The sequence below is a fragment of the Equus asinus genome, chromosome 5, assembly GCF_041296235.1.
Source record: "Equus asinus isolate D_3611 breed Donkey chromosome 5, EquAss-T2T_v2, whole genome shotgun sequence".
Taxonomy (NCBI): domain Eukaryota; kingdom Metazoa; phylum Chordata; class Mammalia; order Perissodactyla; family Equidae; genus Equus; species Equus asinus.
Genome location: NC_091794.1, coordinates 64,422,788 through 64,557,775, shown reverse-complemented (window position 1 = coordinate 64,557,775; position 134,988 = coordinate 64,422,788). Strand labels below are relative to the sequence as shown.

Here is a 134,988-nt window from a genome sequence, read left to right as displayed (position 1 = left end):
ATCGCTTTTAAGCAACTGCTGATTATATAAATAAGTGATTTAGGAAATCAATCATGTTTTCTCACATTCTGGATGGATTCTTACCATCTTACCATATCCAGGACCATTATTTCCCTACTCATGAGAGGTCAATGAAAATAAACTGGTTTGAAATGTTTTAGTCGTGAATTTCTTTGATAACTGAGAACCAGGAGCAAAGACCTGGTTAGTACCAGAGAACCTGGCCGCCCCGGGTGGGTTTCGTCACGATATGCACGTGTGTAGCGGCCTTGCAAAAAATATCAGTCACAGAATGTGAATATTTATATGTAAACACACACACACATATATACACACACATAAATCTGTGTCCTATAACTATATATAGAAGACTATTAAAAATAAGTAAAATCAGCATCTCATTATGAATTATTTTCAGGTGAGAGAATAACTATTTTTCTATATTAAAAACTATTTTCTACATTTCTATTTTCTCCTAGTTCTATCTAGGTAATAACTAACTTCCAGATGAAATCTGTAAAACTAAACACCAGACAGCGCCCTTAGTGCTTTCTGCATGTTTTTACCCAGGTATCCTAGCACTACGAACACTTAGGTTCTCTGTGTATTAACACGGTATGTTCCACATGCGTGTGCACTATGAGGCATGTTCATTTATCACTAATAAAAATAGTTTCTAAGGATTTTTTCCCCACATAATTATGACTGGGCAAAATTGTGCTTGGTAAATCAATGAACTGCAAGAAAAAATCAAAATAGAGTAAAATTCATTTTTATTGGACTGGGGGATGTGAATAAAAGCTTGTGTGATGTGTAGGAAAAAAACAAGGGTGAAACTTGTAATTTTAAAATTCAGCAGAACCTCATTGCATGATTGGTGTCATATCATGGACATTCTAAATTTTAGGGAGAGAAATATTCCATAGTCGATACAAAGGAAACATATTCGATCTATAAATGTATTTTTAAAAGATTTGGCTGTAAAGTTCAAGTTGTTAGTAGTAATAACATGTAGGATATACTTCATGTACTGGTATTTGGATATTTATACTAATGTTTCAGCTATAAGTCAATTTTAAGAAGTGTCTACAAAAGCGTATTCTCAAAGTATCAATCATTTAAAAGAACATGGCAATTTTCCAGTTTGTTTGAATGGTGGGTGGTTTTGATAGCCACGTGTAACAAAAATTTACAGTGTTTGAGTAACATTAATATATGTGATTATTCAATATAATGTGATTTCATTAAATCTTGTACCATTCTCAAAAGATATGGTTTCAACTCCTGATGCTTTTGCCAATTTACAGCTTAAAATTGCTTTTAAACGACAGATACACATTTCACATTTTAATACAATACCATATAGTGACACATCTCATAGAATTTGCACAGAGAAAGCTTTTAATGTTTTTCTATGTTTTAATACACTTCAAATGATTTTTCATTAATGACGGTCATTCGCTTTTAGAAGTTTAAAGTAAACCATTCTTTTCTATTACAATTCAGACATTTTAAGATTTCTCAAGATTGTCAGATTTTTTCAATCATAAGAACAATGTTTCTAGATACATGTGTGAGGTCCATGTGTGTAATCTTTCTTAATACCCATCCTTCCCAAAGCAGAGAAACTTTTTTTGTTTTCCTTCTTTTCCCTTCATGACGATCATAAACTGTAACAATTATATGGTATACAATGTGTATATTGTACATAGACAATATGCATATGTACATTATACCTAATGCACTTTAATATATTATTTTATATTACCATTTGCTTAAAGGCCATTTCATAGAATGGGAGAACTGACACAATGACATTTTTTTCTTAAGCTAGGTTGACCGAATTCTGTAGTACATTACTGCACAAGTATGGCTTTAAACAAAAGTTACAAGTCACAGGTTCTTAGATTCTGCATCATGTTGTGGGACATATTCCAAATGAAAAATGGAGGGGAAGGTGCGTGACATCATGCTTCATGGTATGGCATATATGCATCAATCATTCTTACATATAACTATGTGGTGAATGGTACATTTAAGACCTGGATTACGTAATGTACAGTAATTATAAAAAGTTATATATTATGCCACAGTACTAAAAATAAAATGTATTCTTCTCAAATAGTGAAAATAAGATATCCTTCAGGTTTTTTTTAATGTCACATTACGTTTTCCCGTTTGACCATGCCTTTTTTTCCATTGTAAATGAAATAATGTCCAATAATTTATTAAAGAATAATGACAGAGCATGGGCAATTTCCTGGCCATTAAGGCCCAAAAGAGGTGATAAGACGATTGTTTTGTCATTAATTGCAGAAATATACTTTTGATGCGTTCAATACATGGTCAAAATATAAAAATAAAAGACAAATAAATATAAATATCTTCTCAGTTATTGAAAAATCAAAAGCCCAACTGTATCTTATTACGAATACGGCCTTGGATATCCGGAACTGCTGCATCTTGAAAACGCACAGCAATTAACCGGGTATCACGGGCGGCCCCACCAAGCTGGGAGGCGGCAGCTGTGACTACCCGGGGCCAGGAAGACACAGAGGGTTTGGGGGGGTCTCCGCTACGGAGGGCTTCCATCACCCCTAGCCGCTGCTCTCCCAGACCCGCGCGCAGTCTCCCGTCGCGGCTCGCCCCCTCCGGCTCCTCGCCCTCCGCGCATCCTGGGAGACCGTGACCTGTCCAGGCGAGAAGGAAAGAAATGGAACTGCGTCCCTTTTCCCTCATCGCTAAAGGATGCCGCCCTTCTCCCGACACACTGATGGGCTCACGTGTTCTCTGATGGGCGAAGCAGGCACTTACGAGCGAACCGAATCTGAGGCGAGGCGGCGGGCGGGACTTCTTTCGAAATTGCGCTCTGGGCGCATCCGCAGCAGTCGCCCCGCCGCGCTCCTAATGTCTCCTTGAACCGAACGACACGCAGGGAAACTTAAGATTCCGGGGGAGAACGGGGGTGGGGATGACCCCAACCCAGTCACCGGGCGACGGGCGATTGGGCTGGGGTGCCAAGAGGGGTCTGGGGCAGCTGGTGGCAGTCCCGGCCACGCCGGCCGCTGCGTCCCACCCGCAGCCCCAGCCCGTTCTGTCCGCGTGTCCTCGAGGGTCCCCGGGGCTCAGATGAGCGGGAAGTGGCCGTCGCCGTTGTCGGACTCCTCGGCGGCACCGCCGCCTCGCGGGTGGCCGAGCACCGACACGGGCAGCACGATGTCCCCGGGGCGTGGCTGCTGCAGCCGCATGGACTCCTCGTAGGTCGGCAGGGTCTTGACCTCCTCGTAGCTGGGCAGCTGCAGGAAGGCCGGCGGGACTACGCGCAGCTCGTGCTCCGAGGCGCAGGAGGGGGCTGCGCGCCCGCCACCGCCCCGGTCCCGGCCCCCGCCGCCACTGTCCAGCAGCGAGTCCTGGGAGCCGGCGGCCGCCTCGTCGCGCAGGAGCGCGGGCGAGTCGTCGTCGTCGTCGGGCGGCCCCGCGGCCCCCGGCGGCCCCGGCCGCGCCTGCCCGGACCGCGCCTGCCCACGCGGGTACCGGCGTGGGCTGGGGCAGATGATGCGCTGCAGGAAGTAGCCGATGGCGAAGAGCACCAGAAGGATGAGCAGCCCGGAGAGCTTGCGAACGAACCAGCCCACGCTGTCGAGGAAGGCGTGCAGCGGCGGCTTGCAGCAGCGCACGGCCGTGGCGTTGGCCGCGTCGCAGCAGCGCTCCCGCTCCCCGCACCCCAGCTCCGCGCAGCCCCCGCCGCCCCGCGAGGGCGCCACCAGCGCCAGCAGCAGCAGCGGCAGCATGGGCGGCGGCGCCGGCGCCCCCGACAGGCCCTCGGCTGTGACCCCGGGTGCCCACATGGCCCGCGCAGACCGTCGCTGATGGCCGGGCTGGGGCTTGGGCTCCGTCCGTCCGCGCGCTCCGCTCGGGTCCCGCCGCCGCCGCCGCCCGCGCCGCCTCCGCCTGCGGCCGGCGCAGTCCCCGCTCGGCCACGCTCCGGCGGAAGGAGGAGCCCGAGGCGGGCGAGGCCGCGGGAGGCGGCCGCCCGAGCCTCTGACCTTGACCCCGCGCGCCCGGCCGCCCGGGTCAGGCGCGGGGCGTCCAGAGCCGCCCGAGAGGGCGGAGGCAGCCTGCGCAAGCATCTTGGTCCCGGCCGGCCGCGCCCTTCCAAGCTCCCTGTCACCCCTCGGGGCTGGAAGGGTTAACGCTCCGCGCGGGCTCGGGAGCCCCCATCCTGATTAATTCAGCCGTCGCGCTCTGCCCGCCACACGGGCGGGGGCTCTAGCTAGCGTAGGTGTCTCCGTTTTAAGTGATTGGATTTCCCCAGGAATGTTATTTAAATTGTCTTGCGACTGGGATTCGCTTACCATCCTTCTTGTGATCTTTCTGATTAAAAATAGATGATGGCCGTTAATGGCGGGCGCAGCCAAAGCTTGGCGGGTGGGGACGGCCGGATGGTTCGCAGATGCAGGGGGCTGGGAAGCCGACACCCCCAGGAGATCTCCAGAACAGAGAATTCCCCGGAGAAGCCGAGGTCACGGCACCACGGAAGCAGCCCCAGAGGGGCAGGGGATCCCTGTGCCAAAGTGACTTGAATTGGCCAAAGAGAGGAGAGGAGGCGCATATTTCCCCAGCAGCTTACCTGACGAGTCCCCGCTGCACCCGAGGCCCAGAGCGGGAATTCGGGTTTCGGGATACACAGAGGCCTCTGTGAAGCGGCAAAGGGGAGTCATAAGTGGTGAGCAACGTTCCTGAGCATCGATCTGCGACTAAAGGGTCTTTTTCGAGGTCATTCTTGTTTGCAAAGTTTACCTTTAAAAGGAGTCTGTGCTTCCACTTAGCACATGGGGCAGAGTCTGTTTCCTTGAAATCAGCACTCCCTGGGGAAGCCCCTCAGCGCGTCCCGGAGGAGGACAGAGGGCGGCCGCTCCCGCGGTGGCTGACCCGGCACACCTGCTGGGCGGTAGCCTTAGGCGACCCCTTGGAGGCAGCACCTCGGAGGAGCCAGGACCCTCGCTTTTATCGAGGCAGACTGAGACAGACAATCGTCTTTTTAGGATTGGGATTCATTCATCCCTCACCCCTTAAACATTAGGGCCCCTGTAGAGAAACCCAATGGGAAATTTCATAGTCATTGAGGGGAAAAGTAAAAGCAAAGGAAAAACAGAGTCAGGCAAGAGTCAACTGTGGGTCAGATAAAAGCAAAGATGAGTCATACTGTATCTCCTCCCAAATAGCCTTATGGACCAAGGTGAGGGCTGGTGACTTGATTAGACAGGTCTTTGCTCTGCCTAACTGAAGAGATTTTAAATAGTTCTGCTGCTGGGAACATCTTAGTTTGCCTCACTCTCCAGAACAATCCCTGCTCCTCCTGGAGAAGCTCCTGAGAGTCACTCACCCAAGATGCTTCGCGGGAAGCTTGGCTGAGGACTGTGGGGGCTCGCCCAGAGCCGCCGGCCCCCTGCGGGCTGTGCTCTGCGGGAGGCGTTGACCCCACTAAACTGTGTGACGCCTGCTTAACGAGGGCTTTCAAACTGCGGTAACGTGACGGCGTGGAAATGATTCGTTTTAAAACAATGAAAATTGTATGATTCTTTTATTCACTCCTTCTTTTGCCAAATTTACATTGAACATTTACTATATTCAAGGAACTCTGCTAGATGCTCACCATTATAGAGGAAAAAATGACTCCCTCCCAGCGTGGAGTCAGCCCAGGTCTGCACTGCGGCTGCCAGTGAACGGAGTACAGGAGCAGTTCCGCAGAAGGGGACACATGGCAGCTTCTTCTCTGATCATGATGTGTTCCTCCTTTCCCAAAGGAAGGATAAAGTTAATGAGTTTCAAACGATCTCTAGGATGAAGGCTCTTCATAACTTGAGATGGACTTTGAGTTTGAAGTTGAACAAAAACCCTCTTTGGGTTTTTCTGATCTGATCTTTTGGGATTTCTTCTAGCAGTAGCAGGAGCAGTGGCCAAAGTTACCCGGAGTTGTGCGGGTGCTGATCCACAGGCGAAAGGGTCCTGCTCACTGTTGTTCTGAAATTACTAAACAAACGGCATTTAAATTGTTTAATTTCTGTCTGCCTTTAAGGAGTTAGAATTTGTTTGCAGAATATTAGGCTACGGTAGAAGAACAAGATAGATGTTACATAAAAAAAACCATTGGCAGAGTTTTTTTATATAAAAACAAAAGGATGAGGTCTGCAAAATGAGTATGGAATGGATTTTTATTTGATTTGTTTTCTTTCCAAATTGCTGGCCCCAAAGCGTCATGCATTGAAGACCCCGTGCAGAAGCTGGGGCCTCTTTGTGTCTTCTCGGGTCTCCCAGCCTCACTCAGTTCACTTGTGTTTGCAATGTGATTTATTCTGTGCAACCTTTTCAAGGAAAGAAAAGAAACCCTGTCGCTTTAAAAGCCCCAGAAAAGATGTGCTCTTCATTGCTCAGCACCCTTATTCTTTATATTTAACACACAAATGAGTGGGATAAACTTAGCTCCCAGAAAGTCATAAATTCAGCCACTTAGTGAGGAAGATGGAATTTAATTATATGTCCCATAGAATAATTGAAAGATAAGGGAAGATGACAATGTAAAAATTTTTTTTAAACCTTATTTTGTTGAAAATTGGCACCAAAATTGTGTGTAAATCAGTGTGTGCAAGAGGAAAAAAAAAAAAAAACAGATGAAAGGGGATTGGGACCAACTTTTACCCAGAAAGTGTGGTCTCTTGGAGTACAGCTTGATAAATATTAAGAACATTAACTGCTTTATGTTGCTGTAGTGCTTGGATAATATTTTTTGAAAATTTGTCTTCCTCATTTATTTACATTCATAATGACTGCCAAATTAGCCACACTTTAACTTTTCAGAAGAAAAGGAAGTAAACTGATTGCAACCCCTCGGGCTGCCGAGTTACCTGTGCTTCGGGAGCGTCCGATGACCTGAGGAACCCTGGGTGCGCCCCTCATGCAGCTTTCTGTTCTAGCACAGAAACGGTTTACCTGGTCCAGGGGGATCTTCCCCCGATGTCTGCCCACTGTGAGCCTTCAAGTTTGGGGAGCAAGACGTGGCCCTTTTCATGTCCCGTCTTCAAAGTGCCTAAACCTGGAACCTTGTAAACCATCCAGTCCATAAAACCCCTCATTTGGGGGTGCAGCATATTTCCTAACTACTAACTTGTTATTAAAATTGATTTATTAACATCCTCACCTTTTGGTTTCCCTTCATTTGCAGGATGTCCTCCCTGAGCGACAGTAAATTAAGGATTTTACTGTAAATAGCATATATTTGCATGAATGTGCCTACCTAGAAATGATTTGTGATCTGAAATAATCTGCTTTGAAGTTCTTTTCAGATCATATTTCTTTCATCACTCATTTGATAAATATTTAATGAGGGCCCACTCTGAGCTAGGCATTCTGCTCTGTTGTGGGGGTTACTGTGAAATTTAATTGTTCCCTGTTCTCAAGGAGCTTGTTGCGAGAGGGGAGAGGGAACAACAGAGACTAATCAGTCAAATTAATAAGTCACTAACCGCAAACAGTGAGCAGTGCCTGTGAAGGAGAAGCACCTGGCGCGCTGCGTCTTTACGGTGGATGTGATCTAGACTGGGGCGGGCTGGGGGTCAGCTGGAAAGACCTCCCGAAGAAAGAGCTCCTTAACAAAGGACAAAGCAAAGAGGACCCGTGCGTTCCCAGCAGAGGAAAGGTCACAGGGCCAAGTTCCTGAGGTGGGAAGACCCTTCACATGTCACCTCTTATGCTTGGGGCAGAAGTGGTGAATTTCTTCCTCAGCCGTCGAGCCTCTCTCCTGGGTTAGTTTAGCTGCGTAGACCAAAGCTACCTGCCCCCCCACCCCCACCCCCGGTTCTCTGCCGGCGTCTGTAACAGGTTGTAGAATGATAGTTACCTCTGCAGTCCTGCTCAGTGTCCTCTTGGACACCAGGAAACTTCCAGAAATGTCTCCTGTTCTGTCTACCTCCACACCCCCGACCTGGAGGAGAGTTTGGATTTCCTGTCAAGTCTTAGGAGCTGGCAGCTTGCCAACAAAAGGCTTCTTCAAGCCAAATGCTTGAAGGAGAAAAGTCAAAGTGAAATGGTTTGTATCTTTTATTCAAATTAGATGCACAAGGAAATAGAATCTTTCTCCCGTGCTTGAAGTTGGAAACAGAAGGTTGAGGATTTTCAGGCTCTTATGAAAATAAGAACCTCTGCATTTGCACTTGACCTTTCAGCTTTTAAATCACTGCCACACACACTGCTTTGATTTCTTCTCACCCTGCTCCTGTGAGAGGGGCTGAAGTTATAATTATCCTTGTTTCCGGGTGAAGAGAGGTTAGGACATCCGAGTCACGGAGTAAATTAGTGGCAGTGCTGAAACTGAGACCCAAGGCTCGTGAATCCAAGTCTAGAGGAGAGGCCGGCAGGCGTCTCCCGAGCTCACCCGGGCGGCCAGCGGGCCCGTGGGAGGCTTTGGGCTTCCCTCCGCCAGCTTCCGACGTGGTAAGAGGCCAGCTGTCAGAAAAGGACTGAGAGCTGAGCTGGACACTATTCTAGACCAGCAATCCGAGATCCTTCTGAGAAAATAAAGCTTTTCTTTCTGTCACTTTTGTGGCCACTTTTGGTAACCCATTAATAATAGTTTACATAATTTTTGTATGCAGTTCTGCAAACAAAAAAATTAATTCCCCTCCCTCATTACAGTACATTCTTTATACAAGAACTAAGCCATCGAATGCTCATCAATACCTAAGGGAATATGCTTGAGAAAATAAGGATATCTTGGGTTCTGAAACACGAAATTAATGTACAATATTAACTATCAATGACTTCACCTTCTATATTTAAATTTTGCTTTATAACAATTTATCAGTTAATTTCACATGGCCAATTTTCTCTTTATTGCTGGGGATGTAAAAGTCACACCATAAATATTGTGAGACAGGCTTAGTGCAGCCTGGATGACCTGAAGTTAAGATTCCGGCTGTATCAGCTGAGTGAGTTCCTTTCTCACGCACGCCTTTTTAAATGGTCAGATTGTTGAAGTTAAAATATATTTGTCACTAGGCCGATGTACCAACCAAACGCTCACATTGGCAGAAAAATCAGAGTAGCATGAATTTATTTCATCTTATTTCATAAGTGAAACATTTTTAGTCTCCATTATTTTAACTTGAAACTCGTCATGGACTCTTGTCTTCCTTTCGTTACAGGGAACAATTGGTTGTGAACATCTCCTTCTGAATGTTCTCTGTGAACCGGGACGGGGTGTGAGGTGTCTGTTCTTGCTCAGCATCCTGCCCATGACTTTCTAGTTACTGGGCCACAGGACTATGGCACTGACTCTGAGCTGACCCTTGGGCCCTAGGCAGGGCTGTGGTCTGTCTACCCAGCATCCTGCTTCCAATGTTTTATGGCATGGAATAACTGCCTTAAAAGATTGTGACTATAGCCCAAATGTCCAAAATTTCCCTTAACAATTTTTGTTGTAGGTTTATCCAACTATTAATTCTCAAAGGACCTTTGGGGCATAGTCTCATCTTCCTTTTCATCTTTATTTCCCACCCCTTTCCTTCCTTCAGCCTTTGTTTCCATAAAGGACCGCCTGAGGCAGCTGCCAAGCCCCTGCCTTAGAGACGTGGTCCGTTCGCCTTGCCTATGCCCTCTATCAGGAGTTCTCCCTTCCCATCTCTGTGGGTCAAAAACATATAAGATGCAGCTCCAATGTCGCCTCCTCCTCCAAATCTTATACTAGTTTGTCCCCAGATTCACCTTCCCCAGCTAGAGGTCATCTCCTTCTCTCTTCTTGGAGTCCCCTTAACACTGTCTCCCATTTGTGGCAAGTCTCGTTTTCTACCTCATATTTCGGGTGGTTATGTATATATCGTAATCTTAGGGTTTCTAGACATCAGCTCACGGTGGTAGTTTGTGTCTGTGCCTCTGCAGGTTTTCCATCTTTCTGTACTGGCACTCTTTTAACTGCTTTTTGGGAAGCCCGCCTGCAGCCTCACCAACTGCAGTTTTGTAGTCTCGATGTGACTCCCCACTGCCTGTCTGTGCTCTGTTAGAAATTCACGAGGCAAGACAGAATTGTCATACTCATACCGTTAGTACCTGGGCCAGTCTTGGGCATTGTTGCGTTTAGATCCATTTCTCAACCTTTTCTGCTCTGCTCTGTGTCCTAGGAGGGGCTGACCCTGGAGGCTGCATTTTCCTCTTGCCAGGATGCTGGCCACATTTATGCAGTGGGAGATTGGCGGCGGATGAAGGGTGAGGGGTTCAGCAGCTCTTCTGTGGCTCCTGCAGACAGGTCTGCTGTGGGAACCCCAGCCCTCAGGCTCCCAGAAAACGCCTTCCTCCTTCCCACGCCTGCTGATCCCAGGGCCGCTTCACCATCTCTTGGGGATTTCTTAGCACTTCCTGCATAACCAATTTTTTTGTATTGAATTCTCTGTTTTAAATAAATACTCAGAAGGGTTTGTTTCTCCGGTTGGACCTTGACCGGTGCTGTGCCCCTGAACCAGCACAGACGACAAACGACATGAGTCCTCTGATTCCACAGCTTGGAGGGAGTCGTATTCCCCTCTCTGTTGCCCAAAATTGGTCCCATTTGTCCCACCCATCTAACCGGAAAAGTTGGCCTCAATCGCTGGTGACAGTAGAGTGTTAGTACTGTTATGTGACCTCAGGCACTCAATCTCTGCATTTCCTCATCTGCAAAATAAAGGGGATTATAATCCCAGCCTCAGGGAGCTGTCGTGAGGGTCACGTGAATGAACACACATGAAGTACTTAGAACGCTGCTTGGTGCACAGTGAACTCTCTGTAAGTGTTAGCTATTATTCTTTAACCAAAAAGAGTGCATCCTCTTTTCCTGCCTGTTAGTTTGATTCTGAAAATGGGGAGTACAAAGCTAATTTGTTTTAGGGTTATCGTGACTTTATTAGATTTGTAATTTATCTTCCTGAAGCTGGCAAAGACAAATGGAACCCATTAACTTTGTAGAATTTAACATTTAGCCTGAGCTCTATCATTGGCAATGCTACCAGATTTAGCCACATAAGTTTGTTACTGCATTTGGAAAATGGTTGGAGGCATTAGATGTCCTATGAAATTCTCCCTTTTGAATAATTTCTTTTAGAATTCAGCCCAAAAAAGCCTTGTTTTCCTTATGGACTTGTTAAAGCTTTCTTCTTTTTCATCATGGTAATTATGTAAATGGCCGTGAATCCCCTTTTGCTTTGGTGGCTGGGAAGCTCAGAACTAAATTTAAAGTTTAGTTATAACATTTGTGCTGGTCCCTGCTTTTCACTCCATATTTATGTTTTTACTTTAGCATGGCCTTGCTTTAGTCTATTTTTTGATTCCCTATTCATATTTTGCCATTTATCTTCATGTTATAAGTTATAGCAAATTCTTTTATTCATTTGTGACATAAATAAATAATACTAAATTTGCAGAGTTTTTAGAGTATGTTATCAATTTTCCATCAATGTTATTCTTCATCATCAAATTCCTTTTAGAAATTAATCTCAAGGTAGCTATATGCTCAGCATGGCCTGTCTTGGGAAGTTCATGTGGGTTGTCACATGCCTGTCACTTTAATTTCAGAATCAACTATAATAACCTTTACCACAGTCCCACAGAGCAGGAATTCTATGGGTTGTTATTGTTATTTGGAAAAATGGTTTTGTGGTCAAGTAAGTTTGGGAAATGCCCAGTTACAGAAAATTATGTGAGCCTCACTGCTTCAGGAATTTTCAGAGCCTTTTCTAAAATTTAGTTTAATTTAATTTAATTTTTTTGTGAGGAAGATTTGCTCTGAGCTAACATCGGTGCCCATCTTCTATTTTGTCTGTGGGATGCCACCACAGCATGGCTGACAAGTGGTGCTAGGTCCGTGCCCGGGATCCTGGCCCGTGAACCCCAGTCCCCTGAAGCAGAGCGTGGGAACTTAACCACTCTGCCGCTGAGCCAGCCCCCCTTTTCAGAGCCTTTAATTTGTTAAGCTACATTGTGATTTTCTAAGAGGGAACAGTATAAGGCAGTATTTTCCCAACTTATGTGACCGAAGAACTCCTCACACACCTCCTCTGCCATTTTGTTCTCTCTTAACTGCAACTCCAGCTGACATTTTGAGGAGCTGGGGTCTCCGATATAGGTTAATTTCCCGTAGACGGGGTGTTGCCGACATGATGTAGGCAAGTGCCGCGTTTTCATAAGTGCACAGGAAAATCTAAAAGGGCTGCTCACTATCAATTAAAAGCATTCCTAAGAATTGGGAATCATGAAGATTGCTTAATTTTAAAAAATTCAACTTATATAGTAATAAAAGCAGATTATTTGGAAGTAAGTACACATTTTTGGTGCCAGGACTTCACTGCTTTTGCTTAAAATCTTCTAGTCTGGACAGAAATATAAAATCAATGGCCATGTCACTAATGTGACATTTGAGCTGTTCGATATCATGGAGCCACGATTTTGTTTTAGAGAGAGTCAGAATAAAAATGAGTCTAAGAATAGAATTAAAGGGATCAAGCTGTGAATATAAGAATTTTTTAAATGACATGCTTGGGAAATAAAAGTGATTACTTTTGAGTGCTTTTCCATATAGAAACCTCAAACACGAGGCATAATTTTATTAAGATTGACAAGACTAATCTATAATTAAAGCAGTTCGGAAAGACATTTAACAGTGATTTACTTTTTCTTAAAGCTGAACTAACTGGAACCACCTGCTAACACGGCATGCTGGCCACCGGTCTGTGTGGGTTCCGAGAGGGCAGTGCTGCTGGCCCCAGAATCCTAGATTCCCTGTCCCCGTGGACATTCGCTCCGGGAGCCAAAGGTTCTCTTCCAGCACGGTTTTCCTATCATAACCAGAATCATAACAGCTGACACTTGTTTCATGCTTGACATTTACAAAATGTTTGCACATATGTCCTCTTGTTTGTTATAACCAGATGGGTCAGAGAGGTATTGGTAGGGACGCATGCTGGGTGGTTAGGCGTTCGAGCCGTTGAGCCAGACAAGCCTGGGTTTCAATCTGGCTCTAACACCAGTTCTGTAAGCTCGGGCAGGTCCCCTCACTGCTCCAAGACTATAAAATGGGAGTGACAATGGAATCTAACGTATAAGGTTATGTGAGGATTAAATGAGATAATCCAAAGTGCTTGGTGTATAGTAAATGCTCAGTAAACACAATATTTTAGAGAATATTGAAAAAATGAGATTCAAGAAGACTGAGTGTTCAAGGTTGCAGAAAAGGATGAGCCACGATGGGAACTGTGAGCTTTGATGCCCAGTGGGAAGCCACAAGAGCCCAGCAGGCCCACAGGGACAGCCGCCGCCTGGCCAGCACTCTGCTGGCCCTCTAACACAGCTCTGCGTGTGAGCTGTCACAGCATCCGCAGAGACGGGGTGTGAGGGGCTCAAAAGTGCAGATGAAAGTTCAAGTTTAAGTGTCGCCACTTCTTAGCTCCGCGAAATTGGGGTACTGACGCCTCTCTTTGGGATCATTGAGAGTCCAGTGAAACTCGGTGCGTACACAGGCCGCACGCGGTGGACATAGATGTCGGTCGTTGTGGAGAAGCCACACGTGGTCAGGAGGCCTCTGCGTCAGTCCAGCGAGGACGCGGCACAGAGCAGACTCACTGTGTTTCATACTCTCTATCCAGATATAAAGAAGGAGAGAGAGGCTTTCTCATCCCCATCATTTTTTAACTACCTTGTTTATAAAGTTTATCTGCATAATCCACAATAAAATATTAAAGCTGCTTAATAGGCTCTTAGAAGTAACATTTTGGCAAGCTCTCTATGCCTGTTTGCTGCATCTTAGATCTGTAGTTACATTAAGTCAATACATACTTCTGACATAGTTTGAAGTTTACACTTAAATATTAGATGCTTAAAAGAACAGCAGAGAATGAACTATTCAAATAATGCCCCCCCGACATTTGATATTAACTGCTGCAGACTGGGAGCCACGCAAGCACTTCCGTGTTACGGCAATGACATCTTGAATTCTGAGAGCCTGGCAAGGACAGCCAGGAGCAGAAGCAGGAGGTTCTCCCTGGGGAGGAGGGAACAGCTCTGCCCAGGAGGGAGGATGTGAGCTGAAGCTTGCAGGAGGAGCTGGGACAGGAAGAGACACCGAGCACTGTGGGTCATTACAACGTAAAGTGTGTGCAACAGATCTCACAGCCTAAAGCGTAGAATGAACGAGTGTGATGGACCGAATGTTGGTGTCGTCCCAAAATTCCTATGTTGAAATTCTAACCCCAATGTGAAGATATCGGGAGATGAGGCCTTTGGGAGGTAATTAGGTCATGAGAGTGGAGCCCTCGTGGTGGGATTAGTGGCCTTATGCAAGGCACTGCAGAGAGCTCTCTTGCCCTCTTTCTGCCGCGTGAGGCTAAAATGAGAAGAGGGCAGTCTCCAACCGCGCAGAGGACCTCCACCTGACCGTGCTGGCCGGGACGTCCCTTGAACTGTGAGAAATAAATAAATGTCTGTTGTTTATAAGCCACAGTTCCATGGGACTTTGTACAGCAGCCAGGACTGACTACGACAGCAAGGGCCTGACGGTGCTTATAACCATGAAATGGAACAGGAACTGCACTTTCCCGCGGTGCGGCAGCGGCCGTGTCTCCTTGCCTCTTGCCTCTCCTCCCCGCCGCCACCTTCTAGTATAAAGGGAGGGCATCGTGGCAGATTCTATTTTCCGAAGATGAGTGTAGCATATGTATATTCCATCTCACGTGCTCTTACATTGTGACTTCAGCATGCCACCATCAAGAGCTTGAACCACAGAACGCAGCAGTGGTGACTCAGGCTGGCTTCCAAGGCTAGGCCATAAAAGGTAATGTGGCTTCCACCTGGCACTCTCTCGGGACACTTGCCCTTGGAACCATGCTGTAAGGAAACTCAGGCCACATGGAGGGCCTCGCGTGGACGCCCCAGTTCCAGTCCCGGCTAGGCCCCCGCCTCCCAGCAAGCATCAACCATCATCATGTGAGTGCATGAGCTCCAGAGGCTTCTGGCTCCCCGCCTTTGAGCCTTCCAGCCGAGGCCCTGGACAGCCAGGGGCAGAGGGAAGCCAGGCTTGAGGTGCCCCATTTCAATTCCTGCCCGCAGGAACTGTGGCAGATAATAAACGCTCATCGTTACTCTAAGCCTCTAAGTTGTGTGGTGATTTACTACACAGCGTGGTAACCAGAGCCAATGTCTCTCCCTGGCTGTTTCTGTGAATCCCTGGGGCGTCTCGAATGGGCCTCACCTTCAGTCTTCTCACACCGTGCGCTTCGTTTCCTGGGCAAAGGTTGCTGCTCAGGAAGCCACGCTAAGCACAAGGCGTGACTGTTATCACCAGCTCCAGGGCGCCGGTGGATGAGGGCCAGCTTAGGCTCACTTGGGACACTGCATATGTAGCTGGAAACTCTTGATTATGGTTTGAAGCAAACTGGAGGGAAGCTGAAAAACCGCTCCTGAGAGGGGAGTAACATGCATGCGATCGGGCAGTTCAGGCCTGTGTCTGCAGCGCTGTCCTGTGTCCTTTCGTGTCCATAACTGGTTGCAGGCTGGAGGTGGGGCAGGGGCATTCCACTGCAGTGGGAGGGTGCTGAGTCCCACTTAGGGGCACAGACCACAGGCCGCGTCGCCCTTTGGCTGCTGCCTGCTCAGTCACGGGCCTCGGCCGGCACGTTCCACGGTCACCACAGTTAGGGACGCTCCAGGGAAGCTGTGGGGATGTGGCTCGGGATGCAAGAGGAGCCCAGAGACCCACCACTGCTTCTGCAGTTCAGAGGGGAAGCATTTAGAATCCTGTTTGACCGCAGGTAGCAGGAAACCTGAAGGAACGGTGGCTGAAACAAATAAGTGTTTTAATTTTTTTGCTCATGTAAAAGAAATCCAGAAGGAGGCAGCAGGCAGCTGATAGGCGGTTCTCTGATGTCATCTTGTTGCCTTACGGTTACAAACAATATGTCGACTCCACCTCCAGACACCACATCTGAGTTCCAGGCAGGAGGAAGAAAGAGGGCAGAATATAAAAAGGATATGCAAGTAAAGAAAGAAGAAGTGTATTCTAGCTGTGTGGGCCGTTGTTGCCTTCAGGAGCTTTCCTAGGTGCTCCGCCTAAATGGTTCTCTCTGTGTGGACCACACGGGTGGGACGAGCGGTGTTCCCGCCCCTGGTTGCACAGGATCTGGGTTATATAGCTTAGTAGTTGGGCACATTCTGCCAAAACCAAAATTGGGGGTCTGCTAGTAAAAAAGTGGTGTCTATCACATGGTGTTTGGAGTCCCCTGAGTGTGGCATGGTCCTGGGGCAGACTTTAGAGGGGCTACCTGGTACACTAGGAAAAACATTGGCTCTTCAGTCTCAAGGACCGAGGCCAGGCACTACCATGTGATATTGGGGAAAAGACTCACTTTCCCTGAGCCTCATTGTCCCCAACTATGAGTTACATTCCATTAATTTAAAAAACATGTAAAATGTCCAGCACAGCCTTTGGACGTAAGGTGCTGCAAAAACATTAGCTCCTCTTCCTGAAAAAGGTCTCTAGAGGATCTTAGCCAAGACCTCTGAAGTCCAGACCAATTAGACTCTCTCAAGTCCTCCGGACCCTTTTGCACAAGCAGGGAGTAAAGCTCCTGACCCTGGCCTCAGCCAGAACGAGGGCCCCAGGGAGTGTGAGCCCATCACTGCCAGGAGAGACAGACAGAACTCATGCATCAGGACTGCAGACATCTGGCACTGACGCCCCTTGACCCCTCTCCTGAAGAAGCCCGGCCTGTGTAGGTGGATTAGGGTGCCTAATGAGCAGGTCTGTGTACAGAGAGGTGCTCAACTCAGAAGGTCAGCATCTCTCCTCAGTCACTGGATGTGCGCTATGTGGAATACAGGGTAAGAGCTGTCTACTGGCGGCAGGCTTAAAGGCCTTGATGAGTTTCTTATTATGACAATGGAAGCCCCTTGCATTATGACATGATTAGATGGGTGCTCAAGGATGAGGAGGGAGAGAGAGACAGTCAGAAACAAGGAGGCCCCACAGATGCCATTTCCACAGTCCAGGCTGTAAGCTAAGAGCTGTGGCTGTCGGATTATTTAGTTAAAGCTAAAGAATAGATGGACTATCCAAGATCTCAGTGGATTTGTACAACAGAAGTTTACTCGAGCCCTTAGAAAGTTCAGAACAGGTCCTGATTGGAGCAGTTCTCCTCCAAGAAGTGATTTGGGCACCCAGCCTCCCTGCCCTTGAGGGTCCTTCATCACTACTTTATCGGCTGATCTGCCTAAAGCCAGTGGAGGTGAAAGAGCATGAAGCGACATGGGGGGTGGTTCTCGCGGCCAGTGCTGGCAGTGATGTACATTCTGCCGACTAGGAAGAAGCCACATGGCTACGTCTCACTGCAAGAGAGGGTGGGAAATGCAACCTAGCTGTGCACGCTGGGTTGATAGAGGGAAACAGGCTTAGTGCAGAGCTGGCCGGTGGTGGCCACCGTGGAGAAGAGAACAAAGGCCAGACTGAAGAGTATCAAGCTTATTTGGGAACTTGCTGGAATTGCAAATTCTCAGCCTCCATCCCACATCTGTTGAGTGAGGACCTCCAGGGCAGGGCTTCCTGACAGCATTTTACCCAACCCTCCAGGTGATTCTAGGACACAAAGTCCCGAGAGCTGCTGGGTTAGAGTCTATCAGCTCTGCAGACTTTTCCAGATGCTCAGATCTGTGAGACATCCTAGACTGCGAAGGCTTCACCTGTTCTTCCCATGTTTATGCTGATGTTGTAACATTATTTCATAATCAAATGTCAATAACATTTGAAACCTGAAGAAACGGCATAAAATTATATGGATTGTATTGTCAACAGTTTCCCAAACTATTTGTTATTAGAACAATATTCTTTGGGATCGCGAAAATATTTAAACCCAAAGACCAGTGCTCAACTGCATGGTCGATCCTTGATGGCCTTGTATGCATCCTATTTCATTTTGGAACTGGAGCTTTTATAAGCTGTGGCTCACAGACTCCCCACTGTCCTCACCATCAGTGGCACCAGGGAAAGAAGCAACCATCCGTTGCCTCTCAGTCACTGTGTGAGGTCAGAAGGACCCATTTCTCCAGTGGGTTTCACCGCACATCACACCCTCTTCTACACTCATGGTCAGAGCAGAGGCCAGAGGGCAGTGCGCGAGGGGAGCTGAGCCTCCGGAGGGCATGCTAACAGCGATGCCAGGTGAGGGGAAGCGGCAGCTTTTCTGAGAGGCAAGGAGGTACTGGGAAGTCTGAGAGCCTTGCCTCTCAACCCCACCTCTGCCCCCACTGACTCTGAGAGCCTCTCGGTTTCCCTTTCTGTAGAATGAGAGAGCTGGGTTTGGCCTGTGGTTCTTCACTTTTTTGGAGACATGGTCCCCCTGGGAATCTCTGGAAGCTAAGGCTTGTCTCCCCAGAAGTGTGCACATGTGTGCACCCCCAGGTCTATAGACAAGCCCTGGGGCAGGCAGGCCCTGAGCTATTCCAGCCCTGGTCTCTTTGAAAGTTCTGATGCTTCTCCGAAATACGTGGAAAGGAAAAGTCCACTACTTAAATTTATGGAGAGGGAATTAAGAAATGTTGCCATCCTGGGGCTGGCCCCGTGGCCGAGTGGTTAAGTTCGCACGCTCCGCTGCAGGCGGCTCAGTGTTTCGTTGGTTCGAGTCCTGGGTGCGGACATGGCACTGCTCATCAAGCCACAGTGAGGCAGCATCCCACATGCCACAACTAGAAGGACCCACAACGAAGAATATACAACTACGTACCGGGGGGCTTTGGGGAGAAAAAGGAAAAAAATAAAATCTTTAAAAAAAAAAAAAAAGAAATGTTGCCATCCTTCAAGACTTAGGGGCTGCTTAAGTAGCATGCTGTAAAGAGCACCTTTAATCTAGTTTCATCAATCTAGTTAATTAAGTAACTGATTTCATAAATGGTTGGTCTCAGGGTGGAAAAATGAGCAACCTGTTCTCAGTCTCTAGGTGGGAAGAAAGGCTGAGAGTTCATACTTCATTGATGAAGTAAAAATAGAAGTTTTACATTTTCTTTAAGTTTTCACTTTCAACAATGTTAGGCAGGAAGCAGCCAATCAGAACTCTGGAGCTGTTTGGTAGTAATTATCCTCCATCTGCTAATTTTGAAGCAGGAAAAATATGATTGAAATGAGTTTCCGCACAGCTGCTGATTGGCATAATGGCAAAGTCATCATCGTAAAGCTGATAACCAGAGCTGAGCTAACATTTGGAAAGTTATTGTTGAGTAACCAGAAGGCTCAAACAGCCAAACACAGCATCCATCGAACTAGAAAATCATACCCTGATACACACTTTTTTATCTGCAATTCAACATCAATTAAACTGAGAAAACTAAAACCAGTGAATTACACCAATTTTGAGGTCAACTTTCAACAGCTCAAAGCTCCATGATAAACAAACCACGATATTGAAAGCTTTTTCGAAAAATCAATAAATAAACAGCCATCCTCCTAGGAAATGCTGCAACACATTTAACAACAAGTGCATAGCTTCTGAACAGGCCCTGTGCTTTGATTAGCTCAAACTGCCTGTTGTCTGCCCTCCCCGCTCCCAATGCGCATTCCCATTCTACTCAGGCAAGTGTGCCGGTGGCCCGGCGACGCTGCACTGGACAGCTATGATGGGCCTCCGCTGAGAAGACTTTGTAATTGCACAGCTCCCACTGGGAAACAGAGATTAACGAACTCACAAATAGGACAGCATATAATTTCAGATCTTGGTGATGATAATAAGGAGCTATTTAGGATGCTTGATAACAGAATCACTTTCTTTCTTACAGCCGTCATCCGGAAAACTAAAGTCAGTGGCGTTAATGGAAAGTTGGGCTAATGTGGAGATGCTCCAAATGACTGGTCTTTCCTTGTGATCCTGATTGAAGACCATTGGACAAGTTCTGTTAGGATTCTAACCACAATCCATCGGAAATCATTGGAGAGTCAAGGATGAATGAAAATGAATGCATACCAGGGAGGGGTGGGTAGATGCCCAGTGATAGAGAAAATTGTGACCCACGGGCAGACATGGTGTTTGGACTTTCAACATCCTTTGTTGTTTTCTCTCTACTTTTGCTTTTCCTTACTTTATTTTTCTTTTTATACACTTAAATTCCTTAGCATTCTCTCCCACCACCCTGGGTAGAGGCACTGGATTTCCTCTACTAAATGACTGACATATTTCCCATGATGCCAGGTCACTTCAGGCAAACGTTCTCAACCACTTCTATGCTCCAAGATCCTTCTTTTTATTTTTCCTTTAAAAATAAATGTGCACTTTCAGAAGCCACTGAGCCCAAACCCTGGCCAACCATTGCTTGAGACCATCCTGATGCTCTGACATGTGGCTTTATATTTTAATAGAAGACTGAACATAGATTGCAAAATTATCTATCTCCTTTCCCATCACAAGAACAGGACAACTCATTATCTTAATTCCTCAATAAATAGCAGTCTTCTCATGTTGGTAAAATTTTGTAACGTTAAAGCCAGTACTTTGCAAAGGCATTCACCATAAGAGTCTACTTCCAGGGAAACTCCAGATTTCTAGTGCTATAAGTGTTGGTCACTGATGGGAGAAGCATGGTCAAATATTTGAGACTTGTGTTGAGAATTAAGGAGTTATCTAGAATTTTTCCCTGGGGTCACTTTGAGGAAAAGGAAGAAGATGCAGAAGCTCTCACTGTGAGGAGTATAGACAAAGGTGAAAAGATGACGGGAGTTATGGTGGACACTCAGTTAGCGGGGGATAGGCATGGGGCTTTCTTGAACAATATTGGTCAGTGTTTTTCCTCAGTTCTGCACACAAGTTGTGTGTCTCATAGCTTTCTCTCTGGGTTACAAGTGAAGCCAAGAATCATGGTTCCCCAGGACCAGAAAGGTGTTCAGGCTGCTCCCCATTCTTGATTCCAGAAAGATGGTGCACGGTTCCTACTCAACCCCTCTTTGGAAAGGGCTCTGCTTCCCTGTCTGGTGTGGGCCTCCTGGGAGTGTGGCAGGAGGTATTCCTAGAGAATTTTATAGGGTCTAAACTAGGGAAATAGTTCACTCTCCATTCCCCATAGTTTCTTCCCAATCACCGCTACCTCCATATTTTGGGACATCTCTATTAATGTCCTTGTGTAGAATGGACTGAGGTTGAGTAAAATAAAGTAACCGTAATCTCGGGATGTTGAGATTATTGTTTCTATTATAAGTCTTACAGAAGAACTGGAAGCTTTGCCAAAAGATGTCCAGAGACCCCAGAATGACTTACCAAATCTTTCCTTCTCTCAGTCACCATATTTCAGAATCTGGGTGGCCTCATTTTGACTTCACCAAATTTACCAAATTTTACTTGCTGTAGCCCAAATTAGACTCTCTGCCTCTCCTTCCCTTGCCATTACCAGGAAAAGGGTAGAAATGGGTGATGCTGAGGTATAGGGGAGAAATTTCAGGAGCTTACTTTGATTTAGTATAAGAAAATAACTCCATGCCCTTTCTTTGCATGACTTGGTATCAGACAACTGAAACATTTTGATAGATTGCTCAGATCTCATAACCTAGGCCCAAGATGCCAAGGCCGTTCATTACACCAATCATCTGAAGCATGCCAGCAGGCCTTGGCTAAGGCTGACCCATGGAGGAGAAAAGGAAAAGAGGAAGAGAGTCCCAGCGGGTCCGTACCCGCTCCTCTTTCTCACCCTTCTCCACCCTTACTGCTACTGTTATTCTCAGCCAAAGATCTCACTTTCCACTTTATTAGGAAAATAGAAACCACACTTACAAGCCTACTGACATAGGGCTTGTCTTCTCTCCTGTTTCAGTGACGGACGTGCCCCTCCTCCTCTCAAAGGTCAACCCTTCACTGGTGCCCTGACTCAGGTCCCCTTTCACTTTCCTGGGACCTGGTCCCTTTGTTTCTCCTCTCTCTCTCTTCTGAATCTTCAGCCTCTCCCCTTTTACTTGATTACTGCCATCAGCAGACAGATGTGTCCTTAAAAACAAAGTCACCCCCCTCGACCCATAAGTCTCTCCTGCTGCTTTCCCATTTCTCTTTCTTAATACGAGCATCAAGGGCAGGGATGGCAGTAGGGTGACCTGGAGAAGGTAGTAAGAGAAGAAAACCCAGTTTAGTGAGTAGGACAGATTAGACTTCTCACTGTCCAGGAAGGGGGTTCTGGTGGGTACGTGGTGACAAATGTGAGCCGAGTGTGAGGATGGTTGCTCATTCATTTAACAATCATTTAGTGACCATCTGCCAGATACTCTGCCAGGTGCAGGGGACATAAGGACAACTAACACTGTGTTTCTTCCTTGTGAGTGTGGAAGTGCCAGGATAGAAAGGAGACTTACACGAAATGGAAGGACATCAAGGCCGCAAGAGAAGCTAATTGTCCCCACCCCTAGCCGAGCAGCATAGACTCTTGGGCTAGCTGTAAACGACTCTAGGATCACGGCCTCCGAGATCACATCTCTCAAGAAAGCCCTTGTTCTGTACAACTCTGCTCTCAGCTTCCTGCCCATGTGCCCTGGAGCACATTAGGCCTTTACCTAGCCAGCTTTGGCGAGGCTGGTTAGGGCCAGAATGTAGAGTCTTACTGCAGTCTTCCTAGAGCCATCACCTTCCCCAAGTAGCTGGGCTCCAGGTAGCTCTGTCAAAGTGCAGGCCCTTTGGGGAACATCCTGCAGCAATAAAAAATACGGCTTCTCCTGGTTTGAGAGTAAAAGTGGTTTAGGTGTCATGGCCAATTTTAAACTAAGGCAATTGTCTCTCACTCTGGTCCATGCTATAAGGTTGAGGAGAACTTGAGAAGGTGAGCATGTCTCATTAACATCTTTTGTGTTCCATATCATTTTCCTTAAATGGTGTTGGGCTGCACACGAGATGACATGTCAATGACAGTGGCTGAAATGAGTAAGGGGGTTATTTATTTCATGCATCAAGGAGTTCTGGGGTAGCCAGCAGGGCAGACACTACAGGGTGCAAAGACTTCAAGGCTTGAAGCCTTCTCCCTTCCTGCTCTGCTATCCTCAACATTCAGCTCTCGTCCACTTGATTGTAATGTGGCTACTGAAGCTCCAGGCATGACACCTATATTACAAGCAGGAAGAAAAGAAAAAGCAAAGGGCAAGAAGCTGGAGGGCACACCAGCCAGGTCAGTCTCCTTTAAAGAGCTTTCCTGGGACCTCCACACTGTGAATTCTACTTACGCAGGTCAGAACTGGGTCATGTGCGCCTCTTAGCTGCAAGGGAGTCTGGGGAGAAAAGCATTTTAGATTCCCACCCTTTTTATGAGCAGAAGACAAGGGTAAATTGGGCTCTGAATGGCGTTTGGGTAGTGGACAGCGTTCACCCCATACCCTCCACAGCTTTCTCCCTGAAGACGGGGTTCTCAGCCAGGATGTGTGTTGGTATCCCAGGGAAGCTTCTAGAACTGGAGCCAGGCCACCGTCAGGCCAGTTAAGCTAGAATCTCTGGGGGACCCAGCAGTGGGCACTGTGAAAGTGCCTCTGTGATTCCAAAGTGCAGTCCAGGACTGGGCCCTACCCCATTCCTACCTTTCCTGCTCTGAGGCTGCCTGGAGTGTTAATTTTGACGTGATTCTCATTAGAATCAAGTGATATATTGTAAAATGTTAGAGGTGAGCAGGACCTAAGTGATCATAGAAAAAGATTTGCCCAAGGTCTAAAATGTAGATTGTGAAGGGTTTGGGGTGGGATTGCTGGACCCCCGTCCCCTCCCCCTGCATGTAGTCATAGGCACCGCTTAAGTTTCCCATTACATCCAGTCAAATGCAGTGTGGTCTCTGTAGCTGTTGGGGAGAATTTAACCTTGATCTGATTGGCACTGAAGGTCGAGGACAGCAGGCAGCCTTGGGCTGCAGCTCTCTTCTCCACTTCAGTAATGACGCTCAGCCTGAGACCTAATTTGGGATGAATGTGTAATTTCAATATTTATTTAATCCAGAGCCACTTCTCAGTAAATAGGGTGCTTAGGAATCTGTTCCCAGCACTATTGACCAGGTCCAACTACCCAGAAGCCCAGTGGTAAATGCCCCTCATTCATCCAGAGGTCCTGTCTTCTGAAGCCAAACAGCCGGTCTCTGTGGAGCCCTGGTGCTGTTGACGACCATGGCGCTTCCAGGCTGCTAGCACTGGAGACAGCCCTACAGATTATCCATCCAAGCTGAAGCTCGGGGACACGGAGGGATCTGCCCAAGGTCACCCAACCTATTAGTTGTGGCATTGGAACAGTAGCATCAGCCTTTAGGTTAGTTAAATCGACTGGATGTTTTTATATAGCAGAAACCTAAAAAATGTGACCAAAGATACATTGGTGCCTAATTATTGCCCTCCAACTTTTCAGCATCAATCTTTAAATAATTCAGAATGCGAAACAAACCCATCTTGCAGGAATAACTCAGCTATTGAAGGGAAAAACAAATGCTTATTTCTGTATGCATTTCCTGAATTGGCTGCCAGCACTGCTCAATGATGCTGGAAGCCCCTGCCAACACCCAGCATGGCCTGGCCCGTGTGTGCTCACCCTCAACATTTGTGGGTCTGCACTGACCCTGCAAGCCTTGTGCTTTCCTACCCACTACTTGGAAGACCTCTGCAGGCCAACATTATTACTAGCCATTACATTTAGAGCAATGCAACAAGAAAGCAACTATCTTTGGGATTTATGTGAAAAAAACTTGGAGTAGCTGGAAGTCTACACAGACTGATGAGTGTTTTACAGTAACCTGCTCTCAGGTTCAATTTCTTAAGTTCTCTGGGTGACGCAAAATGATTGATTCTGAAAATGAACACTGAAGAAATAAATTGATTCCTTTGAAGCAAGCGGACCATTAATTCTCAACCTTAAAATCTCTAAAATGTTTTAGAAGGAGTTGACTTAGCAGTTACTGCATTTTATGGAATTAACTTTTTTCTTCTTTTGTTAATATACTATCTTACTGGGGCTTATCCACAAGCTTCATAGTTTCTAGAAAAATAGGATGGATTGGGTTATATGCCACAATGTTCCTTAATGCCTTACTGTTAACACACGTGCACTCAGTGGTTGAAGGCGTAGCGGGAGGAATTAAATCCTTAGAAAAGCTCCAAGTTGCCTTCTGGGCCACCTCACAAAATGGCTGGTTATTTTGGCTACAGTTCTAATTTGATCTCGTTAGTGAGGCTGATTCCATCCTGCAGCAATCCCCAGGGCAGCTTGATTCGACCCACCACAGCCCAAACTCCTCACTGAGCCATCCGTACGCAGGCTGACCGAGAGAGAGGTCAACACTGCTCTCCGTGGAAACTTCCCGCAGCTGCCACTGCAGAAGCTCTGGGGAATGGGCCTGAACTTTATTGTTCCATTTGTTCATTCACGTTTACACGTATCGAGCCAGTGTTTAGTGGTTGTCTGTTCTACCCTAGCAGGCTTGCCCCTAACACGTATCAGGCTCTGCGCAAGAGGATAATTGGAGGCCCACATACCATGTGTTTAAATTTTAAGTTATCAATCAAACTAACACACTGTTCAATAACATACTTTCATAAGGACCTGGAAGACCCGGTCCAAATGCATAATTCTAGGGCTCCTTAGAGTTCCACATTAAAATTCGGCGGCATGGACAACTCTCCCTCCAGCTCAGCCCTCAGCTGGAAACCTCGCCCCCTTTTTCCCACCACTGCATCCTGTCTGCCCAGCCTTCTAAGGAGCCTCAGCTGCATATGCTGCCTGTTGGCCAGCCCTCAGGCCTCAGGGTCTCACAGCAGCGGTGTGATCCACCCTTGGGAAGATGAGGCCCAGGCAGGCCCTGGAAGTGGCTTTAGGACCATGTGGCCAGGGAACTCCCAGCTCCTGGGCCCCCACAGTGCAGTCTAGAAAGGGATGTGGTAGGCTTTGGGTGGGCATATCCCCTTGACCCTGTGGACTCCTCACCCCATGGGGAAGGCATAGCTGCAGAGGCCCAAGGAGGCCCTCTGGGCTTTAGTTTAGGGCCCACTGCAAAGGTCTTAGCTGCCAGTCTCTGAGGATGCTCCTGTGTGCTGCATCCTGGGAGGCAGCAGTGAATACGGTTCCTGAGGTTCTTGACCCAATAAAGGAGACAAAACTAAATAAATAAAGACGACTGGGCTAAGGAGCGAGGGCACCAAGCAGGGTGATGAGGTACAGAGTGACCAGGGAGGGCCTCTTGGAGGCGGTGACATCCACGTTGACATCCAGTGAGGCAGAGGTGTTTTCCAAGCTGAGGGAGCACAGGGAGCGCAGAGCCCAGAGGCAGCAAGGGCTGGCTGTCTGAGGAACAGGAAGGCGGCCAGGGGCGGCAGCAGCAGGAAGTGAGCTGTGTTTGTTGAGGTCAGCAAGGGCCATGCCAGGCAGGGCCAGAGGAAAGAGAAATTGGCCTGAGACTGAGAAAAATGGTTCACGGCTCAGGTTCCCTGTTTACTGACTGGTTGTCCCTGAGCACAGCCCCGCCCCAGGCCTCAGTCCCCTCACCTGTCCACACCAGATGCCTCACGACTCTCCTGTCTCTCAGAGCACTGCAGGACCAGGCGGACGCCGCTGCTCCAGGTCCTGGGCACCAAGCAGCTACGCAGTGAAGAGCTCTGACAGGCTCCCTGCGCTGCTCCAGCGGCTGCTGCGGGGAAATATCTGATAGTGACAGGAAGCGTCTTGTTGCGGCTTGCATGGGGGTTGTTTTCCAGGGCAGACTCAAGGCCACGCCATTCCTCCCAGCCCTAGAAGGCCTTGGAAGCCATTTCATGTCCTGTATGCCCTGGGAGAGAGAGAGGATGCCTAGCCGGCCGTGGAGCCAGCACAGTCTGAACAAAGTGGCTCTTCTGCAGCCTTCCTCCCTGGTCAACAAGTAAAACCCAACCTTTCCAGAACATTCCCTGGCCAGGAGCCTAAGCAATGACTAATGATGCTGGAAGCCCCTGCCAGCACCCAGCATGGCCTGGCCTGTGTGTGCTCACCCTCAACGTTTGTGGGTCTGCATTGACCCTGCAAGCCTTGTGAGACTCAGTGCCAGGGGCTTGGAACCAAGATGTCCACAACCAGCGTGGCACAAGGGCAGTGTGGGCCCACTAAATGCTGACTGGCCAGGACCAGCACCGGGACTGCTTGCCCAACACTCTCGGCTAAGGATCCTGCTGCGTAAGGGAACCAGAGACCCACATTAGATCCATGCATTTCTTTTCTTTCTTTTTTTTGTGTGAGGGAGATTGGCTAACGTCTGTACCCATCTTCCTCCAGTTTGTATGTGGGATGCTGCCACACTGTGGCATGACAAGCAGCGCATAGGTGCCTGCCGGGCATCCTGGGCCACCCAAGTGGAGTGCGGGAACTTAACCACTAACCCACCGAGCCAGCGCCCCAGGCATTTCTTTTATAGGTCATTGTCTACACTTTGCCTTGTGAGTCAGCTATTGTCAGTACAAAGTGTGAGCTCAAACACTTCCAAAAGATCCTTTTGTCATCTCTGCAGGTCACAAGTTAAAGAACCCCTTGAGATACTGTGTAACAATAATGATTCCAGCAGTAACATTAGCTGCCATTGGTTGACTGCTTCCTGTCTGCTGGGAGCCCACTGAGCACTTCCATCTCACAGCCAGCCCAGGGCGGAGGGGCTCAGTGTCAGGCCGGTGGCCGAGGAGGAGACGGGACCTCAGCGAGACCGAGTAAATGCTTTGAGGTCATACATCTGGGGTTTGAACCTAGGTTTGTTGACTCCAAAGTGACACTCAATCACAGTGCTATAAAATCGTCATTGTCGCCATCAACTTCTTAGTAGAGTTTTGCACACATTAAATTATTTCATCTTCACAACAACCTTGTGATATAGGCATCATTATTATTATCCCCATTTTGCCGATAAGGAAACGAGTACAGAATTGTTTTTTTTGAGGAAGATTAGCCCTGAGCTAACATCTGCTGCCAATCCTCCCCTTTTTGCTGAGGAAGACTGGCGCTGAGCTAACATCCGTGCCCATCTTTCTCTACTTTATATGTCAGATGCCTACCACAGCATGGCTTGCCAAGCGGTGCCATGTTCGCACCCGGGACCCGAACCAGTGAACCCCGGGCCGCCAAAGCGGAACGTGCGAACTCAACCGCTGCACCTCCGGGCTGGCCCCCTAGGGTACAGAAATTTTAAATTACTCAAGTCTCATTGTTGATAGATAGCTTTTTAAATAAGTATCTATTACCCGCAAGGGTCAGCTGAGGCTGGGTGAGATGAAGCATGTCATCCGAGGTCACACTGAACCTGAGATCTGTCTGCCTCTAGCCTTGAGCCCCCTAGATGAGGCGCACCCAGTCCACGTTCCACTGCCCCAGGTGGGAAAAACCTTGCTGGGGCCGCAAGAGTCATCTTCCTTGGGCTCCTTCCTGCCTAGATGTGGCTTGGGCACTTTGAGGAACTGAATTTTCCATGATCATCACCCAGGCTGTCCTTGTGGTGGGAGTTCTAGCAAGTATCACCGAAAGACAGATGATGAGAGAAGAAAGGGAAGCCCAGGAACTGAATGATCCACAAGCTGGATAGTTCGACTTGGACTAAGTCAGGACTGACGCTCCTTGAGAACCACCTGGCAAGGGCCTCCCGCTGGTTACAGTATTGGAACTGAGAGTCAGGCTGAAGGTTAAATGGCTAATTTTAACTTGATTCCAGTACTTGGGCAAAACTATTTTTTAAAAAAATATTTTTCAGGCTGGCCCCGTGGCCGAGTGGTTAAGTTCACGCACTCTGCTTCATGGCCCCGGGTTTTGCCGGTTCAGATCCTGGGCGCAGACACGGCACCACTCTTCCGGCCATGCTGGGGCGGCGTCCCACATAGCACAACCAGAGGCACTCACAACAGGAATGTACAACTATGTACTGGGGGGCTTTGGGAAGAAGAAGAAGAAGAAGGGAAAAAAAAAGATTGGCAACAGATGTTAGCTCAGGTGCCAATCTTAAAAAAAAAAAATTTCAAAGGGAAGAGACAAACCTAGCATTTTTTTCCCTCCAGCAAATCTGAACAATTTAGATCACACAGCTGAAGATTTGGGTCCATTAATAATAATGTTATTAATAATAATGATGTTCTACTTTACCTGAAAATGACAGTCATAATGAAAGGCACAGGGATGAACAGAGACCATTTGCTCCCTTACTTAATGTCATAGGTCTAGATTAAGTACATACCCTGCGCCAACCTCTGAGTTAGGCAGTGAAAATCCATGTTTGCCTGCAGTTTATTTTCCAGTGGAGGAGTAGACATCAACCAGGTACCACCCACTGGGTGTGGAGAGCAGAGAGCAGGTGGGCGTGGCCAGAATGAAGGGAGCAGGCAGACAAAGGCCTGGAGGCCGGTAAAGGCTGAGTAGGTCTGGTGAAGGACTTTACGTTTGAGCCTGATGTAAAGTAGAGGGCACAGGTGTGTTAGCAGCAGGACCAGTCACGTGCAAAGACAAAGCAGGCGAGATGTGGGGAGATTCGGAGTCTCCACTGCTCTTTTCTCACTCCCCGTGCCCCTCAATGTTTAAAATTCTACAATTAATCACAATAGCTTTACTGCTCCTACAGTTTCCTCTTGCTGTGCAGAAAATACTCCAGTACTCCTGGGAGCGGGGGAGGGCTGCGAATCCTGGAGTGAGCGCAGCTCCGACGGAGGGAGGAGGGACGTGAGACAGAGGGATTCCACGGGGTTGAAGAAGCTGGGGGCTCTGGGCGTCTAAGGAGGCCTGGAGGGGCCAGCAAGGGCGGGGCGGGGCTCTGGGTCCGCCGTACTCCCCAGGGCAGCCTTTGACGGACAGCTGCACTAACCGCGGATTCCATTGCTGATGCATTATCATATGGCTAAATTGATAATGTTTTGGCAGCTGAATGTTTTAAATTAAAGACTCCCAAGGTGAAAGTAACCAATTAGGAACCGTGCGGGGGAAGCCATGGGACCGCACTCCATGCTCTCTTCGTGGGCGCAGCTGTGCGTCATCATGAGTCTTTGCTTGACCCCTGCTCTCAGCACCAGGTCAAACCCCCTCCCACCCCATCCCAACCCAGCTCTGACCTGCCTAGTCCCTGGGTCTTTTCGTGGAGTTTCTCTCCCTTGCTGCCCCTCAAAGCCTTATCTTCTGCGCTTACCACTAAGGGGTTTTACTGTAATAAACCCATTTTAACCCCAAATTCATACATTCCTATGTTAGTGCCTGAAAGCTAGCTGTGGCACTAAAGTGTCATTCATTCATCACTTATTTATTCTAACAAATTTGTTGTTGTTAGTGCCCTCAAGTCGACTCTGACTCCTAGCGCCCGGTGTCCAGCAGAGCAGAACCCGCCGTCTTTCTGCGCCATCCTCTCACCTTCCAGCGCACATCAGACCGCGCTCCACTGATGTTCACAGGGGTTTTCACAGCTGACTTTTTGGAAGTGGGCGGCCAGGTCCTTCCTAATTCTAACCAATAGCATTCATTAAATGCCCCCTCTATCTACTAAAGCTTAGCATACACCTGATCATGACCCACCATTTCACTCCTGAGTATTTCCTCGGGAGAACTGAGTGCATGTGTTTACAAAAACACATTATGTGAATGTTTATAGTAGCTTTATTCATAATTGCCAAAAATTGGAAACAAACTCAAATGACCATCAAGGTGAACAGATACACAAATTATAGTCACCAGTTGTAGTCCATTCATTCAATGGAATACCACTTAGCAATTAAAAGGCACAAACTACCGCTACATGCAACAACGTGGATGAATCTCAAAGACACTGTCAGATGCTAAAGACCGCATACAGTATGAGTTTATGTATAAGAAGTTCAAACACAGGCGAAACAAATCTGTGATGTTAGAAGTCAGAATGCTGGTTACCTCCGGGGGGAGCAGGTTACTGACTGGAAAGGAGTGCGTGGAAGCCTTTTGGGGTGATGTGATTTTTAAAAATCTTGACCTCGGTAGTGGTTACGTGGCTGTATACATTTGTAAAATTTCATGAAGCTCTACATTTAAGATCCGTATAGTTTACCATAATACCTTGATTAAAAAAAAAACGTCCACCAGCACGGCACTGTGCAGCGGAGCTAACATTGCCAAGAAGCCTCAACAGCCCAGAAGTGGGTCTGGAGCGGCCCCTCTCAGAGGGTCCGTAAGGGAAATGGGCAGTCCTTGGGTGGCAGCACCAACTCAGGGGAAAGAGGTACTCAAGGGAAAGAGGAAAAAATTGTTGAGGCAGAAAAAAGATATGCCTGGTGGTTGCTGCTGAGGGCCTGCAAGGAAAACCGATCCAGCGGGGAATGGAGGGGAGTCTGGGGGGACCCCGAGGCAGGAAAGAACCTCACTTTGTCAGCGGTCAGTGACGTGGGAGCTGGAGGACCTGTATAGCCGTGGATGGGCAAGGAGGCAGCCACCCGAGGAGCTAAGATGAAGGAGCTCTTCTTACCACGTGACACATGGGGGAGCAAGCAGAGAGCAAAAACCACCTCCTTTTTATTTCTGAAGTTGTATAGACGTTATTTCATGTAAATGTAACTGTGCGACATAGGACGTATTAGCTCCACTTTATAAATAGGAAGCTGAGAGCTAAGTGGCTTCACGGGATGTGCTGGGGGTCCCCCAGCTGGTGCGGGCGGCATTCAGCCCGGGGCTGCGAGACCCAGGACCTGCACCTGACCTGCCACGCTCTCTGCCTTGCCGTCAGTGAGGTGTGTAACCAGTCTGAGCACTGCTTATTCAGCCCTTGGGGGTGCATATATAAAAAGCTTTATTTTCCGAATATCTGTCCCTATCTACGCCCTGCTGCTGGCTTGATGGTGTCCTTAAATGTCATCTCAGTCCAGCTCCATAATTCTGCAGCTTTGCAGTTATTAAAATAGTGTGACCCAGTTATTAAAACTCGGTCCTATTTGTTTTAAACGCCAACCTCATATTTGATGCCAGTCTTTCCTCTTTGCTGAGGTCCGGCTCTGCGCGCTGTTCCAGGGGCCTGGAGTGAGGGGTTGGGGTCTGCTCCCTTTACCACCTGCCTCCTCTTCCTTGGCTTTGCAGGGGAAGAAAGCTGCCTCCTTAAGCAAGACCCTGTGTCGAGGTCTGGTCCTCTTTCCCATGGGTGCCACCACAGATCCATGCCATTGTTGGTGGCCCCTCCCCCCCAAGGCTTTGGTGGCACCTGTGAGGCATGCCATGCCCCATGCTCCTCGGCTTGTGTTGGTCTCTTTGCTCCAAGCTCAGCCATCTGGTCACCCTGTAGCCCCAAGCTCCTCTGCCTGCCCTAGCCTCCAAAGCTGGGGCCTGCGGGCTGGCATCAGATCCCTCAGGCACGCCTCTGAGACCAGGGAACTTGAGAGGCATCCTCGCCCCCGTCCCAAGCCCATCCACTCGCCGCCTCTCCCCCGTGCACTTTCCCAATCCGCAAGCTTCTGGGCAGCTCAGGAGCCCAGTGGCCAGATAAATAGCCAAACAGGGAATAAGGTGTTGGTCTTCCTTCTGGAAGAAAACCCAAACTTATGAGCACGTCTTTTGGGGACCTCCTTTCTTAACTTCAATTTTTAACCAGGAGTCCCTAAGGAACTGTAACAAAACAGGATTCACTCCCTTTCTTCCTTAGTATGAGGAGGAAAAATGGCTTATCCTCATGAATATCGCCCTCCTTCCAAAGCAGGCTGCTCCTCGCTCCCAGCCCTCGTCTGGCAGCTCCACGATGACACCCGCCGCTGGCTCAGCAGGCGCTAGGGACGTCTCTTGCCTGGAAGGGCCCTCCTTTGAATGACGTCCTGGAGAATTTAGTAATTTTGTTATCAACAATGCCTCCACCTGAGGGGTTATCTCTGAACTATTAAGCAGACTCCAAGGGCAGGAACTCACCACTCACAGCCCCAAGTTTGCCCCTGAAAGCCCTCAGTGTGGGGGCCCATCTCCTGTCTGAAGTCAGTGAAGTGCTTTGCTTCCTTCTAATACCCTGTTCGTCATGCTGTGCTGCTTAGGAAAGGCCAGTGCTCTGGGGTATCTGTCCTCGTGAGAAAATCCTTCCAGACCTCTCGCTGCACCGTGGGGCAGTGGCTGGTGAAGCTGGCCCAGGGAAGGGTGGCAAGTGCTCTCTGTTTGGGAACTGCAGCAGGGACCGACGTTTTGCCACTCATTCCTGGGACTTATGGAGCAATTGTGGGTACCACTGCCCCAAACTCAGCGGCATCAAACAACCACCATTTTTGTTGTGCTCACAAATTCTGTGGGCCAAGAGTGTGAAACAGGCACAACGGAGATGGGTTTGCTCTGCTCCACGTGTGTCTGGGGACACTGAAAGGCTAGGGGTGATCTGAAGCTCCTGCTCACATGTCTGATGCCTGGCCTGGGAAGACTCGAAGGCCATAACTGCCAACTGGGGCATCCACATGCCTCCTCTCCATTGGCTTGCACTTCCTCACAGCATGGCAGCCTCAGAGAAGCTGGACTTCTTACCTGGCGGTTTAAACTCCAAGGATGTGTCACTTGCCTTCCAAAGTCACAAGGCTTCTCCTATTCAAAGGGAGAAGAACATGAGATGGGAGCCATTGTTGTGGCCATCTTTGGAAAACACAACCTGCCATAGGAGTTTTCCGCTCACCTCCAGCCTCTGGTGTCTCAGATTCCAACAGTGGTGAGTGGAAGAACTCTGCACAAATGCACATCCACTAAAGGCTCCAAGAATGCGATCATTATACCATGGAAATACTGCTTCATTCAGTGAGTGACCAACTATTTGAGGTGCCTTGGAGTGTCAAGAATAAGAATTGTTGTCCAGTCTTGTTTCCAAGCATTCAGTGATTACAGAGGAAGATTTTGCAACGACTACTTGTTGCGGTGGCACCAAACTCTACGTCAGGATAAAGCCATCCCAGGATGCGCGGCAAATTTCTAATTTTGTGACTCTCCAACAAAAAGGCAAAGGGCCTTCAGGACATCGTTTTGAATACCTCCAGGGTGATGGCAAATGCTTGAATCTCCTGGCCTGCTTGTGTCTGGTGATCAGGAGAGGACAATCCACAGGGGTCCATGGACCTGGAGCTAGAGCATAGAGCATCTCCCCTGAATCATGGAGTTGCCAAAACTAGAAAGGGAAGTTGAGCCAGAGAAGAGACCAAGTCCAGACAACCACATGGGGGTTCCAGAGAAGAGAGGGAACTATGAGCCAGGCATGGAGATAAAGAGGAATGATCTAGAACTGCGCTATCCAATATGGCAGCCATTAGCCACATGTGGCTATTTAAACTTAAATTAGTTAAAACAAAATAAAAAATTCAGTTCCTTGGTCACTCTAGTCACATTTCAAGAGCTAAATAGCTACATATGGCTAGAGACTACTGTATTGGGCAACACAGATTACAGAACACTCACGTCACCAAAAAAGTTCTACTGGACAACACTGACTCTAGAACAAGTGCCCGTAGCAGGCGGCCTGCTTCATGAACCAGCCTTAGCGTGACAGGGAAGATGGGGAGATGGTCAGCTAAATGTTGAAGGCCAAAAGTAGATTTCATTTTCCAAAACAACCCAGAGTCATGTGAAGTCAAGTCATGCAATGGATCTGGTGTACTCACGCTAACACATTTTTATTGAATTAACGAGTGAGTGAGCTGGGCAGTAGTGTTTGGTGGGGGCAGAGGGTGGGGAAGAAGACAGAAGTCATCTATCAAACAGAAGAGCTAAGTTTTCTTGTGTTAGCAGCTCATTAACTAAATGAAAGAAATTCTAAAGCAGGAGTTTCAGAGATGTTTTGAGTAGTGTCAGAAACACTGGAATAAGTTTAAAGCCTTTCAAGGCAACTGTTCTGAAATGGCCCACATTCAACTATCTCATTGTGTGACCATAAGTGAGACCCCAGCCACTCCCAGCTTCAGTTTCCTCCACTGTAACATGAAGGATCAGGACCAAAGCCTGTCCCGGGCCTTTCTGTGTGTCTACCATTTGGATATTTAAACTCTATGTCATACCGCAGAGGTGCCATGGAAACTGAAAATAATTAGGGAGAGGAAACAGGCTTCATGTCATGGGCCAGGTTCCATCAACTGGCAGCACTTGCTTGACAGACTCTGCTGAGAAGTCTCAGGGACACATCCAAGCTTGGTTGACTAACACTGTCTGCCGCGGGGATGCAGCATGAAACATAAGCCCACACCTGCCACCCCAGGTTTATGTGCTGCCTGGCCCAAGGCCCATTCTAAGCGCTTTCTCCCTTGCCTAGGTCTGCGGGAAATACTGGAAGACCTAAACATTTGCTCTCCTAGCCTTCTTTGCAGCTAGGGGTGCCTGTAACACAGGATGTGTGCTTGCAGCTATGGCAGCCACTTTGTGACCAGGAAACAGCTTAACAGAATCACGCGATGCTGCCTGTGACTTCCGGAGTTGCTAAACTACTGCCAGCAGCTGCCCATCTCCAGATATCTCATTACGTGAGAAAAATACCTCCCGCCCTCCTCCCCCCATTCATTTCAGCCCTCAAAGCTTGGGGTTTTTGTTACTTCCAGGTGTACGTTTTCCTAATATATCCCAGATCACACATCCACTTCTCCAGGGACAAATAGAAATTATCTTTCATAAATTTTCAGTACAGTCGGCCCTCGGAATCTGCGGGGATAGGACTGGTTCCAGCGCTCGCATGGATATCAAACCCGCGGACGCCCAAGTCCCGCGTATAAAGCAGTGTAGTATTTGCACATGGCCCAGCGCTCCTCCTGCTTCCTCTAACTCATCCCCGGATTACTTACAAACGCCGGATACGATGCAAACAGTTGTTACACTGTATTGTTTAGGAAAGAAAAAGTCCGTACATTGTTAGCTCAGACGCACCCCGGCAGGCTTTCCTCCCGGGCTGGCTGAATGGAACCGCGGACACGGAGGCCGCAGACAGAGGCTGGCTGTACTCTCCTCTCGCTCGACTTCCTACCGGCGAGCAGAGGTCGTGGGGCTTCCTCCCTTCTGTGGGTTTTGAAGTTCTGATACTCTGCTCACTGAAGCTCCAGACACATATTCCTTCCTCCACAGGGCTCTGTGAATATTAACAGCCCGGGCTCTGGAAAGAAGTTCCAGTCCAGCACCGTCACTCACGGTGTGCCCAAGCAAGTCACATGGCCACTCTGGACCTCGGTCGCACGTCTGAAAAATGGAAGGACGGGGTAGGAACCCTGCAAGGCCTCTTTCAGCTCTGAGTCCTATGGATGCTGAGGAGATGGAGGCAAACGGGTTTTTTTCTTCTGTTTCAAGCTGATCCCTGAGTATCTGGCATATTTTGACATCAATAAACGCCCATAAATATACGTTGTTGGAACCCACCCTTGTTGGTGAAGTATAGCTTTCTTCATGCTGAGGCAATAGCTTTTTAGCAAGGAATAACCAAGGAGTCTTGGGATGAGCAACCCTCGGATCAGACAGAGGGCTCAGTCTCAGAACGGCTCTCCTGTCGGAGCTGTTCGCTGGTGCGTCCCCCTGCCTGCTGGCCTTGGGTGTGTAAACCCGGATTTGGGAAGCTCCCCCACGTTTGGATTTCCGCCTGCGGGATGAGTCCTGCACCCCTCCGGCCCCGTGTCCCTCCCCGTGTCTTTTCCCGCCTGATAAGCCCTGCCCCTCGCTTAGTGCTCAGGATTCCTCAGGCGGGAGTCCGCAGCGTGAGCCCTCTCTGGCCGCAGCCCGAGCGACAGACGGAGGCGCGGCGCCGCCGGGACCCGGGCCGGGCCCTGTGTCTGCGGGCGCTCCCGCGGCCTCCCCAGCTCCGCCGACGGCCCAGCGCGGCGCGCGCCCACGGCGTCCCCGCCCGGCCCGGGCCTGCGAGCGGCCAGCACCCAGTCTGCTCTGTTGAGCAACTGCCTCAGGACTTTGAAGTTCAAGTTCTGGGAGGTACACAACGGATCCCAGCAAGATGATAACATTTCTACAGCATCCTCCTCGGGCTCCAGGGGCCAAGCCCTCGGGGAGCCTGGCGTCCCCTCTGGAGGCGGGGCGTGGAGTGCTTATCTCCTGACTGTTAAACACCCGTCAGCTGTCCCCAAGCATGTTTCATTTTGCCCATTTGCTACTAGGCGAGGAGGACAACTGAGCTTAGGAAATCGTAGAACAGCCATAAGGCATAGCTCAGTTTCCCCTGTGGACACAGCTCGTTTAGCGGACCCTAAGTCCACATGGCAGTCAAAGCGCGGCAGACTGAGCGAGAGATGCCGCGTCCTCCCGGGAGGTCACGGGAGGCCTCGCTTGGGAAGTGGGCGTGTCCGCCCTGCTCTGGTCTCGGGCTTCGCCTCCCGCTCGCTGCCCCGCGTTCAGACCCGGCTCGCTGCCCCGCGTTCACGCCCTGCTCGCTGCCCCGCGTTCAGGCCCCGCTCGCTGCCCCGCGTTCAGACCCGGCTCGCTGCCCCGCGTTCACGCCCTGCTCGCTGCCCCGCGTTCAGGCCCCGGCACCAGCGGTTCCCTGAGCCGCAGACACGCTGCAGCAAGCTCTTGCACGCCTTTACACTTTCATCTCTGGTAACATACTTTCATAACGTTGTCCGTTTTTTCAGTGCAAACGCTTCCCCGGAACAGCCCTGCTCACTATAATCCATTATCCAGGATAAAAGCCATGTACACTAATATATAATTATAAACACATACATATATATGTAAATGTTCAATAAGAGGCCGGTAAGCGTTTAACATTTCAAAATACAACGTGAAGTCTCACATTAACTCAAATACAAGGTAATTAGCTTTCCTTTAGCTTAGGTTAGCTAAATCAGTCTCTAAGACAAAAAACAAAACCGGAAGTCACACTTGACCGGGTCTCGGTCAGCTGTCCTTTACCCCCTCCCGGCGGTGTTCTCAAGACTTCTGCAGGAAGGGGCGGAAGTTACTCAGTGACACCGTGCGTGATCGTTAGAATAACGCGCGTGGACTCTTCGAAGGAATGCTAAGTCTTGCTAAATATATCTCATGGAAAACAAGATTTAGTTGCTGTCAGACCTTGAGGTTCAATTCTAAAAAGGCACATATTCAAAGACAAGGGGAGTTTCTTTCTGACTTAGAAACCTCCTGTCTCCGGCTCTGAAACCATTTTAGCAGCGAGATGACTCTGCAAGTTGGAACCAAATAAAAGGGAGGTGACTCATTCCGCTGTGAGTAAGTATTTCCTTTTAAGCTATGAAGAAAGACAATTTCAGCACTTACATAAAATTGTGATACTTTTCCTTCCCAGATTAGGTGATTTTTTTTCTACCAAGTTAGACAATGTCCAAAAGCAAACTAAATAGCTTAACTCCATTAAATCTTGAAAAATACTGCAACAAAATCACATCGATGGGATATTGTCAGAGTCCCCAGATTCTGGGCTTAGGGATGCGATTTAATGTCTTTATTAATGTGTGTGTATAAGAATCATAATGATGATAATTTATTATGTTCTCTAATATTATGTTTTTGTCATACAATAAGTGGTTAATGTTTAAAATAATAAATGTCTTCACACCTTGCTGCAAAACATGGTGAGAATCCACCTTAGTCCAGAGCAACACATTGAAGGACAGCCAGAGTTGCTCTTCCCAATGCGCCATGCATATTAAAACCATACATCTTCAATCACTGAAATGTGTAAAGCCAATTACTGCATTTGTAAGCCTGGAAAAATTAGGAACAGTGATCTCATGTAATAACAAGAATGAAAAAGCATTTATGAACAGGTTTTCCAGACCAGAGTTTTAAGCAGTCACGTTCGTCAGGCAGCATTAATGCTATGGCCATGGATTTTCCAGAGAACATTTCACTTCACCGTCATTGATAACTTAGTTCGGCCTCTTTCTATTATTTGTACTTAAATATATAAAGAAATCTTTTCCCATTCTTCTTTCTTTGGATTTTCTCTTCAACACCCACACAAATCCATGAGTCATAAATGAGCCTATGAGGATGAATGGTCCCCATCACACAGGAACACGCTTTAGCTATGCATGTGAATTTAGATATTACAATTGTCAAGTAAGTTCAAACTGCAAATGAAACAATGTCTATGTGAATTATCTTCACCAAAAACAAATTATGAAATTGGCCATTGTCTTTATGTTCTAATATAACGAAACAGATTTTATATATACAAACACAGCCTTTTCTGAATTCTCACATACCTGCTGTGAAATATGTTTACCTCTGTGAGGCGGGATTTGGGAACCCAGCTTCTTGTCTCAGCTCTCTGCTTCCTGATTGGATGATTTAACTATGACTCACCATGAGGCAGACGTCATGTGTGTCTGCCTGCCCCACAGAGTTGCTAAGAGGGTGGAATGTGATAAATCTTGTAGGTGTGTTTTGTGTACTGTAATGTGCCATCATAATTTTAGGATGTGTTTGTTACTGTTTCTTCAGCTAAATTAATTGTATAGCAGAAGAATGATGAGGCAGTGCAATGAACTGACAGTCAGACTATGAATTTGTCTGCTGCTGCAAACGTATTTAATGCTAAACGTAGTCCCCAAGGATCTGATAATGAATTTGATCCCGTGATACCAAAAGGCATAATTGATCACCATACGTCAAGTCCAATTCAAGCTGTGTGATCCTGCAATGAGTAAGTAGCAAATGTCCACTACGGAGAGATCCATTGCTCTTGCAGCTGAACTCCATTTACTACACCCAAGGGTGAGCTGCCCCTGCAAACTCCATCTCAATGATTCTGCATCTTACAAAATCTTACAGATGTTACGCCATTGATCTTCATAATAATATCTCTGTTTTAGAGGTGGGGAAATTGAAGTCTTCAAATAACTTTCTTATTAAACTATGTATTAAAATTTGGTCATTATTATTTTATTTGGACAAAAGTTGTTAGAGTATTTGAATTGTATTTTTGCGTCTGTGTGAGGAAGATTGGCCCTGAGCTAACATCTGTTGCTGATCTTCCTCTACTCTTTTGTGTGTGGGATGCTGCCACAGCGTGGCTTGATGAGTGGTGTGCAGGTTCGTGCCCAGGATCCGAAGTAGAGTGCACGAATCCAACCATAATGCCACTGGGCTGGCCACAAATTGTTTTCTTTTTCTAACTTATTAACTGAAATATGGTTTACCAAACATAGGGGTAAAGGTGTAAAACATAAAAAATTTTTTCAAAGGATAATAACGTATGTGGTAAACATTTCAACAATATTAAAGAATATGTACCGGAAAGCTAGCGACCCTGCCAGGGCAAACCCCCAGATACCCAGTTCCCTTCCCGACAAGAATGCACTTGTACCAATCTGGCGTGTCTACACTCAGATGCTTAAGTGTGTGCAGCATTTATGCGTATATTCTTTTAGAAACAGAATACAAAGGGCAGCGTAAGAAGCATGCTGGTTCACATCTATTTTAACTTAACAACATACCTTGGAGGTAGTTCCACACCAGTTCCTATAGATTTTGCTCCATATTTTTAATAACATAGTAATTCATTCCCTGTTCGGATGTATAATAATTTATTTAACCAGTTTCCCTATTTATGAACAATATTTTGCTGCTACCAACAAGACTGAAATCCTTGTATATACATCCACCTGCATAACATTTTAAAAGGAAAGAATGAATTGATACTCACAGCTTTCATGAACTATAAATACATTATAAGTAAAATAGAAAGAAAAGATTATCCATAAATATTTTTAAGATTGGAAAAAGCCTCTAACTTGCTTTTTAGCCAAATAAGAAACCAAGAGTGAATGCTATAGTTTGGATAAATTTGACTCTATGCTGGTTAACACTTGGCTATCCCAGCTGACCACGCAAAAGTAAATGATTCGGGGCTGGCCCCGTGGCCGAGTGGTTGAGTTCGTGCGCTCCGCTGCAGACGGCCCAGTGTTTCGTCAGTTCGAATCCTGGGCGCGGACATGGCACTGCTCATCAAACCACGCTGAGGCAGCGTCCCACATGCCACAACTAGAAGGACCCACAACAAAGAATCTACAACTATGTACTGGGGGGCTTTGGGGAGAAAAAGGAAAAAAATAAAATCTTAAAAAAAAGAAGTAAATGATGCTGCAGTCAACTTCAAATGAAACGCTCGTGTTTAGACAGTAGCAAAGTTCCCATAAAAAGTAAACAAGCAAAAGTCATTTCAGCAAGCAGAGGGGAAGTCTGTAAGAAGATGACAGTCAGCTTTGCTAAACGAAAAGAATTGGGGGATTTTGCTGTTTGTGCTTGCTTTTGGGGCTCTTCCGTGGCAAGTCTTGGGACATCATATAATTTTACAAAGATGATGTCAGGCGTGTCATTTTCTCTGAAGTGGCGCAAACACTGGCAGGAATGTGGAGTTGAATCTGGCAACCTGAGATTTGCAGGAGACTCTTGCATTGTTTTAAAGCAACTGTGCTGAGATATAATTTATATACCACAAAATCCACCCATTTTAAGTGTTCTTTTAACGCCCTTTAGTAAATTTAGTGAGCTGTGTGCTCATCACCACAAGTCAGTTTTAGGCCATTCTCAGCATCTCAGTGAGACCTCTTGTGCCTGCTTCAAGTTCATTCCCACCCTACCCCAGCCCCAGGCAGCCAGGAGCCTACTTCCTGTCTCTAGAGATTTTTCTGTTCTAGACATTTAATATAGATGGAATCATACCCGTTGTCTTTTGTGACTGGCTTCTTCCACTGAACATAATGTTTTTGAGGTTCTGTCACGTTGTAGCATTATCAGTATTTTGGTTCCTTTTTATTGTTGAACGGTATTCTATTGTATAAATGGACATACGCATTTTGTTGATCCGTGGTTCTTGCACTGTGAAGGGAAGACTAATAGAGTTTGCCTATGGAGGAATCTGGTCTTCATTCACAAAGATAGCGTATCTCAGCATCTCTGTTTTCAGGCTGTCCCATTTGCTAGTGGAAAGAAAGAGTTCAGAAAACCTGGGTTGGGGAAGTAGATTCAGAATAATTTTTATTCTTGTTTTCAAACTGCCTGTCCATTCATTGAGGTCTCAGCTGGGAATGTTGGCAAGGGCCTTCCTCTATAAAGGGCCCACTGAAGACTGAGAAGAAAATATATTTTTCTAGTTTTTAAAAACTGAAGTTTTGTATCTATAATAAGGCATCAAAATTATTGGAACAATGTTGTCTTAAAATATGATAGCCAACTATTTTACCCACTATTTGGATCACCTCTTTCTCTACCTTACTTTATTAATCTATTTATTCCCTCTTCCTCCTTTGGCTGAACAAGAGTAATGGACTCAGCTCAGAGTGAGAGTGAAAAGGAAGCAAGGGAGGTTAATTAGAAAAAGCAGAGAGGTGAGGTTTGTGCTGTGGATAGAATGAGAATTGAAATGAGGTGTGGGCTGGGCTTCTCCATTTTGTGGGCTGGCACTGAGGTTGGAGTTGAGAAAGGTGGATCTTATGCTTGATCTTGTCACTCAATCACCTAGAGGAATTTGCATAATGATTTCAGATCTTAATTTTTGCCTTTGTGAAACAAACATTGGCCATCCCAGAGGCCGTGGTGGATTCCTGGCTTCCAGGGGAGGAGGACACAGTCCTGCAAATGAGATTGGCAGGGGAGGGGCCGCCTTCCCAGTGTTCCCATTCTCCTCACACAGTCAGGCCCATGGCGACAGAATGGAGAGGGGACAATGCCAAGTGCCCATAAGACTGAAACCCTCCAGTGCATTGTCACCACATTCAAATTTACTCTGAACCACTCTCCAAGATCCAGGGGAAGCCAGGCTGACTGATGTCGCCTTCATCTATGGCTTCATGCGTGGCCTCAGTTTCCATTGCATTTTCTACATGGTTCACCTACTGTCAGTTGTTCTTCTTTGATAGATACACTGTTTATTTAGCTTTTCAGGAAGAGATATATTTTGCCTAAAAATAAATTGTACTCATTATTATTCTGGCTGATTCCAGGATGACACTCTTTGCTAGTGGACACAAGACATTCTGGGTTCTGGTCCTGCTGCATCTTACCAGCAGCTTCCTCTTCTGAAAAATATGTTTCCCAGAGCTTTCGGAAGGAGCAGACGCGAAATGTGGTATAAATGGTTGTGAGAGACTCTGAAATTTGTGGATCACTGTAAAAACCTCAGCTATTCTAGTGATTATTTATCTTGTCTCTGTTACTTTTATGGCCGGGAAGGTTCTGAGGCCTGATGGGAACAAAGTGAAGTTCTCGAAAGCTGAGTTGACTTACCGCCTCTTTCTTTCCACAGCCAAACCAGTGTGATTTCACAGTGATGCTAATTCCTTTCATCGGCGTAACGGCCAAGTTTCCTACCATGGACAGGGTCAGGGGATGCATGTTTGTGTGGATTTCCTGGAAACGAGGCAGCCGCTCACAGACGCAGGATGAGAGCCTGCTTGAGGCTGCTTGTTTCTGACTGGCCTCGCCTCTTCTGCCTACTTAAACAATATATTGTTTTCTTCTGATATCAGAAGTGAATAAGTGCTTGTAAATAATTCAAACAATCCAGAAATGTATAATTTAGTAATTCAAAAGTCATCTGTTATTTCTTCCTCATAACTACCGTTAAGGGTTTGAGGATTATTTCTCTAATGTTTTTTTATGCACATACTAAATATGCATTAATTTTCAAGGGTAGGACCAATTTAGACACACAGTTTTGCATCTTGCTTTTTCGTTTTACATATGAGAGTTTTTTCTTATCTTGTTGAAATCTGTCCTGTAGTGCATGGATGCGCCACACTTTAATTAGACCCCTACGGAAAGATATTTGGGTGGTTTCTAATATTTCAATATTATAAAAAGTACTGAAGTAAATATTTTTGTTCATATTTCTTTGTAGGCTTGTGGAAGTGTTTTGGTTGGATACGTTCCTAGCATTTCTGTATACTCTTGAATAATGGCAAATTTTTAAACATAAATAAAACAAAGTAGGTTGAATTTTATTATTACAGTAACAACTGGGGAGTGAAGGAAATTTGGTCAAACTGAAGCATGTCAATAAAATGCATAGATCATTTTTCACGCTTCTTGCTGGCTTCCACAGTTATGGAGAACATAACAATTCCTAACTCTACTGGCTTAAGTTTTGGATTCCTTGTTAATAAGGGAAATGGATCTAAGACAAAAGGTGGATCTGGTCTGGGGTCAGCCCAGTCGTGTAGTGGTTAGGTTCACGTGCTCTGCTTCAGTGGCCCGGGGTTTGACCTACCACTGCTCATCAAGCCATGCTGGAGGCATCCCACATAAAATACAGGAAGACTGGCATAGATGTTAGCCCAGTGACAATATTCCTCAAGCAAAAAGAGGAAAATTGGCAAGAGATGTTAGCTCAGGGCCAATCTTCTTCACCAAAAAAAAAAAAAAGGAGATGGATCTGGTCTTAGACCTGATGTGATTTTATTCACTATTAGGGAGTCAGTGTGGCACAGAAGATGAGTAGCAAGGCTCTGTGGCCAGCCTGCCTCATCTCACATCCCAGCTCTGCTGCTTGTTTACCTTAGGATTCTCATTTATGAAGAGGCAATGATAATTCCTACTTTGTAAGATGAAGTAGGCATTCAGTGAGTTAATACCTTCTAAGACTTCAAACAGTGCTGATCACATCAGAAGTATATGTGGTCTTGTCTATGATTAGTACCAGAAGTAGCTCACCATTTATTGAGTACATATTCTGTTCCAAGCACAGAGCAGGCACGTCATGTGTATTGCCTACTTTAATCCACACAACACTCTACAATACTCTAGGTATTACCATCTCTACTTTGCAGAGGAGAAAATCGAGACTGAGAAGTTTAAATAAGCTGCTAGGCTCTCTCCACCAGTCGGGGGAGGAGATGAAAGTACTCCCTGTGTAAGGTGTGGTCAGGACATCCAGGGCTTGTAGACGAAAGTGGCAAGAAGAGGATTCCACGCTGAACTTTCCAGAGCCAGCCAATGACATATGCAGAGAGAGGAGCAGAAAACCACGTTCTTCCTCCCGTAGCTGCCGATTAAGAGTGCTATCAACAAACTTTAGCCCCAGATATTTATAAGAAAGCCCCATTTGTGTATGATGTTGGCTGTTGTGAAAATAAGAGTTTTGTGAAGTGACGGTGCAAGCTGTAGGCTTCATCGCTCCTGCTTTTGCTCCCGTTGTTTCCTCAGGCTGGAGTGATGTCCTTTCTCCCTCGAAATCCTTTGCTTCTCCTTCTGGTCTTTGAAGGTCCAGCAGGTGCCACCTGCTCTGGGAATCTTCGCCACTGAGAATGTGCTGCTTCTTCCTCCAAGTTCTTGCTCTTCTATGAAGCCACAGCGCTTGCGGTGGTGTCTGCTCGGTGGGGAGTGCTTCAGTCATCCGTCTCCTCTCTTTCGACTTGATTACTTTGAGGAAAGAGTCCATTGCTTACCTTCTTTTTCACTCGACACATTATTCTTAAGCCTCAGTTATGTGCTAGTCCTTTTGTGCATTAGATCCTGTCCCCTTCTGTATGTTCAAAGACGTTGCTCTTGCAGTTGTCTTTTTTTCTGTCCCACACCATTGATTCCCCTCTCTGTGTGGGAGCACTGCCATCAACACCCAAGCATGCCGTAGTTTCTCTCATGTTAAAAGAAAGTGCTTCCCTCAAATCAAGCTTGCCTCTAGCTGTAGCCCCATCTCTCTGCTCCTCTTTGCGGAAATGCTCCTCAGAAGGGGCACCCGTACCAACATCTCCCTTCTTCACCTCCCAGCCCCTCTTTAATCCACTCCAATCTAATTAGTCTTTCCTCCCCATCACCTCCTGAAAACACTCTAGTCCAGGTCACCAATGACTCCCTCTTGGTCAGTTCTTCACCCTCGTCTTCCATGACTTCCTAGCCACATTGGACACAGCTGACTATTTCTTCCCTTTTGAAAGAATTCTCTGAATTTTTACAAGCCCATCTGTTTTCTTACCAGAAAGTTCCACGTCATATCTTTCCATCATAGCTCCCTGCCCTCCCACAGTCCATCACTCATTCGTCTTCATCATCTCTGGTCCTAGGACACAGTGTCTGGTAGGAGGAAGACGGTACGAATTTATATGAAGTTACTTCATACACACATGAGAAATATGCATGCAGGTGCATTTGAAAAAGCATCCATCTAGGCTTTAGTGGCAACTGGAGTGGAAGGAAAGGGACGGGAGCTTTGCTCTGTAGTTGTAACTCTTGAACTTCCTAAATGTTTTCCATATGCAAAAAATAAACTTAGGACTACAATAAACAATGCTTAAGATTAAATAAAAAGGAAACTGTATTGATAACTTTGGAAAGAAAAGATAAACTCAGATAGTTTGTGAAGGTGGCACTGTGAGCGCATATTCTTGGTGGGGTGCAGTCTTAGAACGAAAAGAATGGCAAAGAAAGTTTGGACTTTACAAAGGGTTTGTGGTTGCTAGTGGTATTGGCGCCATAATTCTGAAACAATTTTGTGTGTATTATGGAATAGATCAAATTAATGCACACGTTAATGTTTTTATGAGCCAGAGTTTTCACTATGGCTAAAGAGAGAGATGCAAACATGGAATAGGGGGAAAGCCAGGGAGAGCTGTGTTAGATTTGAATGGCAGATATGGAATAAACCTGTGTGTGTGTGTTTTCCTGGTGTTTATACTGAAAAGACCAAGAAACAGGGACACACATCTGTAGACAAGAGCAGTCCTAGAGCCCAGACCTTAGTTTCTCAAGACCACTCCCCACCAAAAAGAAACAGTGTTCCTTGGGAAAATGGCTGACTCCATGCCTGGGCAGAGAAAATACAACGTAAGCCTGGAAAAATCTATTGTGTCGGAAAGTAAGAAAATGCTCAAAGACTAATGGGGTCATGTCAAAAAGCACAGCTTGAAGGGGGTCCCACAAGCCAAATCTGACAATATTTGCATCAAAAAGAATAATGACCACAGTGGGTGATAACATATTGAATACAAAAATGTATGAGAGTATGATGATAATAAATAAATAAGAAGGATAAAGGGGAAAAAGAAAGGAAAGCTTTTCTTTACAGTAGAATGCCAGTTAATAAGTTAAAAACATTCGAATTATAAAATCATTTTGCAACCTCTGATTTAATAATTGTGTGAAAGGGTTTTGGGAAACGGAATATTCACATGGTCTCACAGTATCACCACAGATTACTTAGTAATTTCAAAGGGGAAAAGTATCTTTACAAAGGAGAGATCTGGCCGTCAGCCTTAACCAAATCATCCAACTTTGTACCACGAATAGTGAATGAACAGCATTATGGTCTTCCCGGTGTGACGCAACAAGAGGTACACAATATTACCTACGGAGTGTTCTTGCCAAAAACATTTAATCGGAATGTAATCATAAGGAAGCAATCAGACTAATTCAGAACATGAGACCTTCTACAAGACAACTGGACTTGTAAAGAAAATCAATGTCATAAAAAGCAAAACTAGGGTAGGGAGACATTCTAAAATAAAAGAGACTAAAGAAATACGGCAGTTAAAGAGACTACTGCAAAAATCTTTTCGGAGACAATTTGGGAAGTTTGAATATGGACTGTATATTAGATATATTATTGAATTAAAATTAATTTTGGGGCGTAATGGGGAAATGGGGAGTTATTGTTTAATAGATATAGAGTTTCAACTTTGCAAGATGAAGAAGATCTGGAGCTCTGTTGTGCAACCATGTGCATATACTCAATTGACACTGAGGTGTGATAATGTTCCTTTGATCACATAGGAAAACGTCACAGATAAGGAGGTGCGTGTCCAAGTGTTTCGGAATGAAATGTAATGCGAAGTGCGACTGACTTTCAAGTGGTTCAGCAGAAAAAAAAAAGTGTGTGTTTTTGTGTTGAAAGAAAGATGAGTAAGAAGCAAAATGTTAACAAATGTTGAATCTGGATAATGGGTATACAGATGTTCATTTTTCTGTTCTGTCCACTTTTCAATACATTTGAAAACTGTCCATTTAAAAATGCGGAAAAAACCCACAATTACTCCAAACTGCATCATGTTTCAATTTTCATTTCTTTCATGAATGAGGTTGAACATTTTTCTTCATGTTGACTTACTAATTCCCATTTTAATTATGCAGCTAGTCCGATAAGCTCTTTGCTCTTCAATAGGGTCTTCATTGTTTCTTACTTACTTCCATAAGTTGTTGGTAGATGTAGTTATTCGAATCCCGAGACCTATTGCTGCCGATGTCTGCTTCCCAGACCGTTTTCCTGTAGTATCGAAGAGCCTGGGTCTAGTCTGGGTCCTCTTCTCTGTGCATTCCTTCCGAGTGATGTTACTTAGTCTCAAAGCTTATTGCATTTAAATATTATTAAAAAATTGATATTTGTTAACTGTAATTTGTATGTAGCCCTCTAATTTAATAGATAATTAATGAGAATAACTTTTCACAATAATATGAAAAATAATTTTGATGAAAATATATTCAAATGTTGACTGCTTTAAATATAGTTACATTTTATTTTTTAATCCATTAAATCTTTGCTATTGATGGAACATAAATTCTGTGAACTCTTAAATCTAAAACATAATTAGTGATGTTGCTGAAATGAAGGCACAAATAAATTTTATGGAATAAACATATAATATTTTGTGAACTACTTAGCTCTTTATTTTATTCATCCAAATATCGCTGGCGTGTTCGTAGACTATCCAGACTTATGCAATACTAATGAAATTCAGTTATCTTTGAATTTTTGACAATTTTCAGTCATACTAAAACCATAGCTTTCACATTTTTAAAATTTTTGCCCTTATGGCATTTTATTTGTTAAGTAGATAAAATATATTTTATTTTATAGTTTGCCATCTTGAATTATAAATTCCAATGGTTTAGATAGTGATATATGGGCCTCTACTGTAATACTGATCCACACTCCAACATTGTTAGGGGCTGACCTGGGTGGGAACACTTGCTATTCCATTGACTTCAGGAGAACAAACAGTAAAGAGCATTAGCCCAGAGGGACAATGATTTACTTAAGGTTAAATCTATGTACGTTCTGCTTCTTGTTATAATAAATTAGAATTTTTGTCTTTCATGTTTTCCAAGAACGTTAAGAAGATCTTTGAGGTATTCAACTATTAACTACAAAAGGCTTTTGTGAAACTCCTAGCAATATAACCTTTAACCATGAGCCTATGATGACCACAAATCTTGTCAAATATGTTTGTGAAGGAAGATGGTATTTATTGGAATATATTTGTTACAGAATATTGAGTTGCTCACTCGGGTTGTATAAGAACTCACTCCTGTGGCGCCATTACCTGAAGAAGAGAACACAGGAGGAGGCATTGGTCTGGGGAAGGAGGAGTGGTTATGGTGAAATACATTCGTTTTGTACTTTTGGAGTTTTAGGACATATGAAAGTCCAACAGGACATATGAAAGTGGTTGCCTATCTTGAGCTTATGAGGGGAGTCTAAGCTGGCGATGTAGATTTAGGACTCGTCTGCATTCAAGAGGTAAAGACTAGGGGTTTGTGCAGGGAGAGACTAGACAGCGTAGGGTGAAAAGAGGAGAGGTCCCAGGCTGGAGCCCTGAGGGCAAGACCAAGAGGTAAGGAATGGGGAGGAGGAGAGGAGCCAACAAACGAGGCCAAGAAAGCAGCCAGAGAAGGAGAAAGAAGCCTGGGAGTGGGGTGCTGCAGAAGAGGAGTTTCAAGAGAGAGAGTGATCCATCATCTCAGCTGTCAACATGTGTCGAAAAGAGAACGAGGACTGAAAATAAATCACTGCATTTGCTAAGCGGGAGGGAACAGGAGACTGGAAGCAGGTGACAGCACAGGAGGCTGACGTCTTGAACCATGAAATCCCATAATTCGTAGCCTGCTTATGATCCTATGGAAACAGGATTGACCAAAGCAGAACGGGGAGAGTCACCGCTGAGTGAGGGCAGACCCATTGCCACATGCTCCACGGTTATGTGTCAAATTCCAGGGTTCACACTATACCTGCTTCAGATCCTCAGAGGTGGGAGAAGGCAGTCCAGAAAAACTTGAGATTGGTTTTGAGTTGGCTTTGAAAGAGTGGCAGGGTTTGATAAAATCTTGGCTCCCATTTGTAAATGTGGGAACATCTTGGAACCCAGCTGCCCTGAAAAAGCGTACTCTTGTTAACTAATAAGCACTTTTTTATAAATTAAAAAATTTTTTTATTTTTCCTTTTTCTCCCCAAAGCTCCCCAGTACATAGTTGCATATTCTAGTTGTGGGTCCTTCTAGTTGTGGCATGTGGGACCCCGCCTCAACATGGCCTGGTGAGCAGTGCCATGTCTGCGCCCAGGATTCAAACCGGCGAAACCCTGGGCTGCCGCCGTGGAGCGCAAAGACTTAACCACTCGGCCAGGGGGCTGACCCCTAATAAGCACTTTTTGTGTCCTGGGAACCTCAAGAATATGAAAATTTGGGTGAAGAAATTTGGAAAAATCCAATTCATTCTTTCCCATGAAGTCCTGTAATATCAGTCAGATAATCCCAGCTAAGAGTTTTGATACTGAATGATGGATTCTGCTCGCGCAGCAGCACTGACAGGCAGGGTCTGTCATTGCTCCGATGAGATAAAGTATATGAGGGTGCCTCAGGAAGGCCGTGAAGACCATGGTCAGTTATCCCTGTTTAAATTCTAATGACTATGCATGGAATGGTGTCCCCCCAAATTCATATGTTGAAGCTTTAACTCTCAATGTGACTATACACGGAGATGGGGCTTTTAGGAGGTAATTAGGATTAAATGAGGTCCTAAAGATAGGGTCCTAATCCAATAACATTGGTGGCCTTATAAGAAGAGGAAGAGAGCTCTCTTTCTTTCTCCACGTGCACATGCTGAGCGCACAGAGAGGGCAGCCTTCCGCAAGTCAGGAAGAGAACGCTCACCAGAACCCAACCATGCGCCATCCTGATCACAGACTTTCAGCTCCCAGCGAAAATGAATTTCTGTTATTTCAAGCACCCAGTCTGTGGTGTTTTGTCATGGTGGCCCCAGCCGACTGAGACACTAATGAAAGGAAAAGCAGCAGCCATCTTGTTATTCTGTTAATAGCTTTCATTCTGCCTTAATATTCGACCAAACATCTGAGCAACGGGCCTCTTGCAAGCTTATATCTCTTCCCCACTGTGGCATGGAAAATTTCCTCACACCACAACTCAACTTAAATTTTAACTTGCCAATTAAGAACATCATCATCTCTTCCATTTAAAATAAGCCCCTTTGGAAGACCCTGTCTCCTTTAGATAAGTGCATGAGCTTTCTGATTACCTCCTGTTTTAAAATGTACTTGGGATTTGTTTTAATCAGGTATGCTAAGGTTATAGACATGGAGACAACTGCCTTGAGAGAAGAATTTATTACTTACAATTCCCAAGAGGAGGGGGCACATCATACCACACTGGGCCGCATGGGGAAAGCTCCAGGGTCTTCAGGAGGCAGAAGGAGTGAGAGGAAAGCATGGGCCAGAGCCCTTATTGTAGTTTTCATGGGAAAAAATGGGTGAGGTGGGGTATATATATATATATATATATATATATATATGGTGAGATATATGTATCTCCTGTTGGTTCTGTTTCTCTAGAGAACCCTGACTAATAAGTAACAGACCTCCCCTCCTACCTCGCCATGACTCCTCTCCAAGATGATATCTGGGAATATTGGAGGCTTAATTGACTTTGTGGTAGAATAAGGGGAGAAGATGACTCTAGGTTCACAAGTATCCTCTGCATCCTTGATGGTCTTTGTTGCTGGTTGTCTGCTTGGGACAGGCTCTAAGCTGATGCATGCAGAGGAGAAACTGAACTCATTGGATCTTCTGGGGCATCATGCTAGCACATGCTTGAAGCCTCTGGCTCAGCCGTTTGTCTCCATTGTGAAGTCCCCATACTTCACAACCCAATCTTAGGCTCTGCCAGAGATTCTGGAAAATCTCTAAGCTCTGCATCAACCAGGTGTGCTATGTAGAAATGACCAAGAATGAGAATATGTTGGCTTGATGTCCCAGAATATTGTTCACCTTTTGGGTCCTTTCCCCTTCAGCTGCGGGTGTGTTGAAGGGTGGGGGCACACAGTCAAAATGGGGGAGCTGGGCTTCAGCCTCATGAGGCCTGAATGACTTGCTGCCTCAGTTTGCAAAAGGCGGGTACTTACATGGATATTAATTGTGAAAAAGCATTGTCTGAAGTCTCCGGAGAGATGAATGTCTAATAGAATGAGCAGACACATTACCTGAGATAGTTCTTAATGGAGCAAGGTATTCATTTGGTCCATTTGGAGTACTTAAAGGCAAAATGAAATTATAGCCAGAGCATGTTGACTGGCCCCTCCCCAAATCACACCTCAGGCAGGGATCATGCTTATTCTGGAAGATCCTAATTTGCCGAGGTCACCTGTTTCAGTAGAAAGCAGAAAAGGATGTGGTAGCAGCATATATTACCTCATCTTAGAAGGTTTGGGTTTAAATCTCTGATAGAGAAGGAAAAATATTTATTGTTCCTGTAGCTGTAACTGACTTTAAAAAGAAATAAATGGAAAGAGAGTGATTTGTCTTCTGTTTATAGTTTGTGTGATGGACATCTGTTTTTGTTTACCCACTCAGCCCCATTTCCTCTTCCGGTAGCATCACCTTTGTTTCCTCTTGGGTTGTTCACTCTCCACTGAGTGCATCCTCAGAGAGACAGGTGACAAGGTGCCCTGTTCTACCCCGCCAAGGATTGGGGTGGGGACAGTGGGTCAGGCAGACTGTCCGATATCCATGCTGTGAAAAATGCAGCAGGAAAAGAGAGGGAGAGTACAGAGGTGGGAGCACAATTTAAAATAAGGTGATCAAGAATGGCCTCATTGAGACTGAAGATTTGCCTGAGACTCTCTCAAGAGGAACCCTGCTCCACCCACCCACGGTCTTCCCCGTTCAGTTGACAGCATCTCCATCCTTTCAGTTGTGTGGGCAAACAGCAAAGAAACACACACAAATGACCAGTGACATGGACTAATCCCTCTCATTCATTCACACCCCATATCCAGTTGGTCATCATATCCTGTTTACATTTGAACTACATCCAGAATCAGACCATTCTTCAGCATCCACACAGCTACCAGAATTACCTAAGCCACCACCATCTCTTGCCTGGACGATTACAATAGCCTCCTTGAGGGTTTCCCTGCTCCTGTCCTTGCTCCCTGTAGTCTATTCTCAACACCACAGCCGGAGTAACTTCTACAGGTATAAGTCAGTTGATGTCACTCCTTTCTCAAAATCTTTCAATGGCTCCCCATCACACTCAGAGAGAAGGCAGTCTTTACCACGGCCAACAAAACCCTAAATGACCTGGTTAGCTACTCACTTCTGTAACATCTTTGTCATGTTCCCCTTTGCTCATTCTGTTCAGTTTCTTTTACTCTCATGCCTTGGGGCTGTTGCACGTGCTATTCCTAGTTTCTGGGATATTCTTCCTCAAGATATTATGTGGCTCACCCTCTACACTCCCTGAAGTCTTGTGTGTTTTCTGCAGACTCATTCAGCGGTGTGGGCATAGGCAGAGTCGAGTTGAGATTGGTCATGGAATTTAAACTAGGAAGTGAGGGGAAGAGGAGGCTGAGCGACAATTAAAGGATGATAGAATAGACGGATTAGCAGTCCAGAAGAGGTGCCAGAAGCAGGAAAATGGAAAGATGGGGGATGGTGTCAGAGAGCAGATGAGGCAGGGCCTGGAGTTGTTGGTAATGATGTGACTGGAATATGACTCTGGACGTGAGCAGCCAGGGTAGGGTGGAGGGCAGATCATTGGATGAGAAGAAAGAAAAAGAAGGGCCAGGGCTTTGGGAGGATTATCTGAGTAGATATGGAAATCCCTGAGAATTAAGGCAGGAGCAGGGTTGGGGAGAGTGACAGTGAGCCAGGAGCTGTAATCTTCAAGGTCTGAGGGAGTGTCCCAGAGTTGGTAGATGACTGCAACAAGGAGAAGCATGGCCGGTCCCTCCAGATGCCCTGGGATGCAAAGAGGCAGGAGGGTGCAGATAGTGAGGAGGGAGGGAGGCAAGAGGAATCCCCTCCCCAGGGCCAGTGGTGTTTGGCCTGTGAGAGGGGAGTGGCTGCCACTAAAAAGGGCTACAGGGGAGCAGTGTCCTCAGGGACAGCTGGATTCTTGGGAAAGCAAGATGGTGAAGGCTGCCTCTAGAGAAGAGGCTGGGGATACAGGGAGAATAGCTGGTGACTAAGTTTCCTGAAGACCCAGGGGAGGCCTTTAGTATTTCGGGACTGGGGGCGCCATGCAGAGCTGCGGGAGATGCAGAGTTCTGGAAAGGAGGTGACCTGGAGTTGCGGGTTCTTGCAGAGGTGACATAAACAGGCATAAAAGGCATAGGAGATGAGTAACGGTGGCAAAACCTAAGTTCCTTCCACTAGTTGAAACTTGAGAAAAAGATTTTTAAAAATTCTGCAGCTGGAGTGACTCAGCAAATCAACTACTAGCCTACTATTATGAACAAAAATAACTTTTTAAAAGTTTGCTTTTAAAAAATATAAAAGTAATACATGATCATGATTAGAAAAAAGACAACTCAAATAATTTAGAAGAGCATAAATGGGAAAATAAGAACCCCCCTCCCTGTCGCATTCCTTCCCCCGACGGTAACCCCTACTGACAGTCTCCCGGGCATCCTTGCAGCCATTTCCTAGGCAGGTGCCAGCATACACAGTATGCAGCTTTTAAACAAATAGGGGGGAGCGTTATTGCTTTACAGATTGGTTTTATCCTTTAGCAATACACTTGACACGTTTTTCCTACATATATAAATTACCCCATTCTGCTGCATACAATTTTATTGTACACAATCTATAACCAGTCCCCTATTATTGGACACACAGAAGATTTCCAGCTTTTTTGCCTTATAAACATTGCTTCCATGAACATCCTTGAGCATAAATCTTTGTTTTACTTCCAGTTTTATTTGAAAGTACACAACAGATATCATACTTAACTATGTGTACACTACTGGGATTAAATACATGTTAATGTTCTACCATAATTGCTTTTAATCTTCACATTTGCTAGGTACCACCACCTTGCTCTTCAAAGCAGTTGTACTAATTCAGACCCCCACCAGCAATTATAAAAATCCCCTCATCCCCACGTCTTTGAAAACACATGGTATTTTCAGACTTCTATTTCGCCAGTCTATTGGGTAGGAAATTAGGTATGGCATTGCTTTATTTTCGTTTTCCTGAGTTTCAAAAACTTCAAATGTTTCTTGGCTGTTTGAGTTTCCTTCTTTATGAATGACCTACCCTTCAAATCTTCTTGGTTATGTGCTCTTCCAAAAAGATGTAGGATTAATTTGCCAACTTCTATGAAAAACCTTTGTCGGACTTTGTACCTAGGGTTCCTCGCCTTCTTTTGTTAGCGATTGCTCTAGAGATTACACTATATGGCCTCAACTTTGCACTGTCTTTCCAGAGTTCATACTGGATCACTTTGTAGAAAATGTAACAGTGTTGCACTTACAGAAGTCCAGGTACTCTCTCCGTGCTTTTCTTCTAGATCATCTATTTATTAAATCTACATTTATAAACCTTTTTTATTATAATAAATCTTGCAATTTTTGTTTTAAGTATTACTGTGTATTTTAAAGGAATTAAGGAGCTAAGAGGAAAAAAAACCTTTTATATTTACCCATCTATTTACTATTCCCAATGCTTTTTAGTCCTTCCTGGAAATCCTAGTTTCCAGATGGTACTACTTTCCTTTACTCAGGAGAAATTCTTTTAGCATTTCTTGGAGGGGTGCAGCTGGTGAGAAATTATCTTGTTTTGTTTTTTTAAACCTGAAATTATATTTGGCCTTCATTCTTGAAGGATATTTTTCTTGGATATAGAACTCTAGTTTTTCTTTTGTTTTCTTTAAATATTGTTATGTGCCACATAATGGCTTTTCAGTCAACAATGGATCACATATATAATATGGTCCCATAAGATTGATACCATACAGCCTAGGGATGTGTTAGGCTACACTGTCTAGGTTTGTGTACGTACACTCTATGATGTTCCCACAATGACACAATCGCCTAACAACACATTTCGCAAAACATATCCCCAACGTTAAATGATGCATGAGTGTACTCTAAAGATATTGTTCCACTTCCTTCTGCCCTTCAGAATTTATGATTCAAATCATCAAAAACTTGAATCATTGTTCTCCTGTAACGTGTTACTTTTCTTTGGCTGCTTTTATCTTTGGTTTCCAGCAGTATCACTATAATGCGCATGGTGTAGTTTTCTTTATATTTATCTTGTGTGAAGTTCAATGAAATTATTTAATCTATTAATTTATGTTTCAATCAAATTTGGAAAAATTTTATCTATTATAGTTTCAAATTTTTTTTCTGCCCCATTCTCTCCTTTCCTTCTGGGACTCCCAAGGTATGCTTGCTTGACTTTTTGATATTCTACTGCAGATCCCTTAGATTCTATTATATTTTTTGCCATGTTTTTCTGTTCTTCACATTGGATAATTTCTATTGATTTATATTCAAGTTTATTCACTTTTCATTGTCATTATCATTCTGCTATAAACTTTAAATTTTAATTAAAAGCTTTGTTTCTGCCAGTGAATTTTTAAAGTCACATATCGTTGTTTTCAATTCTAGAATTTCCATAGGTTCCATTGGTTCTTTTTAAAGTTTCTATTAAAAATTTTTAAGTTTCTATTCTGTTGCAATTTCTTATTTTTTTCTTTACAAGGAGCATAATTAACATAGCTGTTTTTCAACCCTTGGAGAATACTGGAGTTGGTTTCCATTGATTGTCTTTCCTCTTAAGACTATCACATTTTTCTCACTCTTCATATATCAAGTAATCTTGTACATTGACTTTTTTGGTGGAGGGCAGTTAACTTGACTGGACTCAAGCTGCAAACTCTGTCTTTTGGTTGGTAGCTCTAGTCTCAGCTCAGTTCTCTGTCTTTATGTGGGCTGTTTGGGTCTGCCCCATGATGGCAGAGAATTAGGTGCAACTGACACTCAGAATCTGGGGTCTCCTCCATTCACATTCTCACCTTTTTGGATTTCCCTCTCATTTTCCAATCAATGCCTGTAGCTACTCTAAGCTCTGTCTTTGGTTCTTTGGCCCACAAAGACTGTGTTTTTCTATGAGAGTTTTAGTCATTTTGTGTAGCACTGACCACCATGACCTCAGGCTAAAAGCCATAAAAAACACTTATTATTGTCTTCTTCCAAGTTTTAACTTTCCTTCAGAATATATCAGCTTTTGTTCTGTCCAGTGACTTCAGATCATTGTGTGTGTGAGTTTCTCCAGAGTTTACGCCTGTCGTCTGAGGGAAAGTTAACTCTAGGAAAAGCTCCCTTGCTTTATTATACTGGAAGCAGAAGCCCTCATTCTTGTTTTATTTTGCATTTTTGGATTAGAATGTGGTGGAATATCTTTTTACATATTTGTTTATATTTATATAACTTTTATTTTTGCTTTCTTTTATTGTGGTCAAAATAGTTTATAACATTGTGAAATTTCAGTTGTATATTAATATTTGTCAGACACCACATAAATGTGCCCCGTCACCCCTTGTGCCCACCCTCCACCCCCTTCCCCCTGGTAACCACTAAATTGTTCTCTTTGTCCCTTAGTTTGTTTATATTCCACATATAAGTGAAATCGTACAGTGTTTGTCTTTCTCTGTCTGGCTTATTTCTCTTAACATATTGCCCCCAAGGTCCATTCATGTGTTTGCGAATGGGACAATTTTGTCTTTTTTTATGGCTGAGTAGTATTCCATTGTATGCATATACCACATCTTCTTTATCCAATCATCAGTCGATGGGCACCTGGGTTGCTTCCACTTGTTGGCTATTGTGAATAATGCTGCCATCAACATAGAGGTGTATAAGTCTCTTTGAATTGTTGATTTCAAGTTCTTTGGATAAAAGCCCTGTAGTGGGATACGTGGGTCATGTGGTATTTCTAGTTTTAATTTTTTGAGAAATCTTCATACTGTTTTCCATAGTGGCTACACCAGTTTGCATTCCCACCAGCAGTGAATGAGGGTTCCCTTTTCTCCACAACCTCTCCAACATTTGCTATTTTTTGTTTTGGTGATTATAGCCATTCTAATGGGTGTAAGATGATATCTAAGTGTGGTTTTGATTTGCACTGACCTGATGGTTAGTGACGTTGAACATCTTCTCCTGTGCCTCTTGGCCATCTGTATATCTTCTTTGGAAAAATATCTGTTCATATCCTCTGTCCATGTTTTGATTGGGTTGTTTGTTTTTTTTGTAGTTCAGTTGTGTGAGTTCTTTATATATTATGGAGATTAATCCCTTCTCAGATATATGATTTGCAAATATTTTCTCCAGTTGGTGGGTTGTTTTCTCATTTTGATCTTGGTTTCCTTTGCCTTGCAGGAGCTCTTTAGTCTGATGAAGTCCCACTTGTTTATTTTTTCTTTTGTTTCCCTTGTCTGAGTGACATGGCGTTCAAAAAGATTCTTTTAAGTCTTACCTTCAAGTCTTTGGTCCATTTTGAGTCTATTTTTGTGCAAGAGGAAAGATAATGGTTTACTTTCATTCTTTTGTGTGTGGCTGTCCAATTTTCCCAACACCATTTATTGAAGAGACTTTCCTTTCTCCGTTGTATGTTCTTGGCTCCTTTGTTGAAGATTAGCTGTCCGTAGATGTGTGGTTTTATTTCTGGGTTTCAGTTCTGTTCCATTGATCTGTGTACCTGTTTTTGCACCAGTACCATGCCGTTTTGATTACTATAGCTTTGTAATATATTTTGAAGTCAGGGATTGCAATGCCACCAACTTTGTTCTTGTTTCTCAAGATTGCTTTGGCTATTCGGGGTCTTTTGTTGCCCCACATGAATTTTAAGATTCTTTGTTCTATTTCTGTGAAGAATGTCAATGGCATTCTGATTGGGATTGCATTGAATCTGTAGGTTGCTTTAGGTAGCCTGGACGTTTTAACTATGTTTATTCTTCCAATCCACTAGTATGGAATCTCTTTACATCTCTTTATGTCTTTATCAATTTCTTTTAGTAGTCTTATAGTTTTCTTTGTATAGGTCTTCCACCTCCTTGGTTATGTTTATTCCTAGATATTTTATTCTTTCTGTTGAGATTATAAATGGGATTGTATTCTTGGGTTCTTGTTCTGTTAGTTCATTATTAGAGTATAGAAATGCCACTGATTTTTGTAAGTTGACTTTGTACCCTGCAACTTTGGTGTAGTTGTTGATTATTTCTAATAGTTTTCCGATGGGCTCTTTAGGGTTTTCTATACATGAAATCATGTCGTCTGCAAACAGCAAGAGTTTCACTTCTTCCTTGCCTATTTGGATTCCTTTTGTTTCTTTTTCTTCCCTAATTGCTCTGGCAAAAACCTCTAGTACTATGTTGCATAAGAGTGGTGAGAGTGGGCATCCTTGTCTTGTTTCTGTTCTCAGAGGGATGGCTTTCAGTTTTTCCACATTGAGTATGATGTTGGCTGTAGGTTTGTCATATGTGGGCTTCATCATGTTGAGATACTTTCCTTCTATACCCATTTTATTGACAGTGTTTATCATGAATGGATGTTGGATCTTGTCAAATGCTTTCTCTGTGTCTATGGAGATTATCATGTGGTTTTTGTCCCTCATATTGTTAATGTAGTGTATAAGATTGATTGATTGGTGGATGTTGAACCATTTCGGTTCCCTGATATGAATCCCACTTGATCATGGTGTATGATCTTTTTAATGTATTCCTATATTTGGTTTGCCAATATTTTGTTGAGGATTTTTGCATCTATGGTCATCAGTGATATTGGCCAGTAATTTTCCTTCTTTGTGTTATCCTTGTCTGGCTTTGGTATCAGAGTGATGTTGGCCTCATAGAATGAGTTAGCAAGTATTCTGTCTTCTTCAATTTTTTGGAATAATTTCAGAGGAATGAGTATTAAGTCTTCTTTGAATGTTTGGTAGAATTCTCCAGAAAAGCCACCTGGTCCTGGACTTTTTTTTGAGAAGGTTTTTGATTACTGTTTCAATCTCTTTGCTTGTGACTGGTCTATTCAGATTCTCTATTTCTCCTTGATTCAGTTTTGGGAGGTTGTAAGAGTCTAAGAATTTATCCATTTCTTCTAGATTGCCCAGTTTGTTGGCATATAGTTTTTCATATTATTCTCTTATAAGCTTTTCTATTTCTGTGGTATCTGTTGTAATTTCTCCTCTTTCATTTGTAATTTTATTCATTTGAGCCTTTTCTCTTTTTTTCTTGGTGAGTCTTGCTAAGGGTTTGTCAATTTTGTTAGTCTTCTCAAAGAACGAGTTCCTTGTTTCATTGATCCTTTCTACAGTCTTTTTTGTTTTAATTTCATTTATTTCTGCTCTAATTTTTTTTTTTTTTAAAGATTTCATTATTTCCTTTTTCTCCCCAAAGCCCCCTGGTACATAGTTGTATATTCTTCGTTGTGGGTTCTTCTAGTTGTGGTATGTGAGATGCTGCCTCAGCGTGGTCTGATGAGCAGTGCCATGTCCGTGCCCAGGATTCGAACCAACGAAACACTGGGCTGCCTGCAGCGGAGCGCGCGAACTTAACCACTTGGCCACGGGGCCAGCCCCTGCTCTAATTTTTATTATTTCCCTCCTTCTGCTGAGTTTGGGCTTTGTTTGTTCTTCTTTTTCTTTTTGAGAAAGCTTAGCCCTGAGCTATTATCTGCTGCCAATCCTCTTCTTTTTCCTAAAGAAGACTGGCCCGGAGCTAACATCTGTGCCCATCTTCCTCTACTTTTTATGTGGGACGCCTGCCACAGCCTGGCTTGACAAGTGATGTGTAGGTGTGCACCCGGGATCCAAACTGGCCAACCTGGGCTGCCAAAGCGGAATGTGTGAACTTAACTGCTGCACCACTGGGCTGGCCCCTGTTCTTTTTCTAATTCTGTTAGATGCAGTTTAAGACTGTTTATTTGAGTTTTTTCTTGTTTGTCAATGTGGGCCTATATTCTATAAATTTCCCTCTTTTGCTTTTGCTGCATCCCATATGAGTTGATATAGTGTGTTTTCATTCTCGTTTGTCTCCAAATATTTTTTGATTTCTCCCTTTATTTCTTTGATGGCCCATTGGTTGTTCGGTAGCATGTTGTTTAGTCTCCACACTTTTGTTCCTTTCCCAGCTTTTTTCTTGTAGTTGATTTCTAGTTTCATGATATTATGGTCAGAAAAGATAGTAGATATGATTTCAATCTTCTTAAATTTATTGAGGCTTGCCTTGTTTCCCAATATATGGTCTATCCTTGAGAATGTTCCATGTGCACTTGAGAAGAATGTATATTTTTCTGTTTTTTGATGGAGTGCTCTCTGTATATCTATTAAGTTCATCTGGTCTAGGTTTTCATTTAATTCCACTATCTCCTTGTTGACTTTTTGTCTGGATGATCTATCCATTGATGTAAGTGGGGTGTTGAGGTCCCCTACTATTATTGTGTTGTTGGCAATATCTCCTTTTAGTTTTGTTAATCGTTGCTTTATGTAGTTTGGTGCTCCTGTGTTGGGTGCATATATAAGTGTTATGTCTTCTTGGTGGAGAGTCCCTTTTATCATTGTACACTGCCCCTCTTTGTCTCTCTCTACCTGTCTTATCTTGAAGTCTACTTTGTCCGATATAAGTATGGCAACACCTGCTTTCTTCTGTTTGCCATTAGCTTGGAGTAGCATCTTCCGTCCCTTCCCTCTGAGCCTATGTTTGTCTTTAGAGCTGAGATGTGTTTCCTGGAGGCAGCGTGTTGTTGGGTCTTGCTCTTTAATGCATCCTGTCACTCTGTGTCTTTAGATTGGAGAACTCAGTCCATTTACATTTAGAGTGATTATTGATATATGAGGGCTTAATACTGCCATCTTGTCACATGTTTTCCGGTTCTTCTACATTTCCTTTGTTTCCTGTCCTGTGTATGTTGGACTACGGATTTGATTAGGTAGTTTTCTATGCTGGTTTTCTTCATTTTATCCTTATTTATCATATATGTCTCTCTTCTAATTATTTGTTTAGTAGTTACCATTAGCTTCGTATAAAAAATCTCATAGATGAGGCAGTCCAATAAGATAGCCTCTTATTTCCTTAAACTAGACCGACTCCATCCCTTTCCTCTTACCCTTCTAAGTTATTTTTGTCACATCTTATTCCATCTTGTGTTGTGAGTTTGTGGTTAAAATGATGAAATTATTTTTATTCTCGTATCTTCCTTTTCTTTATCCTTGAGGTTAAAGTTAAGTGTTTACTAACCTGATCTGATAGAGAGCTGCCATTTTCTGATAACTGCCTACCTATTCATCTCCTTGCTCAGGGCTTGGTAGCCCCTTTCCTGCTCAGGGCTTTGTAGCCCATTTCCTATTTAGGTATGAGGGCCTTCTTTAGGATTTCTTATTGGGCGTAGTCTTGTGACCATGAACTCCCTTAGCTTTTGATTAACTGGGAAAGTTTTTATTTCTCCATCATATCTGAAGGAGATTTTCTCTGGACAGAGTATTCTTGGCTGAAAGCTTTGTCTTTCCAGATTTTGAATATATCATTTCACTCTCTCCTAGCCTGTAAGGTTTCTGCTGAGAAATCCACTGAAAGCCTGATAGAGGTTCTTTGGAAGTTATTTTCTTCTGCCTTGCTGCCCTTAGTATTTTTTTTTTTTTGTCATTGACTTTTGCCAGCTTCACTACTATAAGCCTTGCAGTAGGTCTTTATACATTGACACAGTTAGGAGATCTGATGGCTTCTTTCACGTGGATTTCCATCTCCTTCCCCAGGTGTGGGAAATTCTCTGCTATTATTTCTTTGAACAAGTTTTCTACTCCAGTCTCCTTCTCTCCCTTATGTTGCATTTCCTGATTGAGTCAGATATTTCTCTGAGAGCTTCTTCATTTCTTTTTGGTCTCAGTTCTCTCTTCTCCTCTCTCTGAAGCATTTCTATAGTACTGTCCTCTAAATTGCTAATTCCGTCCTCCATATTGCCAGCTCTGTTGTTTAGGAACTCAGATTTTTCTTTATCTTATCCATTGTGTATTCCATCTCCAACAATTCTGATTGGTTCTTCTTTGTAGTTTCAATCTCTTTTGTGAAGAAGCTCCTAAATTCGTTAATTTGTCTTTCTGTGTTTTCTTGTAACTCATTGAGTTTTTTTATGATAGCTATTTGGAATTCTTTGTCATTTAGGTTACGGATTTCTGTGCTTTCAGAGTTGGTTCCTGGGTACTTGTCATTTTCCTTCTGGTCTGGAGATTTAACATACTTTCTCATACTGCTTGACAGTGTGTATTTTTGCTTCCTTATAGTGTTATTATCTGGTCACAGCTGCCACGTGCTGCCACTGTGTGGGGATCAGAGGCTGTGTATTCTGGGCCCAGCACAATCAGGAGCTCCCCAGCTCTGGCCACTGTGCTTTTCTTACTGTGCAACACTCTGGCCAATGGCAGATATGAAGCACTGGGCAGGGGAGGTGTGCTCTCCTTCCCTTGTGCTTCCCTCAGCCTCCACCTCTCTCTCTGTGCAGAGCTCTGGGTGATAGCAGGACTGGAGTACTGGGTGGGGGAAGGAGCACTTTCTTATATCTGCATGCCTCCCTCAACCGATGCCTCTCTCTCCACGTGGTGCTCTGGGTGCTCACGGGGCTCCACCAGCTGCTGCTTCTCTTTCTGCTCTGTGCTCCTGTCAATCGTGGGGCTTGAGCACCAGGCAGGAACAGGCCACCTTTCCTCACCTGTGCACCTGCCCCTGCTGTGGCCCCTCTCTCTTCGTGGAGCTCCTGTCGATCAGCTGCCTCTTCCTTTGGAGGATCCAGCCCCACCACCACCTTCAGATGTATGGCTGTGTGGGTCTCTCAGACATCTTTTGTGTTGTGCCAATGTCCTCTGTGTTTGAATGTCCTTTTGGTTGTACTTTAGAGGGGAGAGTCCAAGGGAAGAGCTCACTCCACCATGATGCTGACATCACTCTTTGTATTACTTTTTAAAATGAGCTATCTGTTCATGTCTTTTGACCATTTTTCCTTTTTTTTGCTCTTTTTTTTGAAATATAAGAGCTCTTGTTATGTTAAGAATCTGTTGTACTTGTCACAGTTATTTTTTCAGATTGTTATTTTCTTTGTTTAGTTTTTGCCCATGAACAAATTTAAATTTTGTGTGTAGTCACATTTATCTGTCTTTCATGTCTCCTGGATTTTGGTGTCATACTTACAAATTTCTTCTCCATCAAAGAAATATACATATTCTATGTATTTTTATAACTACTTTGCAAAGTTTTAACGCTCAACTGTTTGATGTCGTTATAATTTATTTTAGTGTAAGGACTTACGTGATGAACAGTTTATTTTCCAGCTCTCTAGTTAATTGTCCCAATTTGACTTAGATGATTCATCTTTCCCTTACTGACCTTACAATGCCAACTATATCACTTATTAATTTCCTATATATTCTTTAATCTTTTTCAAACACTGTTCTGTCTATTCCCAGGTTATTATAGAAATTAACTTGGAATTATAATATGTTTATACTTTCTCAATACCACCAGACTCTTCATAACTTAGCTTCTTCATTTCTGAATACTTAATTTAAATCATCCTTTGATTTCTGGATTTCATCACCAAATACATAAAATTATGTATATTGCAGGTTCGGTTCCAGACCACTGCAATAAAGCAAATATCACAATAAAGCAAATCATGAAATTTTTTTGGTTTCTCAGTGGGTACAAAAGTTGTGTTTACACTATCCTGTAGTCTATTAAGTATGCAATAGCATTATGTCTAAAAAACAAAGTACATATCTTAATTTAAAAATACTTTATTGCTATAAATTGCTAACCATCATCTGAGCCTTTAGTGAATTGCAATCTTCTTGCTGTTGGAGGGTATTGCCTTGGTGCTGAGGGCTGCTGACTCATTAGGGTGATAGTTGCTGAAGGTTGGCTATAGCAATTTTCTTCAATAAGACAACAGTGAAGTGTGCTGCATTGATTGGTTCTTCCTCTCACAAACAATTTCTCTGTAGCATGTGATGCTGTTTGATAGCATTTTACCCACACTAGAACTTCTTTCAAAATTGGAGTCAATGCTCTCAAGCACTGCTGTTACTTATCAACTGTTTATATAATATTCTGAATTCCTTCTTGTCATTGCAATAATCTTCACAGCATCTTCACCAGGAGTAGATTCTATCTCAAGAAACCACTTTGTTTCCTCATCCATAAGAAGCAACTTATCATCTGTTAAAGTTTTATCATGAGGTTGCAGCAATTCAGTCACATCTTCAGGCTCCACTTCTAATTCCAGTTCTCTTGCTATTTCCACCATGTCTGCACTTACTTCCTCCACTGAAGTCTGGAACCCCTCAAAGTCATCCATGAGAGTTGGAATCAACTTCTTTCAAACTGATGTTAATGTTGGTATTTTGACTTCTTCCCATAAATCAAGAATGTTCTTAATGTCATCTATAATGGTGAATTCCTTCTAGAAGGTTTTCAATGTACTTTGCTCAGATCCATCAGAGGAATCACTATGTGTGGCAACTATAGCCTCATGAAATGCATTTCTTAAATGATAAGACTTGAAAGTCAAAACTACTCCTTGATCCATGGGCTGTAGAATGAATATTGTGTTAGCAGGCATGAAAACAACATTCATCTCATTGTACCTCTCCATCAGAGCTCTTGGGTGACCTGGTGCATCACCAATGAGCAGTAATATTTTGAAAGGAATCTTTTTTTCTGAACAGTAGTTCTCAACAGTGGGCTTAAAATATTCAATAAACCATGTTGTAAACAGATGTGCTGCCATTCAGGCTTTGTTTTTCCATTTATAGAGCATATGCAGAGTAGATTTAGCATAAATCTTAAGGGCTCTAGGATTTTCAGAATGGTCCATGAGCATTGGTTCCAACTTAAAGTCACCAGCTGCATTAGCCCTAACAAGAGAGTCGGTCTGTCCTTTGAAGCCGGGCATTGACTTCTCTCTGGCTGTGAAAGTCCCAGATGGCGTCTTCTTCCAGTAGAAGGCTGTTTCGTCTATGTTGAAAGTCCGTTGTTGAGTGTAGCCGCCTTCACTGATGATCGAGCCAGATCTTCTGGATGATGTGCCGCCCCTTCTACAGCAGCGCTTGCTGCTTCCCCCTGCGCTTCCAGGTTATGGCGACGGCTTCTGTCCTTAAACCTCATGAGCCCACCTCTGCTGGATCACACTTTCTTGGGCAGCTTCCTCCCCTCTCTCGGCCTTCACAGAACTGAAGAGAGTGAGGGCCTGGCTCTGGATCCGCTTCAGCCTGGTGGAGTGTTGTGGCTGGTTTGCTCTTCTGTCCAGGCCACTGAAACTTCCTCCATATCAGCAACGAGGCTGCTCTGCTTTCTTATCATTTGTGTGTTCACTGGCGTAGCACTTTTAATTTCCTTCGAGAACTTTTCCTTTGTATTCACGACTTGGCTAACTATTTGGCTGGCATAAGAGGCCTAGCTTTCTGCCTATCCCGGCTTTCGATATGCCTTCCTCACTAAGCGTAACTATTTCTGGCTTTTGATTTGAAGTGAGAGACGTGCGACTCCTTTCACCTGAACACTTAGAGGCCATCACAGGGTTATTAATTGGCCTGATTTCAACATTGTTTTGTCTCAGGGAGTAGGGAGGCCTGAGGAGAGCAGGGGAGGGGTGGGAAGTGGAGCAGTCAGGACACGTACAACATTTATTAAATTTGCTGTCTTCTATGGGCGCGGTTCGTGGTGCCCCCAAAACAATCACAGTAGTAACATCAAAGATCATTGATCACAGATCACCATGGCAAAGTTTTAATAATAATGAAAAAGTTAAAAATATTGTGAGAATTACCAAAATGTGACACAGAGACACAAAGTGAGCAAACGCTTTTGGAAAAGTCGTGCCGATAGACTTGCTCAAAAGCAGGTTGTTACAAACCTTTAATTTGTAAAAAACACAGTATCTGTGAAGCCCAGTAAAGTGAAGCACAACAAAACCAGGTCCGCCTGCAGCTCTTTCTATAAGACCTCACGGGTTCAGTTTGTCTTGGGTTGTTGCATATCGGAGGATGCCTGTTTTTGCCTCTTCTGTATGAATGACATGTGCATTGTGTTTACAATTCTTAGATCGTGTTTCTCTCAGAATTCTGTAAATGTTGCTTCATTGTCTCTAACATTACACAGTGCAGGACAGTGTGCATAAGGCTGAGGCCAGCTTGGTTTATCCCTCTTTCTCTTTTTTTTTAAATTTTTTTTAAAGTTTTTAAAATTTTTTTCCTTTTTCTCCCCAAAGCCCCCCCGGTACATAGTTGTATATTCTTTGCTGTGGGTCCTTCCAGTTGTGGCATGTGGGACGCTGCCTCAGCGTGGTTTGATGAGCAGTGCCATGTCTGCGCCCAGGATTCAAACCAACGAAACACGGGCCGCCTGTAGCAGAGAGCGTGAACTTAACCACTCGGCCACGGGGCCAGCCCCAATTTATCCCCTTTTTGAGCGACTTGCTCTTCTGCCTGGATATCTGTAGAATCGTTCTTTTTTCTTTAATTCAGATAATTTCTTGTTTATATCTCTATCGTCTTCTTGCAAATTATTAATATTCTCCTTAAAAATATTTTTTCCTGTTTTCAGCAGTGTCTATTCTACTTACTCTTTTTAATATGTCTTCATTTTTGTAGTGTTTATATCGTTATTTTTCTTTCATTATCCTAAACTCTGTCATCTCACTTTTCAACTAATTTTATTGTCCTATCAGATCTTATTTGATTTTTCCAATTTCTTCTTTGAGTTTTATTTTTCCCAGAGAGTCCATATCTTCTTTAACTTGTTTGAGAGCATGGAGAAATATTTGTCTGGCATTTTCTTCTGTTTTGAAGTGATCCTTCTTCTGCTGTGAACACAATCTGTATTTTGCTTATCACAATCCTTCCTCCAGCTCCCACAGGCTCAAACCTGTCTATTTACCTGACATTGAACCCCAGGTTACACTGAAGCAGGACCTAATAGAAATGGTGAGAGTACAGACCCTGGAGCCACTCGGGGTGGGATGAGACTGCACCTACCAGGCACCTGCTCTGTGACCTGGGACAGCTGGATTGGTCTATTACTTCCTTACAAGGCTGCTGTAAGGATTGCAGTACTTGATACAGTGCCTGGTACAGAGCACCCAATAAATATTAATGATGATTCTGGGTATTACTCGAGTATGCTTATTTTGTATCCTTCTGATGTTATCTAAGGAATATACAGGCCTAACAATGCTAAATTGATTTTTGTTCATCTCAGAATGTTACAAAATAGTTCATTTGTGATAGTTTTGTTACTTACTAATAAAGAACTATCTCCATCTGCTGGCCACACTCAGGAATTAAAAATAAAGGGCTGTCCAATATGGTGGTTGAGGAAAGATTTCATTCTCTGGCCACTGTGACATGTAACTGTCTTCCCAGCAGGGAGCTCCCCTTTTCTCTCTCTTGCCCAGACACTCACACACGCTCAGAGAAACCAGCGTCTCGTCACATGGAGCTGGCTAAGTTGCTGACATGGTTATTTAGTTGAGGCAAACATTTCTTTTCAGTTGGCGTTTAGATTTGCCTTAGATGCCGGCAGGACGGTTTCCCTTCTGGCTGGTCTGATTATTTCATAGACTTAGCCTTCTGAGCCTTGAATCTTTGTCCCAAGAAGGGGACTATATCTAATGTTTTTCTTTTTTCCTTCCTCAGACTCACTGAAGTCGCCCACTGTAACCAGTAGGTGTGGGACGTAACTAATACTCACCGTATTCCTTGCTACTGTCAACGTTCGACAGGAAAGAAAATCTCTCTTAATTGGCCATTCCACTTTTTAACTGGTTGAAGATGTAAGAAAAGCTGTTAGATGAGCTGTTGGGAAGAGCTCTAGTTAAGCTCTGCCTGGAACTAAGTCACTGCAGACTGAATCACAAGGGCAAAGCTCAGTCTTGGCCTTTGAGTCTTGAGCCTTCTGAGATCAGTGCATTTCATCAGAGCTTTCCTTGGGGTGCAGGAAAGTGGCAGTCCGGACTCTGCTCTCTGGGGGGCTCCCATGGCTGTGGGGTGCAGCGACCTGCTCAGGCAGTGACTCAGATTGGCAGGGAGGGCCGAGGAGCACACAGCAGCACCAGCAGCTGATGTTGAGAAAGCCCCAGCTCCTGCCTTTGACGTTTCTACCTAATCTGTGCCTGCCTGTCTGCCCCCTGGGTGGCCTTCCTCTTGTTACCAAGGCAACACTGGACCGACTCTGAGCTGGCTGAGAGGGCGCTGCCCTCCTCTGCCTTCCTAGAACTACCACCCTCACGTTCGCTGTGGCCGCACTGTGCACCTCCTCCTGGGGCTCCTCTCTGAGGAACTCTCTCTCGTCCTCATTCAGAGGGAGAAGCTGTGCAACCCTACTTTCTCTCTCCAGCCCTAGAGCGTCCTCATGCTACCCACAAACCCCTCAGCCAGCTCCCTCCTCCTCTCCCAGATCCCTCCGCCATTCCCTCCACTCCAGCCCACTCTCTGCGCCTGCCTGGCCGTGCTCGGGTTCCCGCGCTCTTCTCTCCACAGGGTCTCTCTTCCCCAAGCTTCCTAATGTCTCCAGGCTGCTTTTTGCCCATTTATGATACACCCTGATTTTCTATTACTTCTTTTCCTTCCATGTTCCCATAACACTTCATTCATGTTTCTAACATAGCGCTCGTCACAACATGTTGCCAATGACGTGTCCGGATCCTCCTGGTCCGGACTGAGGCCGCTTGGACCGCAGGGCCTGTCTTACCATTGACTCCCCAGCTCCAAGCACAGCCCTGGCAGACATTAGGCTCTCCGTTTGTGGAAGGAATGAATATTTCTGTTATTTCAAATCATTTGTTGAACTAATTTGCTCTAATGTTTATTTTCCCTTGATTGCATCTGTGTCTAAAGATTCTGTTAACTTTTCATCTTGAAGTACTTTCAGACTTAAAGAAAGTTGTAAAAATAGTACCAAAAAATCCACACACTCTTCAACCCAATTCCCTTGTGCTAACATTTTATATAATCATAGTACAACGACTCGAACCAGGAAATAAGCGTTGATATAATGCAGTTAACTGTTCTACAGATTTTATTCAAATTTTGTTAGTTGTCCTATTAATGACCTTTTTCTGAAGCAGGATGCAAATCCAGGACCACACCTGCTGCTAGGTCCTCATGGCCCCTTGGTCTCCTTTAATCTGGGACAGCTCCTCAGTCTTTCTCTGTCTTCCATGACCTTGAAATTCTTGAAGGATACTGACTGGCTAGTTATTTTGTACAATGTTCTCCAAATTGGCTTGTGTAGTTTCCTCATGCTTATGTTCAGGTTTTGCATGTTTGCCAAAAACACGCTTCTCAGTGCGTTGTACGCAACGGGGCGTGGGGGTCTGCGTGTGCCACCACTGAGGAGGTTAATGGGGTCACTTGGCTCAGGGGGTGCTGGCGCATGTCTCCAGTCTAAGGTGATTGTTTTTCCTTCGTAATTAATAAGTATCTCGTAGGAATATGTGAATATTCTGGTTCTCATTGTACTGTTCACTGACTTTAGCTTCCTTTGATGATTCTGGACTTCAGAGATTATTATTGTGGTGTTTTCCAAATGACGGTTTTCTATTTCCAAGATTTTAAAAGGGGGCTGGGAAATGATTTGCCCATGGTGAGTCACCCAGGGCCAGCCCCAGGAGGGGCTCTGAAGCGTTCTCCAGTGAGGCCTGAGCACTTCACGTAGCATCTTTCCCTGTCACCCCAGCCCCCAAATCTCCTATTTGTGGATACAAATAGGCTGTTCTGAAGGCTGGTGGTGTTCCTGCTGAGGCACCAAGAAGGGCTCTCACCAGCAAATGGATCACAACTCAATTATTAATTCATACCCCTAAAGTACACTCTGTGGGGATTGATGCTCCAAGTCAAACAATCCTTGGCTCGCGTTCTGAGAACCACTGTCTCAAAGGACAGCCGCACAGGCTAAGATCAGGGCAGCGTGTGATAAACCAAACCCTACCGTCTTTAGGGAAACACTTCCCAACCCCTCTGAACTGTGTCATGAAGTTGATGACCTTGGGGATCTTCTCGAAAGCCTTCAGGCAGAGTTGCTGAGTTTGGGGGAGAGGTCGGAGGCTTTAGGAAATGAAGAAGTACTGAAACTGTGGCTCCTTCACAGAATGGCCTTCAGTGCCATTAGTCCCTGAAGTATAGAGTCTATTATCTAGAAAAATCTTCAGATCCGTAGAAAGAAAAAAATCTTTCTTTTGCCACATTTGCAATGGTGAGTGTTCGGTATGACCACATTTCAGTGAGTTACTCTCTGGTTAGAGAGGTCAAAGTTGTGCAAGGGTGCAGGCTTCATGGGGCTACAGAGAGGCCGCCAGCACTGCTCAGGGTAAACAAGGACACTGGGATGTATGGTCAGGATTGAGATGAAGAAAAAGAAACAATGGCTGCCTTGGGCCCTGGGGTCGTTAGGTTGCTGCGGAGAGTGGAGAACTCTGTTGAAGCAGAAACAGTCAGAGACACAGCCAGTCTCTGGAGTTCATTTCCAGTTGGAGAGGGAGCCTGTCAATGAACCCTCCCCCCACCCCAACCCGGGATCGAAAAGGGGAGCAAACAAGCCCAGAGGCAGAGTGTGGCTGGGACACACGACACTTGGCAGACCCATCGCCCCTGGCTTCTCTGTGCGGGAGCACTGTTGGCTGCAGCTAAGGACAGTCTGTGTCATCTGGAACCTGTGGGCACGTGCTGGGGGCCGGTGGCAGGACTGGGAATCAGGTACTGCCGTGGCCAGAGCCAGGCCTGTGGTTGTCCTCCACAGCGGGGACGGCCCAGGGAGGCAGAGGTTACACCCACGAAGAAATTAAAAGCAAGAGTTTTCCTTCTTTTATGGAAATCCTGAATATTGATCATAATATCTTTCAAAATCTATAAGAAAAAATATCTTCCCTTGAGTGGGAACAGGGAGATCTTTACGTAAAAGGGCAGTTCCAAGTGACCGTTTCAGAACCCTCTCAGAATGAACTCTAAGCCTCCCTGAGGCCGCTCAGAGGTCGTCCATCCCGAGACTCCTGGAGCTACAGGCTGGTGGCAGTCTCTGTGACTCGTGCATGCTTCTGGGCAGCGGCTGAAGAAGCCCTTTCTGGAGAGATCTGTCCAAAGGGAGGGCCCTGCTAGGAATGAAGACTCCTTTCTCTGGTTTCTCCATGGCATCTCTGGGACAAAGTTCTCATTTCACAGCTCTGAGGTCCAAGCTGACAGGGCCACCTTAGGGCTTGGCTTCCCTCAGCTGGGTTTTCTGGAGGAGTGGCTTTGGGGATACTTAGACATACCCATCACTGTTGGGCATTGGGAACTTGAAATGACCAGGACACAGATGGGGTCCTCAGCTGGCACCAGTCCTGGGGGAGGAGGCCCCTCAGGTCTCACCCCGTATTCTCTGACCTGCAGACCAGGAGCCTCAGTGCGACCCAGAGGCCCCGTCCTGGAGCCTTGACTGGCGAGATGCTCACAGGGCTGCGGGGGTGCTGTGCTCAGGACCCCTGGGGACCCTGTCGGTCAGTCTGTCTGTAGACCCGGCCTTGCTCTGCGACTGAGAGGCCTGGGCTAGAGAGGGGGGCAGTGACCAGGCCCCCGTCAAGGCTGTTCTTAATAGCCGTATTAATACGATTGTTTCCTCTGTAGGAACCATTACACAATCCCAAAGGGTCCATCCTCTTTGGGGATGCCCTGGGGACACACTGAGAAGGGAAGATAGGGCAAGGTCACCTTTCACTGAATGTTGTTCACTCAGTCATTCATTCATTCAATGAATCATGCTGTCGTTCGGTGAGTATTATGGGGTGCTTAGTAAATGGCAGGCGCTTGCTGGGTGGCAGCAATGACAGTGGTGACCAAAACAAACGAGGTCCCTGACCTTGGGGAGCTTTTCAATAAGATACATGCTAGTGTTCTGTGTAAGTGTTAGAGGGAAGTAAGGTAGGTGAATGGCTTTAGCCAGGGGAAGGGCCATGCTGAGAGGCGGGCTCCAGCCCACGTGTGGGGACCTGAGGCTTGAGAATTCCAGGCAACGGCAGCAGCTCACGTGAAGGCACTGGGTTAGGACCGCTTCAAGAACAGAAAGAAGGCCGGTGGGCAGAGCTCGGAGAGCGTCCGTGGGGCGGGCCAGGCTGCGGGGCTGGGACGGCAGATCCAGGCAGGGTCGGAGAGGCAGGCAGAGGCCGCCGTGGAGGGCCTTGCAGGCCGTGGCAAGGAGTTGTGGTTTTGTTCTTATGGTGTCATAAAGCTCATCTTCCCCAGAGGGCGCGGTTTCATTGGAGTCCAAAGGAGCAGCAGGGTGGCACGTCCCCGCCAGACAACGCGCCTCGCTGCCTTCATCAGTTTGTACATTCAAATTCTGTGTAAGAGTTAGCCTCTCAAAGGTTTCAAAGTTGTGGCAGAGGAAAGATAGCCAGACTCTTTCACTGCCTCGTTAGGAGGTGGAGTTTATTTACGTGTTCTTGAGTCCGGCTGGTCTTGTGACTGCTTTACCCAGAGGACATGGCGGGAGTGGCGCTGCGTCAGCCTGTGAGAGCACCACAGCTCCCACTGTCCTCTTGACAGGCGGGCTCTTGGCGCCTTAGCTGCCACCTAAGAGGTCCTCCCACCGTGTGAGGAGACCATGTGGCTGAGGCCACGGGACCAGCCCAAGAGGAGGCCCGCGGCACCGACGTCCGCCCCCGTCGGGTGTCTCAGCCAAACCCCTGCCTCTGAGTCATCCTAGGGGACATGATGAGGCCATCTTGGGCATTCTGTCTCCAGCAGACATCACGTGGGACAGAGGCGAGCCACTCCTACTTGCCTTGTCGTCGACCTCAGAATTGTGTTCAGAATAAAATGCTGCTTTTATTCCACCATGTTCTCCAGCAGTTTGTTACACAGCGATAGAAAACTGAAGCAGAGGTTTAATCAGAGTTTCAAAACCACTCCTCCAAGCAAAATCCATGGCTTTCCAAAGAACTCAGAGAGCTTCCGCATCACAGCCGGGGGACAGTGGAGAACAGTGGGCAGGGCAAGCACTTCGGAGCGAGACAGTCCTGGGGTCGAGTCGTGATAGAACTCTGACTCTTAGATTTCTGTTTCTAAAATGCAGACAACAACACACCCCTTCGAGGGTTAATGTGAGACTTCAAGGCAGACACCCTGTGTTAAGACAACAGGGCTGTAACGAACGGTAACCATTGCGGGTCGTCGGCACCCTTCCGGGCGGGGCTCTCACAGGGCGCCTGGGCTGGAAGCCCGCCTGCTGTGGCCAGTGCCCTGTCACTGCCAGCCCCGAGTGAGGCCACAGCGGAGGCGGCAGCGGGAGTGGGCAGGGTGCCCAGGCTTGCTCCTGGGTTTTCTAACGTGTTAATGTGTTACGTGATCACAGCATTTCTTAACACTGACTTAGTATTGAGAACACTTTTCTTTTCCAGCCTCCTTCAGCCCCTCTGACAGTCGAAGCGTAAGGGCCACTGCAGCTTCGACACCTCTCTAACACCTGCTCATCCACCACCTTCCTTTTTTTGTTTTAGCAGAGAGAACTTCAGGAAGCACACAACCTTAGGTTAGAGTATTGGGCAGGCTACGGTATCTAGACTAACATTGCTAGATAACGTTGGTCAATTTTCATTGTATTTATTTTTTTTCCCATTACTAGTTTCCTTTTTCTTTTTTTGACCTTGACATAAAGATTTCCTTGAAAATAAATGAAGAACAGTGAGTCAGCTTAACGTAGAATATTAGACAGGAAACTGTACAAGTGGTGTGAGACGCAGCAGAGACCACGGTGAAGGTACACGGATGACTGACGCGAATACTCTCCACAGAATGTCCCCCAGACTTGGCCTCTGGCCCTACTTTGGGTTGTCACAGTCAAGAAGAGCCGACAAACCCGTCATGTGGCTGTCCTTTCCCTCAGCTCCTCTGAGGCCCATGCACACCACAGTCCCGCTGAACACAGAGGGTCAGCCTGGGATCTCAGGAGAGGACGACAGAGTCACAGCTAATGCTCCCACACAGGGCTCCGGCATTTGGGCAACGGCCTCTTGGTTTCTGAGCCCTTTTTGGAGCCACAGTGGCCCATGAGCCACTGCACCTGCCAGGGTGGTTCTGGCGGCTCAGCTCTCTCTGACCACCCCCCTGTCTGCAGCGCTTGCCTGCCTAATGTGCTCAGCGCTTTCAGCCGTTCTGTGATAGCCTCAAAGGGCACAGAGAGGACAGCTTTGCTGAAAATGTGCATCTGCAGCAAAGGGCCGTGGAAAGCGGAGAGAGGAAAAGGACAAAAAAATCAAACTGCTTTTGGAACAGAAGAGGGAAGGAGGGCCTATAAATTGGAATGAAGAGCCTGGTGAAAAGAAGCAGGAGAAGAGAGAGGGCGATGGCTCTGCTCAGTGTTTGGAGTTGAGCGGGGAGAAATGACGAGAACAAGGATGGGAGATCTTCAAATGAAGGGCAGCTTAAAAACTAGAAATAGTAATGTCATTCTGAGCACAGCATCAAAACCAACCACAGAGTAGCGAATATGACTGTAGCATTTTCTCAGTGACACACTGTGTCGATGGCTCCCTTATTCTCCCAGGTTTTCTGCTATCCTACCACCTGTTCAGTGAGGCCTTCCAGGATCACACCATTTAAAACAGTACTTCCCTCTCTCTCGAGCTCTGATCCACTGTGCTTTTCCTCACCACACTTACTGCTACGTGGACCTCTGTTGGGTTGTTTATTCACTATCTTTCTCTCCCCAGTGGAGAGAAACTGCACGCGAGTAGGGCCTTTGCCTGTCACTTTGTATCCCCAGCTCCCCGGCACAGAGGAGGCACCCAGTAAATAAAAGTTGCATCACTGATCATCAGGGAAATGCAAATCAAAACTGCAATGAGATGTCACCTTACACCTGTCAGAATGGCTATAGCTACCAAGATGAGAAATATCAAATGTTGGAGAGGATGTGGAGAAAAGGGAACCCTCAAACACTGCTGGTCATTTATTTGCAAATGTGCAAACTGGTGCAGCCACTATGGAAAACAGTATGGAGATTCCTCAAAAAATTAGAAATACCATACGATCCAGTTATCCCACTATTGGGTATTTATCCAAAGAATTTGAAGTCAACAATTCAAAGAGACTTATGCACCCCTATGTTCACTGCAGCATTATTCACAATAGCCAAGACATGGAAGCAACCCAAGTGCCCATCGACTGATGATTGGATAAAGAAGATGTGGTATATTTACATAATGGAATGCTACTCAGCCATAAAAAAAACAAAATCGTCTTATCTGCACCAACACGGACAGACCTTGAGGGTATAATGCTAAGCCAAATAAGCCAGATAGAGAAAGACAGACACTGTATGATCTCACTCACATGTAGAAGATAAACAAACACATGGACAAAGAGAACAGAATAGTGGTTACCAGAGGGAGGGAGTGGGAGGAGGACGAAAGGGGTAGAGGAGCACACGTGTGTGGTGACAGATAAAAACTAGACTACTGGTGGTGAGCACGATGCAGTCTATACAGAAATTGATAAATGGTAATGTACACCTGAAACTTCATAGTGTTATAAACCAATATGACCTCAATACAATAATTTTAAAAAATGAAAATAAAAGCAAATGTTGAGAATGAATTCAACCGATTAAGGCTTATGAAGCCCTTAATATGTGCAAGACAATACCAGGAATAAAAGATGAGTCAGATTTGAATTTTGCCCTTGAGACACCAACGAGGATAATAATCGCTGCCAGTTTCAGAGGGCGTCCTACGTGCTAGGTACTTCGTCCGCGCTGTGGTATTTTATTTTTGGTAACTGAGGGTGATGTTTAATGTGAACATATTTCACAACATGTATTAGAGACACTGACCCCTCAGTATCACGGACTGGCACTCAGTGATAGCCAATAGTGTCGCCAAGCTCTGAGATCCAGGAAACAGCAAAGCCAAAATGTCAGTGACGGTGTGGCCGGCTCCAATGCACATGCTCCTAATCCCACGACAGGAGTCCTATGCCCCACTTGTCAATATGTATTGAGCACCTACTGTGTGCACAGAAATAAAATGATCTCCACCGTCAGAGAACTGTGGGTCTCCTGGGAGACTGAGGACTTTGGGTCCAGAAGCCCTGGGCTGGCAGGCCAGCCTCTTCTCTCGCCTGCACTTTAGCTCTAACAGATGGGAGGTCCAAAGTCCACGTAAACAGAAGCAAGCGAGAAGAGGGGGTGGAGACCTGGGCAAGCAGGCGGCCCGAAGCACGATTACAGGAGTCGAGGGAACCAGCAGAGCGTCTGGTCCCCGGACGGCTTGCTGCTCTCCATGGGACCATCTCCCTGCTCACCCCCTCTAGTGGCCTTGTCCTGGGAATCTGGCTCCAGGGGTGGCAGCAGGCCGAGTTCTCTAGCTGAGGATCTCACTGGCCCAGAAGCACAATTCAAATTTTCTTCTCAGTTGCTGGCTGATGCAAACAATATCGCCACAGTCAAAGGACAGGAGGGGCCTGCTCTTCTCACGCCTGCAGCGTTGTGCAAATGTGCGTGTGCCCACTCCGTCTCCCAGCCCTCCTGACAGCTCACGGTCAGCAAAAGAAACGTGCCGCTTCCAGTCTTAATTCCTCTCTTCTGGGCCAGTGGTCTTAGCGTCACGTTTTCAAGTTTGTGGTTACAAGCAGGAGACAGCCCCCTGACTCAGGTCCAGCTTGACCCTCGCGGCATCAGCAACAGCAACAACAATGAACTTTTTTCAGGTCAAACCACTGAGAGCCCAGCTTGGTCTGTGGCAGCAGCTCCTGTTGATTCCTGGACCGACGTGTCTCCCGAGTGCGCTCTGCACTTCTGCTCAGTCTGTAGTGGTCACTGCTAATAGTATCTGTCATGGTCTTTCAGTATTAACAGTGTTTGACTTAAACTTCCACGGGCTTGGCTGACAGCACCATTCTATCCTGGAGTTGCTTTGAGAAAGTAGTGATGACAGAGTTAGAGCTGTGCTTCTGTCTCCCGTTGAGGTGGCACACAACTGTTCATGGGGCCGCCCCGTGGCCGAGTGGTTAGGTTCCCGTGCTCCGCTGCGGCGGCCCAGGGTTTCACGGGTTCGAGTCCTGGGCGTGGACACGGCACCGCTCGTCAAACCACATTGAGGCAGCGTCCCACGTGCCACAACTAAAAGGACCTGCAACTAAGATATACAACTATGTACCAGGGGGATTTGGGGAGATAAAGCAGAAAAAAAAGAAAAAAAAAGATTGGCAACAGTTATTAGCTCAGGTTCCCATCTTTAAGAAAAAAAAAAAAAGAACTGTTCAGTGGCTTCCTGAGATAGACCTGGAGGTTCTAGATACCACCTGCGAAAGCAGATACGTTTGTATTTACCCTGCCGGCTAAGTACCAGCCTCCTGGAGTTACAAGGGGAGGATGCGGCTGAGGGCAGTCAGTTAACTTGCCTGCGGTCACGTGGTGACTGAGCCGTGGAGCAGGGATCTCTGACTCTGAAGCTCACCCCACAGTGCCCTGCGGCGCTGACGGATTAGTTGCCCCTATTTAGTTCACAATGGGAGATAGTCTGCAAAAGGAGAATCCTGAGTGTTAACCTCAAGGAGAGTAGAGGACAGAGGAGATCATTAGGTGAACCAAGGTAACTTAGTCAAAAGGCAATATTAAAAAGCATCCGTGTGTGTTGAGGATTTTAGGCCGGTTAATTTTAAACTGCAGATAAGAAGCAGGCTCCGAGGAGCAGAGTTTGCTTGCCCTTAGAGAGAGATTTGCATTTGTGAAGGAAATCTCCATGCCTCCCCCTCTGCACCAGGAGGAAGGGGGGATGGCCTTATCTCTGGAAACTCTTAATGGGGAAGGCAAGGATTTAAGTTGGTTACTGTCTGGCAACCTCATGTAACTGATTTAGGGTGGTGGCTTCTGGCCTTTACTTAATCCGATTTGATTCTTATCTAAAAGTTGTGGGACCACCCAATGGCCAGACCCCACCTGCACTGATACCATTTTAACTTTTTTACATGTTCTTTTCTTTGTCTTGTAAAGAGATGGCTCACATACCTATGCCTTAAATTTAACCTTACTCTGCACCCATGTTCGCAGCACTAGCGGGGGCAGCAGCAGCTCCTCCTGCCTGTGGGTCCTGTCCCCACGCAGCAGCTCTGTCTGCCCATGGGTCCTGTCCCCATGCTATTCCACACTGTTCCCTAAATAAAAGAGCATTACTGCCAGATCTTGAGAGTCCAAGAAATCTTTCTTTCGACTCCTCGGCTCACCGACCCCGCATCAGTGTGAATGAAACAGATTTAAGTACTGCAGGCACCCAGACAAGGGGAGAGATAGAGACCTGAGTGTCTGGGAGCACAAGGCTTCCCAGAGCTTAGAGAGCTGAGGGAGGCCAAAGGGGAGCCAGACAAGGTAAGGAGCGAGAGGAGGAAGGAAGGTTGTACACTAGGGAGAGCACCCTTGCAGGGCCTGGAAGCGGAACCAGCCTACGGCACTCAGAGGACAGAGAGAAGACCAATCCAGCTGTGTGGAGATGAGTGGGGTGGAGGTCATGGGACAAGTGGCCATGGAAGGCCTGGCTGAGGAGTTTGGACTTGACCCTGAGGCAGGACAGAGTCACGGAAACGAAAAGGAAAGGATCAGTTGCTGAGAAAGGGGATAATCTAAGAAAGGTTTTAGAATGTTGCATTTTCTTTAAAATGGAATCGACATGCAGGCAGTTAAAGGTGTGGGAATTGACTCAGGACCGATGAAGATCTAGAATGTCCGTCCACTTAGGAGACAGCCCGCGGCTGCAGTTTCTTCTTCTTCCTGATTATCTGGCCACCCCTTCAATAACTTCCTGTCTCCTAACTTTGAATGAGAAACGCAGTGATGTCCTGTTTTGATCCTGTGGACTGGCGATCAGAGAGCTGTCCTCTGGCTCCTTATTCTAAGTCCCGTCCCCTCTCTGGCCTCCCTTACTTCACTGGCAAAACCGTGGTGTTGGACCAGGCAACCTCCAATGGTCACCATGGTGACTATGGGCTCTGGGGTCCTACTTTTTATAAAGCCATTCTGTTTCCTTTTTTTAAAATTATTTTTATTTCTGGGGCTGGCCCCGTGGCCGAGAGGTTAAGTTCACGCACTTCACTGCAGGCGGCCCAGTGTTTCATTGGTTTGAATCCTGGGCGCGGACATGGCACTGCTCATCAAACCACGCTGAGGCAGTGTCCCACATGCCACAACTAGAAGGAGCCACAACAAAGAATATACAACTATGTACCGGGGGGCTTTGGGGAGAAAAAGGAAAAAAATAAAATCTTAAAAAAATAAAAATAAAAATAAATGAAAATAAAAAAATAAAATTATTTTTATTTCTACTTATTTATCAATCTTTCTCTCTTTCCCCACTTCATCATCTCTTCCCTTCAGTTCTTTTTTTTTTCTTTTCCCCGAAGCCCCCCAGTACATACCTGTGTATTTTAGTTGTGGGTCCTTCTAGTTGTGGCATGTGGACGCCGCCCCAGTGTGGCCTGATGAGTGGTGCTGTGTCCACGCCCAGGATCCAAACCAGCGAAACCCTGGGCTGCTGAAGTGGAGCACACGAACTTAACCACTGGGCTACGGGGCCGGCCCCTGTTCCCTTTTTTTCCTTGTAGGATGCCTTGGGATATGTGATCAGTTTTGTGTGTGTGTGTGTGAGTTTTTTGGTTAGGAGGGAACATAAGCCACATGACCGTCTTTTCATGTGGCCTGACTATCTGTTCTTGTGTTTCGGCCAAAGCCTCACGTCTCAGGGACGTGTTCTCTTCAGCCGCGGCAGATGAGGCTCAGATTTGGAGGACCCCAGCAGACATAAACATTCGAACATCCCCTCTTTGAATACACACTGAAATATTCATGCATGAAATGATAGCATACATGGAAAGTGGGTAAGTTACAGAGGCAACCAGATCGACCGCAACCTGACCATTGTTGAAGCTGGGTGGTGATATGTGAGGCTTCATTAAACTATCCTGACTACTTTTGTATGTGGTTAAAATTTTCCCATAATAAAAAGTTAAAAAAGAAATATACACACTTCTTTGTTTCGTGTTGCAGCATCCAGGAAGCCAAACTGTTGAGTATCCACAAAGCAGTATCCCAAAGCAATCTTGAGACGTGGGAAAACAGTAAAGTGGATGCAACAGAATAATGCAGTGTACACGGCGGCGTCTCTCTGAGCACGCTAGCCTAGGATGCCCTGCTGACAAGGGCGTCTCTCTTCATTGCAAGCTGTTATCTTCCTGGCTGCCTGAAGACTCAACCTTCCGCCTCTCCTTTCCCTTCCATCTCTCAGCTTGTAAGTTAACCTTCTCCCGTGGGCAGAGAGGGCTGCTCTTTCAGGAACCAGAAAGGAAGGATGACAGAGCCTCCAAAGCAGTGGTTTTCTTTCTTTCTTTTTTTTTGTGCCACAACTCAGAGTAAGAAATATACTTTTTATCATCACATACAAACACAACTGATACATAAGTTTCACAAAATAGCACCCTTTACTCAGTGAGGTATGTTCTCATATTTTCTGTTCTTGTTCTATTCTTGGATAGTCTATTCCAATACTTTAAAAGGCTATTGTGATCCACTAAATTGATTTTGGGATCACTAATGGGTTGCAGCCTGCAGCTTAAAAAAAGTATGGTTAATGAAAAGATACACTGGGCAGGAAACTTAACATATAAAACATCTGGCAAGGGGGTGAAGTCCCAGGCAGTTGGATCTCATTTGTATCTGACAGTGGAAAAGGCCTCCACACTTTCTCTAAGTGGGTGGAAGGTCAGATCCACAGTGCTAGCCAAAGATTGACTCAAGTATTAAATTTCAGCAGATGTTAACTGATGTGCCTATCAGCAGGGAGAAATCCCAAGTCACAGGCTCAAGATGGGACTGTGGTTGCACTGGGCTCAGCCACATATCATCTTGTAGTGTTATGGTGGTAAAGAAGGGAATGGCCCTGTTGTTCACGCCCCACCATGACTGTTGCTCAGTGGAGGCACCAGACGATGGTGTGAGGCCAGACAGACCTGAGGTATGACACCATAAACTCCTAATCGTGATTTAGAAAGATCACCTAACCTTCCTGAGTCTAAGTTTTTCTCATCAGAACAAGGATAATACTATATAAAATGAGATAAAATATAGCATCCAGACAGAACCTGACCTGAGGGCAAACCCTCAAGGAATGTCCTCAATCTCTTCTTCTACTAACACAGAGGCCGTAGGAAGTTTCCTTCAAAGACTGCTCACTCTGGTGCCCTGTATGACACATCTGTCACCTCCTCTTGGCCCAGAGGTTTGCTGGAGGGCAAAGAAAGGTAGAACTCACAAATAGAAATAAGCACAAAGTGCCAACTAACCAAGAGAGCAGCCACATTTTCAGGCTGTCACCTAGGGAACATCGCTCACCAGCTTTAGGACTCCAGTCGCTCAGTCACGAAGTGGAGATAGGGGAAATGCTACGTACTTTCAAAACTCTTGGCTTGTATTTGTTAAACACGTTCTGCTTCCTGGACCCAGACTCAGACCCATTGAATCATAAGCGTCCCAAGCCAATGCCCAGTAATTCAGCAAGTCCTTTCAAGTCTGCTTCCTAAATCTCTCTTCAAGCTGTCTCATTGCTTCTCCTCGCTGCCGCACCTCTGCACCTGTCAGCTGGACTCCTGGCTTCCAGTCATGCTCCTTCTCCATGCAGTCTCCACTCTGCAGCCAGGGAGATGGTTTTACAATGCAAAAGTGACACAGAGACTTTATGCAGAACTTCCAGTGACTTCTCTATGCCCTTGGAGCAAAGTCCAAACCCCTGACATGTCTGTCCCCAAGGCTCATCTTGATCTGGGTAGTAGCAACCTTTGCACCTTCCTTTTTGAGCACCTGCCCCAGCCTCGTACTGCCAATTGAGAGGCGGCGGGGACAGTGTCTCTCCTGCTATTGATCTTGGCCAACGTCCAGCACACAGCCTGGCGCACCCCAGGCACTGAGAAAAAGAGCAGTTATTAAGCACCAACTCAAACTTTTCCCTGAAATTATAGTAAGTGACCTATTTCTGGACACAATAACTTCCACATCCTATTGCAAATTGTCTCTTAAAGTCTCTATTGTATTTTCTGCTGGTTGGTTAGGGAATAAATCAATTGTATTATAGTTTCCATCATTTTATATTTCGCTACAAAGATGGTGTCAAGGATTTTTTTGGATTTTGGAGAACAAATATAGTTTTGGTGCCTTTCCCACACTCCTCTAAATACTCTGCGTGAACACTCTTGGTTACTCATTATTTCTAAAGCCTGGTCTTGCACAGACACAATGGCCGAAGGTTCCCTTTAGGAGGAAGAATGTCATGCCTTATGGTTTTTACACGCGTGTAAGCGTTTAAGTATTTGTTTAAGTGCTTTGTGCTCTGATTAGAGGTGTCTGTGTGTGAAGTGCTCTTGAACAAAAGTTGTGGGTGGTCAAATGCACTTTAATTGAATAATGTTCCATAATTAAGGCAAAACCACTTCACCTAAATAATTAGCGTGAAGTGGTAACAGCAGCGGAGTTAATAGATTTGCTTTTATTTCATCTGTGCTACTGGCGTTACGGAACAACAGAACTCTGGTGACTGCTGTCCTACAGAACCTCAGCTTCAGCAGTTTCGGCTCCAGGCCGTGCTAGGGCCCACCGCCCAGCTGCCTTCCTAAGGATGCGTCAAAGGCCGCGCTCACTGGGTCGAGTTCCCCCGACAGTTTATTCATAAGATTGAAGAAGCATTCAAAATGGAGAGTTCTGAGGAGAATGTGGGCAGTTTCCGCGAGAATAGTGGTGCATACTGGAAGAGATCTCATTCACAGATTTTTCTAGAATAGTGATTTCCAAGTCACTGCTGATTCAGGATGCTCCCAAGTCGTTGGTGTGGCAGCTACAGGTGAGACCAGCTAGCCTGGGCATCAGTGTAGGCAAAGGAATGGTTGGTTATTAGTTAGTGAAGCAGGTAACAGAAAACCCGATTTACAATGGCTTAAAGAACACTTTTCCTACATAACTATCCAGAAGTAGGGAATTATTTGCATTGGTTCAGTAGGTCAAAGATGTAGTCTGGGTGCTCTGGCACTTTCTCTTCTGGGTCTGCTGTCCTGAGTTTATTGGTTTCCTCCTTGGACTTGACACCCGATGGTCACAAGTACAGTTTCAGCCATGTATCAGCATTCCAGGTAACAAAAAAGGGAGAGGATACAGGCAAGCCACTGTGTCCCCGTCATCAAGAGAACACAAAGCTTTCCCACACTCTCCTACCCACAGGCGTCTGCTTGGCTGGAACTGGGGCACACGGCCTGCGGGCTCCAGGGAGGCTGGGATACTGGGGGACAAGACAGTCGTATTTTCCCTAAACCCAATCCTATCAGGACAAATCCCTCCTTTTAGAAAACAAATATTTTGTAACACTGCTTTATCCTGAAAAGCAATGAAGATCATATAACCCAACTATATCCATAATTTCAGAGTAATGCCCTAACTATAACATAAAAATAAGAAATAAGAGGAAGGTAGTTTAAAATAAAATATTATGCATTTCAGTGCATAATTGCCTCAGTGTGCCTCCACTAGAAGACACTGTCATAGTCAGATGTTGCACCTACTTATAAGAAATGGTTGAGAAAAAAAAGAAAGAAGATCGGAAGATATTCCACACAAGGACGGGAAGGTGAAAGAGCAGAGGTTCAAGTGCTCACTAGGATACAAACCAGTGTAAGTATAAGTAGTAACAAACCAGACTTGTTTGCATATGACAAAAGAAAGAGGGAGAAAAACCTTAACAGTCCAGACAAATTACAGCCTATGGAAGTGGAAGCGGTGAGGACTGTGACATTCTCTCAGTAAGCTGAGCCTTATTGCTAAATGCAGTGTCACAATAATTCTTTCTTTACTACATGGGACAGGGAACGAAGTGCCATAGAAAACCCATTTACTATTTATAGAGTGACATCTCAAAGACACATCAAGATAGACACTTAGCCTTGAGGACCTGAAAATCCCTTGGAGGCCTTGTGTTTCAATAAGCAATGGACTAGAATGTGTTCTAGAAAAAATAATAATAAAAGGGGCTGTAGAGAAGGTGTTTGGTGCAATTCTGGCAAGAGGATCCAAATAAGGTTGAAAAACAATAGGCAACCCCAAAATAAATAAATGTCATTATTCTCACAATAATCTTATCATTATGCTAAAGAAAAAAAATTTTAAATACGGATGACAAACACGAAATTATTTTGAAAACAATTTTTAATTATGAATTTAATTCAAATACTTGTGTTTCATGCCTCTCCCTTTATTTAATAACAGTTGAGTCTAAGTCTTTTAATGGAGACTCAGATCCCCTCAATCCCACGCTCACACGTGACAGCTGCCTTGTTGGGGTGTGGCACTGTCAACTCAGATGGAGGAGTGATGCCTGGCAGTGATGTTATTTTCTGTAATTTGAACAGCTCCTGGTAAATTTCAAAACATAGCACAAACAACAAAGCATAGCACAATCTTTCTTAAATTTACGCAATAGCTGCATTCTTGGAAAATTTTAGTGTTTGTTAAAGCTGTGACACAAATATTTTGTGCTTATATACAAAATGGAGTTAGATTGTTGGGTGCAGATGACACAGTTTTCTCTCCATGAATTTCCGGTGGGCTTAGAGCATACACAGGGCTGGGCTTTGTGCTACACAACTCTCCCACACATGCAGGGCACCCAGCACCCCCTGCTCTCTGGCACCCTTCAATCATTCAGACATTTACAAGCCCCTCCACACACACACACACATTCCAAAGCACCTCCTGGTGTGGTTAACAGCCTTCCCAGAGAACCACCAGCTTAGGTGAATCATGGCCACCTTGGGTTGCCCACAATGGCCCCAGGAACAAAAACAGTGTTCTGGAGGCAAGGAGGAAGGGGGACAGACACTGCGGGCCAATGATGATGTCATGTCTGCCACAGGGAGTGAGTGGAAGGGAGCTCAAGCAGGTCCCTTCTAAAATCCCTTATCCAGGAGAAGGAGAGGCTGCAGGGATGAGCATCCACAGGGAAGGCGAAGGCGGCGATCGGAGGACCTGAGGTAAGGTGTGACAGCTCAGTCCCGCCCGTGCCAGAGCCCTGTACCGTGAGAAGGCGTCTGCGGCGCTCACTCCCAGCTCCCAGCAACAGCAGATGGTGTCTCCAAATGTGAGGCGGGTTCCCAGGGAGGGCGGTGGTGGCCAGGGCAGGGTAAGATGCCCCATGGACTTTGGGCTGCCCAACAAACTCTGAAAAGGACTTGCAGCATGGGGCTGGACTGCTCCAAAGCTGCCTCCAGCTGTCGAGTCCACTGACTTCCCGCTTGTAACCAGACTTCTCACGTGGGAAAGCAGAACCACAGACAATCTCGTCATTCCCCTCACTAGGACTGCGGGGTTAGTGAGCTACACAGCTGCTGCTGGAATCTGTCTCACCTCCCAACACTGGGAAAACAGGAACAGCCCCTCTTTGTGGAGAAAAACCACCGGACATACTGAAATATCTTTTTTAAGACGAAAGAGGGGGTTGGTCTGAAAAATCAGAGCAAAACTGTTCCCTTCTGGAAGTATCACCTCATGACCATTATGAAGCCGTAAACCACCTCTAGTCTGTATCCTCAGAGTCAAGGGCACGTTGCCCCCAAGACGTGGGAGCAGGCAGACAGAAAAGGGGAGCACTGGGGCAGGAAGAGTGATGACAGCTAGAAGACACAGCCGCCACGTCTGGACATGCGTGGAGGCAGATGGACATGGTTGATGCTAAACCAGGGCAAGAAGACATGGAGACATTTCCCCACAGTTGAAGAGAGAGAAAAATGACACCAAGAGGTGAGAAACCGCGAGGCAGAAGTCCAGGAGATCTACACATATAAAATAGAAACTTCCAGAATGAGCAAACAGCAGATGCAGCAATTAAATCTGAGTGCAAAGTCACTGTTCTTTTCTTTATACTTTTTGCTTTGCTTTCTTTTCCTTCAAATTTTCATTGAATGTGCCACTTATAAACTCAGAAAACTATAAAAGCACACAATTAAGACAAGAGAATCTGTTAAGAGGCCCTATTGTCTTCATCTTTCAGAAGAGAAGGTCTTACAGAGCAAGAGGGGATCCCAGGCTGAAGGCCAGAAATGATCAGGTGTGACCTGTTTCACCCAAAGGGGAACACGAGCTCCGAGAGAAAGGTCTTCACTTGTTCATGTTCGCTCCCAGCTTCCCTTGGCCTCTGGGGAAGGCAGACCTGGTTCCCTGCCTGTGGTGCCCCCAGCAGCCTTCCACTCAGTCCAGTACGACCTCCCTTATCTCATTGACTGGGGCTCCCAGCTGGAGGGGATCCGACCTCGTAATGTTTAATTCTAGAGCCTCTTGCACAGCCAGAGCTAGGGTCTGGAGTCTGGGGCTGTGAGCTTGATATCGAACCTGAAGTGAGTTCGCTCACCCCTTGCGCAGCAAGCCAATCTTTGACTCTGGGAAGAAAGTAGGACTTTACTATTGCACAGCATTGAGCAAGGACAAAGGGCAGTGTGGGGACCTGGAAACGGCCACCCCAAGATATGTCTCTGGCATGAGGATTATTTGAGGCTGGTTTCTTTGCAAACAGGAAAGCAACTGAAAAGTAGAACTTGCTTACCCTTTTGTTAAGAGACATTTACATCGTAAAGGAACTCTCCATCTGTAAAGATATCCCCCTCTCTACCAGGAAGAAGGGGAGATGACCTTATCTCTAGAAACTCTTAATCAATACCAAAGGCAAGGACTTAAATCTGCATAATAATCTTATTCCTGTTTCTGGTAACCTCCTGTAAATGACTTCCCTCCCCCTCCCAACATTGGCATTTCTTTAAGGATTAAGCATCTTTCCTTAGGCTAGGAACTGATTGCTGCGCTCACCTGTGACCACCCAGCTCACGACAATAGACTTGCCTCCTGCTATGCCCTCCGAGACAGCAGACCCACTGTGGGAGGGACATTTCAATCATATGTGAAACGTCCTGTTTTGGGGTTATATAACCACTCTGTATACCTCACTTCTTCGGTGCCCTTTCTTCCTTCAGGAAGAAATTCCCCGGGCCGTGGTCCTCATAAAGCTTTGTTTAATTTTCTCTTGCTATTCTGTCTCATGTGAATTTAATTTGTTCTCTGGCCAGATGAACCCACATTAGGTAGAGGAAAAGTCTTCCTCCCCTACAGCAGCTAAGGCTGAAATCCCAAACTCCCTGAAAAGCTGAAAGAAAGGGTTTTTATTTGGGGTTTTAGGTAGGGGAGGGGGAGCATATGGCCTTGCTGGTCGGAGCTTTCCCACCAGCCTGTCTTTGGCCTTGAGACAACTTGCAGAGAGGAGGGAGCCTGTGACCTTGGCTGGTCAGCAGCTTTTGCACCAGCCTGTATCTCTTTGTGGGGAAGAGATAGTGAATGCAGGTGCTTGTCCTTGGCCATTTGTCTCCAGGGAGGATAGTGGATTCTGGAGCCAGGAAACCAGGGAGTAAGCAGGAATAAGTTCTTTGGTTTTAACTCCATGTATGCTGGGTTTGATGTAGGGAAATTGATAGCAGGGCTGGTATCAAGCTCATATGGCTGACGGGGAAAAGTTTGGAGGTCTGATATCTGGATGAGTCTGTGACTTTTATGCAGTGGAAGCTCCAGACATTCTGTCTCAGGGAAGCCCTGGCCTCAGTGGCTGGTCCTCAGGTATTCAGGTCTCAAGATAGGGGCTCAATGCAACTCTCACAACTGGACAACAGCGTGAATCACTTGCTCTGTTGGCAGTGTGTAGGTGAAAGGAAGAGTCACTTACCAAATGGATTTTCCAGTGGTCCACAGTGTTCTTTTAAGTAGAGGTCCATCTACTGATGAATGGATAGCCAAAATGTGGTATATCCATAAAATGGAATATTATTCAGCAAGAGAAAGAAATGAAGTACTGATACATGCTACAGTATTCGTTGAACCTTGAAAACATGCTAATTGAAAGAATCCATTCACAAAGGACCACATATGGTATGGCTCCATTTATTTGAAATGTCCAAAATAGGCAAATCTATAGAGTCAGAAAGTAGATTAGTAGTTGCCTCCGGATGCTGGTGGGGTGGGGAGATGGAGTGATGGCTAAGAGGTAGGGGTTGTCTCTTTAGGCTAATGAACTGTTGTAAAATTGACTGTGATGGGGGGTGCATAACTGTGTGAATACACAAAAAGCCCTTGAATTGTACCCTTTAAATGGTTGAGTTATATGGTATATGATTATATCTCAATAAAGCTGTTAATAAAAAGGAGCTACAGGCTGTCACCCTTCTCTGGGCACGTGCTTACTTGAGAACATTGCTGTCATCTCCCCTCCGTGATGCTCAGAGTCCTGGATCGTGCTTCTGCTCTTGATGCCTCACTTGTGTTGCCCTATTTAGAATCTCCTGTTTTTATTGAGCTCAGCTTTTCAACTGACTCTCAACTGTGCTTGCTCTTAATTTTGGCAGGTCTGCCAACCTTGGGTGAGAAACCCCTGTTGCTTCTCCAGGCCCCTGGAGCCTCATCAGCAGCCTCACCCATGATCTTACATCACAGATGGGGACTTCAGCAGAGACAGACTGGCAACTCTCTTTGTTAATGGCTTTTCCTTAGAATAGCCAAAGGAGCTAGGTTATTTATCATCACTGCCACCACCTTCTGCACGTACTGTCCTTTCCCAAGCAGCTTTCCACTCACTGTTGTAGTTGTTTTTTACAGCAATCCAGTGAAGTGGACAGACTGAGTATTGTCATCCTTGATTTACAGATGAGGAAACCTAGCCCAAAGTGGTCAGCTGACTTGCTCCAGGTCACACACTGGATCACACAACTCAGACCCTCTGATTCCGGCTCCACTGTTCTTTCCACTGATGCAGGACTCTACGACACGAAATTCTTCAGCATGAATCCTTTACTCTAAATAAATTAGTTTCTTTGATCTCTGCTCTACATATGTACTGAGCAATTACTATGTAGCAGACACTGCTAGGTGCTGGAGAAACATTTGGGAAAAAGACACGGTCTCAGCACGACAGACTCTCAGAGGCGGTTGACATGCCACCTGCTTCTCTTTCTTCACTGTTACCACAGGTCCCTGCCACATCCCTCACTACTACCCACACATGGCGTGACTTCTGTCTCCTCTCCACCAGCTCAGTGACCACTTCACCTCAAAGTCTCCCTCCCTAGGACAGCACACCTTCCTGATAATACACAATCTTCAGGGATCTTTCTCTGCTTTCCTTTAGTGTTCCTTACAGGTTTTAAGTGGAGGCTGAAAAAGGGAAAATAAATTATCCTTTAAGTTCAAAAGGGCTCAGAGCAGAGATGTGCAAAGTCACTTTAGAGATAGATAGTGGCTCCCAGGTAGCCAGACTGCTGATGACTTAATCAAATGTCCTAAAGAAAGAAAGTGTCATTAAGAGGGAATTGGTTGGCCATGGAAATTAGAAAAAGAAGAGTGGCTGAAGCAAATATTACTAGCGCCCACTCAAACACTACCCAGGGAAGCGAGTGCCCAGTCAATGTGGGGGACAGGAAGATCTATTGTAGAGATCGTCCAATGGGCCATCCAAATCTGCTGGGACCAAGCCCCTGACTCCTGTAACTCCTGCCCCTTGCTCTGACTCTAGACAGATCAGATGACCACTAGCTAAACTGGCTTCCCTCGCCTGCAGGAAAGAATGGGCTGCTCGGGCTGACGTGTGCATCTAGCCCAACTGACTGCTCTATTTCTCACTGGAAATTACTGTGAGTATGTGGCTTTGTACGTCAGCCTCTTATGACCATGAGTCAGCCTTCAGTCAAATCTGGGGCCCTCTCAAGACTGAGTGTCTGACCAGCCAAGGCCAAAGGCAGGACTCTGGACCACTATAAATGGCCAAGGAAAATGGTACCTCAAGCAGCTGAGTGAGTGACATGCCTACTTCCTTCAAACCCCTAAACTTAATGACAAATGCTGGTTGGTAGATGCATTATCCCAGGGGGAAGGTTTGAAGTAAAATCTTTACCCTTGCTTGCCAAAGGCCTAAGCACCTCTGTAATTTTAGTTGTTGTTATTGATTTTGCTTGCTATTGTTTCAGTAAAGCCAAACCATCAAGGCTATGACATTTGACAAGGATGGAAAGGATGATCATTTAAGCAAACACGCATTTGAAAATATATTTAGTCGGGGCCGGCCCTGTGGCCGAGTGGTTAAGTTCGTGCTCTCCGCTGCAGGTGGCCCAGTATTTCGTCAGTTCGGATCCTGGGCGGGGACATGGCACTGCTCATCTAGCCACGCTGAGGTGGCATCCCACATGCCACAGCTAGAAGGACCCACAACTAAGAATATACAACTATGTACCGGGGGGCTTTGGGGAGAAAAAGGAAAAAAATATATATATATATTTAGTCATAACCATATTGGTGGGCAATGTCTTTACTCAATATTTGATGTTATTTTCAACAACTGGCCTTCCTGAATCCATTTTAAAGCTCCAATTTCGCAACTTCAGCAAAAGACCATCTGCGGAAGTGGGCTGTCCACCGTCTCTGTTTCGCTGGCGTACGGTTCGCCTGTGCAAGGGTAGGAATGTTTTTTGTTTTTAAATGGGGTTTTTGTGGTGATTTATCTAAATCTTATTACCTTTTCGACCTTGTATGTTTTATAGAAGTTCATTTAAGCCATTTATTGGAAGAGGAATGTCTGGTTTAGTCCATGGCGACTGCCAGAGGTCACCGTGAACAACCAGCTGGCATTCTGAAGACAGCTCTGTGCAGATGCAGAAGGCATGCTCGTGTGGCTGGGCTCAGCGATGGATGAGGAGTCACTTACGATCAAGACTCTTCGAGCCTCAGAGAGAAGCATCAGAGTTGGTAGGCCCATCATTCAGGGCTGTCTGTGTTTTTCAGGCACAGACAAAACTGGAAAGAACAATGAAGATTAAAGGAAACTTTAGAATTTTCTATACTATATATTGTGTTCTAGGAGGAACAAAATAGTATCAGGTTGAGGTAAATTAGCTTAATTCTGTTATCTAAGATGTGTTCGCCGGTAGAATTTTCCTTCCATTTGTTGCCTAATTGAATATAAATCCCATTAAAAGGCATTGGATCCACGTTTCATCTAAATGAAAGGGGCTCAGCTTCCTACCAGAACCAGCCTGCTGGGAATGCCCACCACTGCTCAGCCTGCTCGGAACATGCAACCGAAACCTCCAAGGGTGCCAAGCCTCACGTGATGGATGTGTGGTGTGATGAGTTAAATCTTAAAATATTTACTTTATGAAATACATTAGCTGTCAAGCCCTTGCAATGATCTTGTTGTGAATTACAAACCTTCTGAAGGGGAAAGGCTGATTTCAGAGCTTCCTTCTTCCCTCCGAGCAAGGCACACAGGCTGATGTAGGACATGCTTTTAGGAACTAAATGGTCTAAGGGATGATTGTTGGATTTCAAACAGCTGGAGATTTTTGGCCAAAAAAAAAAAAAAAGAGGAAATTTAAAAACATTGTATTGTAGGGCCGGCCCAGTGGTGCAGTGGTTAAGTTCGCATGTTCCACTTCTCGGTGGACTGGGGTTCGCTGGTACAGATCCCGGGTGCAGACATGGCACCACTTGGCAAAAGCCATGCTGTGGTAGGTGTCCCATGTATAAAGTAGAGGAAGATGGGCACAGATGTTAGCTCAGGGCCAGTCTTCCTCAGCAAAAAAGAGGAGGATTGGCAGCAGATGTTAGCTCAGGGCTGATCTTCTTCAGGAAAAAAAAACATATTGTAACCTAGAAGCTGAAAGTTTGGGATTTTCATTGGGTGTATATTTGAACAGGTGAAATTGTAGCGTAAACATTGGTAAAAGTGGATTTTAATCTGAAATCAAACCCTTACGGAATTGCACTATCACTTGCCACCCCATGTCATTCAATCGTCTGTTTTTACGTGAGGTTTATGTTATGGCAAAAGAGAAAATAGATATAATTCCTCCATGATAACTAAATGTATGTCCTTTTTTTAAGCACCTGTCGCAGAAATGTCTGAGTTGGACACACATTCTCTAAGGTCTCTCCCCTGAAGGTTCCCTCCAGTCAGACAGATGGAGGGTTTCTCCCCTGCACTGCCGGCAGGGCTTCGCGGGCCCAGGGCCTGACTTTGCTTTGCTCCTGCTGAGTCATCCAAGTCAGTGCGCTTGGGCTGAGCAGATACCCGCAGAGTTGCAGCATGCAGCTCGGCAGCATCATACGTTCGTCTGGACTGTCTCGGGCATTGTCCTAGTCCTGATCGACAGGCAAGCCGGGCCTTTTAACCTGAGTGCTGAGTGGCAACATCGGGTCCATGTCCAAAGCGCTCCTCCACAACCTCCCAACAACCCGGGCCGTTGTCCCAAGCCTGGATGTCTTCAGCTCCTTCCTGGGTCTTCAGGGTTTCCCCAGACTAAACCTTCACGCCATCAGATCTTGGCCTTAGTCTAGTTTCCCAGAAGTCTCTGCTCCTCTTTATTTCAACCTTCACAAATAAGATCTTGGGAACTATATGTGAAGATGAGGAGAAGAGAAAAGAGTCCTTTGGGCTCAGAGGCACTGGCAGATATATCTTTCCTTCCTCCCTCCTCCCCAGAAGAAGAGGAGGGGAGGGTTTGGTGGGTGGGCAGGAATTTCACTTGGAAAAGTGAAGATACTATGAAAGCTAGTGAGGCTGTTTTGGTGAACTCTTTAGAGACTTCTTGGCAAAGGTTGGTGGGAGATCATTATTGGATGGGCAGTTTTGGGGTGATGTTTCTGATTGGTGGCACAGATGGGAAGAAACCAGGACTAAGCTTCTTAGGTCCTGGGCTCCAGAAATAAACAGTCTCCTAGTTTCCTTCTCAATGGTCCCACCCACTTCCTGAGCCTGGAGGAGAGGCAAGGATTCTGGGGAAAGCCGGGCCCTGGATCTACCTGTGGATTTCATGTTTTAGGATTCTGAGCCATTAGATGTGGTGCTAACGAGAAAGGAATCCCAAGCAGTGTAGGGGAGAAAAAAGCTCTCCTTGACCATGTTAGGGTCTCTGCTTGGTCTGAAAAGTAAACTGGCAAAGACAGGTGAACAGGAGAAAAGCAGGTAACTTTATTTAAGTTTTATGGGACATGAGAACCTTCATAAGGAAATGAAGACCCAAAGAAACAGACCTGAGTGTTTTTATGCTGGGTTCGATGAAGAGTGGGCAGTCATATAAAAATATGATAGGTTGAGGAGTATGAGGTAAGTGTGGTAAACTAGGGGAAATTTAGCAAGGCCAGTTTGTTAAAATTCTTCTTGGTGTCCTTTTTTTTTTTTTGTGAGGAAGATCAGCCCTGAGCTAACTACTGCCAATCCTCCTCTTTTTGCTGAGGCAGACTGGCCCTGAGCTAACATCGTGCCCATCTTCCTCTACTTTATATGTGGGATGCCTCCCACAGAATGGCGTGCCAAGCGGTGCCATGTCCACACCCGGGATCCATCCCGGCCAACCCCGAGCCACCGAGAAGCGGAACGTGCGCACTTAACCACTGCACCATCGGGCCAGCCCCTTGGTGTCCTTTTGTCTTCAGAGATTAGGATGTTCCTTTTCTCCAGGTATAACAAGGGCATTTCTCACATGAGGATTTTAAGTCCTTTTGCTGCCATTTTCTCAAACTCCTTCAGCTTAAAATACTCAGTATTCCAAGGTGCTATCTTTTGGGGAGTGTGTTCTGAACCCCATGAGCAGTAATGATTTCCTCTGCCCGATAGTCTGCGGAGTTATCGGTTCTGGCCCTGAATCCCCTTGGCACTTCTCAGCCCTCAGTGGAGAGATCCTTCAAATGGAGTTCTATCAGACATTCACTGCCTGGCATTGTCTCCAACCACTGTCACCACCCAAATGTCTCTGCCTTGCCTTCAAATGTCAACCAAGTCTGTTGGTCACCCAAACCAGCATGCCACGTCTACTGAGGGGCCGGGAGAACACCCTAAGAACCATTTCTGTCTCTTTTCCTGCAGGTAGGGGGAAAGTTGGCCTCTGGCATGATGTTCCTAAAGCCAGCCCCAGCTGTCTACAACTCCCTCAACCCCCGGACCTCCTGAGGCCACTTTATTTTGGACTTTTCCCTTCTATTCCATGTGGATATTCACATCCATTCCCACAGGGACTACTGGGAAACACTCTGTTGGCAGACCCCAAGTTCTCTGTGACCACGGCCGTGGAAGGCTGCGGGGCGGGGCCCATTGCTTCCTTTCAGCTGCTCTCAGTGAGCTGTGGCCATTACAGGCTCCCCTAGGAGAAAACGCTTCTAATCTTGCATCACAAAAACCTTGACTTCATGTTTATGGGGCCTCTTCTTCAGCCTGAAGCTGTCAGGGCACAAACACGCGTCATCTGGGGGCCAGATTAGTCAGCACAGCGCCTCCACCAGCCTGCACCTCACTGTGCGGGCAAAGGAGTTGTACGTTAAGCTCACTAGCATTGATGCTTCGGTCCCTTTAGGTGTATGTGTAACTGCTGAGGCACCAGAAAAGTAATAGACGCTGCATTCCAATGTGCACGCTTCCAAAGGATTTGGCAGAAAAGTGCCTACAGCCTCTTGAGCTCTTCCCCTGCATCAAGGCCACATGAAGGACCGAAGGGAGTAGAGATAAGAGAGGGGTGGGGAAGCAGATTTTTGGAAGAGCATTGTTGGTTCACTGGAGTCTGATTCCAGCCAAGGGGCAAGGATTGCTCCCGTCTCACACCCAATGCAGAGCTAGATGGGGGCTCCACAACTGAGTCATGGTGGTCTGGAGTCAACTCTGGCCTGGGAAGTGAACCTCAACGTTGAGGGGTGGGCTGGCCAACAGCTTTGGGGGTGAGCAAAGGAGAGAGGTTAGGCTGGGACCAGAGGTCACTCAGACTTTGTCAGGCTAATAACATGTGTTCCCTGTGCACCAAATGTGGGTCCCAAGAGGAGAGAGAGCGGGCACGGGGATACCTTAGGTCGCATTCCAGAGGTCCATGTAGGGGCAGACTGAGCTGAGAGGAGGTCTGGCTTGTTTCCTAGGGGCTGGTATCCTGGGTCAGGTACCAGTGGAATAATATTGAATTCATTCAGGGCAAGAGAGCTGCAAGTTGGATAATTTGTGTTTTCTTTGGAAGAGGAGCAGAGCTCTCCAAAGAACTGCAAACACCTGAGAGGAAGCATCTGCTCTGAATGCCTGCCACATTGAGAGAGCCTGGAGCCAGCAGGCGACAGGGCCAGTCCATTCAGAACTTTCCTGGGACCCTGAGACCCCAGGGAGGCCAGAAACCACAGCAGGCAAAATGGAGGAAGCAGAAATCAACAAGGCGGGAATAGGAGAGAAGACAAACACGGCCTCGGCCCCAGGCAGAGCCTTCCTGTCTGTCCCGGGCGGCCACGTGCCCAAGAGTTGCTGCAGGCCTTTAAATCGCAGGTGGAGTTTTGGATTTTATCTGGCCTAGACATATTATATACTGAGTTTGTGACTTAAGACATGGACAAAGAAGTCACAGGAAGTGCCTGACTTTTTACACAGGGCAGGAGAAGAAGTGGTGCGCTGGGCCAATTTATAGACAGCAGAGAGCAGGATGGAGCTGCTACCCCACATTCCAGGAGTCCCGTTTCCTCACCGTGCCATAACCTGTGTTATGGCTGGCTTCACAAGTCGGCACACATTCATCGAGCACATCTTGTACTGGGGATACAAAGGAGAAACACCAGGGTCCTTGCCCCTGAGGAGTGACGTAGTCTCTACATGAGATTCAGAGACTTGAGTCACTTACAACCGTATCTGCTGAAGAGGTCTCACGTGGTGTGGACTCAAAGGGAGAGCCGCGGAGCCTCTCTCCCCGAAGTGCCAGTCTACAGTGCCCCAACTCAGGCAGGGTCCATTGTGCCCAACCTCTATTCGTCATCTCCCAGCGCCGTGCGTGCCTCATCGCAAGTGGCCCTCGCTGCGTGCCGTGTTACCCTCTCGCAGGGGGAGGACGCGGGTGGCATGGCTCCTCCAAGGTGAAGTGCAGGATGCCCGTGGCCAGCCATGAGAGCTATTCGTGTGGACGCCAGCTCTGGAAGCCAGGCAGCAGCAGTATCTGGACATCCAGATTGCCACACTCACTGCCCCGAGAGAGGCAGGAATTAAAAAGAAAAAGGTTAATGCAGAGCCCTGTTACATAATAAACAGGAAAGAAAAGAACTGGGGCGGGGAGGAAGACTGAGCAGAGGAAGGGTATGGCAGGCCGATGTGTCTTTAGGGCTGCCTCTTTACAGCCTCGCTGAGCTGCGTGGTGTTGGAGCAGCTGATTAAAGCAAGAAGCCAGGGGCCACCAGTGGCACATCAGTTAAATGTGCACGTTCTGCTTCAGCGGCCCGGGGTTCACCGGTTCAGATCCCGGGTGCGGACATGGCACCGCTTGGCACGCCATGCTGTGGTAGGCGTCCCACATATAAAGTAGAGGAAGATGGGTACAGATGTTAGCTCAGGGCCAGTCTTCCTCAGCAAAAAGAGGAGGATTGGCAGCAGTTAGCTCAGGGCTAATCTTCCTCAAAAAACAAACAAACAAAAACAAAACAAAAAACCAGATGTCCATGGCAGTGAGGCTGTGGCTCTGCAGAGAGACGCTCCCGAGGAGCGAGGCTTCAGGCCTGTCATGCTTTCTTCCCTGAATGTCCCTGGAAGAATGAATCGCCCCTTGGATCTGGCTTCCTCCAGGAGGTGTGGGCCCTCCCTGTGTGGGGACTCAGGCAACCAGGAAAGCCCTGCCCCGTGTGATGGGCTCCTCGCCCTCCTGAGGCAGCAAAGCACCAGTGAAGAAGCCTGGCACTCTGGACTCATGCCACCACACAGGGGACAGTGCGCACAGAGCCCAGAGTGATGCCTGAGTCACAGGAGGAAAAGGGAGGCCCATTTCAGCGGAACAGTTGTCGACTCAGTGGATTTCCATGTTAGGGAGAGAGGTGATTAAGATGTTGGCTCTGGAGTTCAAATGTCTGGTTTATGATCACAGCTCTGCCACTTACTAGCAGCAAATCTTGGGTTCATTACATAAACTCTCTGACCCTGTTTTCTCATCTGTATAGTAGGCATTTCAACAGTATCTGCCTTCTGCAGTTGTTACAGTGAAATAAATGAGATAATGCATGTGAAGCGCTGAGCCACAACATGTGCCCAAGGGCAGGTACGGGTATGGGTGTATCTGGCTGTCTGTGGAGGGGGCAGCAGAGAGGGAAGAAGGGCTGATGGGCATCTTTGCTCTTTCTCAGCTTCATGGTATAGGGAAGACATTTCTTCTTCCCACTCTGGGTCCTTCTGGCCAGACAATGAATTAGATTCATGTGAGACAGAATAACAAGAGAAAATTAAACAAAGCTTTATAACATGTATACACAGGAGAGGCTCAGAAAAACTGAGAAACTCGCCAAAATGGCGGAAGCTCTCACCTTAAACACCATCCTCAGCTAAAGACAAAGGAGGATGTTGGGGGCAGGGGGAGTCAGTTATGGGAGATCACCAGAAAAGCACAGTAAACAAGAGTAAGGTTATTATGCAGACTTGAGTCCTTGCCTTCCTCATTGATAAGAGTTTCTAGAGATAAGGTCATTCCCCCCTCTTCCTGGTGCAGAGAGGGAGACACATTTACAGATGGAGATTTCCCTTACAATGTAAATGTCTCTTAACAAAGGGTAGGTAAATTCTACTTTCCAGAGTTTCTCTCCTGTCTGCAGTTTTTAAAAGTAACCAGCCCCAAATAATCCTCATGCCAAAGAGATATATCTTGGGGTGGCCAATTCCAGTCCCCTACAATGGACACTACTCCTGAATCCAGAAGCTCAGTTCCTGGAGAGAGAAGGGCCTTTCCGCAGTCAGGGGCATTGGAGAAACTGCAGCTCCCTGCTCAAATCCCTTTCAAGGTCAAGCGTACTTGGATAGAACGATTTTACACTGGGGAGGGATCACTCACTTGCCTGTGAATGAAGCCAAGTCTGAGAGTGGCAAACTCCAGGTGGCTTTCAGGAGGAAAACCAACCCAGTGTGGACACACTGCACTTGTTCCTATTCATAGTTTTGAGAGCCTAAATCACTTAGAATTTGCTCACCAGCAGCTTCCAGGAAGAAAAGGATTTTCTGCTTTTTGCAAGAGCAATTGCTATTCTTCAAATTGGCCCATGATATTTTAAAATCAACTTTATTGAAGTGTAATTTCATACAATAAAGTGTATCTAAAGTTCAATGAGTTTTGAAAAATTATGCATCTGTGAAACTACAGCCACAATCAAGATAAACAACTATTTCCTCATTGCCAACAGGCTCCTTGTACCCCTTTGCACTCTGTCCTCTCTCCTTCCCTATGTCTAGGCTTTACTGTCACTATGGATTAGCTTGCATTATTTAGACTTTCAGGTAGGTGGAGTCAGACAGTGTGTCCTCTTCTGTGTCTGGCTTTCTTCATTCAGCACAATGATTTTGAGATTTGTCCATGTTGTCTGTATCAGCAGCTCATCCCTTTGGGCTGACCCCTCATGTGGATGTACCATATCTTGTTTACCCATTCTCCTGCTGATGGACATTTGGGTTGTTCACAGTTTGTGCTATTATGAGGAAACCTGTCAAGAACATTTGTGTAAGTTCTTGTGTGGATATTCGTTTTCACTTCTCTTGATAAATATCTAGAAGTTGAATGAGTGGGTCATACAGTGAGAGTGTGTTTCATAAGAAATTGCCAAACTGCTTTCCAAAGCAACTGTTCCATTTTTCATCCCCACCAGCAGTGTGTGAGAGTTCCAGTTGCTCTACATTTTTGTCAACACTTGGGGTTGTCACTCTTTTTAATTTTAGCCATTCTAGTAGGTATACAGTTGTATCTCATTGTAGTTTTTTTTCTCCCCCAAGGAAGATTAGCCTTGAGCTAACATCTGCCAATCCTCCTCTTTTTTTTTTTCTGAGGAAGACTGGCCCTGAGCTAACGTCCATGCCCATCTTCCTCTACTTTATATGTGGGATGGCTGCCACAGCATGGCTAACCACGCAGTGCCGTGTCCAAACTCGGGATCCGAACTGGTGAATCCCGGGCCGCCAAAACGGAACGTGTGCACTTAACCACTGTGCCACCGGGCCGGCCCGACTCATTGTAGTTTTTATTTGCATGTCCTGATGACTAATGGTGAACATATTTTTCCTGTGCTTTTTGGCCTTTGGTATATCTTCCATCATGAAATGTTTGCTTGCCCATAATGTTTTAAATTAAAAATTATGCTTTGAATAGTCTTGTTAAAATATCCATGACCACACAACACAACTACCAAGAAATCACCAGCGCATCCTTCCCATTTGTGCTACGTTTGTGGACCCAGCTTTAGAGTGTTGCTGACCCTGCCTCCCCATCTCAGCCTCCATGCGTTTTGCTGGTCCCCCGATGGTTGTTGCTATATATCGGCATTAACCAGGCCTGCCTGTTAATGAAATAACATTCCATTGATTAATTCCACAAATGGTTGCATACCTAGTCTCTTCAAATTGGAAATTTGCACAAAATGGAAGCTTTACAACCTGTGTTTCAACTACTCTGCTTCAAGTTCAGAGATTCCATAACCAGATTTGATTTGGTTTGTGTCTTCAGGGAGGATGATTATGGATGGCTGGAAGGAATTGAGAAAGGCAGGAGATGGTTGGAGAAACATCTCCTCAGATTGAACCTGTAACTGGAAGCTCAGGGGCCTCCCTTAGGGCTTGGCACTGCTTTGGCGGAGGCTTCGGTGCAGTTACTCATCACCAGGCCCTAGAGAAAATTCAACAGCCAAGGGATCGGGTGGAGCCAAGAAATGGGACGTGCATATTCAGCCAGACACGCAATGGGGAACAAGAGCCGGGCTGGGTTCCTGTAGAGTCCAAGGTGGGGGCAAGAAAATTGAGGGACTATTAGGAAAACATAACCAACAAGGTGGAAGAAACTGAGGGGCTTGCAAAGAAGAATTATTAAGGGAGAAAAGCATGAGCTACGCAAATAGTAGGAACTTGACAAATGTGGCTGAAGCGGGGTGAAACTGTTCTACTAACGATGACGGAGAGCCAACCGTGTGTAGGCACAATTACACATTCCAAATTGTTAGCATTACAGATGGGAAAGGAGTGTTTATCACAACTTTGTGTGAATCGCTGCAGGGCTGAGAAAATCACGCATGAGGAAATGTAACAGGAATATCGGGGGAGGAAGAGGAGAACTTTCCAAACTGGTTTCACCAGGGACTAGCCTTCCAGGGCTGCCGTGGTGATGCCTGGAGTTCAATAGTCTAGGAGCTACAAGCCTTCTCCTTGTCCCATTGGTAAGTGGATGACTTATGACAATCGCCCTGGCTGTCCCCGGCAACTTAGCTGAGCTGGTGGACCTCTAGAGCTTCGGGCAGCCCGACATCCAGAGTTTCCTTCAGTGAAACACCTCTCCTCCAAAACATCCAGTCTGTGGGACTGTCAATCATGTCTCCTCGTCTGCACCAGCGGTGTGAATGCGTGTGACCCTGCTCCCAGATCACTCCTGGGACTCCTGGTCACACTTACTGAGCACACGCTATTTGCAGGAATTATTCTCAGGGCTTCACATACATCAACTCATTTAATCCTCAGAACAACTCCATGAGGCAGGTACATTTTACAGATGAGCAAATGGAGGGAAAGAGAGTTAAGCGACTTGCTCAGGAAGAGGCAAAACCAGGTTTGATCCTGAGCATCTGGTTCTTGCTGTCTGTAGGGAAGACAGAAAGAGGGGTTATTTTAGCTTTTCTAGCCTCTAAAGTAGAGGCAGGCAAGAAATATGAGGTTGGGAGACGTTGAATGAGTCACCTCTAATGTCTGCCAAATCTGTCTGCTCAGTTTTCTTTCTCTGTTATTGACTGTTTCCTCCTGCCTGTCATGGCTTTGTGCATGATTCAATTCTCCAAGGTCAGACTCATTGCTTCACAGACTACATCTTTTAGAAGACTTCCAATTTTCATTTTGCAACTGATTTCACTGTGGTCTTGCATACATAGTCACAGATGTCATCTGAAAATGGCAGATACATTTACAGTTTCTGACAGCGCAGGAGAGACTGACCACAAGTCTTTGATTGAAAGCCGGTGTGGATGCTAGTGCGCTTCGGGAGGAATGTTCCACTGAGGGACGTCTAACTAAATGGTCAGCTCAAGAGGATGTTTTTTATGTTATAAGATAGTTGCTTTCCTATGCAACCTGTTGTCCCAGGTTCTTGTATTAATGAACACCAGATCAGGAGAGCTTCCTGAAGACAGTACAGTGTAACCTAATCCTTGATTCCCTCCTCAGCCCCACATCTACCTTAAGAAGTGTTAAAGGACAAAAATTCAACAGAGTAAATTTAAAGATCTAATTGGCTTTCTTCAGCCATTTATGAATTGGCAAATATGTCCAGCAAATAGACAGCAGCTCCGAGAAGTTACACAAAATGGAAGGTTTTGTTTTTGTTTGTGTTTTTCCCAATAGGTCATGTGGTTTATAGCATTGTGTAAATTTCAGGTGTACATTATTTTTTTTTTTTGAGGCAGATTAGCCCTGAGCTAACATCTGCTGCCAATCCTCTTCTTTTTGCTGAGGAAGACTGGCCCTGAGCTAACATCCATGCCCATCTTCCTCTACTTTACATGTGGGACGCCCGCCACAGCATGGCTTTTGCCAAGTGGTGCCATGTCCACACCCGGGATCCAAACCAGTGAACCCCAGGCTGCCAAAGTGGAACAGGCGCACTTAACCACTGCACCACCGGGCCGGCCCCAGGTGTACATTATTATTTATCAGTTTCTGTATAGACTGCATCGTGCTCACACCAATAGCAAATTTTTATCTGTCACCATGTATATGTGCCCCTTTACCCCTTTCACCCTCCCCCCAACTCCCTGTTAACCACTAATCTTTCTCCTTATCCATAAAATGAAAGGTTTTTATAGGCAGAAAGAGGGTGGACAGAGAAGTTAAAAGTGTGGATTGTTTCAGGCAAGGTCACTTTCCCTTAGGGGAGGGCAGGGGGTCTTCTCAGGCAGACCACCTCATTAGCATCAATCAGGAGATTCCAGGCTGATTGGTTTAAAAGTCCACTCCTGGGAGAGGCTGAAACTAAAATTGGGTTAAGATTAAGGCTCGGTGGTGCTTAGCATAAGTGGCTGCATTTGGGGTCTGTTGTTTCTGTTTAACAGGAGGCTATTCAAAGAATGTGGGTAATATTAACAAAGTCAACAAGAAGGATCTGTAGGTCCGAGGCCCACTGAGCTCCCCGGCGCATCCATTCCTCAGTCCTCCACTTTGCCCCCTGTCCACGGCTGGTCTGATGTCCGTGGAAGTCCTTCTGTGCCAGCACTCCTGAATCTACGGCTGCCGCGTCACAGAACCTGACTGCTGGTGCAGCCCCGCTTCTGACCTACCTGGGGTGCGTCTGCTTGTCGACGTTGACCGAGGGGTAGCTGTTGAGCGGCCGGTTCCGTCTTTCTGGGTGAAGAATGGCTCCTCTGCTAACGTTTCACGACTCTTTTTTTCAGTCCTGAAATCATGACGTCTCTCCCTCGGTCTCCTTTGACTCCCTGAAGATGCTGAGACAACATCTCTCTGGGATGATATGGAAGAAGTTTGGTGGCGCCAGACAGTGTCTTACGCTCGAAGATAATTAAAATCATGATCTATATACATATATGTTAAACATCTTATTTTACTCACTAATCAATGAAGGAAACATTGATTCAATGAATCAATGAAATAACTCAAAGAACAGCTATATTTATAGATCAGAAATATTGAAATGAATGTGTAAATAGAAGCAAACTGATTTCACCACAGAGGCTGGGGAAATCAAGGAGAGCCCTACCAGACAGGACAGAATTTGCATGTCGGAGGATTATTTTGCATTACTATCAATTACTTACAACTGAAAAGGTTGTAAAGTAGCTCAAAGGCAATGAAAGATTAGAATCAGACAACCCGAGGGCTTTCCTCCAGACAATGCCTAGTTTCCCAGTAAAGCACAATTCCTTTCCTACAACCACCACAGCATCTCTCTCCCCCGGCAGCCAAGCAAGTGCCAGGCACCGCTCACACTGAAGAGCCTTAATGCCAGGTTGCTCGGGATCAACACTAGTTCCAACATTCCTTTTTCCTTGTTTCTCTCAGGACCACCTGGTTCTTATGTAGATGGGGCTCCGGGAGGCCTGCCACGCCTGCCAGGGTTCCCACACGGGGCAGAGAGGTGAGGCCTCCTGTGGGACAGATGCTTCCTTTGTGTTGCTGTATTGGGCAGCGGGATGGTGGAGGTCGAGGACTAGGGGCGGAAGCTTCAGGGGACAGGACAGGACCTGGTTGTGAAGTGTCTTCTGTGCTATGCTAAGGATTTTGGTCTTGACCCCAAAGGCAGTGGAGAACAACCATAGTCTTTTGAAGAGGTTAGTGAAGTGATCAGGGCTGGATTTGAATGAGATAACTGGAGGTGGCACGAAGGATACGCTACAGTGAGAAAATGGAAAGTGTTTCAGGGGGTTAGAGGGGAGGTGAAAGGGAGAGATGGCAAGTCTTAGCTCGTGGAACGTCCTGAGTGAACAGAAATGACTTTCAGAGAATTTTCTGCCCATCACAGACACACTCTCACTCTTCTCTTCAAAATATCTCCAGAGTCCAGCCCGGTGGCGCAGTGGATAAGTGCACACGTTCCGCTTCTCGGCGGCCCGGGATTCACCGGTTCAGATCCCGGGTGCGGACGTGGCACCGCTTGGCACGCCATGCTGTGGTAGGCGTCCCACGTATAAAGTAGAGGAAGATGGGCATGGATGTTAGCTCAGGGCCAGTCTTCCTCAGCAAAAAGAGGAGGATTGGCAGCAGATGTTAGCTCAGGGCAGATCTTCTTCTTCAAAAAATCAAAGCTAAAATAAATTTTAGGAAAACATATCAGGAAAATGACAGGCCATCAGTTTGCAACCTGTCATGTAGGTGTCACCCAGTTACAAACTCACTTGATCTTACTTAACTCCTTGCAACCCCCGGAAGGAGGGGTCGGCAGCGGTGATTGCGTTTTCTGGGGGAGAAACAGCATTGTAGAGGGCTTCACTGAGTGGCCTAGGGTCACCCAGCTGACAAGTTGCCTTGCCCGAGTTGGAACCCAGCTCTCTGCGGCTGCGCCGGCTCTCGCTGGGTACCACACAGAGTCCCTCACAGTCCAGGCCCAAGCTGCCTATTCCATTAACAGGAAATGGGAGGGGGCACGTATTCTCTGGAACAGTCATCTCTTCCCCTTTCAATTCTAAAATTCTGGCAGCTTCTCTAATTCTGTTTGCAATTCCATGGAGGAATTGAGCTGGTTTGTAAGTTATATCCTGGCTCACACATTTTAGAAAATGAATTTTTATATTCACTCTCAGGCTGGTTATCTGATTTTTCAGAAGCTGCTCTTTCCCAAGGTGCAGAACCTGAAATGACACTGAGGATCTTAGGAGACATGAAGGTGCAGAATAGACCAAAAAAGGAGTCATTACTCTATTGGTCAGTTGGCCAATGACCAAGACAAAAATCAATGACAAATAATGGCTTTTAACTCATTGAGTTAATTTTTCTCTCACAATCAAGATAAAACTCAAATTGAAGTTGCCTAGAGACAGGACAAATTTTAATTTCCAGAAAGGCTCCTTCAGCCATTGTACAGGTAACGGATATCTTCCTGCCCAGTTATCTTATTTATTTGGCTCTTAAAAGTATGAGCTGCGGGGCTGGCCCCATGGCCCAGTGGTTAAGTTCAATGCACTCTGCCTCAGCGGCCCTGGTTCACAGGTTCAGATCCTAGGCATGGACCTACACTACTCATGAGCCATGCTGTGCCAGTGACCCCCATGTAAAATAAAGGAAGATTAGCACAGATGTTCGTTCACATTGAGTCTTTCTCAAGCAAAAAAGGAAGATTGGCAACAGTGTTAGCTCAGGGCTAATCTTCCTGAGCCAAAAAAAAAAAAAAAAATCAGCTGCAATTAGAAATCCTCAGAAAGCCTCAAAAAAGATGGCCTTTAAAAAGGTACATTTCAGGACCAGCCCCGGTAGCCTAGTGGTTAAGTTCGGTGCACTCCACTTCTACAGCCTGGGTTTGGTTCCCAGGCACAGACCTACACTACTTGTCTGTCAGTGGCCATGCTGTGACAGTGGCTCACATCCAAAAAGACGAAGATTGGCAGCAGATGTTAGCCCAGGGTGAATCTTCCTCAGCAAAAAAAAAAAAAAAAAGGTACATTTCATCAAGCAGGAGCCTCTGTCTTCTCATGTTCTCCGGGTCCCTGTGGAAACTTTCATGTGTCACATAAAACTGATGTGACAACATAGTGATACCAACACAAATGGTTTCTGTTGTCCCTTTTGCCTTGCTTTACTAGGAAAGTTTGATTTCTCCATAGTGTGTGAGTAACAGGCTAGAAGTTTGAGACTCTGGAAAGACAGCCAAGAAATGTCACCCTCTGAAAAACAAAAACCACAGGAATAAAAAGGATGACCTTAACTGACTTCTGAGGAAATAACACATGTAAGTGATGATGGGTGAGTGGCACGCGGTAGCCCAGAGCAACAGTGCTCATAGGCAACTTCAGACAGAAACCCGCCAGAAAGACAGCTCTGTGGCCGGCACCTTCTGCGAGGCCTGGAGTCAGTGACGCTGAAGCACATTCTTTACTGCAGGCCTTCTCAGAGCCTCTCATGTGTCCATGTGCACTGTGGACGTCTGAGAGAAGCCAGAGCGTGCGGTGTTTACAAGTGTGTTCACCACAGAATCATCCTGTGTACAGAAACCTACCCCGGCCAGCTCCACACTAGAGGGTTTTCTTAGTTTCACCAAGAGATTCTGACTACCTGCTTGCATATATTTCTACAAATAAATTTATTCATAAAAATAGTTTCGTACGCAAATCAGTTTATACAAAAAATTTATTTATCCAAATGGACTGTAACATGTCTCTGTATGTGCTGTAATTACAGTTTGAGAAGGAGAGTTGAAAAGAGAATCGTCCCGGGCTCTCCAGGCCTCTCTCTGGGGAGTCCTGGCTTGCCAGGGCGGCCACAGCAAAGCACCACAGACGGGGTAAAGTACCACAGACTTAGCAACAGAAATTTATTTTCCCATAGTTCTGGAAGCTGGAAGTGGAAGATGAAGGTGCCAGCAGGTCGGCTTCTTCTGAGGCCCCTTTCCTTGCTGCAGACGCCGCCTTCTCTCTGTCTTCAAATCGTCTTCCTCTGAGCTTGTTTACGTCCTCACCTCCTCCTCTTATAAGGGCGCCAGTCGCACGGGAAGAGAGCCCGCCCTAATGACTTCATTTTACCTGAGCGCTTCTTTAAAGGCCTCATCTCCAAGTACAGTCACACTCTGAGGTGCTGAGGGCCAGGACATCAGCACATGAACTTTGTGAGGATGCAATTCAGTTTGTAACAGTGGACCAGGAACGCAAATTATCAACAGCCACACGTTCCGCTGAGACCCTAACTTCCCTTGCACTCTATCCCAGTCCTTCTGGAGCAGGCTTTGGAGCCTAAGATGGTTTCCCAAGAGGACATTCCAACTGGGAGGAACTGACCTCACGGCCAGACACAGTCTTTTTTAAAATTTAATTTAATTTAATTTTTTCAAGGAAGATTAGCCCTGAGCTAACTATTGCCAATCCTCCTCTTCTTGCTGAGGAAGACTGGCCCTGAGCTAACATCCGTGCCCATCTTCCTCTACTTTATATGTGGGAAGCCCACCACAGCATGGCTTTTGCCAAGTGGTGCCAGGTCTGCACTCAAGAACCCCACCGGCGAACCCTGGGCCACCGAGAAGCGGAACGTGCGCACTTATCCACTGCGCCACCGGGCTGGCCCCACGACACAGTCTTTTTTGACCATTAAATTTCCCGAGAAATGTAAAATATCAGCCTGCTGGTTGTGAGCTAATCTCTTGAAAGTTTGGCTAAGGTGATTCAGTTTCCCGGATCCTGATCACACCTAACAAGATGGATACGCTGTGGTTTTTATTTTATTTATTTATTTTCTTTCCTGTGAGGAAGATTGTAGCTGAGCTCACATCTGTGCCAATCTTCCTCTATTGTATGTGGGAGGCTGCCATAGTGTGGTTCCGCGAGCAGTGCTAGTTCTGTGCCTGGGATCCGAACCTGTGAACTCCAGGCCACTGGGGCTGAGCACCTGCACTTAACCACTACGCCACAGGGCCAGCCCTAAAGTGTAGTTTTTGACTAACAAAGCTCGGGACTGGATACTGCCCCTGTGCTGCCTCCACCAGGAGAGCCAAGGGGAAGGGATGATCATCTCTGACTGAGGGCCAACAGAGCCCCAGCGACTGTGGACAGTGACGGTGCACACGTGCTGGACTGCGGTGGGCATTTCACGTCAACATCTCATCTATTGCTTACAGCACGTGTTGGAGATGAAGGTACTATCATTACCTCTAGATGACAGATGAAGAAACTAGATTCTAAAGAAGGTCATACAAGAAGGTCTGATCACAGTTATACAAATAGGAAATCCTTTGAAGCTTCTGTACTTTTAGCTGCAATCCCACACATAGTTTATAGGATCTCACTTGATTCTGTAAGGCAGCAAAACCTGTTCCTCTATCCTCTCAGGTTCTTTAATGAGGGCCTGCGATTTAAACTGTTAAAAGACATTATCAGGAGAAAAGGCAGACAGATTGTATAAATATTTTTATGTACATGGGGGCTTTGCAGAAAAGAAATGAAAACCCAAAGAAGCAGTTAGATTTGGGGGCTTATATATCATTTTAGCAAAAGGTGATAAATTGTGGAGAACTTATTAAATAAAGGAAAAGAGGGTTGGGGCTCTGAGGGGTGGTAAATTGTGGGAGGTTGACTAAGAAATGTATGGTCGATAAGGGTTGTTTAGTAGGATTTGTTATGCTGACTCTGACTCCCGGTGCTTCTCAGGTGACTAAGCCAGTTCTTTTCTTGGAATGGGGGAAGGGAACACCTGGACAAATGGAAATTTATATCACCTTCATGAAGGGAAATTTATGCCTTTAGGCAGAAAGGGAGAGGGCAGAGAGCTCTTCCTGTGTCTGCTCTTTCTCAATTGCTTTTGGCTTAAAATAATCAAAATAATCCTTATGCCAAAGTGGCATATTATGGGATGACACATTTGGACCCCCTTCAGTTTCTTTTTGTTCTTTTTTTGAGGAAGATTAGCCCTGAGCTAATATCTGCTGCTAATCCTCCTCTTTTTGCTGAGGAAGACTGGCCCTGAGCTAACATCCATGCCCATCTTCCTCTACTTTATATGTGGGATGCCTACCACAGCATGGCTTTTGCCAAGCGGTGCCATGTCCACACCTGGGATCCAGGCGGGCAAACCCTGGGCCCCCCGAAGCAGAACGTGCGCACTTAACTGCTGCGCCACCTGGCCGGGCCCCTCCCCTTCAGTTTCTACAACACTTAGAGACGAGGAAAATGAAGGCAAGAGCTGTCCAGGGTTACAAGGTTAATAAGCAGAAACTAGGTTATAAGCTGATCTCTCTGACTTCAAAGTCAGTAGTAGATGTAGCATATAAACAGAATTTTTAAAAACAAACTTTTAATTTCAGAACAGTTTTAGATTTACAGAAAAACTGCAAAGGTAGCACAGAGTTCTCATGCACTCTGCACCCAGGTTCCCGTGTTACGCACGTCTTCCGTTAGCTCAGTACATTTGTGACAGATAGTCGATACTGACGCATTCTTGTTACCGAAGCCTATCCTTTCTTCAGGTTTCCTTAGTTTCTCTCCAGTGTCTTTGTTCTGCTCCAGGGCCCCGTCCGGGATGCTGCATTACCCTCCGCTGTCATGTCTCCCTGGACTCCTCTCTGCGTGACAGTGTCTCAAACTTTCCTTGCTGTCGATGGCCTCGGCCACCTTGAGGAGGACTGGCCAGGTATTTGTAGCATGTCTCTCAAGTGGGGTTTGTCTCATGTTTTCCTCACGATTAGACTGGAGTTGTGTTTTGGGAAAATACCACGGAAGTAAAGCGCCATTTTCATCACATCGTATCAACAGTACATACTGTCAACGTGACTTCCACCGCTGATGTTTGTCAGGTCTCCCCACTACAGAGGACCGGGAATTTTATCTGCCTTTCTCTCCTGGGTCCTGCGTCCCTCTCTGGGTTCCGCGCAGTCAGCCTGCAGTCCTGGCCGTCCCTCAGCTCCGCCCTGTGGATGTGCGGTGGTGGCGCGTGTGGCTCTGCGCCCAGGTGAGCCGTGTGCTCTTGCCTCGTCTTCTCCGGGACAGGCTGGGTCCTCGGGGCCTGCGTGGGTGTGAGTCAAAGGGGCAGGGCCTCGCTGGCAGCGCGTCAATTCCAGCTGCGGGCTCTGCTGACCGAAAGCATCGCGGCGACAGGCGCTGGCCAGGCCGCAGCAGCGGGGAGGGCACGCTTGGCGAGAGCCAGACCGCAGCGCCGCCGGGAGGCAGGAAGTTTAGAAAAAACTCCCCGTGGGCCTCACTTTTTCCAATGATAAAATAATAAGATGGAGGAGTTAGATCCTGTGAATTGCAAGGTCCCTTTTCGCTCCGAAAACAGGGACCTGGGGTCTGGGAATAGGAAAATAAAGTTGATCTCTTCCCGTGTCAACTTTCTTAGTTCTTTACAAGCTAAGGCATTAAAAAGAATCCTGATTCCTAGTCCCTGGAGGCATTTCTTTGGCTGGAGCCTCAGGTTTAATGAAGATATAAACACCTCTTGTGGGAACAGATTCCGGCTGGCTGCTTTGCCCGCGCTTGCTTCTGCCAAGAAGCCGGCCGTTTCTTCTCGCCTCTGCTGGGTTCTCGGCTTTCCTGCTCCTTCACACCCAGCTGTGGTGACGAACCCTCTACAGGCTCCTTGTTCATCCTCCCGGAGCGGATTTGTGAATCCAGCTGGGAACACACCCAGCACATAATCCCCTTTTTGGCCAAAGATGCCCCACTTCTGCCTTTATTTTAGGGTAAATGTCAGAGTCCAAAAATTTTCGTTCTTGCTTTGTGAACCTGAGAAAAAACACAGTTCATTTTTTTGTGTCCTTGGTCATTTGCCACAAAATAAAACTTTGTGAAATTTGTGCCTGCTGATACCTTTTGTTATGTTTCTTTAATTAAATCCTATACGTTATCTCAATCACACTAAATATTTACTGTAGCCTGTGGCAATATGCCCTTTTTTTGACAAAATACCCTAACACTCTTCTCTGCAACAATTAACTTTTGCAAGTTAGCAACTTGTCAACTTGTAATAGGCAATGAATCTGCTAATTATGGCTTCTGGGTGGAAAAGGAAAAATCCAGGAAGATGTCATCACACCCCAATTTGTCTTGCTTTCATTTGCCCTCCTTGGGAATGGAGAATGAAGGTTATTCTTCTATCTATTTTTGTTTGTTTGTTTTTCCATACCCCTATTTGAGAAAGAACTTTCATTTTGTGTGTTGTCAATTCCTCTGGGTTCGCTTACGTCAGCTTTGGCTGAGCTGATGTTTAAAACATTTTCAGAAGGGTAAATAATTTATTTGAAAGCTAGTAGACAAAGACACTTAAAAAAATTAAACCAACTCTGTGGATTTGAAAGAAAAGATGTTACTGGGAACCAAGATATATGGTTTAAAGAAGAGGGAGAGAGTGCCATTTCAAAAGTAAATGTCATTTAAGCGTTACCTGTGTACACATTGTTTCATGAATCTCATTTGAGCGTATCAATATGGATCTAAATATGTCTGAATATGTAAATATGTCTGAAAAATTGGCTTAAAGAGATTATGCTAAGCTTTTCTTTTTTTAGATTTTTTTCCTTTTTCTCCCCAAAGCCCCCCAGTACATAGTTGTGTATTCTTAGTTGTGGGTCCTTCCAGTTGTGGCATGTGGGACGCTGCCTCAGTATGGCTTGATGAGTGGTGCCATGTCTGCGCCCAGGATTTGAACCCATGAAACCCTGGGCCGCCAAAGCAGAGGGCGCAATCTTAACCACTCAGCCACAGGGCCGGCCCCTAGTATCTTGTGACTTACATTTATATCATTTTGATGAGGATCAAGGCTGCCCTAGGGAGAGAAGCCCAAGGCCTCCTGCCCTACATACTGATCTATATCACCCTCCAGGGAAGCATAGGATGTCCTGAACTGATCCATCTGATTCTTATCTAAAGTTATAGGACCACCCAATACCCAGACCCCACCTACACTGATACCATTTTAATGATTTTTCTCATGATCTTTCCTTCTTCTTGTAAAGAAATAACTCACGTACCTATACCTTATAAATTTAGCCCTAACCCTCAACACATTGTAGCTCTTCACTGCCCATGGGTCCTGTCCCCATGCCTGCAGCTTTTACTGCCCACGGGTCCTGTCCCCATGCCTGCAACCCTTCACTGCCCATGGGTCCTGTCCCTATGCCTGCAACCCTTCACTGCCCATGAGTCTTGTCCCCCATGCTACTCCATGCTATTCTCTGAATAAAAGAGCACTACTGCCAGAACTTGAGAGTCCAAGAAATCTTTCTTTCAACTCCTTGGCTCGCCAAGCCTGCATCAATATCACAATTGTGAGCAAACTCACTAGCTCTTTAAGTAATTAAGCACTTTTCATGCCCAATTTGCACAAATTCTCTGGGATTTTGAAAAATTATCCTGGACTTTTCCTATTTTGCTTTTCTTTTAGACTCATCACATCTTACTGTACTCTGATAATGTCTAGAACTCATTCTAGACACTTTCTAGCAACTGTCATTTATAGGGCCTATCCTCAAAGCTTTTCAAAAAACATTCTTGTTGATTTGCCAGAAAAAACCCTGAGGTGCCGAGCTCACGAGTAGTCCCAGCGCAGTCGGGAGAGGAGCTGGGACGCCCCTGGGGCTCGCTGGATTTTAGGCAGCAGCTGGCCTCTGTGTGGCCTCCGCCAGGCCCTCGGTGGGCCCTGCCCGGCCTGGGAAGCTGGAGGCAAGCCCGGCCCCAGCCTCAGGAGCTCACCGTGTGGTACCCTCCACTGCCCGCTTTAATGTCATGGCTTTTGCATATATTATTTATTTGAAAATAATCTCAAAGGTGAAAACGATTGAAAGGCAACCGAGTTTACCATATTTTATGCCTTGGGAGTCTGTGAAAGGGTAAAAGATGGAGTCCAAATCTGTTCAGGGCAAGGTCTGGGCTAGAATCTAGCAAAACTGCCGGCTGGAGGAGAGTTGGTCTGTGATTGTCCTTTCCTCTCTGTGCCTCCCACACGGCATGTAGTGTCCTTGAGCATGCCATCCCCTTCCCCTGACCAGCTATGGCCAAATCTGTCCTGCATCCGTGGACTCTAAGGTGTCAAAGAGTAATAGGGGACTGCTTAATTTGTCACCACTGCCTCCTGAGGCAGCAGGTCCCAAACCTGATAGAACTCCCTGGAAGCTTTTTTTTTTCTTTTTCAAAATTAACCATTTAATTTTAAATTTTTTTTTTTTGAGGAAGATTAGCCCTGAGCTAACTGCTGCCAATCCTCCTCTTTTTTGCTGAGGAAGACTGGCCCTGAGCTAACATCCATGCCCATCTTCCTCTACTTTATATATGGGACACCTACCACAGTATGGTGTGCCAAGCGGTGCCATGTCCATACCCGGGATCCAAACCAGCGAGCCCCAGGCCACCGAAGCAAAATGTGCACACTTAACCGCTGCGCCACCGGGCCGGACCCCCTGGAAGTGTTTTAACAATGCAGATTCCTGATGCCATCCTGGATGTTCTGAATTGGATCTCCTTTGGGTGGAGCCTGGAAATCTCTACTTTGAAAAGCATCTCAGATGGTTCCGATGCACAGCCTGGTTTGAGGACCAGGTCCCAAGGGTACCGCATGTGGATGTCAAAAAGATGGAGCTGAGAAGACACCCACCAGCTCTTCTAGGAGGAGCAGAGGAGGGAGATATTTGTGGGCCATGTAGCAAGGACAAATTTTGATGAATATATGATTGCAAATTAAACTGTTTCTATAATAATAATATATCCACATGGTAAAAAAAGTCAAAACATACATGTGGATAGAAGATGGAAGTAACTTCCCGCCCGCCTCCAGGAGGTTGTCTCTTCTGTGCCGGAGGGAGCGCCTCATTCCTGACTGCCCTCCATGGCGATCTGACCAAGGACAGGTGTCCGGTTCCCTCCGCAGGGCTGTGCGTCACGGTGCGTGGGGATCTGAGCAGCTGGGTTCTGGAACGTCTAGAGGTGGTTCTGATGTGCAGCAGCTTTGAGAGCCGAGGGTTCACATGGTCCTTTAATTTAGTGCTTGTTTACAATGTTGTCAGGTATTAGGGTTGGCTGGGAGTCTTTATTTCTGTCTCAAGATGGCTCAAAATTCTGGGCTCTCCTCTTGGTCTCTAGGGGGAAACCTTACTAATCTGGGCAAGAACCCACTTGCCCACAGCTGTTTTTGTGTGACACTGAATCTTTTTGGCTCTAGAGAAGCACTGTGCAGGAAGCATTTGTGAAAATGCAGTTGTGAAATCATGGTAATAGTGGCAACATTCACATAAATCAAAAGAAAAAATTACCCATAAACCCTCCCCAACCCTGGTAAATCAAACTACTTTCATTTTTGCCCGTGACTGTTTCTGTCGGCGTAGGCATGGACACATAAACAATGGAAAAGTCAACGCGGCTCTCCAGTGGGTGTTTGCGTCTCTCTGAGATCAGACCAAAACAATGAAAGGGTTGGTATTTCCAGATACTTAAGCAATTACCCCAGATTACTTGGCTTTAAATTTTTTAGCGAAATAAAAATACTTTTCAAACATCTTCTACCAGAAGCTAAATGTGACAGTGTTTTATTCTCAATCCAGCTACTTAAAATCTCCAAAGAATGTATTTTAAAGTTCTTCCAAAATATATTTTCCAAAAGTTTCAAATCTATCTTTTTCTTTCTTTTATCAGAAGCTGATGAGTGTCTGAACAATGATAACATATTGGAGGCTTTGTCTTAGAGTGGGCTGCTCTGCATTTGGATTTTTTTTTAGGCATTTATTTTCACATCTAAATTTCTCTTAAATTTATCTGCCATAGGTCCTAAGAGATGAAAGTGACAGTAAATATTTTAAAACCTAGAATTTCACTTTTTTCTTTATTGTTTGAAAGACTGAGTCTCTCTCATAATCGGAGTTTGCACAGTGCATTTGTGTTTTAGTGTTCTTAGACATATGGCTAAGCAACTTTGCAAAACCCACAGGCTGTTGGGCAATGTCAGCCTGCGAGTCCCTCGGGTTCTTTTCGGCACCATCGATACTTCCTGGTTCCCCGTTTGCTTCCTGGTTTGGAGAGCTTCCTGCCCTCCTCTCCGCCCACTACAAGTCTGCAGTTTCAGCGGCTGCTTCGGGGCACGTGGGGGCGAGGGTGGCTGGGGTCTTTGAAACGGGGGCGCAGGGACAGGTGTCTAAGTCTGGGTTCAGGGAGCCTCCGGGACTCCCAGGCCCCTGAAAGAGCGTCTGGGGAGCTGGAGTTGAAATGCAGGAGACTGTGCGTTTTATGAAGCAAATCTCTGATTCATGTGGAACTTCAGTGTTTCTAACGTAAAACTGTGACCCTTAGAAAATCAAACTGTACTCAAAAATGTTTAAGAATTTATAAGAATGTTCTTGAGACAGACTTTATAAACAACAAGTGAATTTAATTGAATACTGGTTTTATAAATTTACAGGGTACATTTCTTTGGCTACTTGCCCAATAAGAAGTGGGATTTTTATTCTGAAGTTGCCTTGGGCATCCAATAAAAATGTCTTTAATTATCAATGACTTGGACGGCTTCTGTCGCTGTGCGCTATGCACCAGGCCTTTGCAGGCGACCTTTCGTGCCAGTAATGAGAAGTTCTATCTTCATCCTCTGAATACCATCCCTCGTTAAGAGCAGATTCAGCTTGTCCCACGGTACCTGAGCTGGCACCCATCTCCAAAGGCCCTTTCTGTCCTGTGGGCCAGTGTTGTTGAAACCACCAAACACATTGTTGTTGCTGTGTACCAACGGCCTGGGTGCAGGCAGGACACGTGTCTCGTATTCAAGAACGTTGTGTCCCCTACACTAGGGTGAGATGAGTGGCACTCACGCCTAGACCAGTGGAGTCTGAGAACGCCATCAGGCCTGTCATGGCCTTCTTCATCTCGGGGCGGAGCCATTCCCCAGAGGAACTCCAATCCGCCCCATGTGGCTCACTGCTTTACTCTCATCAGAAACTCATTGTCTTTTCCTATTCTGTTTAACAGCTTTCCATCCACAAAAACAAAGGTAATACGTATTTGTGCACAGTACGCTATGGCATACTGGGCATGTCGCTGCTATATTTTGACCATTATAACGGGAGACCTTTATAAACATTTGATCATCAGGTTTATTGTTACACAGTAATCAGTCAGTGAAAAGCTGTACATTACGTGGTCCAATGGCCCAGTACAAAGTATTTCCTGGAAATTATTATATTTTTTTTGAGGAAGATTAGCCCTGAGCTAACATCTGCTGCTAATCCTCCTCTTTTTGCTGAGGAAGATTGACCCTGAGCTAACATCCGTGCCCGTCTTCCTCTACTTTCTATCTGAGACACCTGCCACAGCATGGCTTGACAAGTGGTGGGTACGTCTGCACCTGTGATCCAAACCAGTGAACCCCGGGCCACTGAAGCAGAACACTCGAACTTAGCCACTGTGCCACCAGGCTGGACCCCCAGAAATTCTTAACTTAATGATGTCCTTTGTAGTAGATATAACCTTAAAAATAGGAGACAAAAGACACTGGAACATTCCTAAAGCTCCACTCAGCCATTAACAATTGGTTCAGTTCATCACTCTATAGGGTGACTAAAATGTCTCCCAGAGCAATGCCACTTGGGTTTGCAGATTTCCACTCACCTTGTCAGATGCCGAGAGCAGAGGTGCTCTTGGCAAACACACGGCTTTGCCCTGTCAAGCATCTGATATAATTGTGCTAAGAGACAATCTCCTTCTGTTGCTCCGAGCCTCTCTAGAGGCACCAATGCAATATTGGATTTCCCCTATTGCATAATAATTTATTAATTCCTTTACCCCAGCTACTATTTCTCCTTCTCTTCATTCATCATTGATTTTTTACCCAAACTTTTCCACCTCTTGCGGGGATGTTAGGTTCAGCCACCGTGCGAGTCCAGATTGCTGACAGCATCACCGGTCCAGCAAGTACCCCGTCCTCGGTCCACTCGCCTTCATACAGGGTGGGTTACACAGGTGCAGAACCAGGGGGCTGTCCTGACCACTGGGCAACACAGTTGCATTCACTGTCAATCTGAATTTTGCCAGACAGAGTGAAGACACAATGCAGCCCATTAGGCCTTTAGGAATTCTGCCAGAAAGATTTAAAAGGGATAGTTACAATTTCTCTCTTAGGGATCATCCCTGCTTCCTCCTCTTCCAGCACCCACAGTTGCCGTCCTGGTCTGAGAACCACCGCATCAGTGAGGAGAAAAGGAAGGTGTGGCGCAGGGAACGATCGTGCAGTCGCACCAGACTTCTCCCCCCGACCCCGCTCCTGTCCCCCAGAGAGGCAGGGGAACCCGGGGAGTGGGGAGCCCTCCTCGGCCCTGCCCATGTTGACTGTGAGCACACACTCATGAAAGTGTGTAAACCAGCACTTCATGCCTTTATTGCCCCCAATTTTAGACCTAAATGTTTCAGTTGCCCCTGCCAATTCTCTGTCAAACCCCTACCCTGAGGACGAGGAGCAAAACGCTGTGTCCATTTGCTGTGATATTTCTGTGCCCACTCTTTGATTCTGTGGGCAATAAAATGTGTCCCTTGGTCTGAGGAAATGTAACTCAGAGGTCCAATTGGTGCAGTATCTTCTGCTCTAATCCTTTTCTAGAGTTTTGAGCATTTATGTTACCACTAGGTGTGCAAAGCTGAGTCCAAAGCAAATGTCTATTTCTGTCAGGACCCAGCACTACAGGCAGGGGCCCGAGGCAGTGTACTCGCCAGCTCGGCCCCAGGGTTGTCTCCCTGGGAAGCTGCCCCACCGCCAGCCGTAGTCCCTATCTTTCTTGCTGGCAAACGGGACAGTTCTGGTTCCAGTTGGCACTTTGTGCCTCTGGGACTGCAAGAGGAATATGTAGATGGGCAGCCTATCTCTGTGTTGCTGCCGCTCCCCCAGATCCACTCGGTTTGTGGACCCAGATGAACACCTCTGGTGAGCGCACCACGATATCCACTTGCGGATTCCAATCACCTTCCACTTGGAAAGAGGTTATTCTGATGGGCACGGACATGTCCTACTTAAAGCACTCCTTAAATTCCATAGTGATTTCCACGGGGCTCTTTTCCATTGCCCATCTGCCTGACCAAGCCACTGGCCACTGCCCGTGAGTCAGAATACGCTCCAACTTCGGAGATCTAATTGTTGAAGAATTGCTTCCCTCACTGCAAGGAAGACAGATGCAATCCAGCGCACAGGGCTGATTTGTTCTCACCTTCTTCAATTATAGTTTTTCCATCAGTTGGGACATAGCCTTCCAAAGAAATTGCTGCTTGTCATCTTTAGAACTGCCATCCATAAACCATGCAGCTTTTGGTTTATCAGTCAAGAGCCATTCACAAGACACCACCCATGTGTCAAGAGGATCTGGCGGCTCCTCAAATGGTTCCAAAGTTGGCACTAGAGGAAATGAGACCACCTGCTCCTGAATACGATGAGAGCTTCCTTGCATTCCTACATAGCAAGTTCCTGAATGAACCATTTCCATTTTATTATGGAGCTCTTCTGGGCACTGCCGTCTCTGTTGGAGTGTTTCCCTGATATTATCCAAGATATTATGCATATTTCAGGTTTCCAGATTATTTTATGCCCTTCTGTCATAAAAGAAGTTTCAATCAATGCCCAATAATAGAAACCCAATAATTGTCTCACAAATGACATGCACCATGCTGTTGCATTTGGAAATTTTCTGGTCCCAAATCCCAGTGGCCACCACCAGGCAGCCTTCATGGGCTGTTGCCATAAGCTCCAGTGTATGTTAAGTGTGAGTTGCAGATACTTCCCAAACTTTATCTGAGTACGAATCATAAGGGCCCAATATTGATTGAAGCATCACTTTTTGCTGCTGTTAAAGCTGCCATTCAGATACAGCTTTCTTTCAGGTGGCTTTATGATGAAGCTAGAAATATTCCCAGATGTGGAATATGCATCCTAAATCCAGACCACCCAGCAGTTGCTGTGCTCCTCACTTAGTTCCAGGGTATGTAATGCCAACTGGATATTTTCAGTTGCCTGTGGAACGTCAGGGGTGGCTCCTGCCCATGTTACTCCTAAGAATTTGTGCATTTGGGAGGCCTCTGGGATCTTTGCTGGATTCGTTACCCAGCCTCTATCAGTCACGTGTGTCACCACTGCACTTCAGTCATCCTGGCTTGTTCCTCAGTTGCTGATATTGTCATGCTATCATCAACGTAGTGTATTGTCAAACCAAATTATGGCAGTAAGCTGATGAGTTCTGATAACCCTGTGGCACTGCAGTAAATGTCAACTAGGATCCCTCGCACATGAAGGCAGACTATGGTTAACTCTTTTTTGAGACTGTAATCAAGAAAAAAGCACTTGCAAGATCAGTCTCTGAGTGCCAATGTCTTTTGGCTTGTATTTTTTGCAGTGTGAGAACCATATCAGGGACTGCTAAAGTTACAAGTGGTGCTCTTTATTCCAGCGTCAATAATCCAGTGTTACTGTCTGTCAGCCACCCACCTTTTCAGTGGCCACATGGGGCTAATGTGCAGAGAGCTTGTTGACATCAGTGCTCCACCTTCTAACATGTTGTTAATTAAAGTGGAAATCTCTTTTTGTCCATTAAGTACCACTACTGTGTCAAATTAACCACCTGTGTGGGCTCGAGAAAATCTATAGGTTCTCATTTAGTGAGTCCAATTAATAATAGCTGAAGGGCAAACTTACATGCCTTCCGTTTTACAATATAAGACGTAGGAAGTGTTTCCCAGTCAGACACAAATCCATTCCAATGATACATTCAGGTAAAGGAGACATGACAACTTCACATGAAATCTGTTCACACATCCCGATTTTCCTCACGTCAATCCCATCGCCACTGCGCCCCGGCATGCTCCCAAGCTAACTGTAGCCACCACTAGGACCTCACCAACAGGTTTTGAAATCACATTGCATTGGGCACCTGTGTTAAGGAGTCCAGAAAAGCTTTTGTCTGCACTTGGCCATTTTACCTACACGTATGTTCACGGCCCTGGGTGCCCAGCTAGGGATTGATGCCAAACCTCTTAATCTCAAGTTCGTGTGCCCCATGTGCAGCAAGCCCAACACTGAGACATCAGTGCTTGGAGATGGAGACAGTTTTATTCAAATTGGCCAAGACGAGAAGATGGGAGCATGGGTTCACTCAAATCCACCTTCACCAGAGCACAAAGCGGGGGGTTTTATAGAGCTAAGGGGGTTGGCAGGAGGAGCTTGGGAGAAACAAAGGGGTCACTCCTGATAAGCTGCTGGCGCTGGCCATCTGATCGCAACCTCCCCAAAGTCACTTCCTTTCTTCTGCAAAACAAATTCACAAATCCTCAAGGCCTGAGTCAACCTTTAAGTTAAAAAAAAAACCCAGCAAATTGACAAGAGTGATTTGTGTTTGTGCTGGGAACAAGATCAAAAGGCAATCATGTCCGTAGTGAATGTCTCAGGTACCTGGCTTCAGGATCAGGCCAAGGGCTTCTGGCCCCTTTCATCAATCTTCATCCTGATTAATTTGCTTGACCACCCCTGGGATATTGTGATTTACAATAAGAAATACATTTTAGGTCTTCGTCCCATTCCTGGCACAAACCTCCTAAAACCCTTGGAGTTTCCTAAGCGTTGAGAGCCGTAAAGCTGTCCTTTGTTACGTGAATGAGGTGACTTTTGGAAAGCACCTAAGGATGGGGCTGGGTGCCAGTGGAGCCAACCTGTGGTTAGAGGGTTGAACTTTCAGCCCCGCCCCCAGCCTCCGGGGAGGGCAGAAGGGCTGTATTAAGATCTTTGTTTTGATCCCATTAATGTCCTCCATAGTCATTCCATTTCTTAATAAATGTTTAAAGAGCTCCATCCCGCTGGGACAAGTCTTGACTATCCCCTTTGTTTTCTCCATTCTTTTGTGACTGGGTGTAATTTTCTTAGACTAAGGGTAAGCTGAGATGAGAGTTCTGACGTGGTTTCTTGGATTATTGCTTGATTTTGCAGCACTAAGTTTGCATGGGGTACCTGTGCAAAAGGGTCCCCTTTATCACAGCATTTGCTGTGACCTAGGTAAAGGCATATTAAGTGGATGATCATCATAATGATCATCCCGATCATTAAGAACGATTAAGTCCCGATCATCAATCTCCAGCCTGGACTGCATGCACGGCACAGGAGCCGCCTCATCTGGGAGCCCCTTAGCATTTACAGAAGGGAACAGTCCATTAACCATCTCAGGGTAAACACACTTTACAGAGGCTTCTGTTCAGCCCACCAGGCCTGCTGTGCCCTCGGGAACAACTTGCTGTGTGTTTGGATCATGTCTGGTTGTTCAGTAGTGAGCTATGGGTCCTGCATCAACCAGACATGCTCTTGTACCCTACAGCACTCAAAATCAAGACGACTTCTCCTGGGTCAGTCACTCTCACAACCTGTGTTAGCAAAGGGGCCTCAGGAAGCTGCTGATGCTGATCTGCAAAATGAGACGGCTTCTTCACACTGTGTCTTCTGGTTTGGTAGTTTCTCAGTTTTGCACATCTCGACATCCCTTCCCCTCTGCCACCTGGACTACTTTCTTGGTGACCAGAGGTTGTACAGGTGTTATCTGTCAATCCAGCACACTTTGTCCCTGTGGCAGTGGCCTTGAGACTGGCAACCATAGCTTTGACTGGCCAAAATCCGAACATGGTACAGAGCCAGGATCTGCCGCAACACTCCTCATTTACTTTCATTTTAGTTATTACAGGTAAAAATTACCAAGGGATTGTATTTTAATTTATTTCTCGTTATTTTGCATTTTTAAAATCTATCCAGTGAGCCAGTTCTTTGGGAGTTGCATCTCCCATTCAGAATTCCATTGGACACCTTTATCTTCAGTAACTGATGACAGTGCAGCTGCTGTCTCATCCTCATTTTGAGAGAGGAGACACCAAAGTGCGGAGAGGTTATGCAGCTTGCTCAAGGTCCCACAGCCAGGGAATGACAGGGCCAGTATTTGAAAACAGGCCTATCTGACTTCAAGGACTTGCTCTTAACCTTTAGCAACACTGCCTCCTGTGAACAGATTCTAAACCTTAAGTACTAGAAGCTTCTCCCATCCCATTGGGCATTTCTTGCTTTATTCCATGGGAATTCCCTGTTTCCAACCACACTCCTCTTTCTCTCCCTTTGGGATTGGGCAGTCTGCTCAACCTTGCTCAGCTTCAGATGTATTTTAGGGGCCAGGAACATCCTCTGGGCTCCTCTTTGGGCCTTTTGTCTATTTCTGCCCCGGGACCTCTGCTGGACAGGAGGTGGCGGTTCAAAGAGATCAGTGATTTTGAAACTTCGCTGCACGTTGGAATCTCCTGGGGAGCTTTAAAAATATCAGTGTCCAGGTACCACCCTCGAAAGCCTGATTTAATTGGTTGATTTCTGTCTTAGTCACTTGGGGCTGCTATGACAGAATACCAAAGATCGGGCGGCTTACAAAGAACAGAAATTAGTTTCTCACAGTTCTGGTGGCTGGGAAGTCCGAGGTGAAGGTGCCAGCAGATTTGGCGTCTGGTGAAGGCCTATTTCCCGGTTTACAGATGCTGCCTTCTCACTGAGTCCTGACGTGGCGGAAGGGGCGAGAGAGCTCTCTAGAGCCTCTGTTATAAGGGTGCTAATCCCACTTTTGAGGGCTCTGCCCTCGTAACCTAATCACCTCCCAAAGGCCCCACCTCCAGCACTGTTTCACTGGGGTTGGGTTTCGGCATATGAATTTGGGGAGACACACCTTCAGTCTATAGCAGTAGTAGGGGGTTGAACGGTTGCTCTGAAAAAAGTATGTTTACTTCCCAGAATCTGTGAATGTAAACTTATTTGGAAAAAGGGTCTTGACAGGTGTAATTAAGTTAAGGATCTTGAGATGAGATTGTCCTGGGTTATCCTGTGGGCCTTAAATCCAATGACAAGTGTCCTTTTAGGAGCCACTCAGAGGAGAGACACATGGAGGAGAGGCCATGTGAAGATGGAGACAGAGATTATAACTATGTAGCCACGAGCTGAGGAGCATCTGTAGCGACCAGAAACTGGAAGAGTCCAGGAAGAATTCTCCCATGGGGCCTTCAGAGGAAGTGTGGCCCTGCCGACACCTTACTTTCAAAGTTTCAGCCTCCAGAACTGTGACAGAATACATTTTTGTTGTTTCAAGCCACTGTCTGCAGTAATTTTTTGCTCAGATGGATACAATTGGGGCATGGCGTGGGCAGCACCTATTTCCAAGAGCTCCCTGCGCGGCTCTAACGTGCAACCAGGGTTGCGGACCGCTGGAATAGGGCATCTAGGAAGCATGTCCCCTGCAGTTTTCTTCAGCTCAGGGTCTAAACGCTTTTTTTGCAGTATCATGATGTCTTAATTGTACTTTTTATTGTCTTTTATCAGAGTAAATATTCGATGCACTATGGGAGCTGCCGGGATACATAAAGTTTATGGTAAGGAAATAAAAAGCTCTATGCACAGGTATATGGGCATCTGTATCTTAAGTATAAACCCTCGCACCCAGTTCTTTTTCCCTGAGGCTATTTGGGCTGGATCTGCAGTGGTTTTGCTACTTCTGTGTCTCATTTATGAGTTATCCTGCCCCTTTCGTCTCCTGCCGTCCTGCCCGCCTCCTGCTGCTTGTTTGGGGGGCAGTTTATTCTAGGGCTCACCAGCACGTCTGGAAAGAGTGGCCTGAGGAGGGAAAAAGGAGCACTCCACGCGCAGCCTTGTGGCCACTGTGGCTGCAGGGCTGAGGAAGGTTGGGCGGGCTGGGAGGAGACAGGCGCCGTGAGCTCCATGGGGTCTTGCCCTGTCTCTGAATCGCTGGACAGGGAGAAACTGTTGCTGATGGACAGCCACTTTGCAAGATAAACCTTGAGAAAGAAGTCAGGGGGGCTGAGATCCACATAAGTCTGATCATCTCTGAAGCCTATGAATTCTCCACCATACCTGCCTCTTCAGAAATATATATATTTTGATACCGATATATATATAAACGTATGTACAAACATATTTATATACCGATACTGGCATGTGTACTGACGTGTTACAACATGGATGGCCCTCAAAAATGTTATGCAAAGTGAAAGACAACAGACACAAAAGACCACATATTGCCTGATTCCATTTATCTAAAGTGTCCAGAAAAGGCAAACTTACCCAGTCAGAAAGCAGATTAGTGGCTGCCTGGGGCCGGAAGTGGGACTGGGGACTGACTGTGAACGGGCAGCAGAGGTCACCTCGGGGTAATGGAAATGTTCTAATGGATGAAAATGTGCTGGTTGCACAACGTGGTAAATTTACTCAAAATCATGGAATTGTACACTTCAAATTATTTTACGGTATATAAATTTTACCTCCATAAACTTGTTTTCTAACAGTATAGTAACTAATTTACCCGTGTTACTCTCAGAGTGCATGTTAAACCTTTACTCTTTAGTCCAGCACGCTGAGGGCAGAGCCGCCTTCCTTCTCACGGGTTGGCACCATGCGTGGGGCTCATCCTGTGAAGTCGGAGGGCGATGTCTGATGGATGATCTGAGGTCCAGGGAGTTTTGCTCACCAGATCTTTAGCTTAGTCCGAGGCCTTTCTCCTGGCAGATAATTTGGAACAGTGGCACTGGTTTTCTCTCCTGTCAGCACCATACTGGGATATATACAAAAGTTTTATTATTATCATTCATAGGGAAATCATGAAAACCATATTCCTACGACAATCTAGGGTCTCGGTTTGCTGGCTGTGTCGGTCAGGATGCCTCAGTCATGCTGCAGAAACAAACAGCATCCGAATCTCAGTAGCTTAAAGAGCAAAAGTTTATCACACACTCGGACTACATGACTTCGAGCGCTGGGGGCACTCTGCTCCACGTCATCCTTGCTCAAGGACTCAGGCTGACAAAGCTCCACCCTCTCCAACATGCCAGTACTGCGGCAGGAGGAAGGAAGGAGAATCACGTGCTGGTTCTTCAATGCTGCTGCCCGGAAGTCACAGGCGTCTCTTCCACTCACTCATGACAGAGCAAGTCACGTGGCATCCACTAACTTGGAAGGAGCAGAGAAGGGCAGTGCTCCCTCCTGCTGCGAAACAGAGGCACAGGAAGTGAGTGGACAAGAACAACGCCTGCTACACGCTCTTTCACCAGGAGAGACACCCGAGTGGTCAGGACTCACAAGCTGCCCTCTGCTGCGTGAAAAAATGTCCCAGTTAGCCCAGGGCTGAGAGCTTCCTCAGGATGTGGTACTTTCATTGCTAAAATGGGGAGTTTCATGCCAGTCGAGATGGTTGGTCACTCTCGCTGGGTTGGGTCTTGGGCTGTGCATCCCGTGTATGAAGGATGCCAGGACCTCTCTGCCCACGAATACTCCTTTCAGAAAGTCTGCCCCAAACTCTTTAGGGGCTTTTAATTAAAATTTGAGCTTACTTACAGAGATTGCCCAAAGAATTCCCAGCGGGCCTCAGCTCTGAGAGAACTGGAGTGCTTGTCCTCCCTGGCAGGGCCTGAGCACGGGCTGGGCTTATTTCAAAGCCAGCACAGCTTGAGTCTTCACCACCTGCCGGAGGCTTTGGCTGGTGAAAGCCCACCTCTGCTGTGGCAGCCGTGTCAGGATAGGAGAGGTCACACTGTGAACGGGGGATCTTTGAACCACCACCCAAAGGAACAACTTCCCACCTTGGAGGAAACCTGCATCTCATAAAAGGACAAAGTCTTTCCACAAGCTTTAACAGCCATGCGACTAGTTGCCACTCCTCATTCCAGCTGCTGACATACACTGTTTTATTTAAAGCTTTTTTAGTCCCGAAATAACAAACCAGGAAAACCAGATGTGCCCAAGTTCACAGAGTAGGGAGAGGCAGAGAAAGGGGCCAGCGTAGGGTAGCCTCTCAATCCCAAACTCAGGTGCTTTGCTGTGTCCATTCCGGACCACGCAACGGGTCTACCCTGGCCCGAGCGGGCACTCACGGCTGCCGCAGCCCGAGCCTCAGAGCCTTGCCTGTGCGTGGTCCGTGATGTGTTTGCGTGGTTTTGTGTTTTTGTAAAATTTGCGAAAGGAAGGTAGTGTTTATATCCTTTTTCTGAAAGAGAGCTTCCAAAATTAGATACTCTTCAGGCCCCACAAAAGCTGGATTGAGTCCAGCTTGTATCAGCACACGTCCTCTGTGCTCCTCATCAACTCTTCCTCGTGCTTCAGTCGGCCAAAGGGCACGGCTTTCCTCAGGAAAACGTTCCCCATCCCCCCTGTAGCCATTTTCCCCTATTGTTCACTTTCAGAGCACTGGTCACCTCTTGTCCATAACACAGGAGTTGCAATTTTAACATTGACTTGTGCAATTATGTGACTAAAGACTATCTCTCCTAAGAGACTGCACACGCCACAAAAGCAGGACACATATCTACCTTCGTTTATCACTGTGCCCAGTGCCTACCAGGGTGCTGGGTACATGGCCAGAACTCAATAGATGTCACGTAGAATGACGTCAGAATATTGTGTATACCGCATGCATAAAAATTTATTTTATCTAACTTTATTTTGAAGTATTTGTGATATCCTTAGAAATAACTGAAGACAACCTGAAATTTTGCAGAACTAAGGCTGAGCACCCTGCTCTAGGTTCACATCTAAATGTCGTGTCTGAATATGTCCAGATGCTGTAGGGTAACACACACGTGCCCTAGTGGGGTCACCGTTGCTACCTGGGAAATTAAACCTCAGTTGTCTAAGAGTCTGAAAACGTCTCCTTTTAATACTCCATCTAGCTCCCGGAATTCCTTGAAATCAGATAGGAGAAAGCTCAGCAATTAAGCAGTACCCAGCAAATAGCCCTTGTGGTCTGCTGACAACGCAATTCACGCAATTCACGTTTTATAGTCCTCACACAGCTCACTTCGTGATAGCTCCGACCTAGCCCTTCAATTACACCGTCCTTTTCCAGTCGTGGTCGTATTCACATTTATCGGGCACTTGCTGTGTGCCGGACTCTGAGCTTGGTACTCTACACGCACTAGCTAAATCCTAACATGCTTATGATACTCTCATTCTCATTTTACAGAGGACAAAACTGAGGCTCAGAGAATCTAAGTAACTTTTCCAAGGTCAAAGAGTAGTGAAGCTCAAAGAGGACAAGACTCCTGATTGTCCTAAAATCCATTCTCCTCTTCTTTCTTTTTTAGTAAAATCTATATATTTTAGCTGAGCACATGGCTGCCGCATCTAAAGCCCGCATTCCCCAGCCTCCCTTGGATCTAGCCATGAGACCACTAGTCTGACCATTGGGCTGGGGGCATGTCATTCATGCTCTTAAAAGGAAGGAGTGTGTACTTTTGTTCTTTCTTCTTTGCCCACTGGCGGCTGCAAAGCAGACTTGGCAGTAGAAGTGGGAGAAACTGTCCTGATGGTTACCGCCAAACTAACTCCCTGGGATTTGAAGCCAGGCCTGTCTGATGCCAGCGCCTGTGTTAAGCTAGGCTTTCAAAGGCCTTTCAAAGGCAACGGTGTTGATGAAGAAATTGGCAGAACTCAGAGGGAGCCTGCTCTGGGGAAGCAAGAAGGCTTTGACAATGGACCTAAGGGGGATGGATGCCAACTCCAAAATTTATCAATTGAGTCTCCATGAGCAAATTTCTTAATCTCTCTGTCCTTCACTTTCTTTATCTGTAAAATGAGAATGATAACAGTAACTACTTTGTAAGACAAATGTGAGAACCAAGAAGGACAATGCATGTGAAAGAGCTCAGCACTATTGCCAATTACATGGTAAAAAGCAGTAAAAGTGAGTGATTATTATTATCGCAATTATTCAATGTATAATCACTTGTACAATGTTGATAATATTGTTGATATTTGATAGTACCAAAGGGGATTTCCGATAATAGATGTAAAATCAGCATAGTCCTTTGCGTATAAGAGGCACAAAGGCGGTTATTACAGATACACATTCAAAAGAGAAAAGGACCCCGTCCCTGCAAGCAAGGCAAATGAATGAATGTGAATAAAGACATTTCAGTTTAGATAGGAGGGTGATAGTATTTATCATTAGGTATTTGCAGAGCAGAGACTTCATAGCAGCAAAAAAATGTAATAATCCTTTGTCCATTGTGTTTGCTTTTCAGCTAATCAGTTTTCACTGATTTCCTTGGGCAGCCTTTGCCCAAGACACCTGACCTTGAGACCTCACCCAATTTAAAACCCTGTTGAAAAGCCTCTCACTTGATGTAACGTCAACAACAAAGAAAAACTAGAGTAAGTGGAATTCATAACAGATGACAAGAACCACAGGGTGTGATCTGCTGTTAAAAGAGAAACAAGGGGGGCCGGCCCGGTGGCGCAGTGGTTAAGTGCACGCAGTCTAGTTTGGCGGCCCGGGATTCGTCAGTTCGGGTCCCCGGTGCGGACATGGCACTGCTTGTCAAGCCATGCTGTGGTGGCATCCCACATATAAAGTAGAGGAAGATGGGCACGGATGTCAGCTCAGGGCCAATCTTCCTCAGCAAAAAGAGGAGGATTGGCAGCAGATTTTAGCTCAGGGCTAATCTTCCTCAAAAAAGAAAAGAAAAAAGGAAACTATTGTGTCTTTCTAAAGAAAACAATAGAAGAAACTTATTGAGAAACCCAAAATAAACATTGATTTTTCAGACAGAAGACCTGAATTCTGGCCTTACCATTGTCGTGGTCCTTTAGCCAGCTTCTAACCTCCTAGAACTGGAGCAGGACTTTGTAGAACTTATAAAGTGTGAGGACAAATAACAAATAATTGAAATGTTCTTTATTTTAGTTTTTCAAAATAGTTCCAAAGAAACATTTAAGATTTTCTCGGTTACTTTCTGCAGAAGATTTTTTTTTTAAAGATTTTATTTTTCCTTTTTCACCCAAAGCCTCCCGGTACATAGTTGTGTATTTTTATTTGTGTGTCCTTCTAGTTGTGGCATGTAAGACGCCGCCTCACCGTGGGCTGACGAGCAGTGCCATGTCCGCGCCCAGGATCTGAACCGGAGAAACCCCTGGCCGCCGAAGCGGAGCTGGCCCCTCTGCAGAAGATTCTAAACAATGAAACAATTGTAGTTTGAACAGTTTCTTCCATCTGGATTTCTGTGGTGTTCCTTTATCTCTCATTTATATGCACTTCACCACTGATATTAATTATTAACTTTTCCTGGTAATAGTTTTGCCATACACAAGGAGAGAAGGGGGTTGCCGATTCTGGAACCAACAGAATCATGGTGAGTGATTCAACTCAGATGGAGCCATACTTGTGGAGTGTTGCTAGAGTAATAAAGAACACCTCTTACTGGAATACCCCGTTACAGTTCTCAGCTCCCTTTCACACACACTGCCTCCTCTGACTGTGGTTACAAGGTTACAGTGTGGGGAGCTTGAAGATTGGTGGGCTCAACATCTCAGGCGGGTCACTCTGTGCCTCTGTTTTCGGTCTGTAAAATGGGGCTAACACTTCTTTCTTTATCACACAGAATTGTCCTGTAGCTCAAATGAAAATATACGCATGGGAATGCTTTATAAACTGTAAAGCTCTGTATAAATAAAATCCATTATATTAAAATTAAAGATGAGGAAACAGGCTGTGAGGTGTTCCTGGACTTGCCAAACGTGAGTGGGCACGTCATGTCAGAGCTGGACTCCACCAGTCTTCCATGAAGAAGTATGTAGGGAGTGGGTATCTGTCATCTTTTTGGGCCAGCCAGCAGCAGAACCCCCTTGCCTATGTTTTGAAGATTTCCTCCCTGTGGAAGCACACCCCTCATCTCATTACTTCAACTCTCACTACCGGAACTGAACATGCTACTCCCTTTCCTGGCCTCCTCTAAGCTGGGGGTGGGCTGTGGCCTGGGCTCCAGCAGCCTCCCGCATCCGCCTCATGCCTTAGATGGGAAGCTAGAGAAATGAAGAAGGAGCTGGCATGCGGGGGCTCCAGTGGTGAAGTCCACTGCACACTGTCAGCAATTCGGGCTGCTGTCCTCAAGGAGCCCCTCTGTGGACTCAGGAGATGTCTCACATCCCCACGTCTGGCTCTCTGGCCCTCCTGGAGAGTCTGTGAACTACCCAGGATCTTTTATTTTGTTATTTTATTTATTTATTTATTTAGAGGAAGATTAGCCCTGAGCTAACTACTGCCAATCCTCTTTTTTGCTGAGGAAGACTGGCTCTGAGCTAACATCGGTGCCCATCTTCCTCTACTTTTTTTTATATGTGAGACGCCTACCAAAGCATGGCTTGAAGAGTGGTGCCATGTCTGCACCCGGGATCCGAACCAGCAAACCCCGGGCCACTGAAGCGGAACGTGCACACTTAACCACTGCGCCACAGGGCCAGCCCCTACCCAGAATCTTTTAAATCAGTGCCTCTCAAATTGTAAGTGTGACTACAGATCACGAGGAAGTTGTGTTAAATTGTAGATTGGTACTCAGTCGGTGTGGGTGTGCTTGAGATGCTGCATTCTACAAGCTCCCAGGTGATGCTGATGCTGCTGGCCTGCGGACCCCACTTTATGTAGCAAGGCTTTCCTAATTTTGTTTTCAGCTCAAACTAACACCCTAACTGATACTTACAGGTTCTATCATCAAAAATTGGGAGGCAGAAGTTTATACATAAAACAATATCAAAACACACAAAAAGGAATTTTCCAATTTTTCTGTAACTATCATTATTCTGTTGTCTTCTGGAAAAAAACGCAAATGATATTTAATTTTTAAAATTAAAGTGAGTTACAATTTTATTGAGCAATATTTTATTATTCTGCAACAGCCCTGGAGTTGACTGGAGACAGTGCTGTGTCTCACTTGGAATCCCCCTGAGGGGCACGATTAGAGCGGAGTGGAGGGGTCAGGAGGGAAGAATGATAACCTCCTGGCTAAACTTACTTTCCTGGAACCCCTCCTCACACATGCCCTGTCTCTTTCAGCAGCTGAGGCAAAGAGACAATGTTCTGCTAGATAAAGGCAGGAGCAGAGTAGTCCTCCCCAAATTATGGTAACATCTGCCAACAACAGAAGCCTGGGGACTAGTGTCTCAGTCACTTAGGCTGCCATAACAAAATGCCACAGACTGGGGGCTCACAACAGACATTTGTCTTCTCACAGTTCTGGAGGCCGAGGAGTCCGAGAGCGAGGTCCCGGCAGATTTGGCTCTTGGTGAGGGCCATCTTCTTGCCTTGCAAACGGCTGCCTTCTTGCTATTTCCTCAAATGACGGAGAGAGAGCTCTGGGGTCTCTTTCTCTTCCTGTAAGGACATGAATCCCGTTTTGAAGGCCCCACCCTCATGACCTCATCTAAACCTAACTACCTCCTAAAGGCCTCCCATCTAATACCATCACACTAGGGGGTTTGGGGCTCAACAGAGGAATTTTGGGAGGACAGAAACATTTAGTCCATAACAATTAGCTAAAGATTCTTCTAGATAAATGATTTAACTTCAATGCTAGGAATCTGTCAGTTCTGGGCAAAGATTCCTGTTGTCAGTGGTGGTGTGTTTCACGGTATGCATGTGCACCCTGGTGAGCTCTGATAGGCAGGAGACCATTGGGCCACACCGCCCTTTCTCTGTGGAACCTGGAAGATCACATGTGTTGTCAGTTAGAGAAGCATATGCATAGCAGGCTCTAGGATGCCACAAAAAGTACCTTAAACAAGAAATGGAATGCCCTTGTTGTAGAAGACAAACACCGCCAGCTCCGAGGAAGCTCAGAACCCAGGAGAATACACCAAATGGTCTTTAGGGAGAAAACCAAGAGCTGCTTGAACACGTAACTACAGAGTTCCATTGGCTCATGTGTTCGTCCAGGGAACCTCCTGGTGGTGAATTCTCGGCCACGTCTGCCTTTCCAGGCCTGATACAGAAGATGAGAGTCCGCAACACACAGAAAGCAAACATGGAGGAGAACTGAGCAGTCTTTGCCACATTTCAATCAGAAAATGGCTGGTCTTCTCTCATTCACAGCTTAGACAAGCAATTCTCACTCCGATACTACAGTCTTTAAGGAATTCTCCAAGATGTCTTCAGGAAATACGCTCTCTTCAAGCTCTCTCCACTAACATTCGTTCTCCAAAATTAAATAAATAAACTTACATTTTTAATCTGAAAACATGCATGACTCACATATATATTTCATATAGTATATTTAGTATCAAAATGAGGCAATTTAAGTGCTTTATAAATGGAATAGCATTAAATACATAAACAGCAAAATTTGCTATTGATGAACCTTTGAGATATATTGCAGACTAAAAACAAATTGAAGAATAGCATATATATCATACAATTTTTGAGGCAAACACACACACACAGTGTTTTTTATAATATATATGAAGATGTGGGGAAAATGGTCTGGAAGGGACACTCCCAACTGAGATAAGCAATTGCCCCAGAGAAAGATTAAACAATAACCATAACTCAAAAATACCAGCAAGGGCTTGACTGGCAGAGAGTCCCAAGAACAAGCCCCAGCTGGGCCTGAGAGAGACAACGCACCATCAAATGTGTCGGGCAAAATAATAAACAAATATATTTAAATCCAAGAAGGAGATGGAAAAATCATCACTTTACCCCATTGCCCTCCTCTCCCATTCAAACAGTGCCTTGTCTTCCACTCCCTCAGGCGAAGAGAGGCCAAAACTAAAAAGTAAAATAAAATAAGGACCAAGAAGTTAGTTCTTGGCTAAGACTGCCTGATCATTTGCAGGATGCTGGGCTAGAGAACAAATGGATGCCCACATGTAACACAGCTAAATACTTAAAAGTTACGAATCGTGCTAACACACTGTTAAAGGAAATACATTCTGTCTTCCTGCCTTGACTGATATTCCTGTAAAATGATGTGGAAGGCCTGGTCAAGTTAGGGTTCTCGGAGTCCGGCCCCAGTGTGAGGCAGTCTGGGGAGAGCTGGCTCGGGCCCACAGCCACCCCTCTCGTTTTCCACTGCTGGCTCTGTCCGCGTGGCGACAGGCTTTGTGCACATGTGTGACCACTCAGCCCCCATACACAAGCCCCATCCGCATCCCTATAAACAGCTACCCCTCGCTCTCTCCTTGCTCTGGAGTGTGCACTCTGGCGGTATGTTCCACCCATGGAAAGCCGGACTTGGGGAAGGGGCTCATGTAGGCCCTGGAAGTGGGCTCAGGGCCATTTGGACAGGGAATTGGGGTCTCTCATGCCCTAAGCTTGGTCTAGAAGTTGGGGGGAGGCACAGGATCCCAAAGGGCGCATCCCTGGGGGCTGACCCCTCACCCCTGGGAACTGCGATTGGAGGCGGGCCACGGTACAGCCCTTTGAAGCAAGGGTCCCAGGGCTGGGCCCCTCCTACGCTGGTCTAAGGTCAGTACCATTCTTGGTTCAGAGGAATCCTGGGCTCAGGTCCTGAGGAGTTAAGGGATTTCAAGCATCATTTTGACTACATTACATATAGAACCCACAGCAGTGAATTAGCCTCATTTTTCCCACTTTGTACAAAACATGGATATTTAAAAATATGAGCAGCCCAGGCAACATCAAAACTTTCTCCTCTCTGAGAGATGCCCAGGACTGAGACAGAGGCTGACTGATGAAACCAGACTCCCCTCTTTCATGCCCTCATTGCATTGTATCGGAATAGCAGGCAGAACTGTCAACACGTAAGTCGTTCCGTCTCCCTCTTCTGCAGAGCGGGTACGGTTGAATTTACCTAAGAAGGGCAAACGATCTGATTTTACCGCACCAACTATAGGCTCTTGTTTCCTGTTTGTATTAATTACTTACTGCTGCAAAACAAATTACCCCCAAATTTAGCAGTTTAAAACAACAAACACTTATTATTTCACAGTTTGTGGGGCAGGAATCCGGACGTGGCTAAGCCGGGTGGCTGCGGCTCAGGTCTCTCAGGGAACTGCCATCAAGCTGTCCACCAGGGCTGCAGTCATGCAAAGACTGACCGGGCTAAAGGGTCTGCTTCTAAGCCCACTCACATGGCTACTTTCAGGCTTTGGTTCCCAGGCTGTTCGATCGAGAGCCTCGTTCTTAATGGGCCTCAGGCGCTTGTCACACCATGAAGGCCTCCTGGAAGCCAAGAAGAATTTCAGGAAGGAGAGAGCAGTCCAATGAGTCAACGGCATATGGAAAAGAGCACCTCAGATCCAGCAGCTGCCGGGAACGGTGACCCAAGCAAGAGTGGGGAGCGGGTCAGGGACCATGTCACAACTGGTTGAGAAGCCAATGTGAAGGAGGGAAAGTGAGATAGAGCCAGAAGTTCCCAAAACAGGGTCTGCCAACAGGTGCTGGGTTGGGCCACCTGGGGAGCTTGTAAAAAATGTACCTATCTTATAGTTAACAATACTGTATTGTGTATTTGAAAGTTGCTGAGAGTAGATCTTAAAAGTTCTCATCACAAGAAAAAATAACTTGTAACTGTGAGGTGATGGATGTTAACGAGACTTATTGTGGTGATCATTTCACAGTACATATCAAATCATTATATTGTACATCTGAAACTAATATAATGTTACATGTCAATTAAAAAAATACCAGTTCCTAGACCCACTTTTTTTTTTTGCAAGGAAGGTGAAGTTTAGAAAAGTTAAATGACTTGCTCAAATTCCCATAGCTAGACAAGGGCAGAGCTTGGGTTGAAATTCAGGCTCATCTGGAAGCCAAAGTTCATGTGAGTAAGCAGCATGCTAGCCTGGCTCCCCCAAACCCACGTGAACACACACCCGGGCTCTCCATTGGCAGCTGGGTGGCCCTGTGCAAGTTCGAGCCATATGATCAACAAGAACTCCAGTTGCTGACATGTGAAGATGGTGTAATATCTACCTAGTGCTCTTATTGCGATGATTAAATAAGATAATTTATTTTTAATGCCCTTTCACCGAAGACTGCTAAGAATACACCCAG

At 46.0% G+C, this 134,988-nt stretch overlaps 1 protein-coding gene and 1 long non-coding RNA gene across 5 annotated transcripts; one reads left to right on the top strand and one right to left on the bottom strand.

Annotated features, from left to right (window-relative positions):
• Positions 1–1,386: 1,386 nt before the first annotated feature.
• Positions 1,387–4,267, bottom strand: C5H3orf80 (chromosome 5 C3orf80 homolog). The gene is made up of 2 exons (XM_070509757.1): positions 2,815–4,267; positions 1,387–2,690 (listed from the first exon to the last, which is right to left on the bottom strand). The coding sequence occupies exon 1, from the start codon at positions 4,128–4,130 to the stop codon at positions 3,126–3,128; it is 1,005 nt and encodes a 334-aa protein (XP_070365858.1). The 5' UTR covers positions 4,131–4,267; the 3' UTR covers positions 1,387–2,690; positions 2,815–3,125.
• Positions 4,268–36,803: 32,536 nt separating this feature from the next.
• LOC123285530 (uncharacterized) lies at positions 36,804–102,405 on the top strand. 4 transcript variants are annotated; one of them, XR_011503353.1, is made up of 4 exons: positions 37,798–38,125; positions 39,366–39,567; positions 91,406–91,496; positions 91,582–102,404. It is a non-coding gene; the product is annotated as an uncharacterized lncRNA (long non-coding RNA). The 4 variants fall into 4 exon arrangements; XR_011503351.1 differs by having other exon boundaries at positions 37,802–38,129; XR_011503352.1 differs by having other exon boundaries at positions 37,803–38,129; positions 91,426–91,496.
• The last annotated feature ends 32,583 nt before the right edge of the window (positions 102,406–134,988 follow it).

Bases quoted from the DNA above. Each gene is read 5' to 3' on its own strand.
- C5H3orf80 (XM_070509757.1), bottom strand. From the start codon at position 4,130: ATGCTTGCGCAGGCTGCCTCCGCCCTCTCGGGCGGCTCTGGACGCCCC.